General features: G+C 39.0%; 3 protein-coding genes and 1 long non-coding RNA gene across 11 annotated transcripts; 1 reads left to right on the top strand and 3 right to left on the bottom strand.

Annotated features, from left to right (window-relative positions):
* Positions 1-14,631: 14,631 nt before the first annotated feature.
* LOC108707048 (putative uncharacterized protein DDB_G0271982) lies at positions 14,632-20,670 on the bottom strand. Its single transcript, XM_018243978.2, has 3 exons — positions 20,148-20,670; positions 18,378-18,465; positions 14,632-16,214 (listed from the first exon to the last, which is right to left on the bottom strand). The coding sequence occupies exons 1-3, from the start codon at positions 20,240-20,242 to the stop codon at positions 15,888-15,890; spliced, it is 510 nt and encodes a 169-aa protein (XP_018099467.1). The 5' UTR covers positions 20,243-20,670; the 3' UTR covers positions 14,632-15,887.
* Positions 20,671-29,453: 8,783 nt separating this feature from the next.
* On the bottom strand, positions 29,454-77,096 carry ndrg2.S (NDRG family member 2 S homeolog). 4 transcript variants are annotated; one of them, XM_041573102.1, is made up of 17 exons: positions 77,078-77,096; positions 53,878-53,948; positions 53,148-53,189; positions 49,311-49,416; positions 46,353-46,473; positions 46,170-46,232; positions 46,016-46,076; positions 44,021-44,107; positions 43,624-43,680; positions 43,429-43,532; positions 43,187-43,231; positions 42,242-42,293; positions 42,108-42,155; positions 41,154-41,189; positions 39,075-39,126; positions 33,340-33,373; positions 30,314-32,092 (listed from the first exon to the last, which is right to left on the bottom strand). In XM_041573102.1, the coding sequence occupies exons 2-17, from the start codon at positions 53,938-53,940 to the stop codon at positions 31,921-31,923; spliced, it is 1,143 nt and encodes a 380-aa protein (XP_041429036.1). In that variant the 5' UTR covers positions 53,941-53,948; positions 77,078-77,096; the 3' UTR covers positions 30,314-31,920.
* LOC121398238 lies at positions 72,550-77,083 on the top strand. The gene is made up of 3 exons (XR_005964199.1): positions 72,550-72,740; positions 73,511-73,570; positions 75,734-77,083. It is a non-coding gene; the product is annotated as an uncharacterized LOC121398238 (long non-coding RNA).
* A 28,011-nt stretch (positions 77,097-105,107) lies between the features above and the next one.
* Positions 105,108-123,213, bottom strand: hnrnpc.S (heterogeneous nuclear ribonucleoprotein C (C1/C2) S homeolog). 5 transcript variants are annotated; one of them, XM_018233547.2, is made up of 9 exons: positions 122,925-123,213; positions 115,476-115,505; positions 112,708-112,978; positions 109,752-109,827; positions 108,913-108,960; positions 108,579-108,733; positions 107,087-107,197; positions 106,550-106,686; positions 105,108-105,373 (listed from the first exon to the last, which is right to left on the bottom strand). In XM_018233547.2, exons 3-9 carry the CDS (start codon positions 112,949-112,951, stop codon positions 105,293-105,295), a joined length of 852 nt encoding a protein of 283 aa, XP_018089036.1. In that variant the 5' UTR covers positions 112,952-112,978; positions 115,476-115,505; positions 122,925-123,213; the 3' UTR covers positions 105,108-105,292.
* Between the last annotated feature and the right edge of the window lie 7,762 nt (positions 123,214-130,975).

The following is a 130,975-nucleotide window of genomic DNA, read 5'->3' as shown; positions in this document are numbered from 1 at the left end:
TGATTCTCAGTGTAGGGACTGATTCTGCCACATCTGGCATTAGCTTTAAACTACAATTCCCAGCATCCCAAGAACAGCCAAATGAAACTTATCAGAGGTGCCCTGGAGCCCACTAACAGTGTAAAAGTAGCTGCACTAGAAGTGTCTTGTGCAGTCTACCTATAAGTGTCTAGTGTATTTAGACTAATTAGAGCAAATTTCTATGATTCCTAATATTCTTGTGCAGCAGATGGCTAGCAGATGCAAATATATGGCCAGATACTGAAGTCAAATACAGGAAAAGGCCACAAGGAACTTCTCTTTGTGTCAGATCTGGAAAATAGTGCATGCAGTATAGTCTAAAGGTGGCCATACAGTATAAGATCTGCTCATTTGGCAAGGTCACTGAACAAGCAGAGGTTTTTCCTGCTCACCAAAGACAGAGTGAAAACACTACTGCTCAAGGCCCAAGCACTATACAGGTATTTTGGATTTGCTTTCCTGTAGGACGCATGCCAGACTGGGCTACAAAAGACTCAGCTGCACATACAAGGGAATGAATCACTGTCAGTCAACGCAAGCTGACATTTCTGTGATTGTGACACTGTTTACCTTTCTTTGATGAGTGTGGCTTGTGATTTGTCTCACTGGAGCAGATACAGAGAGTTGTGTGCCAGCTGTCAATCTGCCTGTATACTAAATATCACTGCATCAAACGGATTACACTCTTTTGATGTGTCAGGTTGGTTTGGTCACATTGAGTGCAATATATTGCTTTTGTAGACATGGAATTAAAGCTTTTTTTTACCTCCTACCTATCAATTATACTTCTTTTTCTTCTATTTTCATCTCTCCTCACTGGAGTTTGTTGTTTACTGTTGTCCATTTCTTTTCGTTTCTCACATTTTTGCTCTTGATTCCAAACGCACTGGAAACATTGTGTGTTGTAAGTACGTTACTGATTTCCCAGGTTTGATGCTCTTTTCTCACATACCAAGATCTTACTTTTGTCCTTATATTTGGCTATGCACAAAATTCAACTGGTTCAAAGTTAATCAGTCAGGTCTCTAGAGATGTGTGGTTCAAACCAGTGGTGCTTCAGCAACGTAACCCATACACGAGAGAGCATTAGGACTACCTGATTATTGAATCAACTAATGTGACTTCATCAATTTTACTTGTTTGGGGCCCTACATACAGAATTGCATCTGTTTGTTACTGGCCACCCTCAGATTGGACTTGGCTAAAGTGGATCATATGAATGTCATCTTGTCATCTTTAACTGCATAGCGTTATGGATGCAGGTAAACACCAAATTCATCTTTATAGTATTAGAATTAGAATTGCCAAATCTCTACAATATAACATGAATGGGAAGAACTACTTGGGCACCCATTAACACACAAATATTGCTTAATAACAAAATAGCAGGTATTTGTGAGTGCACAGGGTGACAATGGAAAGCAAAGAGTAGTTAGTTGTAATTTTTGTTCTATTTTTTCATGCAGTTTTTGCATGTGCTGGCATCAGAGTTCAACACATATTTAAACATTTTTTGCAATGACGGTGCATTTTTTTCCCCTTAATTCGATGATGGACTGCATAATTCTGCTGGTATTACAAAAAAACTATTAAACAATTACCAGCAGTGTGTCACAGTCAAATAAATATACCTTTATTGTTTTATAAAGTCTTACCAGAAAGAGTGAGCAGAGGGGCCATGGCGGAGCCCCGGGATGTAGACATGGCACATGGTTGTGATGTCAGAGGGGTATTACTGTCACAAGAAGTGAGAAGGTGCAGAAAGTTCTTAAGGAAATAGGGTGGCGGGGTGGTTAGGGTGCATGCTGGGCTAGATGGAGGTATAACAGGTCAAGACACATATCATAGACAAGATAAATAGTATGGAGGGGATTGGTGGATTTGGTTTAACCAAAGCTGCAGTACCATTGATAGGGATAAGCAGGCAAGGTTTCACACTTCAATGTGTGGGACACACCGATACTCTTTTTCTTCCTACCAGGTTGGTCTTCATAACATTTTTACTCTAAACAGTAACATGTTCTATAATAGCTTTCCCCAGCAGCAAGTTCTGGACAAAGAAATATTCACATTGAACTTCCACCCTGACACAGTGTTTAAGTACTTGTTATTCTACTGGCCAAGCAGTGGCGTAACTAGTTGTTACTGGGCCCCATAGCAAATTCAATTTAGGGCCCCAAAATATTTATAAGTTGGCCTATTTTACCAAGATATATTAAAATTGCTCATTAATTAGGGTCTCACTGGGCCCCCTACACTCCTGGGCCCCCCTGCAACCGCAGGGTCTGCTTCCTCTATAGTTACGCCCCTGTGGCCAAGCAACCACAGTCCCTATCAGATGTGCAGCATAAAGAAGAAACAAGTATTCCCACTCCATCATTGTTGGGACTTTTTTATTGCATGGAAGGGAAGCAGGAGAGTGACCAGGGAGGAGAAACTTAGACAACACCATTTAGCACAGGGAAGGGAACTTGGAGGTGGTAGAAGTAGGGAATTGGCAAATACATGAAAGCAGAGAATGTGATAAAATGACATATGCAGAGAAGAACAAAGGATAAAAGAATCGCCGCTTGGGGAAACACTGAGAAGGTGAAGAGACAAAAAAAGGTAGAAAACAGTAAAAGATACTGTAGGTGAGAAATTGTACTGACTTCTGATAAAAGAAGCACACAATTTCCTTGGGAGTCTGAACACCTAAGCCAAGATCTATGAAGAATGCATCCAGTGCATAAGATTGGACACAGCAGTGAAAAAGAGGGGGTGGTAGTGTCAAACTAGTCAGACAGGAGGCCCAGTGGAATCAAAGAAGAGGGCAATGAAAGATACAGACACTCCCATATTATTATCTTCTGGGAATCTGAATATCCACTTAAGTCACTAAAGCTGGCCATACACGGCCGATAAAAACTGCTGACAGACCAAGTCGGCAGTTTATTGGCTTCCCTAATCGATATCTGGCCAAAAGTCGACCAGATGTCGATCGGATATGGTTAAAAATCCCATTGTATGGTGGCCGCATCTGTTTGTTTATGCGGCCCCACAATCTGATCGCTCGTATTGCCTGCATTATAATCCGATCCTTGGGCCCAAGGGCCCACAATCGGATCAGCCCGATATCACCCACCTCAATGTGGGCATGATAGGGGAGAGGGGAGAGGGCGAAATCACCAAACGAGCGGATCTCTAGGTGTATGGCTCAATAGAATTGTTTTGCCGTCAGTGAGGATTAATCTTATTTGGGGTCCAATACAAGGAACTGTTCTTGACCCCAAACTGTACTTGCTCTGATTAAAATTGAGTCTATGAGAGCTCCTGTAATTTGGAGCTTTCTGGATAACAGGTTTCCAGATAAGCGATCCTATACTTGTACTAATTTCTTTTTACTGGACCCATGAACTAATGTCCGACAACTGAATGAAGTTGTCATTGCGGCATAATGTATTTTATTGTGTGTAGGTGGAGATACGATTGGGGGGAGGGGTGTGGCAATATGATCAGTATATTTCATGTGATGTGGTTTCTTTATGCCGGAAAGTTTTTGGCAAGGCAGACTCTGGAAATCCATATGACAGCTATAGCTTCTCACGTAACAGAATTGCACCAGTGTGTTTCATTTTTCACAATACATTTAAGAGTACCGTAGTACAAGATGTATTTTACCCACGCAATCACCCTATATTCTTTCTTTGGAAGAGTGACCACCTTGCCATTGTTCTTCTCTAAGGGGCTGAATCACAAAGGGATCATCGTGTGTTGGCTTCTCACCTCTGTGGGTCTCACTGTAAGACCAGCAATGCTCAGCATCCATGTGATATTGGAAAGCTTTTTTGGCTCTGCTGCTGAATGTTAGCCACAGGTTTCCACTTGCGTCTCACCACAAACCCACATGTAAAGTTGACTGATGTGGATATTTTTTGCCAGAGTTCAAGGAAAATATAAAACGGGGGATGTTTTTAACCCATCTACATTACGTACTGTAAGAATCCTGTGTTTTATATTTTTATATTTTGAAAAAAAAAGTAAAACAAAATATCCACTTTAGTTAATAGTTTATACAAAACTTGCAATAGAGCCTTATTGTTCACTTCTTTGTAGCACCAGTGCTAGGTACCCAATAGGCCTGCTTTTATACATCAGCAGACTTATTATTTGCTGTTATTTGCTGATAATAATGGACACTACAAGTTTCATATAAATACAGCATATGAACTGTCCATCTAACACACTACAATAAGTTTTCCTGGAAATAAAGAAAGGAATAGAAATACACTCCAAGGGACATTTACTTACAAGGCACACCGTGCAAAGTGAAGTTTTGGGATGCAATTTATAATTTTTCACATGTTTCCCCAGATTTTCTGTGTAACTGAGGCCATACAACAGCATGGGTCCACCACAATCTCAGGCTATTTGTCAAAATAAATGCAAGTGCCTGACATCGCAGATCGGGTGAAAGTTGTAAATAGTATCTTCAGACAGTTTATTTGCATCACTTCTGGAGTACAAGTTGAAAACACAGTTTAAGTCCAAGGGGTAGATTTACTAAAGAACAAAGTGGCTAACGCTAGCGACTTTTCACCAGAGTTGCTACCCGCAGATAGGGTTTCATTGCCAATTTACTAACAGGCGCCAATTCGGTAGCGAACGGGACCATCACTAGGTGACTTTTCGCCAGGTGACTTTTCACTCTGGCAAACTGACGTTACTCAGCAATTCACTAAAATGCGGATTTTACTGAACGTTACCTTTTTCGCCAGAGTTGCCTCCGCCACCTCAGACCAGGCAAAGTGCAATAAAGCAGCTAGATCTTCCTCAATCTTCTGTCACTTACATCATATCCTGTGAGCTGAAAATGCATTAAAGTTCAAAAAACGCTGGCGACTTTTCCTTTTTTGAAGCGAAATTGCCTGCAAATGTCCTGACTTACACTTTTTTTGGCTAACTTAAACATTTTTTGGGTAACCGGTTTTCTTCAGACATTTCATAACATATGGAACATTCATTTTACAGTGGGCTCATGTGCGGAGCATTATATTAACTCTCTTTATTAAGGTTCTCTGGACATGTATAAGAAAAGTGGTAACTTCAAGCATTTGCACCAACATTTATAATAAAGACCTCCATACAACTTTAAATTACCTGCCATATGCAAATTGACTTAAGCGCAAGCTCACTAGCAAATTTTCACTAGACACAAACGCTAGCGCATCTTCGCTATGAAATGCTTGCACTGCCGAAGTAACACTAGCAAAAAGTCACCAGTGTTCGCTGCCTGGGACAAGCATTTTAGTGAATTAGTGTATTTGTAGCGCATTTGCGCCTGGCGAAGTGGTACGATGTGTGTGTAGACAATTCAGCCTTTAGTAAATCTGCCCCCAAATTGCTAAGCATAAGTCATGTGCACTGACTGACGCAAACCACTGTGGAAGCCCTGAAACTAACTGCCAGATCCAGGATGGCAGTAGCTCTAGGGTTCTTCAGCATCTATAGGCAAAATTGGGCATAATTCCTCAGAAGAACGTGCTGAATGGCATACCTCACAACTTTCCAGTTTTCTATTGGACAGTCATGATTTTGCCAGTTCAGCCCACAGTCCTGGATTTTTATTTTTGATCTCCTTCACTGAAGCCAGAAAAAGATACAAAGTTTATGAGGTTGTAGAAAGGGATATTGTGCTATTTAGTTGTGTCCATTAAGTCCCAGGGGCATATTCTTTGGATAGTGAAACTCTACATATAATATAATGGAGTAAGTTGGTAGGGTGTCTCTGCTGTGAAGCAAAGTGAGAACTGGGTCAGAGAAGAGGGCAAGATAAAGGGGACAGCTAGGTTCTGTTCCCTGGGTGGGGGGATTTACCTAGGTGCCCTAGAAGTTGGATGGTAGATCCTTTTGGTGCACGAGAAAGGTCATTCGCCAACATGATGTGGCAGAAATACCACCTCATTTTCAACTTTGTGTGAGATCCATTTGTTCCTTCAGAAGTAAGTCAGTAGAAACTGGTGTTTCACACGTAGCCTAATTTCACACAATCTAGTCATTAAGTAGGGGCGTCTAAACGACTGCATTTGATGGAAACAGGCAAATGTGTGGTCAGTTTCAACATGAATGGAAGCAAATCATGCAAATGACAGGGAGCTTGTAAAGTGGGTCCTGGCCAATGGAAGAAGTATGTGGCTTTCCACATGAGCGAGAACATTATTGTCTTGGAAGAGCACCTAGTACCTTCCAACATCTATAGGCTAATGGGGAATGCGGAAAAACTGCACTTTAACAACAGGTAGAGGTGTACAGGTCATGCCTGCAATAAATCATAAACATGTCTTCCAGTCATTATTGTAATGCAATTTGTAATTCCACCAAGGATATTTTCTGGTTAAAGTGCTGTCTATGTCTGAAAACTTTGGACAAACTTCATGCATATGTGCTACTTACTCTACTGGTGTTTGTTTCCATCAAATGAAAGGGGATATACGGTCTCCCCAAAACCTTGCATTCTTACCTTACATAATTATATATCTAAAGCTTGTTCATAACCTGATCATCTGTGTGCAGAAAATCACATTTCATTTTTAAAAAGAAAATTGTGTAACTTCTCACTCAATTTCCCCTGTAAGTGGATATTATGAAGCTATTGATATACTATTTCCTGTAGGACAGCACAGTGGGTGTCTTTTTCTGCATTACTGGTGATATATCTTGTAAACAATGAGGGTCTCTGTTGCCTGTATGATCAGCATGCCTGTGTTCCACCTGTAGACATATGGTTAGCCATACTTATTTAGCAGATATAATATTAAATAAAAATCACACATACATAAGACATTGGAATGATTGACAATGGGAACTAAACTCTAAGGGGGTTATTTATCAAAATACGAATTTTTTCAGATTTTTTAAATTAAAAAAGTCAGAACAAACTGGAATCCATGATTTGCCCTTATTTATCAATAAAAAAAACTCAAAACAAATAGTCGGGAAACACTGTAAAAAAACCCACATTTTTTCCCTCCGAAAACCACTAAAATTTTGAGTTTCATGAAAAAACCAGCGTCAAACCCTAAAAACTCAGAACATTTTGTTTTAACAACAAATACTGTCTTAGTGGAATGAAGTATATACTATAATTAAAAATCAACACTTAGTGCTCTGTGTAAGGGTCAGGGCACACAGGCAGATTCAGGGAAATTAGTCGGACGACTTCAGAAAACGAATTGCACCGAGTGCCTTCCGGCCGGCGATTTACATTTTAGCCCGTGGGAAGGCAGGGGAGGCAGTTCAGGGAAATTAGTCGCCCTGAAGAAGAGGAGATTTGTCGCCGGGCGACTAACCTCTACCTGACCCTTAGGTAATGGGAAAGCCTATATGAAACAATTTAGTTCTGCTACTACATCACAAATAAGCAACATCGCATTTTTCCTAACACTTCCCAATTCTGCTGGAGGAATTGTGGGATGATAGGGATATTGCATGTAGAATAGACTGACTAATTGAGTGTAGATTAGCAATCATCTCTTTCTGAAAAGACCCAGCCCCTCCAATAGTAACAGAACGTTTATAAATTTTATCGTTTGTGCCAGTGCTCTGTGATTGTAATAAAACTTCTTACTGAAAACGTTGTTATGTTTGCTCCAAAAGATTACACCTTCAAGCACTTCTTAAAGGAACAGTATCAATAGGTATATGTATAAGTACCTGTATATGCACCGGCGATCATTTGTACGGGTGGAACTTTATGGTGTTTTGTCTAATTTCAACCCAAACAAAATATGTACAGTCAGTAATATGTGTGAATTATCTTTTTTTTGGCAAGATATTAGATACTCTTGTGAAAAGAACATTTAGGAGGAAGTGTTTATTTTGGTTCAGGAAACTCTCTCAGGAAGAGGGAAATTTTGACAGCTCAAGCATTCTAAGACCGAAAGACTTCCAAAATCGCCCCCCCCCCCGACTGGAAAGGTGGTTAGAATCATTTTTAAGGTTCTGGCTAGAATATGGAAGAACACAATACTGCTATATGTGAAGGCTTCGTAGTTTATACAACAATAATCATGTTCGCTCAAGCTATAGCTAAAGTCATCCACATCTTCTCTTATTTGTAGCGTATCTTGCAAACTCTCATGGTGCCACCGTGGACCAAATGGAGGTTCTTTACCTGGAAAGAAACAGGTTTGTGAAACAGAACAGTTTATGGCCAATGTTTGAGGAAAATAACAAATTGCTAAGAGTTTACTTTCCCACATATACGTCTGAGCTTTCACCTTTTCTTCAGTAGCATCTGCAGCTTTGCTGAAGACCAGACATGGAAAAAAATATATTTATATACACTGCTATTTTTTTTCAGTGCCCTTCCTGAGATGACAGAACAAAAGACATTTTTTGGGCAAAAAAAAAGGAAGAGGACATCATTATCCTTGGAACATAAAACTAGCAGATGCAGATGTATGTAGAAATAAAATAAGCCTTATTTTCCTTTAGAGTTAAAGGCAGAAGTGGGAGTTCACTTCTTATGTTTGATGCACAAGATTCCTTAGAAGAAATGCATTTTATTAGGAGATGTTACACATGCAAATGCAGTGCAAAAATGGCAACAATGAATATATTGTTCTGTGCTATGGTACATTACATGCCCCTCTATGCCTGTACCAAATCTAGCTTTGCCATTAACAGTAAGTTACAAGGCTGCCTTATTTAATTTGGTGTTAAGGCTGTGTCCCTCCATTCATGTCAATGTGTTTATCTACCAGTTCCTCTACTCTCAACTGTGTTATTTATAATAATACAAATCCTTAAAAAGGAAGCATAAGGCGCAGCTCAGCAAAGAAAAATCTGTTAAATTGGGATCGTAGGGATAGTGTAGTATACTTCCAGCTTTTTGTGTTTGTGGCGGTCGGCAATAGCTCTCACGTCAGTGCATTGGGCAAAGCAATTCTACTTTATTTCTTTAGAGACCAGTAGTGACCTGGCAGTTTTGGGACTGGACACCCTATACAAGAGGATTCTAACTGGAAATGCCTTCTGCACAGGTAATTAAACCATGTGCTGCCAGCAGTAAACCTCTGCCTAAAAAAGTCTGCATATTTACTTTACATTTCTGAAACTAAAAATGAAGTTCCCCTTTAGTAAATAAAGAGATAATGACAATAAGGACATACGAGTTTGAAACTAATTTAATGATTAAAAAGGTACTTGTGCTCTCAAAGGGCCTATGTAGAAAAGTTGGATTTGTTTGCCCTGCCTGTTTGGACTCATAAAAATGCCCAGAATTTCCCTGTGTGCTGTTGCCCTCTGCTATATACACAAAGGGCCAAGGCAACATTATTTAGCACATTCATTTTTCTTATAAAGGCAGTTCACCTTTAGATTGACATTTACTATAATTCCGTCTGAGACATTTTGGAATTGGTTTTTATTTTGTATTTTTTTTATTATTATTTAGCTTTTTGTCTAGAAGCTCTCCACTTTTTAGCAGGTATCTGGTAGCTATGGTCCAATTTACTCTAGCAACTAGGCAGTGGTGTGAACGAGAGACTGGAGAATGATTAGAGAGGATATGAATAGAAAAACAAGTAATGAAAAAGTAACAGTAGCCCCAGACAGCAATAGATTTTTGAATGCCGGGGGCAGTGACCCCATCTGAAAGCTGGATAGTGGCAGAAGCAAATAATAATTAAATGTAATTTAAAAAACGATAAAATAAAAGGTGAACTACCCCCTTAATAAATCATAATTTCAGAAGAACATCAGACCGACCCTCTTTCTTTCTACTGACAAGTTCTTCTACTGGATGATGATGGGAACTGACCAGCAGTTGGCACTGTCGTGACAAAATCCATTCATCTGAAAAGGTTTAACTTTTAGTATGATGCAGAGAGTGCTATTCTGACAAATTTACAAATGGTTTTCATGTTTTCTTATTTGTGTTTTTTGAGTTATTTAGTTGTTTGAGTTATTTAGCTTTAAACATCAGCTCTCCAGTTTTCAATTTCAGCAATCTGGTTGCTAGGGTCTAAATTATCAACCATGCACTGATCTGAAAAAGAGACAGAAATATGGATAGGACAGGGCCTGAGTAGTAAGATGAGTAATAAAAAGTATCAATAACAATAAGTTTATAGCCTTACAGAGCATTTGTTTTTTTAGATGGGGTTAATGAATCCCATTTGAAAGCTTACTCAAAGGTGAACCACCCCTTTCATAGTACAAATGTCCCTTTGATATCTTGTAATCTTAGAAAAAAATAATAAAAATTGCAATTGCAATAGCACTCTCATCAACATTACAGTTAAACAAAGGTTTACTTATCCTTTAAATAAGGAATGTCCGGCATTGGATCTCAGGCTGGATACTGTTGTCTGAACCCAACTGTTATCAATTTGTAACTCTGGGCATGTCATTTTATTTCCTTTTGTCTCTGTTTAGGAACTGATCCCAGCAGTGGCTCCCATGAATGCTGCACCGAGCTCCGGGTCTCAGAGGAGAGAAGAAACATTCTGCAGGCATTCTCCCTTTCCTTTCTCTTTAGGAAGCTGCTAGGAATGGGGCCTGCAAACTCTCAGTATCACTATTTGTTATTGTCTGTGATATCTGCTCTTTCCCCTTCTTGGGAAAACATAATAATCATGTAGAATAGAGTGGCAATTGGTCATATTTATACAGTTACATTTATACTTAGATATACAATACGGGAGATTAATAAACATAATGATGTAGGCTGGTTAGTTTTGCACTGAATCAGCTTATATAAAGAATCAGTTGAAATAATATATAGTTCAACCATGCCATTGCATGCAAAATTACACTTAAATTAGCATATCCCATGATATAATTATAAGAGAGCAATAAAAAGCCATTACAAATAAGTGCTCACTCTTCTATTAAAAGGCACAATACACTTAGTGCTTGGACTTTATACTGGGGTATACACTCTTGCTCCCTGCATCTGGTATAAAGTAAAGAGCACAAGGGGGCCTGTGGCAAACACACGAGGCAAGCAAACATTAAGTACAGGGCTCAGGATCACCTTGCATCCATCCTTGCAATGTTGTGATTGACATGCTAGGAAAGGGCATGCGAGGAGACATTTACATTACCTTATCTACCACCCTTCCTATATACTGTGAATGATGCATACAGACACAATTGCACTATGCACTCTATTTCATCAGCAAAATGGGACACATTTCATTAATGAGCAATGTAAACCAATGCAGTTTCAATTAGACTCACAACTTAAGCCTTTCAATTTGAATATGAAGTGTAGCTCTCTGTGTCAATTTAGCTGTTAAAGGAACAGTAACATCAAAAAATATAAAGTGATGTAAATTAATAAAAATATAATGCAGTGTTGCCCTGCATTGGTAAAAGTGATGTGTTTGCTTCAGAAACACTACTATTGTTTATATAAATAAGCTGCTGTGTAATAATGGGGGCAGCCATTAAAAGGAGAAAAGGCTCAAGTTACACATCAGATAGCAGATAAGCTCTGTAGAACATAATGGTGTTATCTGTTATCCATTATTTATCCTGTGCCATATAGTCTTTTTTCAATTTCCGCCATTGCTACACAGCAGCTTGTTTATATGAACTATAGTAGTGTTTCTAAAGCAAACACATCAGTTTTACCAGTGCAGGGCAACACTACATAATATTTTCATTACTTTAAAACACTTTCATTTTTTGTTGTTACTGTTCCTTTAATGGACATGAAAGTCTAAAATACAATAAGGCTAGAAATGCTGTATTTTGTATACTAAACATAAGCACGAACTGACTGCACCAGAAAGCCTAATCAAAAAAATGATTTATGCTTTCAAAGTTGGCCACAGGGGGCTGTCATCTTGTAACTTTGTTAAACATCTTTGCCTGACCCTGACCCTGCACATGCTCAGTGTGGTCTGGGCTGCTTAGGGATCATCATAAACAAAGCTGCTTGAATTCTGCATGGCTGGTAAGTAAGGCAGGTGCTCCCCCTGCTGCTCATAAGTATGATTGTTTCCCGGCTCAGCAGTTAGGGAACATCTGACAATTCCTATCCACAGCAGTAAATGAAGGGAGAATTTCACTGCACACAGTCAGGTTTCTTATAAAAACGGTACACATTTTTTAATTAAAGTATATTGGAGATAGGTTTCTTTTTTATTAAAGAAAGTAAAAATGTGATTTTAATTTTTTGCCTTTCCTTGTCTTTTAAATGAGACTGTGTGGAGAATGGTGTAATTGTCTTAGTCGGAGTGTAGACTCCCAGTCTCTCCCACCCTTTAACCCCTCCACCTCCAGAAACACATGTGTGCATGTAAAAGGGGGTGCTGATACACAGACTACTAGTTTTAAAAGTTGGTGGTTTGTTTTGTTAACAAAGTTAAAACTTAAACTTACCATTTCCAGGCATGGCATGCTGCACCTCTACCTGTTGTTTTAAACTCCAACATGTCCAACAGCTTAACTATGAGTGCAGAATTCAATATTAACCCCATGCTAATTGCTTGCCAATTGGTTCATTTCACCCCTCTGTGCATGCAGCGCTTGGACCTAGCCTCCAAAGCAAAAGAGAGTCACTAGGTGGGTGTAACATTAGGCATTAGGATATTTGGGAGCAGAAATCCAAAACCAGACTCTAAACAGAAGGCTGCAATGCAAATGTCAAATGTTTCAAATATTTCTTATTCCTTGTTTACTCACATAAGTACAAATGCAGTGCAGAAACCTATCACTCTGCATTAGACTAATAAATGTGAATTGTTGATTGGTCCTTATGGGTTACTACACTGTGGCACAGATTAAGCCTTCTGGAATGTTGCTTGCCTCCATAGAGTTTAGAGGAGAGATTTATTTCAGTTTAAACTGAATTATGTGATAATGTGGGTTCAACCCAAACTGTCTTGAAGGCTGCAACCTTATTGTTAGGTGTCTAGTTCTCACATAATAATCATTTCTAAAAAATGGGGTTCCACTTCCCCCTACTGGTAACAATGTAAACTTTCCCAGCATGGGTAAATAGCAGACTTCATAACACAATGTTTCACGATCCGAATAAACGCAAATGTATCATTATTATTTATAAAATATATTTTGCAGCAATGCACAGTAGTGCTGTGGTCTTATACAGCAATGGATACAGAGGCATACAGTTTATCTTGCAGAGTACAGGCATTTAGTTAAGGTATAAACAGTTTACACTTGTAGGCTTTGGTAGCTGAAATGTTGAACATTGTTTCTTCACAAGAGCATTCCTGGAAATGCTGCCTATTTTGCTCAATGCTGGGTGTTGTTGGGTCCTGATAAGAAAGTCCTGTTTTCAAAAGTATTGTTTGGTTTCTCAAAGCCGTTTGTAGCTCTCTGTTTATCAGATGTGCAACTGTAGTGCAGGTCTGAGTGACAACCAGTGAATTTAGGAGCTCCATTACAATATTAAGGCATTTTTCATTATTTTAAATGGTTAACTAATTATAGGAGCTCTTGTAAGTGAGAACAAACTTATAGTCAGCTCTGCTGACTGGCAGGAATTGGTAACGTGAGAGGAGCTGGTGGGCTTTCTTCTCCTCTATAACAAATCATCACACTACAGCGAAACCTCAATTTTAAAGGCCATGATTTTACATTTTCCCCATCGTGGTTCCACCAATTTATAATACATTTCAATGGATGCTTTTCCCTGACTTTATGTAATGTTTACATAAGAAGAAATGGCTGTTTGGCCTTTATGAATGTTTTATAATTGAAATTAAGAAAAATACTAAACAGATGAATAGTATGTCATTGTTCTACCTGTAAATATTATATTCCAATAAGTCAGCACCTCATCTAGTCATGCCCAAATCACCTATTGCTTTAGGTTCTGCATGTGACAGAAAGTTTGTGCACATGCCCCCCATAGTGTAACATTAAAGCCCCCATTGTATAATACTAATGCTGCTCTGCTTAACCCTTGTCATTAGCACAGTGAATATTGTATTTCAAAGGAAAACAGACTCATGTGCTTAGATACGTTGAGGACTTAAAGAATAAGTTGCTTTAACCAATTTCCCCAATTTGAAATTTTTTCCAGATCTCACTTATTTTTTCCCTGGTTCCCTGAACAAATGTGGGTTCTACTGTGTTATGTTTTGGAATATCACTATGTCTGAGCCCCCATCCCTAAAGCAGTGATGGACAACATGAAGCAGAATGAGGCCTTGTCCACTTTTACAGGGCCTGCCATGACTTCCAAATAAAGCTCTTCACTTCATATCTAATAGGAGGAAGATCTATTAAGATGCTTCTTTTAACTGTGTGGAGATCATCCGAGGATAAAAAATCCATTATGTTAAGGCTATATGTGTATATATTATGTGTGAACAATATTTTAAAACTATTTGAGGGGCATACCACATTTAAAGGATCGACTCAGGATCTCTTTTGTCTTATTATGGCTTATTGGACATATGTTTGAAAAAGTGGCCACTTCAAGCATTTGCACCAACATTACTATTAAAGATGTCCATACGACTTTTAGGTCCCTGCCCTATTCAAATGAAAAAATTCAAGTTCAAGAAATGAAAGCTAGCGAAAATTCGTAAGGAAATGCTCGCTCAGCCAAGGTAACGCTAGTGAAAATCGGCAGCTCTCTTACCATCAGGTACAAGGCATTGTTTTATTATTACAGAAAGGGGTCATCACTTAAAACAATTTAATTATTTGCTAAAATTGACTCCATGGCAGGTGAACATCCAATAAATTAAAGATTTCTGGATATCAAGTTTTTCTATAAAAATTATTAAAATAAATAACTGCTATGGTTAACTGGCAAAGGTTTACTTTTCAACTACACAATGTGATCATAACCCCACTCAGAATCTAAGGTACAACCCGGAAATTGCAGTGAATATAAAATATAACATTGAAGCAGGGTTTTTTCTAGGCTTCCAAAAGACATGACATGCATCTTCCATCTCCTAGGGTGCAAATATATACAATAGACTAGAAGCAAGTCTCTGAGTTCCATGATACAGAAACAGAAAAAGGCACTGTACAAAGTGCCAAAAATTGCATTTTTGGCACTTTACACACTTAGGGGTCTATTTACCATGTTGTGTAAAAGGTGGAGAAAAACAGTACCAGTTATGTTGCTCATAGAAACCAATCAGATCTTTGCTTTTGTTTTCTAACTGTTGAAATCTAATTTTTGATTGGTTACTCTGGGCAATATCATCAGTAATGTTTCTCCCCACTTTTTAAACAGCATGATAAATAGGCCCCTTAGTTTTTCTTCCTAAATGCTATGCATTTGACACTATGCTGGTAATCTTGTACCAATCTGAAGTACCTAGGAACATTGCTACATGCTCTACACTGATGGGAATTCAGGTCAGCCTACCTAGAGAAGACCATACAAAATACAAGTATGTAATTTAGGTGGCTATGAGACATTGGGCACTGTGCCTACGGTATAGATATGACATAGGCCATCATATACAAGATCATATTAGTGTAGGTGAATAATTTTAGAATTAAAGCTGAAAAGTGTGTCAATGTAGAACTCTTCTATTTGTTCCTCCTGCTACCTCTTCTCTGAATCCCAGTCTTTATCTCACTGTCCCCTGTCTGTTCATGCAGGTGATGCTGGGGTAAGGCCTCTCTATGAGTTAGCTCTCACCATCTTCTAGTTCACATCATTTCCCATTCAGCTTTAGCTGTTGGTCTCTTGTGTTCCTCAGTTTATCACCAGCCACTGAAGCTGTTCAATAAATATCAACAATCTTTTCCCCTTGAAACATTAACTTTTACTCTCATTTATATTTCATATAAAGACTACCAGTTTTATATGTTTACTATAATACTATACTTTAAAAAATATTGATATGATTGTACATATGGATAGATTCTGCAGTTTATTTGTTTCTTCTTTTTTGCCTCTGTTTCTCTGCCTGCTTTTGTTTGTGTTTGTCAGACACTCTCTGTCTTTGCTTTTCAACACTCCTCTGTCTCTCTTTTTGCCGCCGCCTTTCTTTTTCTCGCTCTGCATTCCGGTCTCTCTCTCTTTGTCTGTCGCTATCTGTTTTCCTCTGAAGTTCCCTCCTTTTATTGGCCTCTCGCTCCCGTTGGTTCCTTTGTGTTTGAGTAGCTACTCCCACAGCTGCTGTGGCCAGAACCACTTCTCCATCCACTTGGCTGTTTTCTGGCTTCCTCTGATTTTCCTCTATAGAACAGTCACTGGGCTGATGGGTAGAAGGTTACAATGATCAGATACACCTACAGCATAATCCATTATCATTGAAATCATTGTACAGTATAGAAGAACAGTGACTTTTGGGTTTAAGTCCCCTTTAGTTTCACAATTTAGTCCCCCGTTATCTCATGAGTAGCTTACTGTGAAATATCAAAGCAATGTTGTATTATAATTTATTTTTTAATAGTAACTTTTTATTGAATTTCCATTAATAAACAGCATAGAAGGAAGTATAGCAAGAAAGAAGAAGAGAATTAGACATGGAGTTCAGAGGACCTCTTGTACCTCTTGTATTTGTCTATATGTATTTTGTGGTGACAGCCTCATTGCACCCCCACCTAATTAGCGGTGAGCAAAACTTTCCCTTGTTTCTTATAGTTTATATAGTGTAGATTTTAGTGAAACAAATAAAATGTTGTATTCTTGAATGCATATACAGCCAACGTGACATTTCGGTCCTCTCCAGGACTTGAAAAAGGTCTCTACTGGCCTTGAGAAAGGTCCCGGAGAGGATCGAAACATCACGTTGCTGGTCTTTTTGAATGCTACATGTTTTTTACCGTGCACCTGGGTAGTAAATAGACAAGCAGTGTGCCACCCTATGGAATATATATATATATACCACCAGGAAGGCCAGCACTCTCGTATGAAGTGTTCATATGCCTGGCTGCACGATCAGTAAACCATTTCCATCCATTCCAAAGGGATCAGCACTCACAGGTAAACTTACTTCAGATTTTTAAGTCCTGTGAGTGCTGATCCTTTTGGAATGGATATACTGTATATATATATATATATATATATGCAACTAAATGTTTCAGGTCTGGATTTCGACTTTCTAAAACAATCACTTTCCTTTGCGTACATCAAATTGGGTGTTTAGGGTTGTTCTTTCTGCATGGTCCTCTTGCTCTTGAGCTTCAGTTTACGGATGGAAACATTGACATTTACCAATGAAAGAGAGGCCTTTAGATTGTAAGTTCTTTTGAACAGGGTCTACCTCTTGTATTGGTTATTTTTGTAGGTTTTCTTGTACAGTATGTTTACTGTATACACCCATTTATTGTACAACACTGTGGAATATGTTGGCAAGTATAAATACATGTTATTACTACTACTGCTACTACTAAAAATAATAATAATAGTTCATTGGAAGTTAGCCAGGTTTCTCCTTGAGTATTATGCACCTTGCTGTTAACATGATTGATGTCTGCAAGAAAGCGGACTGGAGAAGTCAGTTACAAATCTTCTTTGCTTGGGCCACTAGACATTTCCACCAAATGTTGTTAAAGGGAGGCTATACCCTCTATTTTTGACATGAGCTCATTCAGCATTAGCAATCTTTGGAAATAGCTTGTTGGGATTATTATGGTGTACTTCAATCTGTGGAGAGAGATACAGTATATATTTGTATAAAAAATACATGAACTTAACTTAATAAGCCCATGTCAAAAAGGGAGAAGGTATATTTTCCCTTTAGGTTTAACCTTGGATAGCGAAGAGCCAGATTTCTGTCAGGGCCTCCAATTGGCTAAAACACCTTTAATGAACTGAAAACACCCAAATATATTTAATTCCTCAATAAATAAATGAGCAAATATAATGATTTTGACTCGTCCATTTAATTGGGTTCATATTATCTAGTTGTACGACTTGCAAAAAAAACAGATTACCTTTTGACATGATAATTATTTAGAAATAATAAAAATTGAGAAGGGCTCACGTACTTTTATGCATTAGTGTATGCAAGCACTTGGGCATATTCATATGTGCCATATCACAATCATCATCATCATTTATTTATATAGCGCTGTCAAGATACGCAGGGCTTCATTGCCCGACAGGAAATTTCCTCTCCCATGGGTGACAAAATGCCAGACAATACCTGTCCATTCACACTACATGCAGTAATCCCCAGTAATTGCTTATAAACACCTTCTTCCACAGGTATTATTGAGGAGATTTCCCACCAGGTAATGAAGCTCTCAGTGTGTCAACATCCTAAAACTTGTTTGAGAGATAGCATTATTTATTGGACCCCATAACGATCACATTACACTAAAAACATAGTGATAGCTATTAGAATGCTTAATGAATAGAATGTGTGTAGAACTAGGCGCATAAGGGTGCAGTTGCACTAACTCTCACTCACCTCATCATACTCTGAGTCAGTCTCTGGGCGGAGGCAGCCACAGCCTTTCATTGTTAATACTTTCAGATTATTCTGGACGAGAAATGTCCTAGAGCAAGCAGAAACGTCAAGCAATAGCAAGTATCAGTACTTTGGAACAGGTTAATCATGCTTAGCCAACTTATATTCAGGGACTAGTAGTGAACTGAACATTCTCTGCAGGGTGAAAGTGAGTCACACAAAACATTCACAGCAAGATTCAAGATGCAGCCAGGGGAGGACAAGATTTTTCCCAAATAAGTAAAAACATGCAGAGATTAAGTGCCATAAGAGACACAGTATGGAGGAGGTCCCCTTTGAACAGAATTTACAGTCTAAGTGGGTGTGTAACATGCAGGAACAAATAGGAGGGCAAAATTGCACAAATGTTTGGGCATTGGCACATAACTGCCAAGATTAGAGCAGATAATGCTTCTAAAGACAGGATCTGAGTGTTCTTTTTAAAAAAGAGTGTTCTCTATGGAGGATGTACGGTCTGATAAGATTTGTGGTGCTCTTCAGAAACACTGCAGCAGGAGCTACCCGACCAAGTGAACATGTGCCTTGGGCTCGAGGTGGAAGCCAAGCATGCTCGCAGTCCACATAGTAAATAATATTCCCTTGGCATGAAGAATAAAGTATTGCAGTTAAAATATTCAATCAGCTTATCAGAAAATGTTTCTGTGAAACTTCACACTTTGTAACTATTGCTGCAGTGCCATATCTAGGGTCCATTACCACGAGGATGGTCATTAGTATTGTCCAAAGCGCTGTATTTTTGTATTTTGGGGGCTACAGCAGCCCAAATACTTAGCTGACTGCCAACAGAGTACTTTAGGTAATTTGTTTGATGTGTGATCCCATAGAGAATAATAGCAGAAATATCTGATGCAAGCAGCCAAATCTGTATATTTGAGTTGCTGTTGCATCAATTAGGACTAAAACAAGTGCCATCTCCAGAATATTGGGTCTTGGGCGGTGGCAATGAAGCATTAGTAACTGTGGGTATATATAAGGCAGGGTTGTGGTCTTGTTTAGTCTCTACTGGATGTAAGTCCAACAACACTGACAGTTCAATATGGAAACAGTCATTTATATATGAAATTATTACTAACCTGCTCAGAGCTTTCCCACTATCTCCATACCATGGAAACACTCATTTTAAATAATATGTTCTTTCTCCCATACAACAGGGGATCGACTCTGCAGAAACATGATTTACTATGTCCCCATATGTATATGCTGCGGAGTTCTTCTTTCTAAAAGTTTGGCCAATTAGGCGAGTACCTTTATAAGATAACTATACAGCTTCTGTAGTGTGTTTAGCTATAGAAGCTATATAGTGACATTGGAAATCCCTACAACTAGTGGTGTAACTAGATGTTAAAGCACCCTTGCCCACCATCCCACAAATACAATCCTGCTGTGACTCCTGATGACCCTTGATTTGTGTAACAGCAAATATTAAAAATGTCAGAAGAAAATGTAATGCAAACTGGAGGTCCCAAACTAGCTGCATTGCTGTGGCCCCATCGCTATCTCCAACCATATCTTATATGCGTCTTACCTTCCCCATCTGCCTTGTTCTGTATAGCTGTGCAATACATGTCTTCACTCCTCTTTGGGCCTGTCTCTCCACTCTACTTTCTCTTTTTAGCTCTAATATTTTACTGTTCCCTGCCTGGTTTCTGCTGGTACTTAATCAGTCCCACTAACTCTGGTGATGGCAGATGAAGCATTTAGATGTCTCACCTTAACAGGGGTCTATGATGCAAGAAGTCTCCTGGGTTTTCACACAAGCTGATTATCTTCAGATCTTTGTTGCAGAGAAGCAACCACAGAATCATTTAGATCTGGTTTAGTTCAGAAGGAAACAAGAGAGCAAAGCAGTGGGAAGAAACAGCAGGTCTCAGGGCAGAATGGAACTTTAGATAGAAGAGAGTGGAATTAGATCCACATGGCATTTAACCCACAAACCTGGAACAGCAGAGAGATTTGCTCTGACAGAAACAGGAAGGGTAGAGGGTGAGAGGAGAGACAAAAGAGTTAGTTGACTGCTGCTTAGAGGAGGAGAGAGACATATAGGGCTTAGAGGTGGAGAGAAGCAGAGAATAAGGGAAGTGTGCAAACTGTTGATGAAAGACAAACAGTGTCAGAGAGTGATAAAAAAAAACAAGTGGAAAGAGAGAGAAAGTGCAATGATGGACTAAGGGGATTTTTTTTAGGATGAAAGAGCTTTAGCCTCTTGTTTACCAGCAAGGTGTGCAGTTAAATTTTAGTAATGAACGAGAGAATATAAGAGAGAAGGTGTTTTCCTTCTCATAAATCAGTACATAGCCCAGTTTGATGACAGTTTAATTACAATACATATTCTTATCTATAAATGAATTGTATACACTTGACTACAAATACTACCAACTACACAGACAGTTTGTGCAGCAGTACACAATGACAAGAAGCTGGTTAGGATTTATGAAGTGATCATAATCCTACAGGTAACAGAAGTGGCGTGAAAGAAAGGAAGATGGAAGGTTTGGGGTAATGAGAAAAACAGACAAGGCAGAGAGACCTCCCAACTGTCCCATTTTGAGCAGGACAGTCCGGCCTTTGACAGCTCAACCCGCTGTCACGGATTTGTCTCGAGATTCTCTTTGACTCACAACTGAAATGTTAGTCCCTGTAAAGCTGTAAAGCTGAGGTTCAAACTTCACCCATCCAATCCCCATGTGGCTTTACCAGGACTTACACTTCATGGCAAATCAGAGCACAGGAAGCAAGATGCAGTCATCGGAGCTCCAGTCCTCCCTCCCTTCCGAAATCTGCAGTTCACTGATGGCAGGGGCCCCCCTTAACTCCCCAAATCATCTGGGCCAGTGACAGTAGTCCCCCCTGTCCCCCACCTGATGGCGGCCCTGTATATAACCTGCCTAACTGTCAGTTGGTCCAGAGGAAGGCAAAAACCCCAGAGGTGGAAAAAATTCCTTCCTGACTCCAAAATCAGACCGGTTCCTGGATGAACTTGTAATGTGAGCTATCTTCCATAACCCTGTATTCCCTCACTTGCTAAAAAGCCATAAAAACCTCACATCTAAGTGTTCATATTTAGCAACTTGGAGCCCAAGTGTACACTTGTGTTATAGCTCTTCAAAAGATTTGCTGCACTCTGCACGGCGAACATTGTGGTCATGCCCATTTTTTGGCCACACCCCCTAATTATCATGTTCATTTTACAAAATGTGGCTGGTTATGAAAGTTTGAACACATTTCTGTGTTTTTTATGTGTTATTACAGTTTTGCTAATGAAGGTAAATTGCCCTTTAAGCTGCAAGTCACAGTTTCCCACAAGAGACTCTGTTTATCTTAAATTGTTACAATTGCTTCTTTGCTTATCTTAAATTGTCACAAAAATAACAATTTGCAGCTGGCACATATTCTGGGCTCTCTGCCAAAAGCCAATAAAGTTAGAAACTTTGTATCTTTTTCTGGCTGTTCAGTGCAGGAGATCAAAGAGAAAGTCGGAACATTTCAGTAACAATCCGGGACTGCAGGTTGAGCTGGGAGTTGGGAGGTATTCTTATTGGGCAACAACTTCCAGCATCAACAGACAGCCTTCAAAAGTCAGATGATTGTGGGAGTTGTAGTCTAACACATGAAGGCTGCATGTCAGGTTACTATGAGACCCATTATACAGAGTGGCTTTGTAATGGCTTGCCCTTACTATACACACTGTCCCAAAAAGGAGAATCTCTGTCTGACACATTGGAGCTACATTGCATTCTTACAGCATAAATCTGCTCCATAAAACAGCAGAACCGGTGCTTGCACACAAATAATAAGGGTGCTCACTGGATTTTAGGCTTTTAATAACCAAGCACAAAGTCTGATCCAGTTGAGTGAGGTTCAGGCCTCTCCTATTCATATTTCAGTGTCTTATTCAAATCTGTGCCTGGTTGCTGGGGCAATTTGGACCCTAGCAACAACATTGCTGAATAGCAATTGCTGCTGAATAAAAAGCTAAATAACTCAAAAAACACAAATATTAAAAATAAAAACCATTTGCAAATTGTCTCAGAATATCAATCTCTACATTTAAAGGGGAATAACCCAGCTAAGACATTAAGACAAGGATGCTCGTAAGCACTCTAGCAGTTAAATGATGAAAGACTGGCCAACTGAGCCTACCAAATATTCCCCACATAGTACTTCAACCATTATACAAGGAGTGAGATTGTGGGCTATTATGTTGTGCACTATGGCTCATTTAGGAAGGCAAATGAAAAGGGCAGACGTGTGTGCAAAATTACATATATTTGGAAATAACAAACTTCTTCTTAAAGGGATACTGTCATGGGAAAACATGTTTTTTTCAAAACGCATCAGTTAATAGTGCTGCTCCAGCAGAATTCTGCACTGAAATCCATTTTTCAAAAGAGCAAACAATTTTTTTATATTCAATTTTGATATCTGACATGGGGCTAGACATATTGGCAGTTTCCCAGCTGCCCCCAGTCATGTGACTTGTGCTCTGTTAAACTTCAGTCACTCTTTACTGCTGTACTGCAAGTTGGAGTGATAACCCCTCCCTTCCCCCCCAGCAGCCAAACAACAGAACAATGGGAAGGTAACCAGATAACAGCTCCCTGGTAGATCTAAGAACAACACTCAATAGTAAAAGCCAAGTCCCACTGAGACTGATTCAGTTACATTAAGTAGGAGAAAAAACAAGACAACATTTCAAAAAAGAAATGTGAATACCTCCAACAATAATGAATCAATCAGTTAAAATATTTAAAAATTTATTAGGACATAAGAACAAGACCTAACGTGTTTCGTGCCTGCTGGGGCACTTACTCATAGGCTATGAGCATGTATTAACCAGAAAGCTTGTGATGTGGCACACCTCTGAACAGGGCTCACCAGCACGAGGGGTTCTTCACCTTTAAGTTAACTTTTAGTAAGTTATGGAACAGCCAATTCTAAGCAACTTTTCAATTGGTCTTCATTTTTTATTTTTTGTAGTTTTTCAATTATTTGCCTTTTTTTCTGATTCTTTCAGCTTTCAAATGGGGGACACTGATTCCATCTAAAAACAAATGCTCTGTAAGGCTACACCTTTATTGTTAATGCTACTTTTTATTACTCATCTTTCTATGTAGGTCCTAATCATATTCCAGTCTCTTATTCTAATCAGTGCACCCTAGCAACCAGATTGCTGACATTGCAAACTGAAGACCTACTGAATAAAACTAAATAACTTAAAAACCACAAATAATAAAAAATGAAAACCAATTGCAAATTGTGTCGGAATATGACTCTCTACATCATACTAAAAGTTAACTCAAAGGTGAACAACCCCTTTAATAAAGACTTTGCAAATTTAAAATTAAAAGTGTCTTGGTGTTTTTTTTTCGTTAAGTAGAAACAGATTGTTTTAAAAAACATTTTTATGTTACTGGTCCTTTAATAAATAATTCCAAATCCTATTTTATGATGTTAGTCAAGCAAAATAAACTTCACTTGCACTTAACACTGTTATTAAAGCTGGCAATAGATGCAAAGGCAAGCTTTGTATCATGTTCTAACATCTGTACCCCGGCGGATTCAGAACACTTCACACATCCATTCATGACTCTCACAAGTAACACCTGTTTCTAGGAGTTGCATGACACATTGGATACTCTTTGAAGAGTTTTCAGTGACAATATCACTAATGGTACTTCAATGCAATTTGCACCAACATTAACTAAAAAACGGCAGAGACTTGCCTGTCATTTACTAAAACGGACTCTCGCTAGTCTCAGCAGTGGTAAAACGTACCAAATATGGCCCAAGGTTTCTTCGCGGGTGCTAAATATTGAGTAACATCTACACTATTTTATTGGGGTTACTCGTAATGTAATGATTGTTCTTTTATTAAAAGTCAACACTACATTCATTTCTCACATTGTTTTAAACTGAATTCTTTCATATGACTGTAATGTGTGTTGCGCTGGCCCACCAAGAGGATACCCGGTGGGCCCTAGGGAAGAAGTGCGTCTGTGTAGTAATGTGTGTGTGTGTGTGGGGGGGGGAAGTAGTAGTGATATACAGTATCTGTAACTGCGATGGCTTCCAATAGGCCCTGATACACTACTATGACAGCAGGGCAGCCATCAGGGGGGGGACAGGGGGGAGAGTTGTAGGGGGCCCCGAGGGTAAGGGGGGCCCGGCGACGCCACACTTACTTGATTAGCCGGACCCTCCATCTTTCTGAGAGCTGCTGACTTCGGGAAGGCATGGACTTTTAAGGGGCCCTGGCCACCAATTTTCTTATAATGTGGGGGGGGGGGCTTGGTCACCAAATTTTTTTCCTCCTGTGGGGTCCTAGCCATCAATATTTTTTAATGGGGGGGCCCTGGCCACAAATGTTTTTTTATGGGGGGCCCTGACCACCAATATCTTTTTATTTTTTATTAACATGTGGGAACCCTAGCCACCAATATTTTTTTGTTTTTTTACTGTGTGGTGGGGGGCGGACCTGTGGGGTGGGGAGGGTGGACCTGTAGGTGGGGTTTGTGGTGGGCGCAGCCCAGGGGGCCCAGGAAAATTTGTCGTATAGGGCCCTGTGATTTCTGATGGCGGTCCTGTATGACAGTGTCCATACTATACACTATGATACATAAAGGCTTATGTTCAGTCTCAGATTCTGACCGAGTGCCCTTTCTGCCCTATTAGAATACACCACTCCTGAAATAGCACTTGGGACACAAAACCATGTAAAGTGTGCATTTCTACTGTGTGTGTATATCTATCTATCTATCTATATATATACACACGTGTGTGTGTGTGTGTATATCTATCTATCTGTATGTGTGTATGTGTGTATGTGTGTATGTGTGTATGTGTGTATGTGTGTATGTGTGTATGTGTGTATGTGTGTATGTGTGTATGTGTGTATGTGTGTATGTGTGTATGTGTGTATGTGTGTATGTGTGTATGTGTGTATGTGTGTATGTGTGTATATATATATATATATATATATATATATACACACACACACACACACGTGTGTACGTGTGTGTGTGTACGTGTGTTTTTCTAATATTGAAGTTTAAAGTTTCGTTTTCACATTCTCATGCCTCTCTTGGGGTTGGGTCCCAGACTCTCTAACTGTTCTACATTGATACATTTGATATCTTTGTTCCTGCTGAGCAGAATCCCTGAGTTTCATTAAATGTAGCTGTTGGAATGATACAATAGTTGCTAATATCGACAGATGCTGCAAACAATTGCATCAACTAAATGTACAGTATCAAAAGTTCAGAATATGCACATGGATCACTTATTTGCCAGGCTGAAACACCAGAGACAGGAACATCCAACTTTATACTTCAGTTTTGGGAAAACGGTCAAAAATAAAGAAATAGAAAGCAACTGGAAAAAAGTTATATCTGGTGAACAATCTGAAATAACTAAACCGAAAAAGTGTTTGGAATGTGAACAACCTCTTTAAAACATGGATGGGTATATTTTATCTACATATTTTGTTCTTGATGTGCTCAGTAAGCCAAGGGACTATACACTTTAGTACCAGGCCATGTGAGCTGTGTGCCAAGAATAAGCAGGTTCCATGCAGGGAGAGCCAAGCATTCAAAGACTGGCACGGTTTTGCAATGTCCTAATAGCGTCTGGCTTTTGTCAAACCTGCTTAGTGATGCCAATAAATATTATTTGAAGGATCCCTATCCTTTCAAGGGCAAGCGCCCAAACACTGAAAAGGCACAGAGTCCATCTCTTCAGACACCATAATTTACTGTATTGGATTTTCTGCATTTTGCTATTGTTCATTGCTGTACCAACCCCTTTTACATTTCCCGCAGTTGACTTTGCATCAGAGCAAGGCCATATATCAACCTGATCACTGCAGATAAAACTGAAGCAATTATTGATACAAGAATAAATACATTCTGCTTTAATGTTGGGAGCTGACTGGGCTAGTGCAGCTGACAAGGAACACCCTTCGAATTTGGAAGGAAGCCATGTAAAACCTCACATGAATGCTCAAAACACTCACTGTGGCTTCTGCTGCCATCCTCTGGTCAAAAGGGAGAAACAATTTCACCCTTTCCTATTACTCCAATACTGGGCCTTGCTATGCCTGCTATCTTTGTTCTTTACTCATCACATCGGCAATCAGCATAGCTATTCAAAAGTAAGCAGCTACCACATTTTTCAGGTACAGAAATCCATTGCTATTTTGAAACAATTGTTTCTCCATCCTACACTAAAGGCTTGTAAAAGAAAAGAAAATATATGTAGTATATTACAGCAAATTATATTCATCTCATACTTTACAGTGGTGTGAAAAACTATTTGCCCCCTTCCTGATTTCTTATTCTTTTGCATGTTTGTCACACTTAAATGTTTCTGATCATCAAAAACCGTTAACTATTAGTCAAAGATAACATAATTGAACACAAAATGCAGTTTTTAAATGAAGGTTTACATTATTAAGGGAGAAAAAAAACTCCAAATCTACATGGGCCTGTGTGAAAAAGTGATTGCCCCCCTTGTTAAAAAATAACTTAACTGTGGTTTATCACACCTGAGTTCAATTTCAAAGGTTATAAAGCCATTTCTAAAGCTTTGGGACTCCAGCGAACCACAGTGAGAGCCATTATCCACAAATGGCAAAAACATGGAACAGTGGTTAACCTTCCCAGGAGTGGCCGGCCGACCAAAATTACCCCAAGAGCGCTGAGACAACTCATCCGAGAGGCCACAAAAGACCCCAGGACAACATCTAAAGAACTGCAGGCCTCACTTGCCTCAATTAAGGTCAGTGTTCACGACTCCACCATAAGAAAGAGACTGGGCAAAAACGGCCTGCATGGCAGATTTCCAAGGCGCAAACCACTTTTAAGCAAAAAGAACATTAAGGCTCGTCTCAATTTTGCTAAAAAACATCTCAATGATTGGCAAGACTTTTGGGAAAATACCTTGTGGACCGACGAGACAAAAGTTGAACTTTTTGGAAGGTGCGCGTCCCGTTACATCTGGCGTAAAAGTAACACAGCATTTCAGAAAAAGAACATCATACCAACAGTAAAACATGGTGGTGGTAGTGTGATGGTCTGGGGTTGTTTTGCTGCTTCAGGACCTGGAAGACTTGCTCTGATAGATGGAACCATGAATTCTACTGTCTACCAAAAAATCCTGAAGGAGAATGTCCGGCCATCTGTTCGTCAACTCAAGCTGAAGCGATCTTGGGTGCTGCAGCAGGACAATGACCCAAAACACACCAGCAAATCCACCTCTGAATGGCTGAAGAAAAACAAAATGAAGACTTTGGAGTGGCCTAGTCAAAGTCCTGACCAGAACCATATTGAGATGTTGTGGCATGACCTTAAAAAGGCGGTTCATGCTAGAAAACCCTCAAATAAAGCTGAATTACAACAATTCTGCAAAGATGAGTGGGCCAAAATTCCTCCAGAGCGATGTAAAAGACTCGTTGCAAGTTATCGCAAACGCTTGATTGCAGTTATTGCTGCTAAGGGTGGCCCAACCAGTTATTAGGTTCAGGGGGCAATTACTTTTTCACACAGGTTTGGATTTCTTTTCTCCCTAAATAATAAAAACCCTCATTTAAAAACTGCATTTTGTGTTTACTTGTGTTATCTTTGACTAATAGTTAAATGTGTTTGATGATCAGAAACATTTTGTGTGACAAACATGCAAAAGAATAAGAAATCAGGAAGGGGGCAAATAGTTTTTCACACCACTGTATATAATTTGGTGATTTAAATTTTTATATCAAGAAGGCTTTTAGACCTTACAATGCGACTAGCTGCAATTTTGATGTAATTGTCCTCTAAGGCTTATGGCACACAAGCCTGAATCTGGGCCTGTTGTCAAAGGCAAGCAGAGGATCAGCTCTTATGCAGCAATTGGCCCTTACCTTGCTTCCGGAATCATTAGGTCGACATGGGTGCAGGCACATGTAGTGGATTTTGGCTCTGAGATCCACAGCATGTGCTTGCACCCTACCTGACACAATGCAGGCAAGGTATGGGGCTGATTGCTGCATTATACAGTTGTGTTCAGAATAAAAGCAGTCTAAAATCACTAACCTGTTTTTGGTAGAAACTATATTTCTACATGCCAAATAATTAACTAATAGCTGTAGTAGAGTAAGAGAAACCCAACAGCCATAACATGCATGCTGCTAATTCTGTGTAATTGAATCATTAATTAAGGTTTATTCCAAATAATAGCAGTGTAGAGTTCAGTTAGTGAGGTCATTCATTCTGTGAAAAAACTGGTGTCAATTATGGCCCTTATTTAAGGAAGGAACAGGGGAGCTCCACCAATGAGGCGAGCAGGGGTGCTTCGCCAATGAGGCGTAACTAAGAGCAATTGCGCTCTCTGAACTAAGTGACACGGACTCACCTCTAAAGGTGAGTGCCGTGGGGAGTGCATTTCTCTCTGAAAATCTCAGTAAAATGGCTTGTTCCAGACATTGTTCAGAAGAACAGCGTACTTTGACTAAAAAGTTGACTGGAGAGGGCAAAACACAAAGAAGTGCAGAGAATGATAGGCTACTCAGCTAAAATGATCTCAAATGCTTTAAAATGACAACCAAAACCTGAAAGATGTGGAAGAATAGGGAAAACTACCATACAAATGAAGAAGAATACAAGTATCATCTAGGATGGCATAAGAAAGGACTGCAAGGAGCCACAAAATGTCCCAGACCTTAATCCAAAACAAAACTTGTGGGTGACATCAAAAATGCTGTTTCCTAGACAAAACCAAGAAAATACAGAAGAATTGTGGAATGTAACAGGTGCCAAAAGTTGGTTGACTCCATATAACACAGATGTGCAGCAGTTCTCAGAAACACTTCTTATACAACTAAATATTAGTTCAGTGATTCAAAGGAAAACAAAATCTTGAAACATTTCTCAGTTTATACAGTGAATGAATTTGTAAAGAAGAATGAAGACACTGCTATTTTTTGGAACAGCGTAATATTCTCTTTTCTTCACTTTCTGTAAAAGAAAACACAGATTTGATCAATTTTTCTTTATGTTTTTATTTGAAATAGAATGTGCAGTGTTCCCAATGCATTTGTGTGTTTGGAAATAAAGGCTTTTTTGAGCTTTATTCACTTTTTTTTAGTGATTTTAGACTGCTATTATTCTGAACACAACTGTATAATTCCTTGATGTTCTGTACAATGAGAGCCGGTAAACTGTTCCACAAACAAACTGATTGTAAAGGTTTTTTATACTGTAGATATAAAAAATGTATGACCAAATCTGGAGTGTATTGAGGTAGAAATGGTTATAACAAAAAGGCAGAGCTCTTGACTGGTTAAAATCACAACAAATTCTATGGTAAAATTTGCATAAGCATTATACATATGAGATATTCTGCAATTAAACATAACGTATAGGCTAGGGCCAGACAGGGCTGCAATCATTTCAGCCCCTCACTGCTAGCAGGATCCTCTTCTTGTTTCACCCTCAGAAGCCTTGTGTTGGCTCCTGCATGAACAGACTTGTTGGATTTTGCTGCAAAATGCAAAGTCTGGTGTTTATTTGCCAAAATCTGCTGAGTGTGTTGGTGCCGGAGTTATTATATGGCTTCTGGACGTGAAACAAGAAGAGGACACTGCTAGTTTGGAAGTAAAGGCTTTTTTGAGCTTTGTTAACTTTTTTTTTTAACACTGATTTTATTCTGCACACAACTTGTTAGATAGATACAGTAGATACATATGACTCACAATACTCTTGACGTTCAGTTCTTGCTGTTTTTCAGTACTCTTTTTTTGAATTAACTGTTAGAGAAAATCCGACACCTATCATAGGTACAGTATATAAGAGTAACTGAAGCGTGAACTGCAAAAGAATTTGTAGGCATAAATGACAAAATGATTGATGTTAATTAACATTTTATTTTTCAGTTTCAGGAAAAAAAAATAACTAACAGAAAAATAAAAGAGAACAAAATGAATCATATGCAGGGAGCCCTCCAAATATCCAAAGTGATGCTGTTCCTCTATGAACAGAGCACTATTCTGGATCTGTCTCACAACTGCACTCAAAGCTGCATCTACTTAGGTAAAGGGAATCCGTTATAGACATAATTTTGCTAGACCTACGGTGCCTTAAAACCAAGCCTGTTATTGAGGTTATTAAGCTTATATATGAAGCAACAGGATGAATGGGGGACATTATGACAAGCAACAGGCGAGTCTACAGTTAAGGGTCAGCGGGGACTTGGGATAAATTTTAGGATGAGCTCTACAAACACAACATGCGGATATTTGCTTTGGGATTTTGGAAATTGATTACATGAAGCAATAGAGGTTACAGGAAGCCACAATATAAATTGGCAAAAATTCTAAGTACAGGCCATATGAAAGTTTACACAAATTTCCAGCCTTTATGGGCAGATGTTATATGAGGGAACAGGAGGAATTATAGGAATCCACTGTATGAAGTAAAAGAAAAAGATCTGTAAGTGGAGCAATATCATTGGCACAGCAGCAGAAATATGGAGCAAAAGCAGCAAATGGTGTTCGCAGGAACAATGAGACAAAATGACAAACATAAATGTCCAGTTGACCAGTATCAAACTTACTTATAACTTGGGAAGATGCTTAATAGGAAGTAATGAGTTTGCAAGCACCCCACAATGAACCTTCTTTCTGCCTACTTAGGGAGATAAGAAACCATATCACCTTTTTCCTTTTCCCCCGCATACCCTAGCTTTTATTTTACATACATGTTTACTTAAAAAGCCTGCAAATACTTTTTAATCCTCCCCCTAAGACTCATGTTTGTAACCCTGAGTAAGTGGCATCAGGGACTGTGATTGCATTATGGAGCCAATCAAAGCAAGCTGAAGGATGTGAGAACTATTTAAAAATAACAGCACAAATTTGTGCATAGTTGCTTAATAGTACCTCTTTGTAACTGAGAACTGCTCTCTGTTACCAGCTTACAGTAACCTCAAATCATAACATTTGCCCTAAAATAAGTATTCCAGTGGTTGTACCTATAACATCTCTCCCCTCCTCCCCACAACTCTGACTTCCCCATTAACTCTCTTGGTCACAAAGTGTCATGTTATCCCCAGGTTAAACCTATTATTATATACATGGCAGGGAGAGCAAAGAAGCCAGTCAGGTTACGGAGAACAATTTAGTGGCAAAAGGCAAAGTCACATGTGAGGAGCTGTCTCAAGCTAGTCTGTCTGGCAGAGAGTATAAAAGGGCAGACAGGTAATAAGAAATACACAAAAAAAACATTGAAAATTGAAGGAGATAGAGAAAAAGACAACTCTAAAGTAAGCAAGCCAGTCTAAAGTAAAGGAGGGGGAAACAGTAAATATAAACAGACATCTAGTTATCTCACATGTGACTTTTGGGTTTGTTTTTAGTGTAACTAATTAGCATTATTAGCTCCGCCCCCAACGGGACAGATAAAATGCTCTTTCCCCTCAGACAGAGGTCAGGCAGGGTGTGGGAAGGGGGTGATCACAGGTCGCCAGGTTCACGGCCCTTCAGCAGGTCACTTCTGCCAGGGGAGCTGGAGGTCCTCCCCCCGACTCGCTGCTCTGGGACAAGGTGCGAGAACGTGAGCGATTCCCCTCGCTGGAGAGAGAAGCGGTGCGAGAGCGCGACAGACGAGTCATGACCGAGGAAGCCACTGAAATGAATTGAATAGAAAAAGAGTAGTGAGAAAAAGAAATGGGGGAGTAAATTATACATTACACCAGAAAAAAAAACCATATAAATAGGGTTGCCATCTGTCCATTTTCACCAAGATGGTCTAGTTTTCAAATACATGTACTCATTTCTAAATTAGGAAATCCAAACATGACGTGCATGACATGGCGATCAGTCAATCATTGAATCATAGCCCGACCCATGATGTCGCTGGCCCAGCTTACCCCCCATATCATTGGCCCACCCACAAAACATCACCACCCTAGACTTTGACACGTAAAAAGGTGGCAACCCCAAATACAAACCAGTTCTGGACTGAGATTCAAAACAGGCCCTGGAATTTCAAGTACACAGAGCTCAATTAGCGCCCCACAGGTCCACTATATAATGACTGTCTATGGCATCTTACAGCAGCCTCTCTGGCATTTACTAGAATCTACAGATTGGACCTTATATATTCAGGAGAATATACAATCCAACTTCCCCATTTTTCCCTTGTGTAGTTACAAAAAATAAATACATTAAAATCAAAGGAACACTGATATTAACTCTGAAATTACCCCCAATATATTACTTTTGTTACACATCACATCTCCAAGATTGCTGCTACAAGTGTAGAGGAAATCACCCAATTACAAAGTGGAGGTTAGACTCTATATTGTTCTGTCCAAGGGGACTAACAGCTGTCATACTGGTCCTCAGAGTATTCATCTCAATCTCATCCATACAAGGATACAGTGGCCGAATCACCAAGGACAATGGTAATGTTGCCATATCTTTACTGTGTGTTTATTAGGCATGGAAGTACTGAACACAAAACCAAATCCTCTTCTGTTTATGTTTAAGGCAATGAATACATTGATGACATTCAAGATATACAAAACAAGATGGCTGGCGCAGTTGGATCTCGCACTCAGGCTAGGAATAAGACAGCAGCTAGGAATAAGTGAGAGCCATGCTGCCAGGTGGTAGGTGAACAATAACAAGCTAGACAGGGGCCAGTACTGCAGACTCTAGGTTAATACAGACCCCACTAGTCAAATAAAAAAAATCAATACATGATACATACACACACACACACACACACATACGTATATATGCATTATAAAGGGCAAGGTGCGTGTTTCATGCCCAGGGGATTTGTGAAACATTTGGTGAAAAGTGGGAGCAGAAGTGCAGGGGTAAGCATCAAGGTTGGTGGACAAAATTCTTCAGAAGATACTTCACCCCATACTGCGCTTCTTATCCAGAATGTGGGGGACTGGAGAGAAGAGACAGCAAGACAAAAATGAGAACTGCTTGAACCAATGAGAAAGGAGAAGGTGGGGAGTTTCTTTGGTGATGAGTTGGAAGGACTTGGAGAAGGTCAGAAAAACAGTGGTCATGGTAATCTCTGGTAAACTGAAGAGCTTGAATTCATACTATATAGAGACACTGATGTCTCCTCACCGAACTCCACTTCTTACAATCTCTCAGTAGCCACAAATGTTGAGGGATTTCACAACTGAAGTTCAGTATGAGACAGCTGTAAGTTTGGCATCTCAAGGATAGAGCTTATCTAGATCTTACAAAGCTGAAAAAGAGTGTAAGGGTGCTACAGAGTGCTTCATTGCCTGATGGGAAATTGCAGTGAATCCTGCCCCTTCACATTGTGGAGTCACAGCATGTAAAATACATGTGCCAATACCAGGTAATCGCTTAAAAATGCCTCCTTCCATAGTTACCCAAGATGTGGCTTGGCCCCCAGAGACTGTCTCAAAGATAACATGTGATGTAAATGTTCTTCAGCATATCAACCATTTTTTGGTCAGCTTTTTGCCTTGTTTCACTGCGGTGTGGGGCTTTTTGGGATCATTTACCAACTATAAGTAACTATAATTAAACCTAGTAGAACTGTTTTGCCACCAATATGGATGTATTCAGTTCAGTTACCAGTGGCGGAACTACTGGGGGAGCAGGGGGTGCGAGCGAGCCATACGGAGGGGGGCAGGGCCCGGCTGCGCGTCACGCACTAGGGCCCGCCCCCCCTCAAGGATTGCTACTGTCAGTTACCATCAAGTACAATGTACTGTTACTATTAGCGAAAAGGAAATAGTTTTTAAAAATTAGAATTCTTTGTTTAAAATGGACTTCCTCTAATTTGGAGCTTTCTGTATAAGGGATAAGCACATAATGCTGTAAAAACAGAAAAAGTCAATGCATTATGCACATTATGGAAAAATGCTTTGCGTTTCCCTATTTCCATTTTTAAATGAACATAGTTATTTGCACTAGTACAGCATTATTACCTAACTTTATAAACAGCTGGGAACAATCCAATGAACTGATTGGTTGGTAATTGGATAAATTGCACATTGGCAAAGAATTAAAATGGTGAGAGATTAGATACTTTACAAAGGTAAAGGCTGGATACCTATTTTGAACATGATTAGAATGCAATAATTAATGATATAAACACAAATACTGTTTAACTACAGACCAAAGATCCTTATACAGTTGAAGGGGGTTCTTCATGTTACTAGCCTCATGAGAGAGCATTAGAATTTTCTCCACCAGTAGTTTTCTATTGGAAAAGGGTATTATGTGGTTCACCTTCCAACAACTAGTTGTTTTCAGATAGATCACCAGAAATAATGACTTTTTCCAATGACTTTCTATTTTCTATGTGTCACCGTTTTTCTAATATTGAAGTGTAAAGCGTAATTTTTCACCTTCTGAAGCAACCCTGGGAGTGGGGGTCGCCGACCCTGTAAACTGTTCTAATGGATACATTTGTTATCTTTGTTCTTGCTGAGCAGAATCTCTGGGTTTCATTACAGGCAGAACTGATACAATAGTTGCTAATACTCCAGAGATGCTGCTGAGAAATGTTTAGTGTCTGCACCTGAATTACTGAGCTGCCAGACTCAAACACCAGAGACACGAACATTCAACTTTAAACTTAGATTTTGGAAAAACAGTAAAAAACAAATAATGGAAAGTAATTGAAAAAAGTCTATTTCTGGGGAACAATCTTAAAACAACTGAACTGAAAAAAAGTGTTTGGAAGGTCAACAACCTGTTTAAAGCATTTTATTTTGCAATATGTCTGTGAATGTATTTATCCCACACAAAAAAACAATTACAGGAAGCCATACAAGGACCAACACATATGGTCCACAGCTGAGCTAAAAGCATTAAAAGGACCATACACATGTATAGCCACCTTTGTATTGTTCTCTTTGTCCTGGATGAGAACCCAAATGTTCAGAGAACACCAGGAAGTGAGCAGGGCAGATCATCCTAGATCCACAAAATTGCAAATGTATTTGTAGAAAATGCTCCCTGACTGGTAGACAAACCCAGAATGGTTTAAACAGGTCCGAGTTGGGTCCAATATCCATCAACATACACAATACAGTATATGACTTACAGATGTACTATAGTTCTAAGAGGTAGAATTATCACATTTTCCCTGAGTTTCCAGATTATCCCATAAACTATTGTTGCCCCCATAAACTATTGTGTGCAGATTTTTCCAGATTTGTGATTTTGCTTTAAACACTGAACTAAATCCATTTCAACTGGTGATTGTTCTGAAGTTTGAACAACTGTGAAAAAAAATTCAACCTGAGGGGAAATATTTGAAATTTGAACCAAAAATACATCTGCCGAAAAGAAATGATGCATTCCAAAATTAATTGTTTAGCTAGCAATTGTTTCCATTAAGTTTCTGTTTAGAACCAAATTTGGGTGACTATGGAGGTGTTTACAGTTTTGTGTCCACGGTTGAAAGGTGCCGGAAAGCGCTCTAAGATCAAACGAGATGAAAACACAGACAACTTAAACCATTGGATTTATGTTTCTGAAATTTAATGTCCCCCATTATATGCAGCTACTTGTGTTAAGCACTCCCTCCCTGTCATGTTTAAGACTGCAAACAAATTACTGACAGTTGCTGCTCACCCTTACCCCACATTACAGAGCTTCTTTTTATCTCTCCCCCCCCCCCCCCGAGAAGTGAACAGGGGGAGACAGCTTAACGGAAATCTAAACCTCAAAAAATTAATTGATGTGAAACATACTTAGGCTGCTTCTGAGCACTGCTGTAATTTACATTAATTTTCGATTTTTAGCGCTTTGAGGTATTTTCAGTTTTAGGGGGTAATAAAATAAAAGGCATTAAGTATGCCCAGGAGCCTAACCCATAGCAACCAATCAGCAGGTAGCATTTATTGACACCTGTTTAAGCAAACATCTTATTGGTTGCAATGGGTTACTGCTCCTGGGCAAACGTAATGCCTTTATTACATATGGGGTTTAGACTGAAATACTAGGCTTTTGGATTAACTAAGAACTCTAGCTCAGACTATACTGCACATGCATTGACAGTAAACATTTCTTAAATGCTTACCTATAAACACTACCGTAACGCTGAAAGCCTGGTACTAGCAGTCTTAATCTGTTAGTAAATACTGAAAGTGCTCAGAGGACTGCTGAGTAAGCTTACATGAATTTATTTTTTTGGGGTTTAACTCTGCAAACACCAGGGACTAGTAGAAATGTTACTAAAGCACACTGGTGCAGTACACTACAATGAATTAATACTGGGTCTATTTGTTATGCTGTGTAAAACAAAACTCAGCCCAGGGTATCAGGTAAGTGAATACCATCAATGAGGGGTGCCTTATTTTGGCATCCACCAGTGATTATTGCCTTTCCTTCTCCTTTAAGAAAACCTCCATTGTGAGCCCCAAGCCAGAATGTGATGTAGGTACAGAGGACATGTCAGCCAATCCTACATCACAGACATACATCAGCATAATAAGTTATATGGGGCAGTGGTTAACTCTGTTTGCATAAATGTGCCCCAAAATGGCTGTATGCACCAGGTTCTTCCTCTGTTTGGAGGTGGCATAGAGCTCGCTAAGAAGATTTACTTTGAGTCTAGCTAACTAATTAAAACTGAACAAAAATTCTGAACATAAGTTACACTAATTTGCAATCATCTGTAAACAAATTTCAAATAAGTTTTAGATACTGTTTGGGTCAGTACTGGCATTGATCAAATCCAACCTTTGACAAAAGTGCCTTACAGAAAACAGTCCAAAAATGGGGCCTCTAGATGCTGGATGAGACAGAAGATATGTTGAATCATTGCTCACGATGATTCCCAAAATGTCACAGTACAAAAGATAAAATATAGCAGAGCATTCTAATCTTGCAGTCGTACTTCTCTCTCTATATAAAAAACATGCCTCAGTGCTAAGGGAATGGTTAAAATAAATTCAGTTATGAAAGCAAATGGAACAGACTTTCCTGCAGATGTGAATTCTGAATGCATAAGTACTGTTTGCTGGTTTCTCTCCATAAACAAAGAAAAACAGCATATGAAAATGATTGATCCCTATGAATCAGTGCTTTATAACACCTCCGTTGAAAGAAAGAATAGTTTTCAAGCATTTTCTAGTGAACTAAAATTTTTGTATTATTGCTCGTAACTGTATCTGCTCTAAAGAACAAATTTTCAGTTATATTCTAGGCATAGTTAAGGCCATTCCAAAACCTTTATCTCCTTCCTCCAAAAACTCTCCAAGCTCAATATTACTCATCATTAGGGGGCACATTTATCAAAGGTTAGAATTTCAAATTCATGTGAGTAGTTGCTCAAATATTCCAACTCTATGCTTGTTTACCCATTGGCTATGCAGCGTTAAACATCTATCATTTCTTCATATGGAACCTAAAATCTGGTTTTGATTTGTGAAGCCATAGATCACTGCCAAATCTGCTCACGAGTTTATCTTGTTACACGATTGATACATGATTTCTTGGACACAACTGTCCTATTTTATATGAGCAAGGCTTTAGTCTATAGCTCTGTAGAGAGTCATGGCCCCAGGGCAAACAATCAGATTAAGCCAGATATCACCAACTTTAGTTGGGCATATAGGGGAAAAGATCTGCTTGTTTGGAGACCTTACCAAACGAGCAGTTCTTATAGAGTATGGCTAGCTTTAGTTGTTATTAGCCCTTAAATCCATTTGGCTTTAGTCTCCACTCTCTTATACTTCCTGGAACACAAAACAAAGTATTTGATCCCCATATTTCAGCCTAACCAACATTTAAAGGGGACTCGTCACCGAAAAAAATGATTAAAAATCCTATTTTATCACATTAGTCAAGCAAAAAATTTACTTTAATTACGCTATATAAATTATTTGAATCTTGTTTCCTTCAGTCTGGGAATTCATAATTATAGCAAGCAGGCAGGAGCCATTTTGTGGAAGGGCAGACAATATTTGATTGATAGATGAGATAGATGCGATTTTAAATGAGTTTAAAACAGCTATGAATGCTTTAATAAAAAATAGAAATTGGATTTCATGTTTATTTTGAAAAGGACTTTTATTATACAGATTTTTGTGTCTGGGTGACAGGTCCACTTTAAGCTGGTTACCCTGATCCAGTGGTGTTATCCATTGTCAGGCTGGACCCACCATTTTGCATCCATTGACTTTAAATACAGTATGTGAAAACATCCCACAGATATGATTAAAACAAAAGCACAGCACATTTTTAAGGGAGTCAGACGTTTTTTGGAGTTCTGTTAAACACGGGCCATTTGCAGTTTATGCTGCTTGCCCACATTTTGAAACGCTATTTATTTTGCTAAAATGGGCAGAAATCAATGTTTAAGAAAAAAAAAGCTTTCTAACAGAATGATGATTTCAATTTAAAAGGGTCAAGGAAACAATGAGCTATAAAGCCTACCAGTGACATTTTTTTTATGTTCAGGACAAAATCATTTAAGCTGCAACTGAAGCCACAACATAAACCATGCAATGCAGCAATACCCTGATTACATCTCAGAAGCAGATCACAGTTTCCAAAGAAATTACAAAGCGAAGGCATAAATAACGAAAAATGGACTACACGAGAACCTACTAGTTCTATATCGATATACAATCAGAAATACTCACTGTATCCCATGCCCTGCACAAAATATTTGAATGCTTCAGTCATTTTTCCAGGCTGTAACAAAATTAAAAGTAAAAGAATAAAGTGAGGGGAAAACATAGCAATAATTGCAACTAAGTATGGGTATGGCACCTGTTAGCCAGAATGCTCGAGACCTGTGGCCTTCCAGATAAGGCATCTTCCCATAATAGAACATATTCTAGGTCTACTAAAATATAATTTAAACATTAAATAAACCAAATAAGATTGTTTTGCCTTTGTTAGGATCCAGTACAAGGTAGTTTTATTATTACAGAGAAAAAGGAAATTATTTTAAAAAATTTGTAGTATTCAATTAAAATGGCATCTATGGGAGATGACCTTTTCGCAATTCAGAGCTTTCTGAATAACGGGTCCAACAGCTGTAATTGGAAACTACTGAATTGAGTGTTTCTCAAATAGTAAGTAATTAAAAGAGAAAAGTTACTTTTACTGTGCAAAGAAAAGTTTGACCTATTCATGATATTTCAGTTGGCATTCAGTGTTATTATAAGGTTGCTGGTGGCCTGTATAAAGTTTCTGTCTGTTGTGAGTGTTTGCAATGAAGAGTAAGCTCCAACAACTATATAGCCATGAAAATTCTAAAAAGTATAGTTGCAGAACTAATAATATAAAATGAAGACCACTTGCAGATGTGTTGAATACTACTGTTATACTAACTGTTCATTTTAAGTTGAATTCAATACAAATGTGCTCGTTTGTATCACATGACTATCATTTATACCATATTACTAGGCAGGGCCAGAGTTATTTGTGTTTGTTGTATTGCTCAAGTATTAATATTGTCTGTGCTGTATTTTGTATGGAACAAAAGGTAACATTAATGGTACATAGGAATTCCTCCTTAACGACACATAGCAATTCCCTTAGACTGTGCCAAAACATTTTTTTTTTTTTCAGGAGTATTATTGCTATGCTACTCCACTGCAGTACATTTTACATGGTGCACGTCTGTTGCGATGATTTGTATTAAATTTTAGATGCAACAATGCAGTTTACACAGTTTTTCTGTTACTGTTACATAAGGCTACTTGATCAGTTGAATATTCAAGGACAAGTCTAGCATATCCAGCTGGGGGATGAACTCAATGAAATTGAAATGCAATCAGTGCGCCCCTGCAACATGCATTTATTGGAAGTATCCCTGAATTTTTAAGTGGTCTGGTTATCTCATGTTTACAGCAGTGTAGCCTATAATATGACAGATTTATTTGTGCTGTTGCAGTAACAAGGTTGGGTTGTGGTAATACCAAAAACCTATGAAAGCAGAAGTAACATAATAAGTGTGTATCAGATTAAATAACCCATAGAGAACAAATCAGATGTTTGCTTGCTAAGTAAATGTTACTTGCTGATTTGTCACTATGGGCTACTACACCTGGTGAAAATTGGCATTGCACAGGGCCGATATACTTTATTTGGAAATTGACAGAGCTCTGTTTCAATCTAAACATGCTTTGATGATATTACTAGGCAGCTGTATGTGTGAATGGTGCACATTCAGACTTGCGTAATACAGCAGGCCATACTGTGTTGAAGTTTGTAACATGGCAAACACTTACTTATCTTTTATGGCACTATAGCTTCAATTATTCCAAACCAAAATATATGTAGAATACAGGGTTTATTATAGGTTGAATTCTGAACTACTACTATGCAGATAGTGTTGGCGTGTAGTTTCCAAAATCATGGTTTATATACAGTTAGGACCATAAATCTTTGGACAGAGACAACTAATTTTGGTTCTGTAAATCACGACAAGGAATTTTAAATGAAACAACTCAGATGCAGTTGAACTGCAGACTTTCAGCTTTAATTCAGTGGGCTGAACAAAAAGAGTGCATAAATATGTGAGGAACGAAAGCTGTTTTAACACAATCACTTAATTTCAGAAAAAAAGTTGTCTCTGCCCAAATATTTATGGGCGTGTGTGTGTGTGTGTGTGTGTGGATATATATATATAGATATATAGATATAATGTAGGATTGTGCTGTGTTTCAGTTTGTTCATGCTTCTTCTGTATTATTAAAACAAGATTTTACCTGTGTTATCTGAGGTTGTCCACCAGAGTCCGCCATCTTAACAAACAAAAGCGGGATTATACAGTAAGTCTTTATAGTTTTCCCTTTAAATTCATTCCTCCATCCCAATGTTGTTGTGAAGAACGACTCCCAGACCCTACAGGGCCCCAACAGCTATACTATCTAAGGCAGGGCAATCCTATTTTCTCCAGTTTCTATAAAGGAACAGTAACAGTACAAAATAAGAGCAGTTTATTGCAATTACAATATAATGTAGTGTTGCCCTGCATTTGCACAACTTGGGTGTTTGTAATACTATAGTTTATAGAACACGCTATGTAGCCATGGGGGCAGCTATTCCCTGGACAGGTTACATAGCAGATAACAGATGCACTCTGTAGTATACCATTGTATTCTATTACAGAGAATATCTGTTATATGATGTGTATCCTGTGCATTTTCTCCTTTTTCAGCTTGAATGGCTGTCCCCATGGCTTCACAGCAGCTTGTTTATATAAACTATAGTAGTCTATCTAAAGCAAACACATAACTTTTATGAGTGCAGGACAACAGTACATTATATCTGAATTACTGTAAAACATGTTATTTTGTGCTGCTACTGTTCCTTTAAAGGATTCCCTGTGGCAGGGAGCCCCAATCTTTATTACTAGTGAGCAACTTTAAAATGTAAAAATAGTTGGGGAGCAATGCAAGCATGAAAACAATTTCAAGGGGTGCCAAAGAGGAGCTGTGACTGGATATTTGGTTTTAAAGCAACCAAAACTTGCCCCCAAAGTCAGTAATTCAAAATTAAGCACCTACTTTGAGGCCAATGGGAGCAACATCAAAGGGGTTGGTGAGCAAAATGTTGCTCACGAGCCACTGGTTGGGGATCACTGCCCTATGCTATGGGATTACGCCCTTCCCCATGTCAGCTTACTCCAAGATGTTAATGATAGCAATTTCTTAGATTACCTTCAGGAATGAGGTCTGTGTTGGATCCAGTTTTGAGTTACATTCCACCTAGAGATTCATACATGAATACAATGAGTGCATGTCCTGCCTTTGTAAAAAAAACATTTATGTATACAAAAGAAGGACAAATGTACCACTGCATCCTCATGGGGAGCTTGATCACCAACAACAAGCATAACAGGACACCTGCAAAACACAACAAAATGAGGGTTTAAATTGGTTTCTGTAAAGCTTCAAAAATCTACACCTTGGGGGCATATTTGTTAACACTGGAAACAAATATAACCAGTGATGTTGCCCATAGCAACCAATTAGATTTGAACACTCGCCAACAAGTTAGATAACATTTATTATGGGAAACATGACCTGAGATGTTTGTCTTCAATGTTAATAAATATGCCCCTTGGTGTGGTTTGAAAAAAAACATGATCATTCTGCCATGAGTATTGTATAGCTCAAAAAATAAAAACATAAATTTTCCCTGAGTACAACCGGCAAAAATATGCTCAGCACAAAACCTAGTTATTGAACTCATGTTGAAAAGGGTTATATTGTTCCTTTAAAGCTTGGCTTTTTTTAAAAGGGGAAAAGATCATTTACAACTTTTAGTACTTGCAATGGTTGAGAGGAATTAGTCTTCTTTCCCAAAGCCTAACAGTGCTTCACAGATCACAATTTATACATATTCCTTCTTGGCTACAGGTAATGTATTAGTTACTGTATATGCATAATATGAGAGACTTGCATATCCTTAACTCAAGTTAACCTTAACTAAGTTAAATTGAATAACTGGCTTAAAAAGGGGCAGGACGCCAATCAGCCTGCCCAGAGTAATGCAGTGTTATAGAAATAAAAAAAATGCCATCAGCAGCTGTTTTCTGTTCTTCTGAAATTGTTTTGATGCATACAGTGGGAGATTATAAAATTACTGCATTATCACAGACGAATAAAAGATAGCATTTTGTTACCTCCAAGAAATCAAGTTCCATTTTACAGAAATGCCTTACATCTTGCTGTGTAAAAACAAAAAGCTGTTGCATGTTCATCCAGCAGTTTGGGAAGGATTATCAGTTACTTACTTTAGAGTGACACCTCCTCCACGCTCAAAGTTCAGGTCCCGTCGGCTGTAGATGGACAGATATCATCATTAAAAACAGAATACATTTTTTCATCATCATTAATTTATAAGGCAGCAGCAAGTTAGGCAACACTTTGCACCAATATCTTAATATATAATAACAATATGAAATACTAAGAGATAAATGACAACACTTGATGTAAATGCTAAGCAAAGAACATTTGCAAATATATGTTTTCATACCTGTTGTAACTGTTCCAGTATAACTGGTAATTACTAATAAGAGGGGAGTTTGAAATGGATGCTTTGTACTGGCGTACAACATCAGAATTTCCGGATATTTCTTCCTGCACAAAAACAAAATCATTAGCTTAGCAGCCTTGATTTTAATTGGCAGACAAATTTCCCGTCTTCCTGCTTATGGTTCACATTACTCACTGCACTGAAGAGATGGCCGAGCATTTTATCAGAGATGGATTGTGTTAGCCCTGTCAGCTGGGAGAGATATCAAATTCAATTAGAGACTAACAGACAAAAAATTATTAAAGCAACAAAGAAATCTCACAACCACAAATCATAAACAAGAAAAAGAGAGAAGCAGTCACAAGAAATCCTTAGCAGCTAGCTGGAGAGATGGAAGCACACAAAGGAAAGCAGGCAAGCCAGTGACAGGACTACAAATGCAAAAACTGACAGACATCTGAGCCAAGTTACATTCTACAAGTTCCAAGGATACAGAGAGTCATTTATATATAATGTGAAAGAGGCAACCAAGGCAAACAGAGACACACAGCCCCCTAACACAGAGAAGTATTCACCTGAAAGTCATTCTTACCTTTTGAGCTGCCCAGTCCATCCAGCCTTTGGCATTGGGGTCGATATTAATGAGGACTAAACCTTCCACTGTGTTAGCATGAGAAAGCTGGGGAGACAGGAAGCAGAAGATTAGCTGGAAGTAAGAAGTAGACACAAAGATAATAAAACCATAGGAATACTTACTTAATGTGGTCAATACACAGGCAGAACTAAGCTTCCAATTCCACCCATTCAGACAAAATCAGCAGCTTATCTGCATGTGTATAGGGCCTTCCAAAAACCAGCCAGATGTCAATTGGGCAGGTCTAAAAATCCTGTCAGGGTGAGTACTACATTGCTTTGTTGATGCAGGCCTTGCCCTGATGGCCTGTATCCTTATTTTTAGAATCTGTTAGTTTGGATCATCCTTATATAAGGTGGGCATATTGGGGAAAGATCTTCTCATTTGATGATCTTTCCATGTATGCAGTGGCGGAACTACCGGGGGAGCAGGGGGTGCGAGCAGGCCAGGGCCCGCACCCCCTCAGGGCCCCCCGGCAGTCCGTTCGCCGCTGAGAATGCTGGCATATGCGGCCATACAGAGGGGGCAGGGCCCGGCTGCGCGTCACGCACCAGGGCCCGCCCCCCTCTAGGATCGCCACTGCATGTATGGCTAGCTTTAGAGTGAGTTTGTAAATCAAATACATATACAAACTCTGTATCTTGCATACATAATAGATCCTGTGTGAATAATTTTTGTTCCTTCCACATATGGAAAATGTGTGCAATATAATTTGATGAAGATGAAGTTCATAATTACAGATATGTCACAGTAAATGTCTAAGAGACCACATGGAATATAAAGATATACAAACGACAGAGCAAAAGGAAGTTTGTGCAGCACAAAATAAGTTAATCTCTGTATCTCTGTCTTCAACTGCGAGGGGATCTGCTCTAGATAAATGTTAGAACAAGATTCACTGGAACTTTAAAAATGTGATTGAGAAAAACAAATAGAACTATAAACTTGTTGCCCTGAAACAGCTGGAAAGTCCCTGTTTTTGCTTTAGTGCATGCCCTGGCACATTACGAGTTTTAGAAAAAAAAATCAAAGGCAGCTAAAAACTGTGAGACAAGGAATTAAGTCAGAAGGGTGGTGAAAGAGAAGAACTGAGAGAAGATACTGAGTAAGGACAGAGCAAAGGAATCCAGACAGAGAAGGCAATAGAGATAGAGGGGGTGGGAGGCATACAGACAGAAGGCATAATAGTGAGCATGAGTGAAAAGTGATTTAAAACCATAAAATGCAGAAACATCATACTTTGTAATGATACATCAATACATTAAGCCAATCACAAAAAAAGACAGATTAAGAAAAAGTTTGTGGTATTTTAATACACGAGAAAAGACAACTAAGATAAGTTATTAGATCAGATGGAAATAAACAAATCATGAACAGTGTCCACCACAGCTCCTAATCCTGTCTCTTAGCAAAGCCTACAGGAATGTATAGGCAAATGTCTCAAATCATGGCCAACCCCACCTTGTAAAGATGATCTGGCCATTCCAAATGCCTTCAAATGTATGAAATCAATTGCTGAAACATTAGGGTTAGCTTAAGGTAAAAACAAATGAATCTACCATATAAGAATATGGTAGATAGAATGACATGTGAGCAAACATTTGCAAGCATAGGGATAATATGCAGTCTCCATGTAGTCACAACCTACAAGGAAATAAAGCCTGGTATACTAGCACTGCAATCTGTAATTTAGCAAGAGGTAATAGTTGGTTAAGGCACAATAGCCTTAGAGTACCAGTAAACAGCAAAACGTCTCTGACACATTACAGTGATGGATACCAACACACAGATCAATCCAGGTCTGTCTTCTTTACAAAAAGATGGCAACAAGCAGTCTAAACTAATGGACGGCTATCCAACTGGCCAGAATAGCTGGCTTGGCATAATCAGGGTAAATGGCATAACGGCCTAACCTTGCACAATCATGTGTTTCTAAACATATATCACACCTACCGTGTATTTGGCGAAGATATAAGCTCCAGCACCAACCCCAATTCCGATAATACTGGGAAAGCTATATGACAAAGAAACAGATTAGAGGTTATATTCAGCCAACTAAAATCAACTTCACTGTTATGTGATATATTTAACCCAAAGGTTTGCTTACTTCAGGTACTGCAGCACACATGGGATGGTCTCAGCCAGCTGATCAAGAGATGGGTATTGATACCTGAATGCAATTGAATGTAAATTAGCAACCTGATAGAGTAATGGTGCTTACAGTATCAAATAAAAAGAAACATATCTGATTCTAAAACAAGATTGAGCATTTCTGGTACTTAATACTCACCCCGGAGGATAGATTGTAGCACCATCTTCCTGTCCCGGAGCATCAATGTGGCAAACTACAAAATTCTTCACAATCTCACACATATCCTCATACTTAAACAGTGTATCAAAGCACATCTTATCTAAGAAAATACAAAGAAAAAACAATTAAAAAGACACAGGTATAGGAGAGCACAGGGTGGTGAGCTCAGCAACAGAGAGGTGAGCAGAGACTCAAGAGTAGAGAGAAGTGTGAAATAAAAATATAAAAGATAAAAGATATTAAAACTATAGCATAGAAAAATAACTGCAGGAATGCAGGAACCATTGAGAGAAGGGAATGATATCTGTTATGTGAAGCTACTAACCCTAACATGAACATCATTTCTACATCTATCACCTATTCAGCATATATATTTATTTTATTGGCATAACCATCCCCACTTCAATGTCTTATATTTTGATGGTGTTAATAATGCAGTTGTCAAGTCTACTTGATTTTTAATACAGCATTATACTGATAATCAAACTTTGGTTTTACAGATGTAGCAGAATTAAAAATTCCACCGTTTCTGCATTTTTTCTCTGTACCAACAGGAACACCTGAGGTTGCCTATCCTTTTTATCCATAATCAAATGCCATTTTCTTACAGCTTAGTCATCCTGGTGAATGAAATACATGTGCGATTACAAATATGGTATTTTGTGTTGCAAACCAGCAGCAGCTACTAATTGCTCAGTTCCTGTGGGACAAAGTTTTTCGGAGATAATAAAGAGTGGAGAAAGCTGAGAACTGTTGAAAAGAATGAAGGAACAGAACAGAATGAGAGAAATACTGGGGGAAATAAGGCACTGAAAAGAACAGGGAGATTAATGAAAGCACAGGGGACAGATGGGGATTAGAGAAAACATTTAGATTAGAGCACATGGAGTATGAAAAAGCCTGGAAGCCCAAACTGGAAAATAAAGATTAAAGATCACCAAAAATGGGAAGGCTTGCTCATGGAACCAGATTCTCAGGAAAGGGGATCACTGATCAATTTGGCAACATATGTGGTAGTCCAAAGTTTATAATAGACTGATCAGTTTTTAGAGCAATGCAGTCTTGTTCAAGAACAGCTTTAATTAAATGTCCAGTTCTAATCTGCTTGATTCTAACAGGAAAGCAGTTTTGCTTCAGACCCAAACACACTGGCAGATACTGGCTGATTTGGAGACTATCTGAATTGTAAGAAGAATTTCACCGGCACACAGGAATTGTAGTAGCAGGGCAAGCCCTTGCAATTCTATTATGCAGTAGTGCAACGTTTCGGGGTCACGCCCCTTTGTCAAGCATAGTGTGGACAAGTGCAGACATGATTTAAAGGGTGTGCAATTAACAAATTAGCATATTTAACAAGCATTGCTGTGAAAAAAGTACTTTGCATTGAAAAAGATTTTTACATATCAAGATGCCATTTAAAATGCAATGTTAAAGTGAAAAAATATGCATCCAGGTGCCAATTAACAATACACTGATATAAAATTTCATAGTGGAAAATGCAGTTAAAAAGGACAATGTTAAAAGATATTGCAGTAAAAACCTGTTTAGTAGAAAAATTTAGTGAAAATATTTTTATCAAAAATGCCCATCAAAAAGAACATAGTAAAAGATCAGTTAAAGTCCATAAGTGGTAGTCCTTTATTTTGACTTCACGTAGTGCTGGAAGTGATGAAATATAAAGGTGAATATCTAAGAGAAAATTTTTAAAAAAACAATATGGCAACACAAAGGCCATGAAAAAAAAGTTAAAATTGTGACAGCTAGACAGATTCGATTAAAAGAGTAACAAATACTTAAAATAAGATAACCCTGCATCCTAAAGGGATGGGGAAAAAGGATGCAGGGTTATCTTATTTTAAGTATTTGTTACTCTTTTAATCGAATCTGTCTAGCTGTCACAATTTTAACTTTTTTTTCATGGCCTTTGTGTTGCCATATTGTTTTTTTAAAAATTTTCTCTTAGATATTCACCTTTATATTTCATCACTTCCAGCACTACGTGAAGTCAAAATAAAGGACTACCACTTATGGACTTTAACTGATCTTTTACTATGTTCTTTTTGATGGGCATTTTTGATAAAAATATTTTCACTAAATTTTTCTACTAAACAGGTTTTTACTGCAATATCTTTTAACATTGTCCTTTTTAACTGCATTTTCCACTATGAAATTTTATATCAGTGTATTGTTAATTGGCACCTGGATGCATATTTTTTCACTTTAACATTGCATTTTAAATGGCATCTTGATATGTAAAAATCTTTTTCAATGCAAAGTACTTTTTTCACAGCAATGCTTGTTAAATATGCTAATTTGTTAATTGCACACCCTTTAAATCATGTCTGCACTTGTCCACACTATGCTTGACAAAGGGGCGTGACCCCGAAACGTTGCACTACTGCATAATAGAATTGCAAGGGCTTGCCCTGCTACTACAATTCCTGTGTGCCGGTGAAATTCTTCTTACCCTTGTTGTGAGGCTGCCGATTCCTCTATCACTGGGCACCAGGATAAGAACCTTTGGGAGTGTGTGGTGTGCGGCTTCTCCATATTCTATTGGACTATCTGAATTGGCCAAAGAAAGGGTGGGTGACTTTAACTAAAGGGAGGACAGGAAAAAAAAGCAAGGGTTAATAGCGACCCAGGAAAAGATGAATCGGTAAGACATAAGATATGATACAAAATTATATGAGTAAACAGAGACGGGAAATAAATGGAAGATAAAAACTGTCAATTAAACAAAGTCCTCAGCATATAACATGTATGCAGCAGTTAGTTTGACACCAGAGACAGACAACACAAATCACTGGACAAAGTCACAAGGTGGACACAGCCACAGAGAGTAGAAAGACACAAAAACAGAAAAACAAAGTTAGGACAAAGCTACACAAGGCAGTCTGGGGACGACAGCTGGACACAGACGGCCATCATACTCACGGTCCATCCCCACATCATGGAATGTTACAATCGCAGGCCTCTTGGGTTTTGGGGTGCCCTGAATCGTGACTGTCACCACCCCATAGGGAGTCTCAATAGAGTGCTTCTACACCATGAGACACACAAAAAACAGGGGTAAGCACACAATACAGACATAGGTACATACAGGAAAAAACCCTGCTTGATAATTATATGCGATGCAGCAGAGTGTATTACAGAACCATAACTGCTCCTACATGCAAAACTAGACCACTGTTGCCATCATTATGTATAATTTGGGCCACCTCTGAACCCCTTTTAACATATGGGATCCAAGATAAATAAGACAGAAAGTACCTGAACAGCAACACCAAATTGCACCCTGCCAATTGTGTAGTATTTACAGAAAGGCTCATATTCTATGTGTCTTACTTTGCCTCTGAACTTGTGAAGTAAAACTAAATCAAGGGATGATACAGGAAGCCTTTTACAGTTACTAAATCAAAAACCGTGCTTTGTAAAAGACAGAAATAAGGTTCCATAATGTATTACTCTGAATAAAATATAAAACACTACAATTCAGGCTTTAGTTCTTTAACGCAAATGTCATACTTCACTTTTCTCCACTGGCAGAGAACAGCCAGCACAGAAATGCATGTGACCATCTCTTGCAGTTTGATAACAAAACAGGGGCACAGAACACAATGTAGGAGTCACTCATCACATAGAACAGGAGGTCCAGGTGCTCCAGCTCCAGCCCCTCAGCTTAGGAAACAGATAAATGAATGGGCAAAACAAGTAGGGGGCATCCAAGGTCAGAAAAACTCTACAAGGGTTACCAAAAATAGTATAAAAAAGATGTTCTCCCATATGTAATAAAAGACCAAGTTTGCCCAGGAGCATTAACACATAGCAATGTTTTTTTGTTTTTAAACAGGTTACTACCTGCTGATTGGTTGCTATGGGTTACTGCTCCTAGGCAAACTTAGTGCCTTTTATTACATAACCCCCCATTGTTTGTTGTAGATTCATTAAAATAGGATCAGTTTCTCAACTGGCCTAATGGGGATACTGATTTAATGAATCTACAATAAACAATATATTTTTTATACTATTTTGTGGAGTTTTTGGATGCCCCTACTTGTTTTGCCATTTCTTGCAGTTCCCACTGACCTTAATGGGAACTGTGCAGAGTGTGGGTGAAAGACCTTTTCCACCAGAAAATGCTCAGCAGAGATGTTTTTGGCAGAAAAGAGCTGGCACCTTGGCTTCCATGAAGTCAATGAGAGGCATTCAAGACATTATGGGGTGTGTGCTGAATCCACTACATCCGATATAAGCCTAAAATAGAGGGTTTCAATATTATAGACTGTTTATGGAGTCAAAATATTTCTCCCTCTAGTATCCTTCATAAATGCAATGATGCTACTTGGATTTGAAGTCCATTTACCATAACTGGAGATTAACATGGAATAACTCAGCAAGTCAAAACTCAAAATATGCCACACGCACAGAGACTGTACACCATAACATGACAACAAACTCAATGTCTCAAAACCCTGCCACTGCTGCTTCAGACCAAACATAATTCAATTTTACTAGTATTGAAAACAGCAACCAACACATTGACTTTACCTCCATTTTAGCCTTCCCAGACTTTCTACCAGACTATACTGCCTACATACATTTTCAAACTTCTACCTTGACTATATACTTTCTCTGAATTCATCTGTAGACCTTTGAAAAAAAAAATCTGTGAAAGTAAATTGCCTTACGTCTAATTAAAAACCAAAGGTCTTACAATATACTGTTTGTAAGAAGCATCAACATATTAAAGGGCATATATGTATGAGTCTTTAACTTCTTGTTGCTACTGTATAAGGTTATCAATGTAGTGCCTTTATTATCACAGCATAATACACAACCCCCAACTATTCTTTCACTTCTCTTCTGTGTTTATGTCACTGTAAGTCTATGCTCTTACAACAGGGCTTTTCAGTCTGAGACCACATACTGTATGTCCCCAGGCAAGAAATATTAAGAGCAGCCTTTGGACAAAACAAAGATCAGATTCACCTTAAAAACAGAACCACAAAAGGTGCTCACAATACATTCAAACAAACAGGCGCAGGAGCAAAAGGTGGAAAAATCTGTTCTAGCTAGAAGCAGCAGCTTTTCTACCTCATGGGCATAAGTTGTTTGCTTTACCAAGAGATTCCTATGAAGTGTGCACCTCTCAATTGTGCATGCTACCCCTTGTTTTACAAATTTTCTCTCAATGATATAAATTATTTACAGTATGAAAAATGTATCTACTTCAAATGTGCAACTTTGCAGAGCAGCTGTAAGGCTGTTGGATAGGTAATATTTTGGAAATGTGTTTCAATGTTTCTCTTCACTAAGTAAATCATATTCTGCAAGTGGAAATCTTGCCTTATTGTGAAGGAGGAGTCACACAGATAACGGTTTGGCTTACACTGCTCTGTGTGTACTAAACAAGCTTGCATCTTTATTCCCTTGATTCTTTTTATTTTGTCAGCTGAACAGACAAAGGACTCACTTCTTAAACATATCGGAACTCTAGAGCGTACAATACGGTAAAAGCATTTAACACCATGCCTGGCTTGCCCAACCTTCTTCTGTCTACAGTCTGTGATACTTAAAGTGATGCTGTCATGGGAAACGCATCAGTTAATAGTACTGTTCCAGCAGATCCATTTCTCAAAAGAACAAACAGATTTTTATATTTAATTTTGAAATCTGACATGGGGCTAGACATATTGTCAGTTTCCCAGGTGCCCCCAGTCATGTGACTGAAACTTCAGTCACTCTTTACGGCTGTACTGCAAGTTGGAGTGATATTATCCCCAGCGCTGGATTTGCACACCTGCACTTCCACCAGCAGGTGCACGAGCGCATGCGCAGTGCTCCCCATAGAGTGGCTGAGCGGCATACCGCCCCTAATAAGTTTCCGCCCTAAGCACCGGGCCTTTGTGGCCTCACCACAAATCTGGGCCTGATCATCCCCCTCCCTTTTCCCCCTAGCAGCCCATCAGCAGAACAATGGGAAGGTAACCAGATAGCAGTTCCCTAACACAAGATAACAGCTGCCTGGTAGATCTAAGAACAGCACTCCAAAGTAAAATCCAGATCCCACTGCAACACATTTAGTTATATTGAGTAGGAGAAACAACAGCCTGCCAGAAAGCACTTCCATCCTAAAGTGCTGGCTCTTTCTGAAAGTACATGACCAGGCAAAATGACCTCAGATGGCTGCCTAAACATAAATATTACAACTAAAAGAAAAACACACTTGCTGGTTCAGGAATTAAATTTTATACTGTAGAGTGAATTATTTGTAGTGTAAACAGTGTAATTTAGAAATAAAAACGAAACCATAAAAATCATGACAGAATCCCTTTAAGATGAAACTCTTTCTATTTTGACTCAGAGCTGGCACAGATAATTTCTTCCTCACCAGTGTACATGGTGTTCCAAAGGAAAGCACTGCTTGACATTCTGTGAGGCTCAAAAAGCATTCCTAATAACCTGGCACACATGATGAGAGTTTTTACATTAACAGACTAAATTGCCCTATACTTTCGGTGTGTTCAAAACCGCTCTGAATTTATCAGGCAAATTCTTTTACCTAAGCCATGAAAAATCCTGCCTGTTGAAAGGCACGACTTACCTTTTAATACTCTTTAATGTCTATTCATAAAAAAATAAAGCATCCTTCACAATACAATTGAAGCAATATAAATTGTGTTGCTATTTTTTGTTGTGTTTTGCTTTTGTTGTGTTTTGCCATAGAGTATCATACAGTAACCACCTGTATAAGAGTGAGAACACACTTACCTGCTCCTGCACTTGCAGTAATTTTGCAGCAAGTTCAGCTGCCTGAAAAGGACAAATATACAAAAGTTGAAGGCATGAAACAGATGCTGTATGGGTAATGGCTTAAGCTGTCAATATATTTAAGACACTGAAAAATGCCTTACCCTTTAAACAAAACAGGGATTGTTTGTCCATATATTGCAATATATTTAAGCTGCCCAACTACGTCAAAGTCATCCCATATCTGGCCAGTCCTACGCTTAATTTTCATCTGATTTATTAAGAATTCTATTGCTTCATTATACATTTTACAAAAGGAATATATATATAGTGAATAAAGTACCCCCTCTTGTAAAATATAAGGACATTAGAAGTTACTGAGGAGTTTCATGACCATATAAAAACACGAGGCCGTAGGCTGAGTGTTTTTATACAGGTCATGGAACTCCGAGGTAACTTCTTATACCCTCATATTTTGCAACTGGGGGTACTTTATTTATTATAATACACAAATTTCAGTGAGTCATATGACAGAAATGACATCAGAACTCACCGTTTATAAGGATATAAATTACAAGATATTCATGGCTTTTGTGTATTATATATATATATATATATATATATATATATATATATATATATATATATATATATATATATATATATATATATATATATATATATATATATATATATATATATATATATATATATATATATATATATATATATAGTAAGTAGTAAGTCTGACCTTCAGAGGGTCTTGGAGAAGAGGATTGTCCTCTGTGATTTGAACTTCATGTAGTTCAGACATCTCCGGACCTGCAAATAGTAGAGCCACATATTAGAAATGCTCATTTGCTGCATAGATACATGTGACTGTTAAAGTTACAAAGTGGGAGACCAAAGTTACTATTAAAGAACCTGTCAACCCCAATCAAGGATCTGTTTATAGACACCAAAGCTATCACCCCTCCCTTTACATCACTGTCTGATATGCAACTGAGAAAAACTGGCAAGAGCAGCAATATGAAGTGTTTATACTGGGAAAAAGTTGAGGAAGAAATTACAAGAAGTGGTTAATCTTACAGACACATAATACTGTGCAACCCTAACAGAGTATTCTCTGATCTGCACTACTCCTGTGAATCGAAGGCCTTTATTATGAGAGGAAGTGGTCTTTCCATATGCTCAGAACTCAGATGCTACAAAATGCTTTCTTGCATTGTGCAAGTACCTGTGCAGAAAATGTGGAACCTACAGTGAGAGACATGTGTGAGTAAGTTACAGTGCTGCCAATTGCAGAACTACAACCAAAATGGAAAAATAGCTGCAGGAAAAAAAAAAATCAGAAGTGTACAATGAATTTGTCTAGCCTAGTCTGGGAACAAGTGGGAATCTTTTCTACTTGGCAGTAAACCTAATACAATTTGAGTGCAATATGAATTCAATCACAATACACACCTTGTACCATATTGTAGTGACAATTCCAGCCTTTCAAAACTCCCCCCCCCCAGTAGGACTTGCCAGCTCTCCCGCTGTGGGCTCACAGACAAGCCTCTAAAGACTTGTGATTTCACTGTACCTCTCCTCCATTCAGAGTCACGTTCACTGTCTGAAACAGCAACAAAGTGTACAGCGCTATTATAGTCCTTTCAGTCTCCTGCACACATACTTAATACTGTACATAATATAAAATGAGACTGGAATCCCTATGCAGGGGTCTTTCCAATTGCTCATGAATAACTAATCCCAGCATGCCCCTGTCAGCTGCCAGTTTTAGTCAAGGGCTGCTGCAACTTCTCCATAGATGCTGCTCAACTACCACTGAAACTCAAAGGCCACCAGACTGAAGATTGCTGTTGTGAAAGATTTATGGGAGAATACAAGACACTTTCCTATGCACGGTCTAGTTGCTCCTGAACAATATAATCTAGGGGGAAATAAATGATGCCATCCTATTGTATTGTTCTGTGTTAATGTAATAGTATGCAGCTGCCAACCATATAAAAGCAGCAACATTATTTTCCATGTAAAAAAGTAAACCGATCTGCCCAGACGAGAACGTGAAAACAGTTGGCAGAAAAGCGGCTATAAATTAAAAACAAACAATATGCTTCAAAACAGATTCCACTTCCCCTCCACTCCCTCTGTGCTTTTCAGGAAAAAAAAAACGCCTCTATTGTTTGGTATGGGTACAGCTCCCCTGTCTCTTAATGGCATGTCCCTGGCAGCAGAGGGTGGGGCGGTGGCACAGATCCCACGAGCTACGCAGCTTTTGCCCTTCAAATCCTGAAGGTCAAATGTTCAAGCCCCAGAAGAGACAATACCAAACACAGGAATAAACTGTCATATATCTATCTATCTATCTATCTATAAATCCATGGCACTGCACATGAATAGCTAATAGCAGCACATCTACTTCTGTACAATGAAGCGCATTCAGAAAATAACCATTCCAACACAGACACGTATAAGAAATAACACTTACGGAAACAGATCCTGCCAAAGCTAATTAATCATACACGGCATGAGCAACAGGCACTAAGAACAGAATGGAGACAGAATAATAGTAATATTTGTAACATGTGACCTTTCTGCTAGAGAAAATATCCTGAATCTGAACACAGGTGCCTTTATTCCAGTGCCCATTCTTCTAAATATGCCCCTGTATGGGAGAATCAGTTGTAATACCTATAAACTCCTGCGATTATCAAATAAGACATCTTTTTATACTCAGAGCAGGTCTTGCTAAAGCAAATATTTGACTTTTTTTAAAAGTGCTACTCCAGCAGAATTCTGCACTGAAATCCATTTCTCAAAAGAGCAAACAGCTTTTTTTATATTCAATTTTGAAATCTGACATGGTGCTAGACATTTTGTCAATTTCCCAGCGGCCCCCAGTCATGTGACTTTTACTATTGAGAGTTGTTCTTAGATCTACCAGGCAGCTGTTATCTTGTGTTAGGGAGCTGCTATCTGGTTACCTTCCCATTGTTCTTTTGTTTGGCTGCTGGGGGGAGAAAGGGAGGGGGGTGATATCACTCCAACTTGCAGTACAGCAGTAAAGAGTGATTGAAATCAGAGCACAAGTCACATGACTTGGGGCAGCTGGGAAATTGACAATATGTCTAGCCCCATGTCAGATTTCAAAATTGAATTTTAAAAAAATGAGTTTGCTCTTTTGAGAAATGGGTTTCAGTGCAGAATTCTGCTGGAGCAGCACTATTAACTGATTCATTTTGAATTTTTTTTTCCCCATGACAGTATCCCTTTAAGTCCACAAAAAATCATGTAAACATTAAATAAACAGAGTACACAGATTTTATGTCCAATAAAGAATAATTATAATTACTTTGGATCAAGTACAAGGTACTGTTTGATTATTACAGAGAAAAAGGAAATACATTTGAAAAAACTTTGGAACTTTCTGAATAATGGGTTTCCAGACAACGGATCCCATACCTGTACTGGTTTTCTTTCCATGTAAACCTAGAAAGACCCACCCATTATGCAGGTTTTTTTTTTTAATATCTAATGAGATAAACCTAAAAATAACATTTTGCCTAAGGAAACAAAACATATAAATATAAAAAAAAACAACTTTCAAATATACATTCATTAGTTCAATGGTTTTAAGCTTGTGTGTAAATGTTACTGAAAATAATTATCGTTCTGTCCCTTTTAGTCATGAGTGGGTTTAAGTTTCACGTTTGGGCCACTGGCAAGTCAAGATGTGGCTCGATTACAGATAGATAGGGTCCTGTCTCTTGAAACAATGTAGCGGCCATTGACCTACACTGGTGCATGTATGGGAGTCACAGAGCAACTGGGAGGATGCATCACCACTCTATTCTGCTTATAATTCCTATCCAACTATGATATCCAATCAAGTTCAAGTTTTACTAGATACAATCTTTCCACTCTCTCGATAAATCAAAGCAAAATAGATGGTTTTCCTACCTTAAATGAGAAATAAACCCTAAAAATTAATATGGTTTAAAATGCCATATTTTACATATTGCGCTTTTTGCACCAGCAAGGTTTCAGCTTCTCAATAGCAGCAATGATCCAGGACTTCAAGCTTGTCACAGGGGGTCACCATCTTGGAAAGTGCATGTGACACTCACATGCTCAGTGGACTCTGAGAAGCTAAGCATCGGGGTCATCCAAAACTATCAAGCAGAAAATTAGGTTGACCTGTTGATGCTACAAGGCTGATTATTACATTCTGATGCTAGTTGCACTGGTGCTCCCATTTACCAATAATCTGTATTAATTACTAATCAGCTGTATATTGTGACATTTATATTCTATGTGTACTGTATATTTTGAATCAATCCCTAAGCTCAGTAACTGATGAAAGCCCAAAGCAAGTGCAGTGAATCTGCAGAAAAGAAGATGGGGCACACAAGAATTTCTTAAATGGAAGATTTCTATCACCGGACTCACGAGATTTGCCGAGCTGGGTTCATAAATCTTATTCAATCCAATCCAATGGAAATGTCTGTAAAAAAATATGATCAACTGTTCAATACTCTCCTCAGGGGCTTTTAGATGGCATCTTCAGTCTCCCAATATCCAAATTGTCATAGTAACAGTAAGTTAGGTTGAAAAAAAAGACACGTCCATCAAGTTCAACCTTTTAACCTGCCTAACTGCTAATTGATCCAGACAAGTCCTTTTCACCTAGACAAGTATGTCGGGATGAGGGGTTAAGAAGAGGCCACAAAGATGTCCTGGATGGTCTGTTTGAAAATGTAATCTACCTATGAACAATGTCTGCAGGTGCATGATGCATCGGCAGATGAGAAAGTAAAGTGCTAGTGCCAGTTAGAATGGAAAGCTCATGCTTCCAACTTTCCTCTGTAGATTATATCTGTAGGACTTTGCACTTGATCTTTAGCTGGAAACCCTACTCCTCTACAGAAATAACAATGCTGGTTGTTCCTGTCTTCTGTGAACAAGGCTAGGTAACATATGGTCTGCAACTGCAAGAATTCACAGCTAGCTTCAAATTTCAGAATCATGTTTTGCCCATCCCCAATCTACTCAGATCTCAGTCTACATCTTATACAGTATGCGAAACCAACGACTGTTCAAAGAGGAAACCGGATCTGACTGTGTGCAAGGGCACCCAGAAATCACATCAACTGACTTCTACTAGAGTCTAAAGTACTGTTAATGTTTCCTATATATTACACAGCAACAACACAACACCTTGGGTAAGATCAGTGGGTTTGATTTCTTCATGGCTTTAGAGTGAACAGTGTTCTAGATTGCTTTAAATACAACTATTACATCCTTAATTTTTCATTTTTCTTTATAATAGTTTTTGCATTGTCTTCTTCTGACTCTTTCCAGCATTCAAACAGGGTTCACTGACCCCATCTAAAAAACAAATGCTCTGTAAGGCTACACTTTTAAGGGGTTATTTATTAAAGTTTGATTTTAAAGGTCAGACTTTTAAAGGGTAAAACGCCATTTTAATACTTATCTTTTTATTCAGGCCCTCTCCTAAACACATTTCAGTCTCTCATACAAATCATGCATGGTTGCTAGGATAAGATTATATCCTAACAACCCGATTGGTGAAACTGCAAACTTGAGAGCTACTCAATAAAAAAGCTAAATAACTCAATTGCTACAAACAAAAAATTAAAACCTATGGCAAATCGTCTCAAGAATATCACTTTCTAGATCCCCTTTAAACAAATTCTAAACATTTCACATGTATAATCTTTAATATGATATTTATATTTTTCCTTCCTTTCTGTATATTATGCCCTGACCATCACTGTTAAAGTTATATTAGAAAAACAGTATGGATTTGATATTATACTAGGTAACATTTTGTTAACCATGTGCTGCACTTAGAGCCTGCATATCTGCCAATTCTGTGGTGTCAAAGAGCAACAATTGTAGCAAAACATTTTTATTTGGATCTCCACTACAGAGTGAGGGATGTGACCTTTTAAAAGCAAGCCGGATCTGACAAGTGTAAAAATTAATTCAAAACCAAGGCATGGATCTTATTACCTCATATATAGACAGTGAATAACTACAGTCATACAAAAATAAGTTTGGGAACCCCTCTCAGCCTGCATAATAATTTATTCCACTTTCAATAAAAAAAAGATAACAGTGGTATGTCTTTCATTTCATCCGAGTACTGGGGTGTTTTCTGAACAAAGATTTTTAGTGAAGCAGTATTCAGTTGTATGAAATTAAATCAAATGTGAAAAACTGGCCGTGCAAAAATTTGGGTACCCTTGTCATTTTGCTCATTTGAATGCATGTAACTGCTCAATACTGATTACTGGCAGCACTTAATTGGTTGGATTAGCTCGTTAAGCCTTGAACTTCATAGGCCAGTGTGTCCAATCATGAGAAAAGGTATTAAAGGTGGCCATTTGCAAGATGTGCTTCTGTTTGAATCTCCTCTGAAGAGTGACAACATGGGATACTCAAAGCAACTCTCAAAAGATCTGAAAACAAAGATTGTTCAGTATCATGGTTTAGGGGAAGGCTATAAAAAGCTATCTCAGAGGTTTAACCTATAATTAGGGAATGGAGGGCCACAGGCACAGTTGCTGTAAAACCCAGTTCTGCAGGCCAAGAAAAATACAGGAGCGGCATTTGCAGAGGATTATGAGAATTATTACAGACAACCCAAAGATCACCTCCAAAGACCTGCAAGAACATCTTGCTGCAGATGGTGTATCTGTACATTGTTCTACAATTCATTGCAATTTGCACAAAGAACATCTGTATGACAGGGTGATAAGAAAGAAGTCCTTTCTGCACTCACACCACAAACAGAGTAGCTTGTTGTATGGAAAAGCTCATTTAGACAAGCCACAGTCATTTTGGAACAAAGTGCTTTGGACTGATGAGACAAAAATTTAGTTATTTGGCCATAACAAAAAGTGCTTTATCTAGCATGCCTCCATTGCTCCATAATAAGAATACAGCAGAACCCCCATTTTACATCCCCTGATTTTAAGTTTTCCCTTATTTTACATTGATGTTTTGTGTTCCCACCTATATATATTATGCATAATACATTTCCCCGATTTTACAAAAAAAATTTCTGGTCCCCTGAAAAACGTAAAACGGGGGTTCTACTATATATTATATTATATAACATCTTCCTGATTGACATGTCTCTGTCTCCTTGGCTTATTATAGTGACTCTCTTCTGCCAACTGAAACTTACTACATTTAGGGGTCTATTTATCATGCTGTGTAAAAAGTGGAGTGATGTTGCCTATAGCAACCAATCAGAAATCAGATTTTAACAGTTAGAAAACATAAGCAAAGATCTGATTCTTTTTTTATGAGCAACGTCCCGGGAAATACGTCAAACCACTTTTTAGACAGCATGATAAATACACCCCTAAATCTTCAGGGGATATGGCTTAATTTTGGAGGGTTGGCTCATTGCAGTGAAGTAACAGTCTACTCTTTTTGGAATCACTGGACTACAGAAGGGTAGTATTTAAACCATGACTTCATATATGAGTTCTAACATCATGAGATAGTGTGACCCAAACAAATTTTGGCTAAGCAATAGAAATCTGAAGACCTTTTTTATAATCATGTTGTCTACCATAAATGATAAAATCTATACACTGCTGGCTAAGTATCTGATCAAGATACCCAATGGCATAAGGATTAAGTGAAACAGTGTTTATGAAAACATAGTCTAAACAGCCAAGGGACATAAATGTGATAGATTGTTCGACTGCAAACAAATTTTCGACCAAAAAAGTGCTACCATTACCACTACAAATACATTTTCCATATAACATTTTAACTAGGGTCATCCAAATAACAATGTTAACTAAAAAAGAAAGTGTCCAACTTCGAATGTATAACTTTAACGCCATAAAGTTCTGCCAAAGAACTGTACCACGGAACCCTGGGAAACAAACGAGCACGCAGCAATGGGATGGGTGTATAACCATATCTTAATGTGATGTATATATAGCTGCTGCCATCATCCTGATCCTATGTTGTGGTACGTTTAGATTTTGAAGATCATATGTGGTTGTTATCCTTGGGTTAAGCAATGTAAGGTATTAGTCGGTCATTATTCAAAAACTAATCCTTCTTAGTATGTATAAACCGTATATTTACTAGAAAACAAATGGCATACTGCATTGGAATGAGAGCTTGGCTTTACCAAAAAGTATTGCTTACTGGGAAACTTAAATACAACAAACCTTACTGAAAAGCAAAACAATTTGCATTATTATTCTGAGTTTAGAATTGTAAAATACCACATGGAATAATGCCAAGCAGAACACTTGGCAAAAGCATTGTGACCTAGCCTAATACAGCCTAGACTACTATGAAAACTATGCTTTCCAAAAAGTATGAAGCTAAAAACTGCCTCCTAGTACAAAACACAAATATTTCACACATGTAACTGCAATGAGAATAAATAAAGCTTATCATCTAGGACAATGATATGTTAAATTATGTATTTTGCAGCACAACATATAGTATTGATCTGTAAAATATATAAGTACAGATAAAAGTAATTTTCATTTCTGCATTAATTCAGTTCCATGTTCTGCAGGAATATACTTTATATGAAAATGCCTGTTGGCATATTTGACAGGTATGGGATCTATTGTTGACAGCTCGGATATTTCAGATATTGGTTCTTTCCTTATTTGCACCACCTTACATTAATTCTAATAAAAACATATAAAACATGAAATAAACCCAATAGGGTTGTTTCGCCACCAATATGGATTTATGTGGCTTACTTACAAACAACAGAGAAGCGACAACCATAATTTGGATAACCGGATTCTGGATAAGAGATCCCAAACAGCAGTGACTAAATCTAGTCAGACCCTCAAATAATTTAAGACAAAAAAAGTATGCTGAATAAAAACATTACTAGGCAAGTGTGAGACAAGGAGCTAAGAAGAGAGAAAACTATATAAAAAGTGGATGTATTATTTATACAAGGAGGATTTAAGTCAAAGGAAGAACAGATGCATAAAGCTAAGGGTACATATGCAGTATGAGAGAGAAATGGTGGCACATTGGATATAAGGATTAGGGAATTTCAGAATAATGACATACTAATCCTCTATATTGCTGAACCTAAGGATAATGACACAAATAACTTTTAAATTCTAGACATACCACAACATAGGATCAGGATTAAGGAAGTGTAAAATAACAAGACATACACAAACTTGTCTACTTTACCTTAGTACAAAGTGAAGTCTTTACAAACTTGTCTACTTTACCTTAGTACAAAGTGAAGTCTTTAAACAGGCTTGTGGCCATGCTCATAATTCTGATATTATGATCACTGAGGCTATTATACTTATTATGAATTATTTATATAATGCCAACATATTCTGCACCACTCAGAAATTATACATCATTCATTTTATTTCCTGGGCCAGTGAAATTGTAATTATGGCACCCAACAAAAACAGTGACGGTCAAAATAACCCTCTCAGCCTGTCACAGTTCCTTATGATTCTGTTGCAGGAAATCATGTTTTTTTTCACAACACATCAGTTAATAGTGCTGCTCCAGCATAATTCTGCACTAAATCCCTTTTTTGAAAAGAGTAAACTGATTTTTTTTATATATATTTAACTTTGAAATCTGACATGGGGCTAAACATGTTGTCACTTTCTCAGGTGCCCCCAGACATGGGACTGACAAACTTCAGTTACGGTTTACTGCTGAACTGCAAGTTGGAATGATATCACCTCCCTCCCATAGTAGCCCATCAACAGAACAATGGGACAGTGACAAGATAATCGCTCCTTGGCAGATATGAGAATGGTACTCAACAATAAAAATCCAAGTCCCACTGCGAATAAAACCTACATAAAAATGATGGCAGAATCCCAAGGGCCTGGGCTAACACACACAAACAGTGACAGACAAACCTTCTCACCAAAAGAAAAACCAAAATTCTCAAGCAAATGTTTTGTAGCAGAGGTCCTGTCAACACTCCATGTACATTGTCCTTGGCAGTTATCAATACAAAACATTAGGAGTGGTCACAGGAGGATGGGAGCATCGGATGGATTCTGGCATGACAATGCATCACATCAAAATCTGCCCTTGCAATCCAAGGCCACATACTGTACATACATTTGTAATGCTTTCACTTAATTAGAAATTGCTCGGCTCTCTTTACAAATTTCGTTGGATATACCGAATAACAGATCCTTACCATGTACCAGCTGGTGTCCAAAAAACCATACTGGTCAGAAAGACCAATTCTCTGCCAGTTAGACCAAATTTTGATCATTCTGGAACTCATACATGCGGCAAGTGGCAGGTGATCAGCTACAAAATACTTCACAAACAAGATTTATTTAAGTGAACAATTTCAGATAAAGGAAAATGTGGCTCCTTGCAATTCACACTTTCATTTTACTCCCATTTGACCTAGCTGCTAAAATGCCACACACTTGGCTAAGACTAACAATATATCAAAAGCCACTGCTTAAAGGACCAGTAACATCAAAAAATGTTGTTAGTATAGAACGAATGAAATAAATACAGTATAGAACGAAAAAAAGACAAATTAAACTTTAAAATAGCAAATCTTTATTAAGAAATAACTTACAGAAACTCCACTTTCTGTCCTCTACAGAAAAGGCAACAGGGCGACGACGATTTCTTTTCCCATATTCTGACAGCGTGTCGAAAGGAGATGTCGACGGGCTCCCCCTTAGCTTCCAGGTGTCCAACAGCAGGAGTAGCGCCAGCAGCGCAGGAAGAGGTAGCGAATCTACAACGTGCCTGTACAGTCGCAAGAGGCTCCCACATACGACATCCCTAGATGACTGTATGGGAGCGATGGTGCAGCACACACAAGTAACTGTGCCAGTGGGGGGACTATGGGCTAATGGAAGGGAGGGCTACTTCAGGCTAATGCCTAGCGGTGGCTTGTGCCAACATAATTCTACTTGCGGATTTCTGCTCATGTGCTTTCTCTCTCGCGAAGTGACCGCTCATAGCAACTTGTGGCGCAGCGTTCCCAAATTAACACCATGCTGGGTACCTGGTGCAGGAGTGCTGCCTTTCGGTAGTAGCAATTTCCCGCTAAGCAAACTGCTGATGCTGCTGCATCTCCCAAAGTAAATAAATAAACCCTATAAACAGCTCAGGTGCCCAGCTCCCGGGAGAGGTTTCCAGCTGCTGTTGTATCCCGAGCGATTGTTCCTCCAGCGCAATGGACTTAACGCTGCGCCGCAAGTTGCTCGGAGCAGTCACTTCGCAAGTAGAATTGTGTTAGCACAAGCCATCACCGCTAGGCATTAGCCTGAAGTAGCTCTTCCTTCCATTAGCCCATTGTCCCCCCGCTGGCACAGTTACTTGTGTGTGCTGCACCATCGCTCCCATACAGGCATCTAGGAATGTCGTATGCGGGAGCCTCTTGCGAATGTACAGGCAACAGGAACGTTGTAGATTCGCTACCTCTTCCTGCGCTGCCAGCGCTACGCCTGCTGTTGGACACCTGGAAGCCAAAGAGGAGCCCGTCAACATCGCCTTCCACACGCTGTCAGTAAAATATGGTCCGCACAATGGATCGTCGTCGCCTTTTCTGAAGAGGACCGGAAGTGTAGTTTCTGTAAATTATTTCTTAATAAAGGCTTTGCTATTTTAAAGTTTAATTTGTCTTAGTGTATTTATTTTGTTCTATACTAACTAATTTTTTAAAAAAATTTTTTGATGTTACTGGTCTGTTAAGCTATGGGTTGTTGGCTCTGGCTATTGTCAGCTGCATATTTTTGCAGGCTGAGAGAAGCAGTTCTGCTCAGTGCCCCTGCTCTATTGATTTGAATCTGATCAGCCTGTGTGCGGTCACACACAGGCTGAGGTCAGCTCAAATATTGACCTCAGCGTCAGCTCTGCTGTGTGTGCCAGGTCCTGAGCAAATCTGCTTCTCGCAACCTGCAAAAATATGCAGGCTGACAACAGCCAGAGCCAACAGTCTATGTGCCCATAGCCTTAGGGCAAGGCCAGACGTGGCATTTTTACGTTGCGTTTTTAAAAAACAAATGCCAGGCGTAAATACGCCACTGGAACCACACGCGACCATCAACATGCGTTTTTCAGCACATAGGTTTCTATTCCCAACATGCACTTTTCATTGTTCTCATTGAGAATTTGGACTCCATATTTAAAATACGCTACATATTTACACAAAATGTGGTTTCAAACGTGCAGATCCCATAGAGTCTATTGATTTGGTAGTTTCTTGAAGTATTGGCGTTTCTGCTGAAAAACGCCAATACCGGCGTCCTGTGGCAGATTTCGGCTTGCAAGTGCCCTGTGTGAATTGCCATAGTGCGTTTTCCATTAGTTTCAGTGGTAGTGCAGTTTATGTGTATTTATGCCTGGCGGAGCTTTTTTAAAAACGCAGCGTAAAAACACCACGTCTGGCCTTGGCCTTAGGCTAGGGCTACGCAGAGGCCAAAATCAGATATCTGAAATTTGCTGGCTAATTTCAGCCCTACCGGGGGCAGTAGCCTCCTTGGTCTTCTGCATTCAGAAATGTTGAATCGGAAGCTAACCCAAGCAGACTTGGTGGATTTTGTTGAAGAACCACAAGTCTCTGCATTTATTTTGCCAAAGTCTGTTTACGCCGCTTCCAATTCAACACTTCTGAATGCACAAGAAATCAGCCAGCGTATTTTAGCTATCTGATTTTGGCCCTCGCCTTAATGCTGTTTTACAGAGATTATACATTGGTCCCTTTCCCAGTAGATATTAGGCTAGGGCCACATGGGAAGATTCAGGGAGATTGGTCGCCTGGCGACTAATCGCCGCGACTAATCTCCCTGAATGGCTTGCTGGTATCTTGCACCCGCTAGCGCTAAAGTCGTCTGCGCCTATTCACACGCGGCGATACGTTTTTCAAATTCGCTCGAAATTGCCTCACGGGGCAATTTAGAGCGACTTTGAAAAACGTGTCGCCGCGTGTGAATAAGCGCTGACGACTTTAGCGCTGTTTTCTGGGGATGAAGCAGTGGCTGTCATACTGCTCAAAGTTTGTATATGTTGAAGTAGGGCCTAGGAATATACTGCTTCTTGGCAAGAAATGTCCTGTTTCATATAAAGGAGATTCCCAAGCTATAAATCTGTAATCATAGATTGCATTTGACCCCATTTTATCTCCCTGCAATTACTACAAGCATTGTATTTGACAGAGTTTATCAGTTAGCTGCTATGAAGCCTCTAATAAAGCTGGACAATATGTACATATTAATGACTTTATGATATTACCGGTCCCTGAACTTGCAATAAACATGACAAAGAAAAAAAGCTAAGAAGCTGCTGGCTCGGTGTTACTGACAGGGGCAGGTGAGGAGCAGCAGCACATCGGCCTGTTTGTTTTTGTGTCTACACGTGGGGACCCTAACCTGGGGGCGGAGTTTGAGGACTAGAAGCAGCAGTGTTTATGGGCGTGACTTTGGGATTAGGGGCGGGGCCCATTCTGGCATACACAATACATTGCAGACTCGATGTTCTTGTGTGTTTTTTTTTGTAGTTGGCATGAAAGTAAATGCTTTGTTTGTGGCTACAGCTAACACTTACTCCCTAACAATCCCGTATAAACGGTTTCTTGCGCTTATTGTAACTTTATTCCTTAGTGTAACGCGGTTCCCCATGCAGCGCCCTTAGTGTTGTCCAATGACAGACCAGCTGTCACGGGAGACTACTGGAGGACCGCACGGTGGATAGAACACCCAGAGAATGTTGGTACAGGCGCAGGCCACCTCACCTCAGTGAATTCCCATAATGGGGGGGGTACATTACTGCTGCTGCTCTGTGGGGCTCTACGTACAGTTGGGATTTTAACTCTTACCACCGCATTGTCAATACACGAAGGGCACAGGTTGCCCTCTATACTTCATACCTTGTCTAAAGCCTATCCAGCAATTCCTACCAAAACGTAAAGGATGCTGGGAAATGTAGTTCCCCGTAGCGGGCGAACAGCAGCAGGTGCTAATGATCGGCACATACTCTCTGTCAAGCAAGAAGAGATAGGAAGCAGCCAGCTACTAGCGGCGCAAATGTACAGGCCGTGTGACCCCCGTTGCCTTCTCATTGCCAAACAGCACAAGAAAAGGGGGGCGAGCACACAACCTGCAGCCCCTAGGCACGCATGGATACTGCCAGCAGCGCACACACACATACAAACTGGGCACACAACGTAAACTCAATGGCAGCGCATGCAGAGGCCCGGGATGGGTGCGCCCATTCCACACAGAGGGGGTACTTACTGTGAGCCGGGGCTACTTTCACACTGTCTCTTGTATCGTGTCGGTGCAGCTGTGTGAGAACTGGGAGAAACTCCCCCACAGACAAAGGCAGAGACACTCCCAGAGGAAGAGACGCCAGGGGGAGGGGCGAGCGAGAGACTGTTTGTGCTGTGGGGAGAGAGGAAAACACCAGGGCTTGTTGGGCAGGGCCAGGAGGACGGAGCATGAACAGCATGGCAATCAGTGTGAGATGGGGCCGCCCATACAGGAGTGTGAGGAGAAGTCACAGCAGACTGCAAAAGGGAAGTAGAGGCGCGAGTTTGAGGGCTGTTTATTGTACCTGCTTCATATATGACTAGTTATTATTCCAAATGCATACTGAAAAAAAATCCTTAGCAGCCGTTTAGCTCTCAGTGCTACAACCCTGAAATAAGTGCGACAGGCAGCTGACAAATACAGTAGAACCCCCATTTTACGTTTGTCAGAGGACCAGGAAAAAATAATGTAAAATCTGGGAAAATGTAAAATCAGGAAAATGTGTTAAAGTAACTTTTTTCTATAAGCACAGGAGTCAGTTTTACTTTGAGATGCAATATTTACTGTGTTAATAACAAGGGTTAAGCATTGCAGAGTTAATTTATAAAGCACCAACCTATTGTGCAGAACTGTAGCCCCTCAACCTTAAAGGAGAAATTAACCTGTGGGGAAAAAAACCCATACCCCCCCCCCACCCCAGGTAGCCCTCCCTCCTCCCCCCAGGCTAATGAACCCCCCGGGGAAGTTCCTCATATTCCATACTTATCCCTCTGCGCATTTTCTTCCAGCGAAAATCCACGGTCCATCTTCCAGCTCCTCGGTGAGCTGACTGAGAGATCGGCAATTTCCGTGTAATTCCGCGCATGTGTACTTGTTGCAAACTGCTCCAAATGCGAAGAAATACCGATCTATCCATGAACTTACCGAGGAGCTGGAAGATGGACGCATGGAACTTCGCTGGAAGAATCTGCGCTGAGGAGTAAGTATGGAGTATGTGGCATTTCCCCAGGGGGCAGGGGGGTACTTAGCCTGGGGGGAGGAGAGAGGGAGGGATACCTGGGGTGGGGGGGTATGTTTTTTTTTGCCACAGGTTGATTTCTCCTTAAAGGGCTGAGCTCCACAGGCATTTTTTGGCAAGCGCCGACAAATTGCAGGCTTCAAAATATAATTGGTCTCAACGAAAAGTCGCAGGTAAAAACTACACATCCGACACAGCACGTCTGTCGAATGTGAACGCAGAAAGCAACGTCTTCATCCGACAGTCTAAATATACTCAACATATATTAATGAAAATGCCCAATTATATGGCAAATTGTAGAATGGCCAGGAGTAGACATGCCTTATATGAAGTTGCAAAAGGCCATTTAACACAGGCCCTGGGATTTCTTATATGATGAGGCCCAATAAATAGCGAATATCACCAGTGTCAAGACAGACCTCCGACTGGTGGGCTTCTGGCATCCAAGTCCAACACTGAGAGGCACATTCTTTAAATTTCGAATTCATGTGAGTTTTTTTTTAAACTATTAAATTCGAATATACTCGAAATTAGACTGGGGGGGGTTATTTATAAAAACAAATCAAGTATCTAAAACTCGGACTAATTTTATCGACTTGAGAACTTGAATCCAATTCGACCAAACTCGATTCCAGTTTTTTCTCCGAAAAAACTTGAATGTCAGGAAGGCTAATAAGATGTCCAAATTGGTCCCTGGATCTCTCTCATTGACTTATACGTGAACTCGGCAGGTTTTTTTTACATTTTGGTATTCAGAAAAGGACTCCCTTTACTAATCCTGCTCAGGACCCATACTTTATATGATTTACTTTATAATTTCTTCTGTCTTGTTGCTTGATTAGACCTTTAAATTGTACCGCTATAACCTACATATACTGCATGGCTGTTTAGTAATTAGTGCATAAAAACTATTGCAGTGTACAAGCTCCATCAGTCACCACTACTAATTTGTAAGATGTAGACACGTAACTGCATGTGGTGATGCCATACTTCTTTAGTTTACTGTACTGGCACGTCAGTACGTCTATTGACACCTTCAGCCCTAAAGAAGTATGTGAGAGAGGCGCGTCACTATGTGCCAGTACGTGTCTATATACACCTTCAGCACACAGGCAGCAGTATAGACCAAGTGGCAGATCATTTCACTAATGTGCCTTAATATTACTGCTATGGGATTCCTGATCACACAGTACTGGGGGGCCTCATTATTATTAATTTCATAATGGAGGCTGAGGGCCGGTGTAAATTTGAAAACTTTGCACTCCCCACATTCTCCCTGTTCTCTTCGCCATTTAATTGTGTAGCCAGGGCATGGGGATGGACTTCAGGTCCCCCGTTCTGGTGCACAAACAAGATTTTGAGATGATGCAAGGCATGCCAGTGTTCACTAAATGGCTCCTGCCTGCTTGCTATAATTTTAATTCCTAGACGGAAGGAAACAACATTCAAAACATTTTTACAGTGTAATTAAAGTTCATTTTGCTTGACTAACATGATAAAATAGGATTTGGAATTATTTTTTTGGGTGACGAGTCCCTTTCAAAGGCCAGAGCATGATAAATCTGGAAATTTAAATTAAAATTTAAATCGAGTTTGGATTATTCACAATTCGAATTTGAGAGTTTTGACCATAAAAATGTGAAAATTCTAATTTTCAATTCGACTTAATAAATCTGCCCCTGAATGTCTATGGCATATAACAGAAACCACTCTGGCTTTTGCCAAAATCTATACATTGCGAGTCCAGGCCTCTTTACACCTATTTAAATTTTGGTATTTGGGAAAGGGCCCCTGTTACTTATCCTGCTCAGGGCCCATACTTTATATGACCACCACTGACAGTGTTGTTCTGGTAACACACAACTGTAGGTAATTTTTTGTTCAGACCTTTAAATTGTTCTGCTATAAACTACATATACTGCACGGCTGTATAGTAATTGGTGCATAAAAACGAATGCAGTGTACAGGCTCCATCTGTCACCACTGCTAATTAGTGGGATTGTATGTACCGGTACTTATTTTTATCATTTAATGTGCCTAGTTTAATAGGGATTGCTTTGCAAACCTAGCCCTACTGGTGCTCAGGGCCCAGAGGGCTATATGTATCTTAGCATTCCTGGAATATAAAAAGGCGCTGTGTGGAGCTGTGTTGAAATCTATGCAGTCACGCATTAGGAGGTTTTTAAAGGCATGTTGTTGGTAACCCAAGGGGAACAGAGGTTCATATGGTGGAGAAATGGGACTGGCTGTATCAGGATTATACCAGCTGGATGCACATAGCATGAACACCGTAAGAAAACATACAGAGAAAATAAGCATCTACACATAAGATGAAACACAGGGGAAAAAAATATGTACAGGCAGATCTGAAATAATGGCCACCCTCCACCTCCCCGTTCCCGCCCCTTCGTGGTCCCTAAACTGGATTTTCTGCATTTTTACATTTAATCAAGACAGGCAAAGCATACAAACGGAGACTGTCATTTATTGGAATAAGTAGTTATGTACAGAGAAAGGGGAGAACTATATGTTTAACAGGAGTAGAGGAATTGGCAGGAGAAGAAGAGTGTTCTGCCAAGGAAGCAGTTAGAGCACAGGGAGCCGGGACAAAGATGTCTGTGTATAAGTGTCTGCTGGAGGCCTATGTGGCTGAGAGCAAGGCTTTCGTAATAAAGTACTTTCACCTGCTAAACTTGTCTCTCTAACACGGGGCTGTAGACCTGGAGACCCTTGGGCTGGATGTGGATCTGCAAAAATATTTATTTGCTCTTCCCCCCCCCATACAGCCTGTCATACTCTCATTAAAGCAGGCAGCTGCTCTCAACCTTCTTGGTTCTGGGCAAGGACAAATGTAGGGGGGCAGTGCCTTTATGAAGAGAAATATATTTTGAATGGAACCAGGAATAATGGTAACAGCCTGTAGTTGTGCTACCCTCTGGTTGCTGCCCTGAGAACACATCTGACCTGCTGCCCACCAGGTTTAATAGACAGCTGCAAGCATCTCAGCAATAGTGGACCACTTTCATAGGAAGCTTAAAGTTTTTGTTCAACAAATGCAGGAGGGATTAATTAGACTGGACATCCTTAAACTACAATTTACATGGCATTGTTGTAAAATAAAGTCTTTGACATATAGCGTGTGTGTTTCACTGCATCTATTTTGCAATCCTGGCGCTGACTCCTGAAACAATGTAGCATTTGATTAACAAACAAAGTACTAACTTCTATTAAATTGCTTTCACCTACCTTCATCCCCTTTCCTCTAAACTTTGGTTATAAAAAAAATAAAACTTTCAATAGCAATTACATTTACAAATAACTATAGCGCCATTGAAAATGTTTAAAATATGCATACAGCAAAGTTGCGCATGGTGCACGCACATACAGAGCCGAAATCTCACCCTGAAATCTGCTGCTCATGCTTGTACTCGGGCTGACACGATAGCCCTGTCTAGCATTAACCTCAGCCTCAGAATTACATTTTCTTTCATTATGCAAGAGGGTGACAATAAATCTATTTTATTCATGCAGTAATGATATCTGAAAGCAAAAATCAACTGTTAACGATGTCAAACTCTTTTACAAATATTCAGCTCTTCTGGCTACTGCTTTTTATTTTTATCATTGGCTTATCAGTTAGCCTGTTTTTCAACTGCCAAGGTTGAACTTGGACAATCAGTACTTCACTGTGTATATACAGAACATCCAAAATCAGGGCCAAAGACTAAATGCACCCAAACACAAAACTCAAGTGTACAGCACACCATCGCAGAGCGTGATGACATTCTGAGTCTTTCACAAAATACAATTTTAGGGTGGTGGCAGACGGGGAGATTAGCAGCCCAGCGATAAATCTTCTCTACTTTGGGTGCCTTCCCACTAGCCAGGGCTGCATTTAGGTCTGATACCTATCTACCCCCTCACCCCTTCAGCTCCGTCACCAGATTTCCTATCTAAATCTGTGGGGGAGGGTTTTAAAAAAAAAAAAATAGGCAACCCTCGCCCTCCAAAACCATACTCCCTAGGCACAGGCACTCGGGGGCCTATATATAAATACAGCCCTGCCACTGGCAATACAAATTGCCAGCGGGATGGCAATTTCACTGGTCTTGTTTGGATCACAAACGTTAGGTGTGGTCACTGTTAATTCTTTGAAGACCAATGCTCTCCTAATCCAGCTTCAAACTGCAGCACAGTTTCTTTCTAATTTTTTTTTTTTTTTTTTAAACACTTTAGGACATAAGTATGGATCCCCTTGGAACAAACCAAAATATTGGCTGCCCTTGTAAGGTATGACACACTGCAGAGGCCACCTTTTACTGTCTGGATGTTTTGATGTGACACACCAATTGCATTTGATGTTCTTATGTAACTGTCTACAGTTTGTCACAGTTTGCATCTCAGGCACCAAATGTAGACTGTAAGCTCTGTGCAGAAGGGGCTTACACACATTTTAGCCTACCCTGGTAGTTGTATATCTGAAAATGCTGGAGCACTGCATGTGCTCTGTGCCTGGTATAGACAAAATAGACCTTTCAAGCATTACACAAGACATTTACATGCATATGTTGTGTATCAATATCTTTCATTTCTTTTAAAAAGTCCTCCAATTAGTTTGCATTGTCTCTCAAGCCTCAATAAAACCGCTGCATTGCTCCATGTAAATGTGTCTATTGTTCCATTTAACTACAGTTGTTCAAGATTGCTGATCCTTTTGTTTTCTTTAAATGCCCTTTTACTGCTTCATACAAGTTGCATTGCACTTCATTGGCAATCTATATAACCCTTATAAGCAGCTGTATATGAGATTCAGCTTATTCCAGGTCACTTGTCAGAATCCGTGCCATAATGGTTCTGTCACTCTACAGAAAAATGGTAAAGGTTACAAAATAGCCTGTTATAATCATAACTCCATTGTTACTGCAGCAGAGCTCTGAATGTAGCACCCCAGTTAGAGTGGCAGTTAATATATCTGAGGCTGAGAATTGTTGCTAGTAGCCTGAATATAATATTGCTTCCTTACTTTGTTTATTTGACTTGGCTGCTGTTTTTTTCCTCAGGGCTGTCATCTTGGGCTCCCAGCTTGTCTAAACAAGATTACACCAGTAACTGCCAGAAGGGTATGTCAGCTGATTTGGGAGGTAGTCTCACAGTAAAGCTGGCCATAAATGCAAAGATTTGGTAGTACGAATCTTTGATTTTCGGGCCGTGTGTGGAGTGTCTCGACATTTTTCGTGCCATGGCAGACGATAGTTCAGACGATCGGGCAGGTTAGAAAAGTTCTGTCGGCCAGGTCTGGACTGAGAATTAAAATAGGCCCTGGCATTTCAGGTACACAAAGGCCCAATCAGCCCACACAGAGGCACAAACAGCCCCCACCAGCCCACTAAATACTGACTTTCTATGGGACCTTATAGCAGCCCCGGTGGCATTTGCCAGAACCCACAGATTGCCGGCCCGGGCCTGCTGTCGGCTACCAATAATATCTCAGCATGTGTTGCCGATCTGACGATATCAGTGGGGACTGTTACCAGCTTTTGTCGCACCTATCTTTCGTACATTTGTTGTCAGGGGCAGGACATCGTCTGATCTGTTCTTTTACTACTTTATTTGATCTGAATGGTTAGTGGCAGATCGGGAGATAGCACAGAACGATCATGTAAAGGTAAATCTGTGCATCTATGATCATCTTAAGGGTAAAGCTGGCCATAGACGTACAGATTTCACCCTTTGTGTCGGATGAACGATCGGACATCCCAATCTTCTGACTTGCCACTAACCATTCCGATTAAACAAAGTAGTAAAAGAACAAATCAGACGATGATCTGGGCGTGAGAGCAATTGTATGAAAGTTATGTCCAACAAATTCTAGTGACGCATTGATATCGTCAGATACATGCAGAGAAATTATCGTTAGCCGACAGAAATCTTTTAACCTGTCCGATCGACTAAATGACGAATCGCATTGGTACGAAAAATATCAGGACGATCCGCACACGGTCCGAAAATCAGATGAAACTACGATTCGTACTACTATATCTTTGCGTCTAACGCCAATTTAAAATACTTACATATCAGATTTTTGTATCAGTCCTATTATACATGTATTTTGACTCATGACACTACATCTGACTTGTGGGATGCCATCTGTCGATCCGTCACCATCATACAAAATCTCCTGTGGCGTTTAGCCTTCAAACTAAAAGATTTCATCTTTTCATAGAGCCCTGATTTACACAACCGGTTATGCAGAAATCTGATTAGATGATAACATTCCTATATTTTTTCACATACGGAAATGGATAAAGAACTTTCCTAATATCTGATGTTGTAACACTCCTGTTTACACAGGAATTAGGTCATCTGTGATATGTTGACATAAAAGATCAATTGTGTTAACCATGCTTTCCCATCAGAGAGTCCATTAAAGGAAAACCTAAGCACATACATTATCATTTTTGAAGTTTTAATATCAGATCTCTCTGTGTAAAATCTTGGTGGTGCTGTTGCAACCCTGTGGTAGCGCCTATCACCCAAAATATGGAACTCTATTTCATCCCTAAGCCTTTCCCATTGACAGCAAAGGAATAGGAGAAACATGGCAAGGGATAGCCTGTAAAAATCTCTTTTTGGCTTGTGAATGTAACAGTGGAGTAAATGCTGTACATGCAGATTTGCCGGAACTGGATGTGTCAGGACTATCATAATCACTATGGAGATAAGATAGTTGCCTTTTTTACAACTTCGAGATTTACAGGCATGATTCTGGTAAACAACAGCTTCCTGCTTTATAATTTACCAGTGTTACACAGACAAAGTGGTAATTCCAGAGACCAGAGAGTCAATTGGGGCACTATGCAGGTGTACATGCAGCTTGTGTGGGTGTAAGCATCTTTATTAAATAGTATCCTGAATATGTGCAATAATTTGAGTCCAATTTAGAACATTGCACTTGTGGTCATAAATAAGACTTATGCTTTCTAAATTTATATTTAAACACTGAGAAGGTTTTGTCGATTGAAGTTCAAATCACAAGCACTGAATCACAGTGAGTTTGCCATAGAAGCTGTGGGTTGATATTGAAAGTTGATTTTGTGGGTGAGTTTGCAACCTGACCCCCCATACAAATGCAATAGTTGCATGTTCCACAATGGTCAACTAAAGTCACCTTTCTGATGCCAGCTTTAGAGGGACACTGCCTCAGAATACAAAATGGTTATTTAAAAAAAAACAAAACACTATCTTAACTTCTCCTGAATTATATACTACTTTTTTTTACCTAGGGAGATGCCTTGCTGTTTTTGTCACAAGAGAAATGGTGGGAAGAACAACCAAACAATGAACATCCGAAAATAACTTTGCATTGGCAAATTAAAAAATTATAATTTACCTAGTTTACAGAAAAAATTTATCATTTGCTCATATCAAAACCTACCTGTGATAAATTTGTTCCTGTTTTAAAACTTTGGCAACTGCAGGACTTGGCGATAGCACAATGGGTGACTGTAAGAGCATGGTATGTAAAATCCTAATGCCACATTATCATTATTGTTATATAACATGTCCTTGTGTATTCTTGCACAATTTCTCACACAAATTCTTGACTGTACATACGTTGTTCTCTTTTTATTTTAGCTTTGCTTATTAGGCTTTGGCTCCTGAGGTTGCTTCTATGGTAATGTATTTCACCTGGTAGAGAAACTGGCAGTTATTGGATAGAAAACATACTCTAGTTTGCTAGCCATCAGTGTTTTGCAGTTTGCACACCCTGTTGTTGTTTGTGTGCCCAAAGAGGATTATGGAGTGCAATGCCCTGTCCTTTCTGGCTTAATACAGAAAGTTCAGTTCAGTATTCATGAGGGGTGGGCTGGGGCATGTTGGCATCCCTGTGTTTTTCACTACCCACCCCCTAACTTGCATGGCTTGCACCAGCATTCTCTAAATGGCACAAGCTAGGAAACTCCAGAGGGACCCTGGTAGTAATGTACCCTGTCCAGCACTGAGTTCTGCAACCTCTGCCAGAATTTTATTTGTCACACCTGGGTACCAATTATTAAATGCTCTTACACTTGCTTCCAGAGCATTTGCAAATGACCCCTCCTATATTTGCTGTCTAGAAAGTGCAGCAGCACCAATAGAAAGGACCGAGGCTACACAGGATAAGAGGAATAAAATGTACATTGTATATCAGTGTTACCTATCTTGTGGCTCTACAGTTGTTGTGCAGATGACAAGGCTGTTGACAGTTTTGGTTCAACAACTGTGAATGGCCATAGGTTGGACTATGCTACATTATATAAACAAATTGAGCCTGCAACGTCTATTTTGCCCCAGGCCAAGATAAAAGATGTAACTGCACTAGCATTTTTCACTAGTCAACGCCTAACTGGGTTTTGTCATAGCAAATACATTACAAGATGATTACATGCTCTTTACTTATCTTCCCAAATTGCCTCAAAATATATTCCTTTATGTTTGCCACTTTTTTTTCTGGCTGTTCTCCCTCTTGTTATTTTCCAACTGTGAAAATTTTGGCTTCCAGTCTACAAGAAACTGATAGAAGGAGGAAGAGAGAGCAAAAGGCATAAAGAGAGCATGAAAAGGGGATTATGGTACAGATTTCTCACCTTTCCTTGGAACAGAGGTTTGTAGTCGTTTAACAGAAGATACGTACTGCCCAAAGAATGCTCTTCAAGTTGGCATTCAGATTTTTATTAGTGTTTATCAAGCTGGTCTTCCTTGAAAAGCTTTTGTTTGTTTTGCTTGCCAGGATGTATTCTACTGCTTCTTTTTAGATGTTCCCAGCAGTTCCTGCAGTACTTTTCTTCTGCAGCAATTATTCCACTAATCGCTCATTTAAATATCTTCATTACATCATTACTGCAAACTCAATATCAATGTTTCCAGTGTCCGTCTTCCAGAAGACAAACACCAAGAAGCGTGGTCTGAGAATTAGGATCACTCTCATGAACATTTTTCAGAGTTCTGAGACCACAAGAATATCAAGAGAGGCAGTATATGATAGAGGAGGGGACTGAACATGCAGGGTTGTTGTTGCCTAGGGGTATTTTGGTAATTGATTTCCAATAGGACCCTTTTTATATGTCAGGGGCAGAGAGAGAGAGAGAGAGAGAGAGAGATGTGCATAACAGGAGTACTCAGACCTAGGGGAGCTGACAAGATAATGGAAATCACGGTGATAGTGCTGGACTTTAAGGAGAACTAAACCCTAAAAATGAATATGGCTAAAAATGCCATATTTTATATACTGAACTTATTGCACCAGCCTAAAGTGTCATTTTCTAATAGCAGCAATGATCCAGGACTTCAAACTTGTCACAAGGGGTCACCATCTTGGAAAGTGTCTGCGACACTCACATGCTCAGTGGGCTCTGAGCAGCTGTTGAGGCTGGTCTGTAATATAAGCTGATGCTACAAGGCTGATTATTTAATTCTGATACTAATTGCCCTGGTTTCTGTGCAGCCATGTAGTAATTACATTAGCCTTAAATTGTGGCATTCATATTGTCTGTACTGTTTGAGTCAATCCACAAGTTCAGTAAGTGACAGCACCACAGAGCATGTGCAGTGAATCAACAGATTCAGGGCTGGTACCGGAGCCCAAAACATAATGTACAACATTTCTGGCCTACTTTAGATATGCATTAGTTCTCCTTTAAATCTAGAAATTATTTTAATGAATTATAGTCTCAGAAATTTAAGGTGGCCATAGACAGGGAGATCCGCTCATTTGGCGACATCGGGCTAATCCGATCGTGGGCCCAACGATTGGATCAGAATGGAGGCCACAAGTGTGGTTGGATTGTGGGACCACATCAACGAAAAGATATAGCCGCGATCCGACAGGATTTTTTACCCTGCCCGATTGACATCTGCCCGACTTTCGGCCCAATATCGATCGGGGATGCCGTCAGATGGCCCCACACACGGGCCAATAAGCTGCCGACTCGGTCTGTCTGTATGGGGGCCTTTACTTTCACAAAAGGTTAGAAGGCAAGACCATAGATTAGAAGGTAATGATTTTTTAGCCAGCTGAAATGAGGCTGCCCTATCTTTTTATTTATGCATGCTTGCATAGTTGCCTTCTCCCCTTGTATTCAGGTCCCTTCCTGCCTGTCACCCTCTTTTATTTGCCCATACTTATGCCTGTCTCTTGCATCTTGTTTGCTGTCACCCCCCCTCTGACTTTCACAACAAGTTATACAGGGAAAGGAGCCAAAGCTCTTAAATCTAGGACAGAAAAGGCGGGTGTGAGGAGGTCAGTTAGGTGAGGGCACAAAAGAGAAGGGGGGGGGTAGAAAGGAGCCAGGAAAGAGGGGGAATGAGCAGAAAAACACTGCTGATCAACAAGCAGCCACTCTGCTCCCTGTAGAACAAGGTGTTCAGACAATACATAGGGCCTGAATTGCAATACTGGGCAAACCCTTGGTACCAAGCAATAATGTGTGTTGGAATGTTTTTAAGCAAATGTATTCCTTTACTTGTTCTGTGGAAATGGGTCAATGTGCTTCTCTGCATATGTTTTATGCTTCATTAATATGTAATGGATGTGATCTGCCTCACATCTTATAATGCAGTATCCCCAGTTTGCAAATTTCATATGTATATTCTTACCCCTGTCCTTAACAGCAAATTGTAACCGGTGACTGGAAAAAACCTTGGGGCTGCATTTTTCCCAAGGACACAAAAGGGCCGTGTGCTATGAAGTTCAAACAATAGTACATGCACAGAGCTGCCTCTCACATAGCCGTCCCTTACCTCCTGCTGTAGGCACTCGTATGTACAGGACAAAGGCAATTGGCACTTGGATACACAAACCCTGAGATACGTGTTATCCTCCAACGCTGGTGTGCAGGGGACAGGCTATTCATAAATCATTAAGCAGGATTGAAAAAAGACAAAACCCCTGCACTCAGACATCTGTACTGAGTTGTAGTATATACATTTCTATACATGGACCTATTCATCCACAGCACATTAAAAAGGCCCCACCTTGGATGCAAACTGATTAGCAGTTCACAAAAGCAACCATCTCATCTTCTATCTTTAGGTTTCTCACTCTGAGCATAAGCCTATTTTTTAGGATTTTAAATCAAGCTGCCTAATTCATTTTGCTGTAATTAAAGCCCACATGAGCACTGAATATTTCCCCTTTTTCCACCAAAAAATGTTATTTAGTTTAAAAGTATCAGCAGCTTCCATAACGTCCTGTGTGCGACATTGTTGGCAGTCTGAACTACTGGTGGCACCTCATTCATTTTGATATCCTCTGTATATTTATTTGAAGTCATACTCCAACTCATTTTCATCAGAACTAATAGCTTTTGTCACTTACATATTAAACAACGGATTTCTTTTCTCTTCAATTCCAGGTAGTTAGTGTATAACAATGACCATATATAAAGAGGATGCTGTAAGTGTTTAGTATTAGTACATACTGTTTTTGAACGTAGCGTTTTAATAGTCCAGTGGAACTTGGATACTTTAATACTAGACATACTGGTCTGGTTCAGGCCAGACAGCAAACAATTAAACTAGTGCCACAGGCAAGGCAGGATTGAGGCATGTGACATCCAAAAATGAGTCTAAAATACAGTTGTGACATACACTCTATTCTACATTCAATATATATACATATATATATATATATATATATATATATTCACATTTTTAAAGGAATATCATTATCTAAGTGGGCACTGAAAATACTGTAGCCAGCTTTCAAATAAGGATAGATAAAGGGACCAATACATTTTGAGCACTGCTTTGTAATACAGGTATGTGATCCATTATCCGGAAACCGGATTATCTGTAAAGGATATCTTCCATAGACTTCATTGTAATCAAACAATCCAAATTTTTACAAATGATTTCCCTTTTGAATAAATATATCTACCGTTTCAAATGATTTGTTAAAATATGATTTTAGATTGCCTTCGGTTACATAATAAATACTGTATGTTTTTGTACAGTATTTATTATGTACAGGAGTGCCCATACTTTACTAATGCGAGGCCTACTTTTAGTGATGTTGTCCCATTATGATCTACATCCATAAAAGCATTGTTAGCATTCTGTTCCATGGAAAATACTACTTAAATATTATATTGATTTATGATAAAAATTTATATTGCTAAATTTGTCAAACAACTATTTCTTTTATATTTAACTTTTTTATTGAGTTTTTCAGAATCCTAGTCAAGCCATCAATAGTTGAAGGAAGACATAGAGAGAAAAGAGAGCATGCAAGTGAGAGGGGGGGAGGAGGGGAATGTTCCTTAATGTATATTCAATACAATGTCGGTGGAGCTACTACCTCAGAAGTCGATGCATGGTCAACACTGTGGTCAAACAACTATTTCTTATGTAACCTTAACATAATAAATATCTTAATGAAATAGGAGGGTGATTTAGACAAACTGTTTGTTGACAGTGTCTTGAGATCTACTGATCACCCGTTAAAGGTCTACTGTTAGATCCCAATCTACCTTTTGGGTACCCCTGATGTAACCCAAGGGAATCTAAAATTATATTGTAAACAAATCATTTGAAACTGTAGATCTATTTATTAAACTATTATAAAACAAAGCAGCAAATCAGCTGTATTGAGCATAAGATAAAGCATACAATTTTACAAATATACAATTTTATAAACATGTGTAATGAATACATTAGAACATATCTGATTAACTTAATGATTTTAAATTGCTTTGGCTGTGTACTTTTGTTTTTTATTCGTAAGGGTTAACATATTAATTACATGGGCGGGATATCTTGGGTATAAATAATGTGTATACCAATGAGGGTTGAGGTCTCTGAGGAAGTGTATAAACACGAAACGCGTCAGACCTCAGACGCTATCTTACTTGTGTATCAGATGTGTTAATAAAGACTACTTCTTTTATATACAACCTTTTGAAAAATCGATTCTTCTAAAAAGATCCGGGAGTGTGCCGCCACAATGACTGGTGTGTGGTGAATACGCTCCTCTTAGTGACGGACTCAGGGCGGCAGCACCTGGGTCACACCACCGACCGGGTAAGACTTTCAAGTTTTGATTAACTCTACATATGTAGAGAGGTTAACCGCTCCAGAGCTGAAGCACTAGGTCTGGGGCGAGATGCATCCGGGCCACGGGATCTGAACGGTGAGCGGATTTAAGCATAGTAATAAGATACCGGGAGTTGGCATATCAGATCCGGGATTTACAAGGGGCCCCCGAGTGTTTCTCTCTCTCCCTCTCTCTCTCTCTATCTCTCTCTCTATATACATTTCTCTGTTTGTAGCATAAGCAATTGATTGGAAGTTCTTAGAAATCCATCCACATCAACTGTTTCTATTTAAGTCTTGGTTTTTGCTACAGGGTCAGATAATAGCCTTATGCCTTAGCTATAAACAGAATGATTGTGCCGCAGTAGAACCCTGCTAACCATAAAGATCTCCACAGTTCATAAACAAGCAGAATACAGCTGTTCCTGTCTGAGACAGACATAAAGATTACACAAGGCAGTGCTGACATATTGTTTTTAGAACAAGATCTAGTTTAAATACCTCACACAACCTGGCAATTGCTGAACTATATGGTTTGAAAATACCACCAGGAAACTCAATGTTCATTTTCCCTAAGTTGTATGTGCACAATATTGGTGATATATATTTAAATACTTGTTTAAGTGACACTATTTCTGATGCATCTTTAATCTGCAGTGCTGTAGAGACTGAGCCCATTATATGCTTATGTCTAAATCCTGATATGGGAAAAAGTTATATGAAAGAGAAATCCTCTTTGGCATGTGGAAAAACATCAGGAAAAGTATTTCCTTAAATTAGTCAAAGTGCCTTTTGACTAATGTCATTGAATTAAAACTTCACATGCTTACTTACTAACATGCATACTTGTTATGCATATACTTACATTTTATATTACTTTCTTTCACCTGAGTACTGGTAACAAAAAGTATGTGACTAACAGCTTTAGTCTTTAGTAATAAAGATTTGACTTTTTTTGGTTTTCATAAGTCTCCCATATTCTTCAGCACTGTACAATACATGGGTGTATACAATTAACATCCACATTACATACAAAAAGACAACTGATAGACTGCCCTGGGTTTGTGGAAAGGCCGGGGCCTAGGGTGGTAAGATTTGAGGGGACGGCATGCTGCCCCACCATACCCCCATTGGTTAAGAAACACTGGGGATGCGCAGGAGATAATCGTTTTTTTTTTTTAATTTCCTGTTGAGTGAATGAAAGGGAGGGGACAGGGGTGACGAACAACTGAAGGCCTAGGGGTGCCCTATTTGTAAAGCCGGCCCCGGCTATAGATAGATATAGACAGAAAGATAATAGACAGATTATAGATGACAGATAGATAAATAGATAGCGATAATTTCTAAAATGCTTGATGTCTTCCAGATCAGAGGTCCTTCCATAATTTGGAACATGTCATAAAGAAGAACTTAACCCTGAACTGACTGTGTGTAAAAGTACTGAACTTCCAGTACCAGTCAAGAGGTTCAGCATCCCTATAATAGTAATGATCCAGGCCTGCATATAATAGTAATGATCCAAGCCTGCACAGGAGCTTGCCATCTGTCAGTGACAGAGGTTATCCTGAGACCCGAATGCTTCCCCCCCAAACTTATCTCATCTACATTAGAGTGTGCAGAGAGCACAATTGTACTCTGTCACTAAAATAGCCCATTTTTTGCCAATAAATGGAAATGAAAGATACAGGCTAGCTATTTGCTGCCTCTTTTAATGTACCATCTGAGGCAAGGTGAACTCATCAACTTGGCTGCCCCATGGCTAAACTACTGCTTAGTAATGTTTCCAAATCAGTGCAGGGTAAAAGAACATTACGTATATTTAAATGCATATAAAACACTATCCTTTTTTAATAGTACTGTTACTTTAAATTAAATTATGCCAGAAATTGTATTGCCCTTAAATTAGATTACACTTATAAATGCCAGGCTACTTGTGAGGAAATTATATTTCATTGTACAACATTTTTCAAATGTTTTTGAAAGTATTTGTTAAAAGAGAGTTTGTTAGCTCTTTTTGTGCAAAGTGCAAAGTAAATGTGTGGATGTACTATGCTCGATATTAAGGCCACTGTTACTTCTGGATGTAAAAATCCAACAACATTTGAGTATGTATGAAATAAAAAGCAAAATCATTTCTGAAGAGTATTTAATTTAAGTATTTTTAAGCAATATAAGCCTGAAAGTGACATTTCCTACAGTCCTAAACAAAATGAGCTTTCTGGTCTGTTGCTGGGAATTATTTTGCAAGTAGTGAGCGTAATGCTTGCCTAATTGGAAGGCCATAAAATAATAATAATAACAACAAATTTACTTGTAATATGTCTTTCTCCCAGTGGAGCTCAGTACACTTCACAAACAGAACAAAGAACTGAAAGGATACAGGAATCTAATGTGGAGTCTAAACATAAAAAACAAAGGGTGAAAATTAAACAGATGAACGCTGAACACAGTTTTCAGTATTACCAATGAGAAGGCTGCTTGGACTATGCAGGGCAAAGGGTTTTCACAGAATAAAAGACATGATGAAAAGCTTTGGCACAAAAAAAACATGTTGAAAAGATGCCCTTAGCTGTGCTAGCTTACCACAGTCAGATTGTGTAGAGACTTCATTGTTAAAGTGGTTACAGAGAAATTAGCACTTTAAAACAACTGTGAGTGTAGGAATGACTTCTCATAGCCATTCTAAAGATGCTTCTTGTGAATGGACATAATAACTAATGACATCTGACAATGTGCTTCATAAACGACACATTTCCATGAGTGGCTACATTTCCTGCTTGGGGATTGATGGTTTTTTAACATTTAACCTGCTTGTGTGTCCAAATACCTAGTCAGTATATCAATTATCTGTGTAGCTACAGCCTCTGGCTTTGAAAGAAAACTTTTCAGTCAGGGGAAAAAAAAGCTCTGAATGTAGAAGTTTACTACTGGGTACTGTGGGGGTTCACTCAAATGGCAGATAAGACAATACCTTTTTCCAGGAAGAAGACAGACAAGACACATGTATGTTAATGCAGAGCAGGGTTTTATACCATAGAGGGCAAGTTTCAATTCAGGCAACATAAGGAAATAAATTTAAACTCATTCTGGAATAGACATTATCTCACCATCCTCCTAACCATTTAATTCAAAACAATGTGAACAATTACACTCCTCACTTCCAGCTTCCTACTTCCTGTTCAGAGAGCTCACCCACAGCCTCATGTAAGTACAGAACCTACACTGGCTCTCCCATCCTAATTGAACACAGCCCATTTATTGTCAACGTCTCAGAGCATTCTGGGAGAGACATACTTTGCTTCTTGGTATTTTCCAGTCACTGTGACACAGTACATTACAGATGACTCACATAATAATGATATAGGTGCTATGACATATGTATCCTTTTCAATGTAAAACACGTCCTTCATTTGTTAAAATATAAAATACTTGTGCTTGTTACAAGTTTCCTTCATCTTTATACAATCACTCTGCCTATTTGCATCACTAATTTATTCTAAAGGAGTAATTTCAAGTAGGCAACAGTGTCAAATAATCCTGGTCTCATTTATTCCATGACAATTGCAAGGTTTTGGATTTGATATCATCTATTTAGGGACTATGTGCCCCACTCATTTACTTCAACATGGCCAACCCATTAGCACATATAAACACTACTTTTTCTCAAAGCATGAAATCAGTAATAGCAGTAACAGCATTTTACTCACATACATAGTGATATTACACAAAATAAACAAAGTATGGTCAATTCACAGGTTGTTCTAGTGGTCTAATCCATAAATAACTTCACTTCAAGCTCTAAAAACCAACAGCTTTGAATCCTTTTGGAACTATGGGCTGTAGGATGCTGACCCAACCTTCTGTAATAATACATCACTGAACTTCCACATATATATATATATATATATATATATATATATATATATATAATACACAAAAGCCATGAATATCTTGTAAATTATATCCTTATAAACGGTGAGTTCTGATGTCATCAGTTATAAACGTGAGTTCTGATGTTATTTCTGTCACATGACTCACTGAAATTTGTGTATTATAATAAATAAAGTACCCCCAGTTGTAAAATATGAGGATATTAGAAGTTACCTCGGAGTTCCATGACCTGTATAAAAACACTCGGCCTTCGGCCTCGTGTTTTTATATGGTCATGAAACTCCTTGGTAATTATAATATCCTTATATTTTACAAGAGGGGGTACTTTATTCACTATATATTTTGCAGTAAATAAATTAATCCATCTTTTTTTAGCCAGCTCCATTTGGCAGGAACTATAGCTTTTGAGCACGTACATTCGGGTGAATAGAAACCAGACACCCAGAACCCCCTGCTTAACAGATACTGACATCCTGACAGACTTAAGGTGGCCATACATTAAAAGATCAGCTTGTTTTGCAATGTCCCCAAATGATCCCTGATATGAGGTGGGCAATATCAGGCTGCACCCTCAGGCCAAACAAATGGATCACAATGATGGGTATAGAGGCAGCCACGGCAAGCAGGGTTGGACTGGGCAGGCGGGACACTGGGAAAACCCTGAGTCCTCATAGGCCCTTCTGGCCCACACTCGCTACTTTCTGAATTACCTGGAGGGTCATCTGATGGGATTTTCAGACCTGCCTGATATCTGGCTGGGTATGCCGTCAGAGTGTCCCATAAAGGGCTGAATAATTGTCTTAAATTTGCCTATGTATCACCACCTTTACACAGCTCAAAATGTGAAGAATGCAACTAGATATACCAGTTCTAAAAAACCCTTAAAGAAATATAATGAAATGTAACCCATAAAGAAAGCCCCGAAGAAGCCGCATCAGGTGAAACGCGCGTAGGCAGTAGCAGTGGGGCAGCATGGAAGGAAAAAAAGCCCATGTCTCCCCCTGAGCTAATAGCGTAATTCCGAAACCTCTCTTCGCTACATTCTGGTATCGCTTCTCGGAGCATTAAATCACTGTAAAAACAAAGAGTCCAGTAGAAATTCCGAGTCGGTAAAGACTATAGAGATGATCTACGATGTGCTAACGTATGCAATTATTGCCGTATGAATAGACTTTCTACCTGCTAAGTAAACCGGCTCGCTATCCAGTGTCGGACTGGCCCACCGGGATACCAGAAAAACTCCTGGTGGCCCAGGTGTCATTGGGCCCTTTTGCTTCTAAATATGTGGCTAATTTCAGTCATTCCTTATTTCTTTTTGGGAAAAAATGCTTAATAATGGAAGAATAGACTAAGTAAATATAAAAGACTAGGAGAATAAAGATGTTGAGTGAGGAGAGGAGGAATAATCGGTTTTCTGGTGGGCCCCTGGCATCCCAGTCTGACACTGTCACTATCCACTTGAACAACTGTAGCGCTGATGATTCTTCCAGTTAATGGCAACATTGTAGCCGCTTCGTATGTAATGATGAACTGACAAGCATTTAACAGCAACTGTAGTTCTCTTGTATCCAGTGTTTAAATAACTATTGCCGAGAAGCAACTGTTTCAATTAAGGAGAGACTTCACACCATTAGTAAGGCTACTGCGATTTCTCACTTAAGGATAGCCATGCCTTATGGATGATTGCCTATAGCAACAGTATACAGCACTAATAGTGAGCACTACAATGGTCTCTTAGTTAACTACACCGTAGTTCAAGAGAAGAAATAGGGGGAACAAGGAGCAAATAATGTGACATCTTCCAAGCTGTGGTTTTTAACAGAGATTTGGAACTAAAACTATGGACTGTGCTATTACTGGACTTTTTAACAGATTCATTTAACTTGTACAATAATGAATTGAGTATTAATACTATCTGATATATGTTAATGAGTATTAACGAGTTGTCATGTGTAAATACAATGAATTAAAGGAGTCAAATGAATTTGGTGGATTTAAAAATTGTGAGATTTCAAATTAATTTAAATTAAATGGAGGAAATTACAGAGTGTGACTAGTGAGCACTTTTTTCCAAGTTTTGACAATTAGCTATTTTTTAACTCACGCACCACTCCCCAAAATTGGAGTAGTGTATTCTCCAAATAAATTAGTAGTGTCCATGGCAACCATCTAAATTTCCTTTAGGAAAATCTTCCTGTACCTGGCATAGTTAGAATCCCCTATTTTTAATGTCCTCTCTACCCTTATGCTTTAGGCCAGTGATCCCCAACCAGTAGCTCGCGAGCAACATGTTGCTCTCCAACCCCTTGGATGTTGCTCTCAGTGTCCTCAAAGGAGGTGCTTCTTTTTGAATTCCTGGCTTGGAGGAAAGTTTTGGCTGTATAAAAACCAGGTTTACTGCCAAACAGAGCCTCAATGTAGGTTGACAATCCACATAGGGGCTACTAAATGGCCAATCACAGCCCTTATTTGGCACCCGAAGAACATTTTTTATGCTAGCGTTGCTCCCCAACTCCTTTTACTTCTGAATGTTGCTCACGGGTTCAAAAGGTTGGGGATCCCTGCTTTAGGCTAATGTAACAGTTGCAACATTTGAAGCATTTCAAATTAATTGCTTTTTTTCTTCAATCAGTTAACCTCAACATTGCAGTGGGCACACTGGTAGAGGAGCTAGTCCCAATCTACCACCAGTGTGGTGGCAAGATAAGCAAAACTGAGATTTAACCATGAGCAGGTAACTGCAATACAGGGTTGCAAAGTAGCCAGAGGAAGTCATGTCTACATGACCCTTATTCTGTATCTAAACTACGGTGAATGTCACTGAGCAAAATGGGACTGCTCTTGCCTAAATATTATCAGTGGCCCATAGTGACTGTGCTTACCTTCGATTTCCGGAGTTGCCCAAAGTTTCCTCACGCGTGAGGCTGATTTATTGAAACAGCAGGAAGTGAAGAGGCTGCAGGTTATAAAATACAGGACTGTTTGTTTAAATATGAAGTTGCTGTGACTGGTAGTCAGGGGCGTAACTATAGAGGAAGCAGACCCTGCGACTGCAGGGGGGCCCAGGAAGTATAGGGGTCCCATGAGGCCCTAATTCATATACAATTTCAATAAATATTGGTAAAACAAATCAACTTCTAGACATATTGGGGGCCTGAAAAATAATTTGCTGTGGGGCCCAGTAATATCTAGTTATGCCACTGCTGGTAGTTATAATGATCCTTTATTATTCAATGTTAAAAAGACTGTTCATTGTTTATATCTGTCCCTGCCCAGTGCAGCTCACAATCTAACGTACCCATTACACTTGGTTTAGTTTCATTAGGAGCCAATTAAGCTGCCTGTATATTTGTGGAGCACAAGAGGAAACGGGGTAAACCACAAATACATGGGATAAGGCGAGGTAGCAGTGCTAACTACTAAGACATCATGTTTACAGAGCTAATAACTTATCGGCTAGTTAGAAAATAATAGTTTTACAACTGTTTGCTATTTTATGATTATTCTGTGCCTACAGTGTAAAAGTGTGGGCACTGGCATCACTTTCTAGTTCCAGGATTACATAAGCATCATTTTTATAAGGCAATAAAACAAACGAGGAAATAAATATATTTCTAAATGATAAGGCTGTGCTGTAACACATGGGATATATAATCTAAGTATAAAACCTGTGCTGTACAGAAGAATAGTGGATTTGTGGATAAGCCTCAGGGCAGTGGTATTACAGGTTACTTCATTAATGCAATTCAAAATTGCTTAACATAGGCTTAATCCTGTTATAATGAATACTTAAAGGAGATCAGCATGTTAAAAAGGATATGAAATTAAAAACCCGATAGGAAAATGGCAAAGTGCAGCCCCTATGCTGTATTTTAGTATGGATTGCCAATCATACTACTTAGGTATGTAAGAGTTGTATGCATTTCATTTGTGCATATATTCATAAATATGTTGTATGTTTACTTGTCAAAGTTATTGTGCAATATTTAAAAAAAACAATCTTTAAATGCTGAAATAAACATAGCCTTTCAATGACCTTGAGAAATGGAGAGCAAGCTCTGCAGGTCAGAAATCCTTTCTACAAAATATAAAGTTAAATCACTGGGCATGCTATCAGAATGCTGCAGGGGAACAATGTAGCTTTATTAATCTGTCTTTCCCACTGCTAACCTTGTCCTGAGGGATCCATGGAGCTGGAACATCGCATCAACTGGACCATTGTGTGAAATGCCAAAATCCTGGGTGGGGAGGAAGGAGCAGGGGTGGCCTAAAATCCCCATCTCTTCTTTAGGGATTTTCTCTGGTTCAACTGGCTTCAAAACCCTTGAGTTCTTTCCCAATGTTCTGTTCCTCTGCATAAATACCACATAGCTAACAATATAAACAACTTCTATGCTTTGCACTTTTCTCACTCAGTTAACTTTTCAGCTACAACTAATATCAAAAACGATGCCTCTAAGACCATTATAACAAACAGCATAGCTCTGCTTTGACAAATGTCTTGGAATCCACCCAGATTCAGACCAAATGTTGCATTTTTATAGGGAGTTTGTTTGTTGCAAAGGTTATTATTATAATGAGCTATTTATAACGCGCCAGCATTTTCTGCAGCTCTGTATATGATGGAACAGCAAGAACAAACACAGCCTTATACAGAATAAGACTTCACAGTTGTTACTGAAGAATATATATATGATCCCAATAGGACATTGACAAGGCATGTATTGACAAGGGCCCCTGCATCAAGACTAAATACTTATTCAAATGCAGAAACTAGTAATTGCTTTTGAACAGTGTGCACCTTTGTGTGTCCAGTAGGAGAAAACAGGGAGGCCGCTAGCCTTGACTTTAGTCAGTGATAGAAAATGTCTGTGGATTCCCACCTTATTTTATACAAGAAAAGCATTTTGGTTAAAGAGCCTGCTTGGACTTCCTGACTGACAGATCTCAGTCAGGATTGGAAACATCATCTCCAGAACCACCACACTTAGCACCGGAGCCCCTCAAGGCTCTGTGCTTAGTCCTCTACTGTTCACTCTGCTGATGCATGACTGTGCAGCCACGCACCGCACAAATCATATCATAAAGTTTGCTGATGATACGACCGTGGTGGGTCTCATCAGCAATAATGATGAGTCACCATACAGAGAGGAGGTGCAGCGGTTAACAGACTGGTGCAGAGCCAACAACCTGTCTCTCAATGTAGATAAAACAAAGGAGATGATTGTTGACTTTAGGAAGACTAGGAGTGACCATCTGCCACTGTACATCGACGGCTCTAATGTGGAGATCGTCAAAAGCACTAAATTCCTTGGTGTCCACCTGGCAGAGAATCTCACCTGGTCCCACAACACCAGCTACTTAGCCAAGAAAGCCCAACAGCACCTCTACTTCTTGTGCAAGCTGAGGAAATCCCATGTCCCACCATCCATACTCAAAATCTTATACAGAGGGACTATCGAGAGCATCCTGAGCAGCTGTATCACTGTCTGGGCTGGGAACTGCACTGTCATGGAGCGCAAGACCCTACAGAGGATAGTGAAGACAACAGAGAAGATCATAGGTGTCTCTCTACCTTCCATCACGGACATTTACACCACTCGCTGCATCCGTAAAGCCACCAGCAATGTGGCTGATCCAACACCCCTCATTCTCACTGTTCACACTCCTGCCATCTGGAAAAAGGTACCGAAGAATTAGGGCCCTCACTACCAGACTGTGTAACAGTTTCTTCCCCCAAGCCATAAGGCTCCTGAATACTCAGGGACTGGACTGATCTCTCTCACACTCCATCTGACCTTATTGTATAAATAAATAGCCATTGGATACAGTTGTTCTCTATGAGCACATCTGCACTTTGTCATGTTCTTTATCATATTCTTATTACTATCATATCACAATGATACACCCATCATGTCTGACGTTTAGCATTATTTACTTAACATATTACATCTGCTGAGTGTGCACTGTCTTGTCCTGTCCCAGCACTATGCTGTCCTGTCTTGCAGGAGTTGCATATTTTTGCACTTGCACTTTTTGTCTGTTGTCCGGTACTTCTATGTTATGTGTTTCACTGTGTACTGTACAAATGTATATGGACGAAATGACAAACTCACTCTTGACTTGAGATACCCTCCTTATTTATATACTAAGCAGAAGGAATTCTAGGGGGAAGTCCAGAATTGCTCCCAAAGTTTCTATTTACATCCAAATTGATCTGTAGTAAGGAATCGGATGCCATACTATAATATGATATGAGTGCTCTTTAAAAGCTATTGGTGAGCTTCTCGCTGTGCTTTTATGTAAATATTAGGAGTAATCTGGGCTTTTTCTGAGAATTCCCTCTGTTTTGCAATGAATGAGGAAGGTAGCTCCTTAACCAAAATGCTTTTCTTGTGAATCCACTACCCTGGTTCAACATATGCTCAACATATATTCAACAGAATATCCTGCATTCCACTGATGAACACTAATAAGGGGGAGACTACTCTGTAGCTGGGAATCAGCATGCTACCTTGGTTGTGTTTTAAAACCCAGTCGGTGAGCTTCAGGGTATCCCATATAAATGAAAATTGTAGGACCTATCCTGGCATTTTTGCACTTTATGATATAAGATCCATACTCTGGCCCGTTATTTGTTTTTCTTTTAGAAGTGGAGCTCAATGGAGTTACGTGAATGTTACAGTTACCTGTTATAAGAATTATTTTGTTCAAGTGCAGAGTTAAAATATTCTATAAAAGCTCTGGCAATCAAAAACATAATGTAATGCTTCATTTCCTACAAAAGACTCAATTCAATGGAGCAAACAATCAGTAAATTAAATGTACTAGTTGAATATGTGTTAGAATACACCTACTTCTATTTCCATTGGTTGTTGCAGCAAATTATACCTTACCGGGTAATAAAATGTCCAAAACAAATTTACACATGTACTGTTATAAAGAATATGCACAGTTTTGTGACACAACATTCCAGATCAGTAGCCCTGTCCTCAAATGAGAACTCAGCAGCCCCCAACTTTTTTGGAGTTACTAAGGTTGTTTTGATGACTGGCCAATTCATCATTTGTTACCAAGCACTATTTATTATAAAACTTTCCAGTAAGCTTTTGAAACCAGACAGCCAATCAGAAGTGGAGCTATGAGGTTCCCATAGAATACCAAAAATCAAGCTTTTGGAGTAGAAAATGCTAGCTTCGGAAATCCGGACACTTAGGGGCAGATTTATAAAGGGTCATACTCTGGGCCTTTAAGAATTCGAATTCAACTATTGGCCACCTAAAACCTGCCGAGTTCATGTATAAGTTAATGGAAGACGTCCAGGGACCAATTTGGACATGCCTTCCTGACATTCAATTTTTTTCAGAGAAAAAACTCGGGTTTAGTCAAATTCAAATTAGATTAGCATTTTCGAGTGAGTAAAATTAGTCAGAGTTTTAGATATTCAATTTTTTTTTTATAAACAACCCCCAGTCGAATTTCGAGTATATTCAAATTTAATAGTTTTAAAAAACTCACATGAATTTGAAAATCGACCTTTAATAAATGTGCCTCTTCATGAATTATATTAAACAGCAGCCTGCCAGAAAGCATTTCTCTCCAAGAGTGCAGGCACAAGTCACATGACTTGGGGCAGCTGGGAAATTGTCTAGCCCCATGTCAGATTTCAAAATTGAATATAAAAAAAGCTGTTTGCTCTTTTGAGAAATGAATTTCAGTGCAGAATTCTGCTGGAGCAGCACTATTAACTGATTCATTTTGAAGAAATTTTTTTTTCCCCATGACAGTATCCCTTTAAGGGTAAATCCACACAGGGCGTTTTGGGGAGATTTGGTCGCCTGGCGACTAATCGCCTCATTCTTGCGGCGACCAATCTCCCCAAATGTCTTCCCTGACTCTGCACCGGCTAAAATGAAAAACCGCCGGCGGTGGAAACTTCGGGCGACTTCGGAAAACGAATTGGCGCGTGTGATTAGCGCCGGCGTTTTTTCCTTTTAGCTGGCGGTTCGTTTTCCGAAGTCGCCGGGCAGCATTGGACCTAAATACAGTCCTCCATAAGGGGCCTAGTCTAGTCAGGAACTTCTTCAAATGTGGTTTTATTTTATGCTTTATGTTTGTTTGCTACAATGGCCACCCCTGTGTGTAAATAAACTGGTGTTTTTCTGAAGAGCTGTGTGTCACTGTTTGACTGCTCCTCTTCAGGAGATATATAGATATATATATACATGAATTTCTGTGTAACGTTCAAGTTCCTCTACAAATATATTGAGCATTATCCAGACTCACCCTTTTTAAACGTACAAAATACAACGGCGTTATCCTTCATTTATAAGCTTTGTGCAACATAATATTAAATATTTCCTGTGCCAGAAGAGAATTGACTGGAAATTGATTGATTGTGAATATTTTTGTTATGACAGGACTGAGGTTAGCTCCCTGTGTTTAACACATCTAAGAACAAAATGGCTGTAGGGTGTATAAATAAAAAATAAAAGTAATAAAGAAAATGAGAATAGGAAGCAAGCATTTAATGGCAAAGAAAAATGAAGAAAGAATGAGAAAAAGTACAGAGGTATTAGAATATTACAAGTGGTCCTGTATCTGCTGGAGGGTCCAGATGTGTAAAGGGTTCTGTGTTTTTTTTTTACTAAAATGCAACGTCAATTTGTGCATGCAAAACATCTTTTTAAAATTTATGAGGCCCTATAAGTGAATAAGTAAATAGATTAAAGAAAAAAACCCATAAAATTTAAACCAAATAATTGACTTTCTGTTATGTGGAGGAGGATAACCATGTCAGTCATATGAGTTCATAAATTCAATTTCTTTATTGGGAAGATAGGTACCGGTAATCAGAAAGTAGATACAAAAGAAATAGAGGGGAAAAGACAAGGTAAGAACTAGGAAGATAAAAGAAGAAAGACAACAAGAGAAAATGCAGTGAATATATACAATTTCTAACATAGCTATAAAGGATTACATTTCCCAAACTATTCAATGTACCACTGTAATCCTCCCCTTCACACTGCATTACACTTTATAGCAGTTATCAAAGAGTTAAGCTGTTTTTTTTTTTTTTTTTAAATCTCATACCTCCTTCCAAGCCCTATAAATACACAGTGGAAGCAGGCTGTCCACCTGATATTAAGCAATCTTATTCTATTTATATCAACAGGAAAGAGAAGATTGTGGTTTATGCGCATGCAATGCAGGGACACTGTGTACGGTTCATCTGTCCATCATGTTAAACATGTTGTGATAACAAAAATAAAGGCAAATAAACCAGTGGAAAGTAAACATCATATGGATTAATATGAAGGTTATTATATATAGGGCCTTATTTATCAAAATCCAAATGTTTGAGTATTTTATTTGAAAAAGTCGGACCAAACTAGAATCCACGATTTGAAATTATTTGTTATTAAAAAAGCATAATTTAATAGGATGGAGGAAAAACTCGATAAAATTGAGCAAAAATCCAAATCTTACGATTTTTTCAGATTTTGTTCCCGAATAGCTCTATTTTCTTCAGACTTTTCAGTCTAATTCCAACGCAGACCACAGAAACTTCCAAATAGGATAGGGACCTCTCCCATTGACTTATATACTACCTCGCAGGTCTAAAATGGTGGATTTTCAGATTCAGACTTTTTGCAGCATTGGGCTTTAATAAATTCCAAAAAAATGTAGGTTTTTTTCACCCACTAAAAAGTTGGATTTTATAGTAACAAAAATTTAAATTTTTCGAGTTTTTGGCATACAGACTAATACATAACCCCCCTAATCTTGCGGTGAAAACAATCAGATTCTGTTATGTATTAAAAATAATACATATAGCCTATTTCAATGTCTGGCTTCTGGATACAGAAGATTAGTCGATAGGATAATAAACACTTGGCCTTGGGGGATATTTTATATAATGTGTTTTGATCTACGAGGCAACAGGAGCATTTACAGCTTAAAAACGAACCCTCCACCCTGACCAAAGGCTAGTACAGAATAACATTTCTCATGTTGCTAAAAATAAACCAAGAAGCGTCTGGGATAGTACGGCATCTATCTATCTATCATCTATCTATCTATCATCTATCTATCTATCTATCTATCTATCTATCTATCATCTATCTATCATCTATCTATCTATCATCTATCTATCATCTATCTATCTATCTATCATCTATCTATCTATCTATCATCTATCTATCTATCTATCATCTATCTATCATCTATCTATCATCTATCTAACATCTATCTATCTATCATCTATCTATCTATCTATCTATCTATCTATCTATCTATCTATCTATCTATCATCTATCTATCATCTATCTATCTATCATCTATCTATCTATCTATCTATCTATCTATCTATCTATCTATCTATCATCTATCTATCATCTATCTATCTATCATCTATCTATCATCTATCTATCTATCTATCATCTATCTATCATCTATCTATCATCTATCTATCATCTATCTATCTATCTATCATCTATCTATCTATCATCTATCTATCATCTATCTATCATCTATCTATCTATCTATCATCTATCTATCTATCATCTATCTATCTATCTATCTATCTATCTATCTATCTATCTATCTATCTATCATCTATCTATCATCTATCTATCATCTATCTAACATCTATCTATCGATCTATCGATTTAACATCTATCGATCTAACATCTATCTAACATCTATCTAACATCTATCTATCGATCTATCGATTTAACATCTATCGATCTAACATCTATCTATCTAACATCTATCTATCTAACATCTATCTATCGATTTAACATCTATCTATCGATCTATCGATTTAACATCTATCTATCTAACATCTATCTAACATCTATCTACCTAACATCTATCTATCATCTATCTATCTAACATCTATCTATCTATCTATCTATCTATCTATCTATCTATCTATCTATCTAACACTATATTGAGAAAAAAATGACAAGGTTAAAGCCTACCAAGCATCCATGTAATTTACATTTATATAGTTGTGTTAATATTTGATTTTTGCACCCCTGGGCAATACTTATTTGCACCAGTAAAGTAACCATTAGCAGCCAAGCAGATATACTTTATTTTACCTATAGCAGACCAATGAAATGTATTTGCAACTTACAAGAACCATGTATACTGACATCATGCTCCATCTGTATACATATTTTTATAGTTATAGCATAAATACAACAGGGCTGTATGACAAGAAGAAGACAAGATTAGTGCATCATTTTGTTTTCATATATAGGCCCTCAACATAGTGAAGGGGATGGAAATAGTGTAGAAGAATATGAATCCAGCATTCACCTGTGTTCTGCATATGTTTGCCCCCTGACTTTTTCTTCTACAGCCATACAGTCTGACATCAGCCAGGCACTGTGCTTCTGAAAAGCCTATTAATTGCTATTAATTATGTAATATTGAAAAAGCACGTCCAATGGCAAGTTGCTACAAACCCTTGTAAACCAGGGTCCAGGACTACTAATCTGTGACACAATGTTTGGATTAAAATAAAACAGAAGTCCATCAGTTCAACCTGTCCAAATAAACCCCAGTGTACATAGACAAACAAACCTATATACACACACTCACATATATAAACTATATATACTGATAAACTAACTGCAGCTCTTAAGATCACTTTAGCGTTGAATATTATATTTGTTGAAGTCATTGAAGTCCCTCTTAAAGGCGTTAATAGAATCTGCCATCACATCACCCTTTAGAGCATTCTACAACCTCCTTGACCTTAACATAAAAACAGCCTTCATTAATTTAAATGTACATTCACTTCCTTAAGTTTAAAGGGGTGCACTCTCATTCTTTGATTCTTTTATGTGGGAGAAAAGAGCGCAGCAGGTGGTGGGGTGGAGGGGGGCCCCTGGACAGCAGTCCCAGTGGGCCCCAGCCCCCCCAGTCTGACCATGGTATGGCTAATTCTAAGTAACTTTTCAAATGGCCTCCATTTTTTTCCATAGTTTTTTAATTAGATGCCTTCTTCTGACTGTCCATCTTTCAAATGGGGGTCACTGATCCTATCTAAAAACAAACAAAAGGCTACAAATGTATTTTTTATTGCAACTCTTTGTTACTCATCTTTCTATTCAGGCTACCTCTTATTCATATTCCAGTATCTTATTCAAATCAGCCATGGTTGCTATGGTAAATTTGACCCTGGCAACCAGATTGCTGAAATTGCAAATGGGAGAGCTGCGGAATAAAAAGCTAAATAACTCAAAAACAACAAATAATGAAAAACAAAGACGAATTGCAAATTGTTTGATAATATCAATCTCTAAAAGTTAATTTAAAAGTACTAAAAGTTAATTTAAAGGTGAACAACCCCTTTAAGTTGTATTTTAATTTATATCCAAAAAAAAGATTTAATGGAGCCTTACTGTGTCAGCAATTAAGCATTCCACCCAACTATCACCCTACATGGCTAACAGGCCGCAGTTATAAAGTATGTTCAGCACAAAGCCTATTCATTACATTCATGTTGAAAAAAAGTAGTATACTGCCCCTTTAAGCCCCCCTATAGTGCACAGCTCACATTTTAAGAACCCAAAGGTTTAAACAAAGCACATAAATGTTTTCACTTAGCAAGGATTAATGACTGGGTCACAATGTCCTTATTCATATTGAACAATTACTTACAGACGAAAAACCTGTTAACTCAAATCATTTGCCCGCACTAAATGTTTCCCTGTGGGTCCATAAAGAAAAAAGCAAGTTTCTTTGCAACACGGTCTCTGCAATTCCTGTCACGTTCCAAAAATTGGATCAGAAAAGTTGCACGTTTAATTACCTGGCTTATACTTTTGGTGGATTTAGCTCATTAATACGTTTAATCCGCTTCATAACCGTGAACTCCTTTTTACTGTATGAGAATAAAATAAGACCCAATAAGATGTTTTTTTCCCTGTATCTAGTACACTACAGTGCCTTTCTCTAACACACTAGTGTCTATTAATCTTGTGCTTATTTCCAACTCTATAACAATCTCCAGTATCTGTAATCGGTCTGGGAATGTTACTTTGGAGCTCTACAAAGAAATAAACCCTAAAAACTAATGACTAAAAATGCCATATTTTATAAACTGAACTTATTGCACCAGCCAATAGTTCCAGCTTGTCAATAGCAGCAATGATCCAGGACTTCAAACTTGTCACAGGGGGTCACCATCTTGGAAAGTGTCTGCGACACTCACATGCTCAGTGGGCTCTGAGCAGCTGTTGAGAAGCTAAGCTTAGGGGTCGTCATAAATTATCAAGCAGAAAATGAGGTTTGTTTGTAATATAAGATGATGTTACAAGGCTGATTATTAAATTCTGATGCTAATTGCACTGGTTTATATGCTGCCATGTCGTAATTATCTGTATCAATTACTAATCAAATCAAGCTCAGTAAGTGACAGCAGCACAGAGCATGTGCAGTGAATCAGCAGAAAAGAAGATGGGGAGCTACTGGGGCATCTTTGGAGACACAGATCTTTACTGCTAAAGGGCGGTGGCTGCCTTTGGCTGGTAAAGAAACCCAAAACATAGTGTACAAAATTTCTAGCTTACTTGTATAGTTCAGCTTTAGTTCTGCTTTAAACATTTACATACCATGAACAGAGATGCTGAAGTGCTTGGAAACTCTCTTTAGCGTCTCTCGAACGTTGTGGTTTGTGCCACTGTACACCTTATCAAAGGCCTCCACAGAAGAAGTGGCCAATGGCATGAAACGCATCAGAAGGGAGGTGCTAGAGTACAGAACATCATCTGTCATGTACATTTTGACAGTGTCAGACTGGGGTGTTGAGTGCCCACTGGAGCTGCAACAACAAGGGACCCCTCTACCCTGGTGTCTACCCTCCCGTCCTATTACCTCCCCCTGTCGTGCCACATGTATTTTCGCCTTTATTAAGTCGTGGCTATGATTGGGCGAGATGAAGTGGTGGGGGAGTGTCTGCAGTGCCATGGGGAGCAGGACTAGGTCGGCCCACTGGGTTTTTTTCCCAGTGTCCCGCTGGCCCAATCTGACCATGCATTTTGAAAATGGATCAGAGCTACCTGGTTTTGATTTGTGTCCATTTAAAGGTTATATACAGTATAATGTCCTTGGTTTAATCAAAGTGTATAAGAAACGGATCCGCACACACGCTGATTAATGCAGTCGGGGAATATCCCCTTTTATTCAGCCACCAAACATCAATGTTTCGGGGGGGGACACCCACCCGCCGGGTTAACGGAAGGAACGCAGCACCAATTGCAGGATTGGTGAACTACAGGTGTGCTGTAGGAGAATTACATTGTAACTTGGTTTAATCAAAGGCATATTTAACAGTTGACACTGGTTTGCATGGACTACAAAGAAAGCCATTTAATGTATAAAGTGTGTTCTGCGCAATGAAGGCATGTTGGAATGCAAAGCATTCTTGGGTAATGCTTTCCTCAACTGCTTTTGAAAATGGAACAACTTGTTTAATGTCTATTTCTGTTAAGCCGTATTAGATTTATTTATGAATACTAAACAACATTCTCAGAAGTTATCCTTTCGTATCCCAGTGGGAAGAGAAAAGAAGCTGAATTGTATGAGGTGAACTATCTCCTGGGAGACGCACACTCCGGGCCACTGTGCTCTGCTCTCTTTTGAAAGATTTTGGACACAATTAATTCATTTTATCACTTGGAACTTGTATTCCATGAGCCCTATATCAAACTGAAATGAAACGTATTTGCAGTGTAACCTACTGAAGGAGATCTCTTATTTCAGCACTGAGAAGAAAGCAGGGTCCCACAACAACCCCCACTGTGTTCCCTCAGTGCGCTTTTGTTTTCATTGCCAAATAGTTTGCCAGAGAATGCTCATTAACTGCTAATTAATGGTCTGGGACCCAAAGTTGGGGGGGAGGGTTTCATTAAAAACAAATTTCATTTTGGGGAGCCTTTTCGGCATGATGTTTACAAAGTTGTTTTTTTTTGTAAACAAGGAGCTTGTAAAAGTGTTCACCCATTTCATTCCCTGCCACAATACTAAAATGAATAACATTATAGATTATTTTAATGTAAATATGATGTAGCTATTTAGGCACCCTACACACACCTTAAAGTAATAATTGGAAGACCTTTCCCTGGCACAGCCACGTTGCTTGGCACCGATTCATTTTCAACCTGTTGTCAACAAGTTGTAATTCCAGATGATGTACAGCAGATGGCAGCAGGGAGGCAAAGCCGATTGCATTTGAGAAGGAAATGTGTGATCTCCTACAAGGGCACAAAGGAAACTGTCAGACAAAAAGAAAAGTGATCTCTCATTTCATCCATTATGGATATTTGATTTTTTTTTTTAAATAGAAGTCACTTTTGGGGTCTGTGACACCAGCTCTACAAGTACTGTTTAAATTAAATGTGTAGTATGTGTAGACCAGGGTTGTTTAACCGGGGAGCACAGATTGAATGTGACCCTCAAAGTGAGTTGTAGGGCCCCCAATACTGCCATGGGCTCTAGAATTTAACAGAAAAAATAAATGAAAAATACCAAAACATGAATAGCCTCAAGACTAATTCTGCTTTCTGAGTGTTGTTCTCTGAACTCTGGAAACCAGGCCACAAATTGCATTTCTGTTCATTTATGATTACACTACTTATACCACTAGTAATAATAATACAAAAATTAAAAAAGCCCAAACAATATTATCAATGTAGAAGTTACAAGTTATCAATGCAATAGTCACAAGTATACCTACAGTGGTGCACTTTAAAAGAACCCTTGTTATCATGGCAGCCTTCACACCCTTGTTTTCCCCCACCCTCAGTAGAAGAAAATCCAGGATGGAGATCTCACATACTCACCTTTGGGTGACTGTTTTCTAGACCAGTTGGTTGGCACCATTTATTTTCTCTTGTTTTTCTTGCAGTTGTGTTTGGTTGATGGTGCGTCACGTATTTTTTTTGTTTGCCGGTATTCTAGTGCATTTGCCCCAGTTTATCATTTAAGGTACAGGTAGGATATCGGTTATCCAGAATGCTGGGTCTTCCACTTGGGTTTTTTTTCCCAAATATGGGAAACTTTCTGTAATTTGGATTAGCATACCTAAACCCTACAATAAAACCACAAACAAAAAGTACGAGAAGATGCAACAGCAAATACCGGGGATGTCATAAATTGGATCATGAAAGCAGGAGCTGATCGAGATAAGCTAGCAATAAAAGTCAGAGCGGAAACTATATTAAAAGATTATTAAAAATGTTAATCCCAATCCAATGTCCACTGAAGTGATTCAGGGAAACATGTGGCAGGGGAAGATCTGCGCATACGTCCTTTGATGTTACTCTAGTAATTTGATTGCACTAGAATTACTGGAGAAACCAGAACCAAATACTTCTGCCAATCCATTTACATTTCTTAAAAAAAGACAACTTTTCTCTACATGAAATCAAAGAAATAAAAGAATGCTAATAGGTGCATGGGAAATTTTCTGTTTTGTAATGGGATGACGAAATGATTGCTTTTCCAATAAGAATAAATTATATGGGACAATAAACCCAGTTTCGTGTTTATCTACAACTCGCCAGTTTAGAAGATGGAGGCTTCTTTAAAGATATCTCATCTAGCCTTAGAACCAATATATAGACAGGCCCTAAAATAAGTGTCCAAGTCTATGAAAATATTGATTCAAACTATAGAGTTTGAATTGAGACAAGGGGTTGATAGGAGTGCTAATGATGGTCTGCCATAGCTATGGATCTCTCTTCTTCACCAAGGGATGCCCTTTGTTAAGCAAAAAGAATGCTTACAGGGAATCCAAAATTCATTTCTGCAATTGGCCTTTTGAAGGGCAAATAATTTTAGATGCAAAGCTTGAGCACATAATTAAAAGAATTACAAGAGGGAAGACTGTTTTCCACATCATCATACAGGAGAATAGATCCTTCTTTCATGACAACTATCATTCTAAAGAACAGAAACAACAGCATCAAAGCAGTTGAATCAACCTAGTGTAGAAGAGGTCAGAGCTTGTAGCTTAAAGCGCTAGAGGATCCTCCAGAGTCTCAGAGACTAGTTAAATAGGGTCTTCAGATTCAGTGCCATTGGTTAACTTACAAAAGACTCGAGTGGATCACATCTATAGGATTTGACAAGTGCTTAAGTATAAGAAGTTTAATAATTTGGGTCTTAAACATTTAAGCTTTAACGTGTTGGTGAAGAAGAAAAAAAAAAAAAAAGGCAGGAGTTCAGCTCACACCAATAGAATGAACCGAGTTTTCTTCTTGTAATTCCTGAATTTAGTAAGCCAAGCTAGATGGATAGTGAATGAACGTGGCCTATCAAATGAAGAGCTACAAGCATACTCCAGGAAAGCATTGAGTACTTCATGAGAATGGCAGGCTGATGTCCCATTGGAGCAATTGTATACAGTTGTGTTCAAAATAATAGCAGCTTGTTTAAAAAAAAAAAAAAAGTTGTGGAAAAAAAAAAACCTATAATTTCCCTACACACTGCACATTCTATTCCACATCAAAACAAAGAAAAAAAATGATTCCTTTACAGAAATTTGAAGAAATTGGAATATTAGGCTGTTCCAAAAAACCAGCAGTCTTTTCATTCTTCTTTACAGACATTCACTGTATAAACTGAGTATTTCAAGATTGTGCTTTCCTTTGAATCACTGAACTACTATTTAGTTGTATAAGCAGTGTTTCTGCTGCACATCTGTGTTGCATAGAGTCAACCAACTTCTGGCACCTGTTACATTCCTCAATTATTCTGCATTTCTTGATTTTGTCTCAGAAACAGCATTTTTATGTCACCCCACAAGTTTTATCGGATTAAGGTCTGAGGATTGGGCTGGTCACTCCAGAACGTCAATCTTGTTGGTCTGGAACCAAAATGTTACTCATTTACTGGTGTGTTTGAAGTCGTTGCCTGATCCATGATTCCTGATATGGAATAAATCGGCCCAACACCAGAGTATGTGAAACATCCCCATATAATGATGCCTGTGCCACCAAGTTTCACTGTGTACTGTGGCTTTAATTCAGTGTTTGGGGGGTCGTCTAACAAACTGTTGGGGCCCCTAGACCCAACAATCTGGCTTTTAAAAGTCAACAAAATTTTACGCTATTTCTCTCTAGGCCAGTCAATATGTTCTTTTTTTCAACAATGTGACTGTGCAGGGGCTTCTTGACGATAATTTGGCTTCACATAGTCGTCTTCTAATTGTATTACTCACAGGTAACTTTAGACCTTCGTTGAGCTTACTGGAACTGATCATTGGCCGAGTCTCTGCCATTTTGGCTATTCTTCTTTCCATTCCAATGGTTTTGGTTGCCATTTGAAAGCATTTTAGACAATTTTCTGATTTTCTTTATATGTTTTCCCTCTCTAATCAACTTTTTAATCAAAGTACGCTGTTCTTCTGAACAATGTCTGGAACAATCCATTTTACTCCGATTTTTCTGAGAGAAATACACTATAACCAACATGCACAACATTTGCTCCTTCCTTCCTTAAATAAGGGCCGTAATGGACACCTGTTTTTTCACAGAATGAATGAATCACTAATTGAACTCCACACTGTCATTGAATCCTTAATTGAGGCTTGTTCCAAATAATACAGAATTGGCAGCATGTCATGACTGTTGGGTCTTTTGGTTGTCTATTACACCTACCTTACACTACACCTACTAGAACATTTGCCATGTAGAAATACAATTTCTACCAAAAACAGTGACCAGGTTAGTGTTGTCTGACTTCTATTACACTGAAGAAAGCTGTATATTTGAAAGTTTGGTATTGTACTGCTTTTTGGTTTTGACCAATCGTCAAAGTCACCATAAAACCAATTTTCTTAGGTTAACTGGATTCCAACACAAATGGTTCAAAAAGTGGATACCATTTATGAAAAAAAATGCCAAGAACTTGAAAGGATTAAAACATTGAAAACAATTAACAATAGGTTCTCAAACTGACTTTCTAATGAAAGTCCTTTGCAATTTAAACATGGAACCTAAATTATATTTTTCATTAAAACATCTATACCTGTTCTAGAGGTATTTATCTGAGCTGTCAATCAATGAAATATTACATGCACCACCTCTATGTCAATCTCTTTCACTTTCCATTTAGCAATTCCTAGATGTCACTGCTCTCCTCACATTCACCCTTTTTCCTCCCGCTGTAGAATTGTGTAGGGCACCTCAGATGGACATTAGGTTCCCCATTCTGGTGCATAGGGGTAATACACATTTTGTCTCAATAACATGAAAGTCTGCCTTTCTGCTTGCTGTGATTGTGTAATTCCAGAACTGAAGTACAATTTAATAGTAAATATATTGTAAATAAAATGTATTTTACTCAACTAACTGGATAGAAAAACATCTGGAATTATTTCTTATGGTGACATGTCCCCTTTAACCTTTTCAAAATATCTGGTACAGATCCGAGATCTTTCATGTAGAGGGGGATATGCATCAAAAACGAACCCATCTTTTAGGCAGCCCCCCACCATGAAGACAGAATGCTGAAGTAGGATAGTGAAGAGTAGCTAATTACAACTTGTAATTGATCATAATTAGAAAGTTTCTTATTTCCATGGAATTAAGCTCATATGAAACGTTCATGGTTGTTCCCCTTTAAGTTTTCCACGGTCACAAAATCATAACAGAAGTCTAGAAACAGGCCAGGTAAAAACAATACACTTTTATTCTAGAAGTCGCAAAGAGGTATCAAAATGAAATGGAGGCTGAGGGAGAGGCGGGTGCATATTTAAACAGGCTTAAAGAGCGGATGGGGTTAAGTGACTGTTGTCACAGGAAAGGTGCTATGAGACAAGACAAGCAGATGAAGAGTTACATGACGTGGTAATTAATTTAAGAGTCTTCCTCATTAGCGCTGTCTCCTTCATCTTCTCCCTCTTCTGTTTCTTTGTCAGCATCTTTAATTTCTTCAAGCTAAATGAAAGATTTTATAAAGGAATTAAAAAGGTAGTTCACCTTTAAGTTAACTTTTACTAAGTTACAGAATTCCCTATTGTATTGCCCTGCGAAGCTACACATTTTATTCTAAGAAAAATGTATTGTTATCTCTCTCCTATTCATCTAGTTTGTCCTTCCAACTACTATCTGGTTCTAAAAAGCAAATTGTACCCTAACAACCAAATAAATTCCAAACTGCTGGACAGAAACTGAAATAATCAAATGACAAAAAATAATTAAAATTACACGTGAAGAACCACTTTAAAGAAGTTATTTTTTTTAACCTAAATTAAAGTGATACTGTCATGGGAAAACCTGTTTTTTCAAAATGCATCAGTTAATAGTGATGCTCCCTTCCCCCCAGCAGCCTAACAACAGAACAATGGGAAGGTAACCAAATAACAGCTCCCTGATAGATAAGAACAGCAGTCAATAGTAAAAATCCATGTACCACTGAGACACCTTCAGTTACATTAGTAGGAAAAACAATAGCCTGCCTGAAAGCAATTCCACCCTGCAGTGCTGGCTCTTTCTGAAAGCACATGACCAGACAAAATGACCTGAGATGGCTGCCTACACACCAATATAACAACTAAAAAAAAATCTACTTGTGTTAAGAATTACATTTTATATGGTAGAGCAAATTATTTGCATCGTAATAATTTAGAAATAAAAACTACATCAGAAAAATCATGACAATCTGGCTAAACATGTTGCAGTATTGCTAGACACATGTACAGATCCAACCAGTTCCTAGCCAGCCAATAACTATATGTATGTGTTCTACATTTTTCCTATTAATCAATTAACTACAGTCTGAACAATTTGATAGGCCAAATAGCTTGGTCCTTTTTTCCCCATCAAGAAGTAGTAAGTGCTGCATACACAGGGACAGCACAAAGAAGCTCACATCAGGCATTCATAAAAAGAAAGACTTTGCTTAGAGCCATTTTCACCATATCCCCAGAATCAAGCTCTAAAGTAACTGAGGAGTTTATCTGCATCTAACTAACTGCACAAAAAAGCTTAGCAGTCAGTTTATATCAATATATACTCTCTTGTTTCAAGAAACTTTCTAGATGGCAGTTCCCCCGGAAATTCTACATATATAAGCAGTGCAGTAATGGAAAATGTCTCATTCAGCATTCTTACCGTGTCTTCACCCTGTTCGTCATCATCAAGCAAGTCACCTTCCTCTGCAGAATCCCCTGTTTCCTCTATAATCAGCTTAACACCAGTCTCCTCTTTCTTACCAGAAAGGCTGCTTTGTTCTTCATCTAATTTGGTATCTAAACAAGGAAAGAAATGCTGAATTTACAGATGCCTCTACATTGATGGAAGGATTAGGATCCTGACAACGTGTACATGTATGATTTATTGCAAGTGAATATGGTCTTATTTTTTTGTCTTATAAATTTTAGCAACTGCAATCGTCGCAGCAATGTCTGCATGCAGAATGAGCAACACCCATAGGATATGCCAAAATTACACCCAAACACTATGGATAACAAAAGTAAAGATTAAAATATAAGTTCTGCTATAAAAAAAAATTGCCCCTCTCCCAGCATTAGTAAACAGTCTCTAATTTAGGTCTAAGCATTTAACACTATTTAAAGAGATTATACTTCTTACACATAGGGCAACACTATTATTATTATTATTATTATTATTAAGGACAACACAATTTACCTTGTTTTGACTGCTCACGCTCGATCCTCTCGAGATTTTCCAAGAGTGAATCTACTCTCTGCTTTATCTGACTGAGCTCCTTTTTGATTGCCTGAAGATCATCTCCCTTCACTGTAATAAGGAAAATAAGGTTTGTTTCAGACTAAACACACACACTATAACTATATATATATATAACTATATCTAAATACATATACATACATACAAAAGCCATGAATATCTTGTAAATTATATCCTAACGGCGAGTTCTGATGTCATTTCTGTCACATGACTCACTGAAATTTGTGTATTATAATAATATAATACATAATGCATATTTTGCATATACACAGCAGTTTAAAAGCCTATTATACACACAGTGATGGCTATACATTTTAAGTCAACTTTGCAATACAATTCTAATATAAAATTCTATTTAATAAGAATATTAATTATAAGAGGTCCTAAAGGGATACTGTTATGGGAGAACATGTTTTTACAAAATGCATCAGTTAATAGCACTGCTCTAGCAGACTTCTGCACTGAAATCCGTTTTTCAAAAGAGCAAACTTTTTTTTTTTAATATTTAATTTTGAAATCTGACATGGGGCTAGACATTAGGGATGTACCGAATCCATGATTTGCATATGCAAATTAGGGCTCGGCTTCGGTTCAGTATTCGGCCGAATCTTTCACAAAGGATTCGGAGGTTCGGCCGAATCCAAAATAGTGGATTCAGTGCATCCCTACTAGACATACAGTCACTCTTTACTGCAGGTAGGAGTGATATCCTCAACCCCCCCCCCCCCCAGCAGAACAATGGGAAGATAACCAACAAGATACCAGCTCACTGGTAGATATAAGAACAGCACTCAATAGTAAAAATCCATGTCCCACTGAGACACCTTCAGTTACATGAGTAGGAGAAACAATAGCCTGCCTGAAAGCAGTTCAATCCTGCAGTGCTGGTGTTTTCCGAAAGCACATGACCAGGCAAAATTACCCGAAAAAATATTACCAATATTACAACTAAAAAAAAATACACTTCTTAGATTAGAAATTAAAATAGTAGTGAATTTGAAGTATAAGCAGTGTAATTTAGAAATAAAAACGACACCTTAAAAATCATGACAGAATCCCTTTAAGTTTAAACCTCAATTTGTAAGCAGGTACTGCTCCGTATGAGATGTTATTGCTATATATTTAATGTGCCCAGGTCATGCACATGCTAGACAATTTGGTATTTCTTTGGAAGGGCTATGAACAAATTGGTTGTTCTTGCCCTTCCCAAGGCATCGCTCATCAAGCCGATTACAGCCTGCCAAATTGTGGTCAGAACACTTTCAAAGGCTGCATCTATAAAACACTGCTTTTTGCAGATTGCTAGTAGGCTTTCAGGGGAGAGCAAGGATTATAGAATAGATAATTGTCTAGGATAAAGTGGATTCTAACCCTAACACTTGCACCTGGGTTAACAATATATTCATGTGTCAAAAGAGACAATGAAACTTACATCTACTAGATTTTGAGGAACCGCCTCGCTGGCCACTTTTTGAGTTAAAGCCACTCTTACCACGCCGAGATGCATTTCCAGATACTCTCTGCCTTTTCGATGGCACTACAGCCCGAGCAATTGGAGGAGGAGGCGGTACACGTGTTGCAGTATAGCTACATACAACCAAGATGAAAAAACAACAAATATTAGAACCCTGAATAACACATAACATACAAATCTTTCAAATGTGCAACATGCAGATTAGGAAAACATACAATATCATCTAAATAAAGTTAAAACCTAAAAAGTGTCTTTTGAAATAGAACATCATAATTAAGTTCCATGAATATACCTGTCATAGTAATCTCTCTGAAAATCATACTCCAAATCAAAGGAAGACCTAAAGAAAGAAACAGAGGAAAGAAATATTCAGTTGGAAGAAGAAAAAAAGCAAACATTGTAATATTTTACAATCTACCTCAGGGGTGTCCAAAAGGTAGTTTGGGATCTACCAGTAGACCTTTAGTTGGTGATCAATAGATCTCAAGACACCATCAACAAACTTTACTAAATTACCCTTCTGTTTTATTCTTTTCATTCAGATATTTATTCTGTTAAGGTTACCTAAGAAATATATATATATTTTTTTTAAATATAGTAATATAAATCAATATTTAATTAATATTTTCCTTGGAACTCAAAGCCAACAGTGATATTATGGATGTAGATCATAATGGCGCAACATCACTAAAAATAGACTGCACATTAGTAAAGTATGGGCACTCCTGATCTAGCGAATATCTTTACACAAATGCTTCAATGTAAAGAAATAGTGGAAATTACTAAATACCACTGGAAAGCTAAACTGAAGGCGGAGAATACAAATCTCTGATTCGGTCATAAAACCAGATGGCCATTTGGGGGCATTTAAAAGCAACCAGCCCTGCTTATATGACCCCCAAGAGGGGGAATGGCATCCTTTAAAAGCTTCTTTTGCACAGATATTATGCTAGAACATTTGCTTGTACTATGGCATATTGTAGTAAAACTATAGGCATGCGTGACCCACTCACTAAAAAAAAAACCCTGCAGAAACCTAGAATGATCTTCACAACAAAGAAGGATCTATCCCAATGGTAAATGGGGCAGTACACATTTTAGTGCAAGTATGGAATAATAAATAAAACATACCCATACATGTCTGCAGCTGATCGTTTGACAGCAGTTTTGCTTCTGTTTGTTTTAGGTTCAGCAGCTAAATTAATATCTGAAAAAGACATGTGTTAATGTGTCATTTGATAGGAATCTGTGTCAAAATATAAAAAATAAGTTTAGCAATGGGAAAAAAAAAATCAATTTTATATACTATGTATGCATCAAGGTGATGTACCGGCCAGGGGGAAACTTAAATCGCACCCAACCATAACCTGCAAAATGATGCCATTGTAGGCTCACAGCCCCATCTTCTCACTCTGTACACTACTTCTGTGTGCACTTTTTGTTCCAAGACAGGGAATCAACCCTAACCCCCAATGGTTGATCAAATTTAAACCCAACCCAGTCCAACCAGCAGATCTGTGGGTCCCCATGGGTGTTGGGTCCTGCCGTACATAACTTTTTATAATTATTTTAAACTATAAGAAACCCATAATACGATGATCAATATTCAGAATTTACCATATCCACTGAAGAAGTTAAGCATTATTCTATTAAGATTACACGTTTTTTTTCTATTTTTTTTCCTGTTAATTCCCATCTTCTAATTTTATTAGTAGTTGTATATAGCAGAAAGAAAACCAAACAAATCCTATCCTCAGCTGGAACACTCACTGCTAAATTTAAAAGATTTGGCAAGGTATGGTTAATGTATAGTGGATTAGCCAAAAACAACCGTACACCATCGTCCACAATGCAAAAGCATAGACTGGAGATATAAAAGTTCCCACCATTAGAGACTGGAGTTGGGATGAGTAATCTGGTAGGTTGACGGAAGAGTCTGGGATTGGTGGATGCAAGAGAATGCTACCTGTCGGAATGTGCTATGTATTTGTAAAGTTTAGAGAAGGAATAATGCCTTGGGGCTGTTAAGCATTGTTTGGACCATGACCTCTGTTTGAACTGAAAGCAAACATTAATTCTACAGAGTACAATGATATCACTGATGATTCAAACTATGCGGCAACATTTTGTTGAAGGTTCTCTTAGGTCAGTACAGAGGTGATTTATTGAGATGGAAGTAAAGGTAAATGTCCTGCAAGACCCCAACAACAATAGGCAAAACCCTCTACCATCACTATTTGCATGTTTTCTGTATATACTCTTATATTGTATGGAAACAAAGCGAGGACCATCTTTTTAATACCCTTAAAATGAAAAGATGGACATGGGAGTATGGATATTTTTGACATTTTAGTACATTTACCAGTCAGCATTGTGTAAGAGTAAGACTGAAAATACTGAAACTGAGTAAGACTGAAAATAAAAGCACTGAAGGAAGGAGACAAATAAGTTAATGCTCTGACCAGCAACGTATGGAATACCAATGGATATAAATCTCTATTTCAGCAAAGCAACCCACAGCAATTAATTAGAAATTTTGTCTTCATTCATCTATATAGTTTACTGAAACAAGTTGCTTACTGCATATGGGTTTCTACTCCACCACAAAATTAAACCCATTTTATGATTTCCCTGCCTTCGCAACCAATATCCTATCACCTTAACCCATCAAAAAACTGTGCAACAGAGAACCTTGTATTGTGCTGCCCCTGCAAAGAGAAGTACGTTTTCAGGGGTGTCTACTTGGGGTTCAGCAAAACAAACTCACATAATTCTCATTGAAAGAAAGCCATTAACATCAAGGAGTGCATTGCTGTGCAATAGGTACAAGTGTCTTTACCTAACTTCATACTAAACAGGTGATGGCATTAGTGATGCCACCACTAATTCTACAAAGGGATTCTCACAGCTCTGTAAGTATGATGCACTCAGTTTAAAGGTCCAGTAATGCCAAAAAGCTTTTTAATGCTAAAAATGCATTTACACAGAATTTGTAACTCAATCTGCATATTCAAAATAACTGCATTTAAAGAAAGTAGATCAACCGAAGATATCTGCAGTTTTTCCTTGGCAGGGCTTTTGCAGACATTCATGCATATATAACAGCAATTCTGCCTGCATTCCACGTATTTTTGCATGATTGTATGGTTAAGCCCAATAGGGCCCATAAGGCCCAGTGGGTCCACTAAACATAATACCATAAACTGAGTGGAGCATTGTTTAGGCTGCAAAGAAAAGAAGAGATACACCATGAGCTGATAGTAAACTATCTGCAATAAAAACTAGGACTTCTTGAAAAAATGATTAAGTGTGCAGGATAGAAACTAATGGTACATCTATTAAGATGATTCTCGTGTTACCATTACTTATTGATTAAAAAAAAAAAAAAAAAAAAAAAAAAAGTCTAAAGTTAATACAAAATAACCGTGCAAAGCCTTACATATAAGCTAATTAAAGGGAAACTATCGCAAAAATTCAAATTTAATACAAGCTTCCTCATGCTGAAATAAACTTTGTAAATACAATCAATTAAATATTTTACATTTTTTTCTGAAATAATCAAGTTTATGTTCACTATCCCTCTCTCAGCATCTGTTTCTATTTATTCTCTCTTCATGCAGCAGTTGGGTGTCAAAGTCATTGACTGTTAGATCCAATCTATCTGATGGGGGGGGGGGGCTTCCTTTCCTAGCAGATGAATTAGAGCTCATTCAGATAACTGATTCTAGTACTAACAAAATAACTGCCTTTAGGATTTCTGGTGATTTTAATAGAGTGAGCTCTAATACATCTTCTAGGCAAAAGGAGCCCCCCCCCCCCCCCATATGATATATTGGCTCTGTCAATGGTTAACGGACAACCAACTCCCGTACGAAGGAAGACGCTGAGAGAGGGATAGTAAAGATAAACTTGATTATTTCATAAATGGTACAGAATTTTTAATTGTATTTAGAAAGTTTCTTATTTCAGTATGCTGAAACTTACATTAAATTTGAATTTTCAAGATAGTTCACCTTTAATAAGCAAACTCTGCCAAGGCTTTGAATATCCGAAAAAACTCCTACAAAGGATGTCTGACATCACTTACCCAGGACTTGCCCTGCAATCATGCGCCCATCTTCACCTGCAACAGCTGTACGGGCAGTACGTTCATTGGAATATTGCACAAATGCAAAGCCCTTGTGCACAGAACAGCCCACAATCTTTCCGTATTTAGAAAAGATTGCTTCTACATCAGTTTTCTTTACAACAAGGGTATTAAGGTTCCCAATAAATACACGGGAGTTCAGCGAACGTGGATCTGTCTTGTTAGTCACATTACTAGCCATCATGATGGAATCGGGGGACGAAATTTTTACCTAGAAATATAACAAAAAAAAAAAAAGTCTAGGAAGATTCACATCGAAGTAAAAAAATACAATATAAAAAAGGTGGTATGGAATGCATTTTTGTGTTTAAACGCTGAAAGGCTAAACAACCCAGTAAAATACTATATATTGTAGAAAACATTTCATATCTATTCCAAATCTGAAATGTGTGTGGTATTTCTTGTTGCCAAGACAAGTGGTATTTAATCACTTGGCAAATATTAGCTCCTGCTTAAAGGAGAACTAAAGCAATAGGGCAGAAATGCTGTACATTATGTTTTGGGCTTATTTACCAGCCCAAGGCAACCACAACCCTTTAGAAGGGAAGATCAGTGTCTCCAAAGATGCCCCAGGAGCTCTCCATCTTCTTTTCTACTGATTCACTGCACGTGCTCTGTGCTGCTGTCACTTACTAAGGTTAGGGACAGACACACGACACTGAATATATAATATAAATGCCACAATATAAGGCTTATTATTAAATAGTTCATATTATTGGTACATGGCAACTCAGAAAGCAGCACAATTAGCATCAGAATTTAATAATCAGTCCTTTAGCACCAGTTTGTAGTACAGGAAAACCATTTTCTGCATGATGATTTGCAATGACCCCTAAGCTTAGCTTCTCAACAGCTGCTCAAAGCCAACTGAGCATGTGCATCCTGCAGACATTCCTAACAAAATCCAACATGGGGAAACTCCTGTGACAACTTTGAAAACATGGATCATTACTATTAGAGATGCTGAAGATTTAGGCTGGATCAGTAAGTTCATTATATAAAATATGGCATGTGTAGCCATATTCATTTTTAGGGTTTAGTTCTCCTTTAAAAAGTGTATGGTAAAACAGCAAAGAGATAACGGCAAACCTATGTTTAAAGGACCAGTAACACCAAAAAATTTTATCTAAAAATTCCATTCCAAATGCTAAAATAATAGCCATACCCTAATACATTGATATAAATTACCTAGCTGTTTTTTTCAAAAAATGTCAAAATAGCCTTTCTCCATGACTCTCTGTAAAATAGCAAAAAGGCGACCAGTTCCCACATCGTGCTCGCTCCCGACGTGTTCCTCCACACAGAACCGGAAGTGAGGAACAGGAAGTTGGACCACAGAGAGAGCAGCCGGGAGATAAGGTAGTGACAGTCCGAGCACCATGAGAGAACTGCAGAGGGGAGGGAGACTACAGGGAGGGAAAGGCTGTCAAACTGTTTGTCCAGCCGTTCCGTTTGATCCCACGTAGCATTTCTTATCTTAGAGCAGCCTCTAGCCCCGCTCTTCTGCCCAGCGATTCTGTTCCCTCCCGCCCAGCATTTCTCTCACGGCAGTCTGTCTGCACACAGCCTTTCCCTCCCTGTAGTCTCTCGCTCTCTCTCTCCCCTCGGCATTTCTCTCATGGTGCTCGGACTGTCACCACCTTACCTCTGTGTTCCGACTTCCTGTTCCTCACTTCCGGTTCTGTGTGGAGGAACACATCGGGAGCGAGCACGCTGTGGGAACTGGTCGCCTTTGCGCCATTTTACAGAGTCATGGAGAAAGGCTATTTTGACATTTTTTGAAAAAAAAAAAAAAACAGCTAGGTAATTTATATCAATGTATTAGGGTTTGGCTATTATTTTACCATTTGGAATGGATTTTTTAGATAAAAATGTTTGGTGTTACTGGTCCTTTAATATCATAGTAAAAAGGCAATAAAAGGTAAAAGTCCTAAATGTATTGGAATAAAAAAATAGAATAGTTAAGACCAGTAGTGATTAAGAAAACTATTTCATCTATTTTGAAAAACAAAATTAGGACAGGAAGGCATTTTAACAGGAGCTTTTTTTTTACCTTTTATTATCTAGTCTTACCATAAGCCAGAAGAATTAGATGCCCAAATCATCTTGCTGAGTTCTTTACTGCTGACTGCCAGCGAAGGGGCAAAGATGGTGGGGACGGGCAAAGGAGGGGTAGGGGGAAAGACTTGTATGAAGGGAAGTTAAACTAATAAAAAAAAAACTCCCACATATACTGCTACCACACAGCGGGGCAAACACTATTCAGGGGTAACTGTCCCAACAGCATTAGCAATACCACTCACATTATAAAACTAAAAAGGATAATTGATAAAAATCCTGTTGTAGCAAAAATGCAAAACACATAGCATAAAAATATTCAGACAACACAATTAAGTCCTTTTGTCAACATAACTGGAAGCATAGGGAGAAAGTCAAATTTTAGCATAAAAATAAAGCCTATTAACAATTGAAAAGGATAGAAAACCTCTCCTTCCCAATCCACCCCCCACCAGGAAAAATAAAAATAAAAACAGTCAGAAAAATTAGCAGCAGTATCATAAGACATTTATACTAAAAAATAAAAATAAAAAAATAGAAAAAAATAAAAATAAAAAAAATCAGAAATACATCAACATGTTAAAAAGGAGACCATTAAGGCATTAAAAATTTTGGAAAAATGTGTAAAAAAACAGGAAAGCGAGACTTACGGTAGTTGAAGTTTCAAAAAAAATTCTTCGCTGTGAAAAAAAAAAAAGGGTAAAAATCATGAACAATCCAAACTAGGGCGAAAAACAAAATATTTAAAAATGTGATTTAAAAATTCTAGCATTTCTAAAAATATTATGTTAGATAAAATTATTGTTTTGCATTGTCACGTGACACCCCTGTAATTCAACAATTACAGAATGGGATAGGAAGGGTGGGGGGGGGGGGGGTAGGTAGGAAATGGAAAACATTCTGGTCAACAAATGGAAACTGCAAAAAAAGTCAAAAATCAACTGGGACAGAAGCAAATGATCTTAATGTTCTGTGTGATAGGTAGCTTTGTGACACATTTGTGCACAGGGATTAAAGCTAGGAACTTTAGCGCGCCCATGTTACTGTGTGCTGGCATAACCCTCTTCCTTTTATGCAGTTTTCTAAGTGGGGTGAAAAAAGCACCTTCTCTAATTGGAAACAAGGAGGGAGAGCAAAATGAATATATATATATATATATATATAAATATATATATATATACTGTCAGAACAGGTATGGGGGAGAAGGAAGGGTAATTTGGAGAACTGCTCAGATCACTCTCCTGTGGAAATGAGAAGGGGGAAAAAAGTTTCAGACTGAGAGCAGCAACAATGAGTATCTTCAAAGTAGGTAAAATAACAAGGCCACTAAAACACTACAAAAGTACAATTATCCATAAAACCATCTACAAGCAATAACCAACTATACTTGAATATATATTTATTGGACTTCCATTAAGGGTAAAGGCACACTGGGAGATTCGCCGCCCCTGCGACAAATGCCTCTTCTTCGGGGCGACAATCTCACCGAACTGTCTTCCCGCCAGCTATAATGAAAAATCGCCAGCAGTATGGCACGCGCAGCGTTTCATTTTCCGAAGTTGCCTCAAGAGGAAACTGCGGGAGACTTTGGAAAACAAAGCGCTGCGAGTGCCATCCCGCTGGCGATTTTTCATTATAGCCGGCGGGAAGGCAGTTCGGGGAGATTGTCACCCAAAGAAGAGGCGATTTGTCACCAGGGTGACTAATCTCCCTGTGTGCCCTTACCCTAAATATGTAGACTTTCACAGGCACCATTCTATGCACTGAAAGCTATGAGTACATACAAGTTATCTTAGCTAATTAAGGGAAGAAAAGAAGCCTCTAGGGCTTTGCTTTATAAAAAAGACTTAGAAAACTAGAATATGCAAACCTAATTCCCCCACTAATTGGGCAAAACACTAAAAAAAGCAACAATGCACTGCCCTCTTCCTTCAAACTGGCATTCTATAATTCTCAAGAGGCAGTCATAACATTCAAGAATTTTAAAATATTTAAATTAAATAAAAAAAATGAATAGCACACCAATTATTAATATTCATGTCCGCACCCACTATTATATTTCTATAATTATTCTAGATACTTAAAGGGTTGGTTTACCATGATAACATTTAGTATGTTATAGAATAACCTATTCCTAGCAACTCTGCAATTGGTATTCATTATTTTTATAGTTCTCAAATATTTTGTCATCTATCTTTCAAATAGGGGTCAGCCAAAAACTATTTATCTGTAAGATTACAATTTTATTGTTACTTGTTATTACTTATGCTTCTATTCAGTCTCTTTCCTATACATAGGTATGAACCACTGCTTGGTTGCTAAAGTAAACAAGATTCTAGCAAACAGAGAGCTTCAAACTGCCAAACTGGAGAGCTCCTGAAAAAAAGCTTAAGGTTAGGGACACACTGGGCGATTTGGGGAGATTTAGTTGCCTGGCGACTAATCGCAGCGACTTTTCTCCCCGAATGCCTCCCCTCACTCTGCGCCTGGATAAAATGAAAAGTCGCCGGCGCTAATCACACACGGCGATTCGTTTTCCCAAATCACCCGAAGTTGCCTCACGAGGAAACTTCGGGCGACTTCGGAAAACAAATCGCCGCGTGTGATTAGCGCAGGCGATTTTTCATTTTATCCAGGCGCAGAGTGAGGGGAGGCATTAGGGGAAGATTGGTCGTGGAAAGTCGCGGCGATTAGTCGCCAGGCGACTAAATCTCCCCAAATCGCCCAGTGTGTCCCTACCCTAAAGGGGTGGTTCACCTTAACGTTAACTTTTAGTATGTTATAGAATGGCCAATTATAGGCAACTTTTGAATTGGCCTTCATTATTTTTTTTATAGTTTTTTTAATTATTTGCCTTCTTCTGACTTTTCAGCTTTCATATGAGGGTCACTGACCCTCATTGTTATATGTGACTGCTGCTACTTTTTAATACTCATCTTTCTATTGAGGTCTCTCCTATTCATATTCTAGTCTCTTATTCAAATTGATGCATGGTTGCCAAGGTAATTTGGACCCTAACAATCAGAAATAAAAAATGAAAACCAATTGTAAATTGTCGAGGAACAAAGTTAGTTTCAAGGTGCACAACCCCTTTAAAATGTTGATTGTTTGGACTAATGAATACAGCAAATTTTTAAGATACCACAGTCAACTGCAAACCAAATTTAATGGTAAATTCCTCCTTAAAGAAAATACACCTAATCTGACAAAGAACTTAATCCTATGAAACTTTAAACTTCATATTTTAGTAAAATCTCAGTATTGAAGAATTAATGATCCAGCCAGCCAATAGGGCTAAGCGATAAGAGAACAAGCTATTTGATTGTCAGGCACAGACCACTCCCTTCCACAGACATATAAGGGTAGGACTAAACGGACATTTTCGGCGTGATCCGACAAAACGCCGGCGCCAAATCACATGCAACAGAAATAAGGTAAGTAATGGAAATGTCGGATGAAGTCGCAGCGTTGATCCGACGCGGCACGACTATCGGATGCAGATGCTGCGTCTGCATCCGACTGTTGTGTTGCATCAACGCTGCGACTTCAACCTACATTTCCAATACTTACTTATTTTCGTCACATGCGATATGACGCCGGTGTTTTGTTGCAGCCAGTACATTTGGCCCACAGCATGCTAACATTCTATTTTAATGTTCCTAATGCTCTAGCCACTATGCCAGCTCACTTTAAAATACTTGCATACCAGCAAGCAAATATGCCACATAAGTATTGAACAAGTGGCAAAAATGTTTAAAAGGTTTCAAACTTATGCCAAACCTTGTGCAATCCCCTTGTTTGTTGGCACAACAGAAGATTTTAAACTATGGAAATTGTTTGGTACATCTTCTGTCAGCCAAACCATTTTTGACCAATGCAGCAGACACTCACTAGTGGGATGCCCAGGCAGGGGCGCTCCGCCAATGAGGTGAGTTGAGGCACGAGTTGCCGCTCCTGGTAGCTAAGAGCCGAATTTCCGGTTTCCAACCCGGAAATTCGGCTCTTCTAGTGCAGAGAGCGCAATTGCGCTCTCTGCACTAGCGACGTGGACCCCCGATGAAGGCGAGCGCCGTGGGGGAGGCGGGGAGCGGCAAAAACAAAGGCAGCCTCGGGCGGCAAAATGGCCAGGATCGCCCCTGTGCCCAGGATAACTAAGTTGTTCAAGTTGTCACCAGGTTAAACTGGCAAAACAGTTTATTTTATGTTTCCAGTTTTTCTGTTCAGAAATTATTTGCTTAAATGGAATGATCCCAGGTAAAAGTCACTGCCACTTTTCTTCCTAAGGCAGCCACCGGGCAGGTATGGTTATAACATGCCCTATCAATACCACTGCCCAGAAAAACATATTTTTGTACTACTGAACGCAGAAAACATGTTTTAGAGGATCAGTAGCAAATGCGGCAGAAATGCATAGAACCCTAGTTACCCGCTGTGCCATAAGCTTAAAGGGTAACTATCACGAAACTGAAAATGTAATATCTTCAGGATACTAAAATAAGAAACTTTCTAAATACAATCAATTAAAAATTCTGTACGGTTTCTAATATATCAAGTTTATCTTCGCTATTCCTCTCGCAGCATGCTTTTCCTCATTTTGTCTTCATTCAGGTGTTGGGTGTCAGGTGAATGACCCAATATATCTCATAGGGGGGCTACTTTTGCCTAGAAGATGTATTAGAGCTCAATCTATTGAACTCACCAGAAATCCTGTCTCTCTACATGCAGAATTTGTGCAAAAGGCAGTTATTTTGTTAGATTTTGTTTGTACTGAAATACGTTATTTGAGTGAGCTATAAAACATCGCCTAGGAAAGGGAGTCCCCCTATAACATATATTGGATCATTCACCTGACACCCAACTTCTGCATGAAGACAGAATGAAGAGAAACAGATGCCGAGAGAGGAATAATGAATTTAAACACGATTATTTCAGAAACGATGCAGAATTTTTAATTGACTGTATTTACAAAGTTTCTTATTTCAGTATGAGGAAGCTTATATTTTCATTTTTGCGATAGTTCCCCTTTAAAAGAAGTAAAAGTAACTATCAATTTGTTCTGCTCAACAAGCAGTAACTCGGTTATCCAATATAGATTTGTAGGCAATGTGATATTAAAATGATGGGAAAACAAGTCCTACACAGACAAGGACAGAACTATTGCCTTAAAATGCAGATATGTAATTTCTGAGGAAAGGATTTCTAAAGGAATTTCAGACTTAATTGACAAATCATGGAGCTGTTTACTTAGATAAAAAAAAAACACAGACCCATCTCCCGAAACAGGGGTAATCTGCCATCAAAAAATTATAAGTAATAAAAATATACTAGAGTTGAGCTTCACTAGTAAAACTGGTGTGTTATTTAGAAACATAATCATAGTTTATAAAACTGCTCTATAGCCACAGGGACAGCTATCCAAGTTGAAATAGCGATAAATAGCATCGGTTGACAAGTAGAAAACCAATAGGCTCTGTAGAATATAATGGATTTAGTTCTTACACTGGAATATAGACTCACTGTAGTCTAGTTTATCTGGAATATATGCAACCTGTGCCTTTTCTACTTTTTAAATTAAATAGTTACCCACATGGCTACACAGCAGCTTTATATAAACTGCAAGGGGTTTGTGACTTCGCTGTGAGGGTTTCCTCCGGGTACCCTGGTTTTCACCCACACCCAAAAAACAAAACAAACAGTAAGCATCACAATTTTACTGGTATTCAGGAGATAGTAACTGGTGTGGGCAATACTGAACAAATGGATCATTACTCTTGTAAAGCTGCTGTACCCTTTGGTACACTACATTCAGTATATAAAACGCAGTAATTCAAGTCAAAATAGTTTTAGGTTTTAGTACACCTTTAAACTTGAAAGGTATAATGGAAAGCTATAAGATAAAAGAAACTGCTGCTAGCAGGATTTGAAACAATAAAACGGGTGGAAGTCTGTAGAAGTAATGTCGCATTTTTTTGCCCAATGATGAACCACAGATAATAGGTCAAAGGAAAAAGTATAGAGGAAATATTTAAAGGGATGGTAAACCTTCAGGTTAAAGGAATGTTAACACCAACAATGAAAGTGTATTCAATTAATTAAATAAAATGCACTGTTGGCTTGAACTGGTTAAACTGGCGTGTTTGCTTCAGAAACTCTACTATAGTTTATATAAACAAGCTGCTGTGTAGCCATGGGGGCAGCCATTTACGCTCAAGACAGAAGATAACCGATAAGCATTGTACAATCGCATTGTATACTATAGGGCTTATCTGTTATAAGATGTGTATCCTGTGCCTTAACTCCTTTTTCAGCTATGAATGGCTGTACCCATGGCTACACAACAAACTATAATAGTCTTTCTGAAGCAAATATACCAGTTTTAACAGTGCAGGACAACACTGCATTATTTAGTCATTACTTAAAAAGACTCATTTTTTGATGTTACTGTTCCTTTAACTATTAGTATGTTATGGAATGGGCATTTCTTAACAATATTTTACCTGGTCTTCATGTTGTCTAAATTTGGCATTATTTGTCTTCCTCGTCTGACTCTTTTCAGCTTTCAAACAGGGGTCATGGACCCCAGCAGCCAAAAAAAAAATTATTGCTCTGGAAGGCTACACTTGTTACATTTTAGTACTTCTCTTTCTATTAAGGCCTTCCTCTACTCACATTCCAATCTCAATCTTTCAATCCACTGCCTGGTTGCTAAGTTAAATTGGACCCTAGCAACCAGATAGCCGGTCAAATTGGAGAGCTGCTGAACAAAGAATAATTTCAAAACATGCAAATAAAAAAAAAATGAAGACCAACTGGAAATGTTCTCAGAATGCTGCCTCGCAAACAAACGAAGAGTTAATTTAAAGGGGACATACCCCTTTAAATAGCCATTTTTTGGCAATATCTTACAGAAACGCTTCAGTAATAATCGTATCCAACCTGGTCTTTCTATGATAATCTTAAACGATTGTTATTTGTTTTGTTGTTAATCTCTCTAAGTAACCAGGCCTTTAACCTTTAAAGAAGTATTTGGCGACATTATCCTGAGGCAGGGTTGTCGGGTTTCGAGTCAAATTTGGCTACTAGTTTAAAGCCCAGGCGGGTTTTTGAAAGTACAAACTAGCCAAGGTATGGATTTGGGCTACTTTTTGGCCTGGTTTGTACTTTGGAAACCAGCCAAAGTTTTTTCTTGCCCTAATGTAGCGCCAAGACTGCTTCTCCCAGTGCATGTTGGGTAATGTAGTTTTTGTTTGACAATTTGCGACTGCCAATGTAAGACTACAACACCCAGCATGCAATGGGACCAAGTTGTGTAGAAGTTGGAAGTTACCATATTTCTGGCCCTCCCGATACCTCAGTATCTAAACATTGTTGCAATTTCCATTGACTTTCCTCAATTTTCAGTCAATGTGAGGGCAAAAATCAAGAGGTTAACCTGTTTTACCAATATTCATTTATTATGGGGCCCCTATACCTCCTGGGCCCCCCTCTGTAGTTCCACCCCTGTGTGGGCCAATCTCTGCTATTTGGCTCGATGGAAAAATATGGGCAACTGTGAACATTTGGAAAAAAAAAAAAAGCATATTTTGATGTAAATACGTTTAATTTTAAGGCTTTTCTTACTCCACGTATTGTGCTACCTTTGAAGTGGGTAGTTTTTGGGCTGATTTTGTAGCTGACTTTGAAAATGAGACTTGACATCCCTGTTCAGAGGAGACATGTGAGAGGGACGAGCATTCTCACAACCCCTCCTGTAGTAACTGCTACACTGGCAAATCTCAGCTCGAGTCTAGGGGTCCGCCGGCCTGTGGCGCATAGAAAATACACCTTGATCATGGGCCGCCAAACCAGAGCATTAGGCCGCGCCCCTGCCTCAAACAAAGTACGTTTACAAATAATTATAGCCAGCTAAAACGATGTGCGTTGCAAGCAGGGATACAGGAAACCTTAGACAGCAACAACAGAGTCGCCTGGGCCCTCAGCATATCTCCTCTGCCTTGTACATTCTGCATGACGCTTGAGCCGGCATTACGTATTGCGAGGCCTTACTGCGGCCTTTTTGTGGTGCCATTTCAGAGCTTTCGCCCGCCGGTTATACTTACCTTTCTTTCACTCGTAATAACGAGACGCTACGGAGATTCCGATAAAGTCGAAAGAAAAGGGAAAAAAAAAAAAGCCGGTGGTCTAAGAATCAGGCGATTAATAAAAATGCCCTTCTTCGTTAACGCTAACGGCAGGTTAAAAACCTAATCTGCGTCTTCACCTCAAAATGGCGAAAATTCTATGGACCCACTGCGCAGCTCGACTAAAGCTTTCTGACGTCAGGAAAGCTTAGCGCGTATCCGATGGCCGATTGGAAGTTCCGCACGCCAATCACGCCGAAAGCGCTGAGGCATTACCAATTGGCGACGAGGGAGGAACGTAGCGGCGCTGTTGGAAGTGTAATCCAATTGAGACGCAGCGTTCGAGCGCTGGTGTTTTACTTTGTGACGGTCTCAACATTGGTACATGTGAATGGAAACGGGTTTTAATAAATGAACTGAACAGATGGTGTATGTACCAGAACGGTTTACCGAGACTGGTGTCCAATTTTGCCTATGGGTTGTGTAGATTAGTTAAGTACAGCCTAGGTGGATGAAAAAATATAGTACACTTTTTTTTATAGGTAGTTTTATTGGTTTTTAACATGAAGGATAGAACACAGGCCAATAATACAATGAAGTACCAATGAGAATATGTTTAAACCAATATAATCTAAGCAATATTGTAGTTGGTAGGCATTTGACCAGTATCTGTTCATCAGTAAAAAGCCCATACACATACACAGGCCTATAAAAACTGCGGACAGACCAAGTCGGCAGCTTTTTGGCTCATTTGTGGGGCCACCCGCAGCGTCCCCAAAGGATATGTGGCCGAAAGTCAGCCAGATGCTGATTGGGCAGGGTAAAAAAATCAAGTCGGGCCCCGGCCGCATTTTTCTGTTGATGCGGTCCCGCGATCCGACCGCTCGTATGGCCTTCATTCTGACCTAACGCCAGGTCCAACTAGGGTTGCCACCTGTCTGGTTTTAACCTGGACAGCCCGGTATTTTGAAGAGCTGCCAGGGTCAAAACTTCCTGCCCGGTTTTCCAAATAAGGAAAACCAGGCAGGATTCCCTTGATTGACACGGCGATCGGCCAATCATCGTGTCATAGCCCGCCCCTGACATCACAACCACTCCCACCTACATCATGATCCTGCTCACTGATGCAGTGCCGGGCCAAGCCGTCCGGGTGCCCTAGGCGACTCAGTTGGAGCGCCGGAAGGGAGCGTAGAGAGTGCAGGAGGGGAGAGAGCATCAGGAGGGGACTGGACAGAGCGTCGGAAGGGAGGGGAGTTAGCACCAATATGGAGGGGAGAGAGAGATAGAGAGCAGGAGGGGAGGGAGCGTCGGGAGGGAGAGCGCACTGGAGGGGAGAGAGAGCATGTTTGGAGGGGAGGAGAGAGCGTTGGGGGTGTAGGGGAGTGAGTGTTGTAAGGGAGGGAGAGAGCACCAGAGGGGAGAGAGAGCAGGACAGGAGAGAGAGCGTGGAAGGGAGGGAGAGGGCAATGGAGGGGAGGGGAGGGGAGAAAGAGCAGGAGGGAGGGGAGAGAGAGCTGGAGGGGAGGGAGGCATGGGAAAACAGCGAACATGGACTAGAAGTAGGCAGAAGACAGGTATCTTCCCAGTGCCCCCCTTTCGTTGCACCCTAGGTAGCTGCCTTTTCTGCCTACCCTTAGTTCTGGCCCTGCACTGATGTCATGGTCCCACCCCCTGCTAGGTCTTAAGGTGGCATAGAAGTAACAATTACGATCTTTCCTGGAAAAGATCTTTCCAAGAAAGATCTTTGTTTCAATACACACGTGTAGAGCTGAATCGTTAGATATAAAGGTAGAAACAATAGCATTACCTGTATCTGCCGATTCAGCACTAACAATAGCGGATGTTTGGGTGCCGACCGATATTCAAGTCTCCTGCCGATATCGGACGGCTCTTTTCCCACCATACACACATCGAATATTGTACAAAAATTTGTTTCGTACAATGTTATCTGTGTGTCTATCGCCACCTTTAGCCATATGGAAAAGTGGCAACCCTAGGTCCCACTGAGAATTAAAAAGGGCCCTGGCATTTCAGGTACACAGAGGCCCAATCATCCCCCACCAGCCCACTAAATACTGACTTTCTACGGCACCTTATAGCAGCCCCTCTGGCATTTGCCAGAACCCACAGATTGCCAGTCCGGGCCTGCCTAGGGCCCACGATTGGATCAGCCTATTGCCCACCTCAATGTGGGCATATCGGGGAGAAATACGCTTGTTTGGCAACATCACCAAAAGAGCGGATCTCCCTGTGTATGGCCACCTTTACACACAAAAAAAGGGGGGATTCACCTCGCACACCCTGGCCTTCAGGAACTCTGCCGGGTGCTCAAATACCTGGGGGGATCGGCACCCCCCTAGAACAATAGTCAAGGAAAAAAGGCAATGGCACACCAGGCACGATCAAGCAGGGAAAACCCTTGCAGAAGTTTATTTGCACACGATGCAACGTTTCGGGGTGGTCCCCTTTGTCAAGCATATCAAAGTGAGGCAGTGAACAACAATTTAACACCAAACATTCAAAGTGATTGGTCAATTACAAAGTTTGCATACTTAATTGGTCATGTGACATTACACTTAGAAAAAAGCAACTAGAAAAAGAGGGGATTTAAAAACCCAACAATTTCACTAATCCATTTCTAATACAAAATGTGATAAAAAGTTAAAAGTCATAACCATAGTTTCACGAACATTAAATGTAGAAAAATGTATATACAAGGTTATTATATTAATTTAGAAAACGTTCGGAGTGAATATTAAAAATGTGTCAAAAAAGTATCAAAAAAGTGTTTGCTCTAAAACAGCAGATTTTACTTGCTGTGGGAGACAGATTGTTACAAAAATTAGCAACATAGTATACTAATAAGTATTAACTTAGCACAAATAACAATGTTACTTATTTCTATCTTACCCTACAGGAGGGGGTTACAAAAGGAAAGTCTGACCCTACAGGAAGGTCCTGGACACTGGAAGTCTTGGTTATCTGAAACAATAAAACACACATATAGGCTCAAAGGAAACAGGACATACTGAACTCCTCGTTTAACCCTTTAGGGTATTTTGTCTGCAATAGCCATATCCAATAGCATTCACGCTGTAATAAACATTTTTTCATATCATAGCCTATGTGTGTGTTACTTTTCCAATATCTGCCATTGCATCTGCGAGGTCTTATGGCCATGAACAAAAAAATGTTTGGTTAGTAAAGTTTCTTTCTTAAATTTATCCACTGTACGATTTTTTGATAACACGTCTATTTTGGCATCAGGAGGCGGGGGTTGGTACGTCCGTATATTAGATTTATGCTCATTTAAACGTACCCTCACTGCTCTACTCGTTTGACCGATATACAACAACCCGCACGGGCACTTGATGGAATACACAACTTCCTTTGTATTACATGAAAATGTGCCCTTGATCGGGTGTTTAGTTCCGTGTAATGGGTGTAACACAGATGGACCTGGGATTATCCCATTACAGTGACCGCAATTTCTACAGGGATAGGTGCCTATATTGGGATTAGCCAGTGCACCAACCTCTGTAGTAGTCACTTTCGGCTTGATTAAAGCCTGAATAGTTTTCCCTTTTCTATAAGAAAAGACAGGGGTTTGTTTAAATAAATGACCGATTTTGGGGTCAGACTGCAATATCCCCCAATGCTTCAGAATAGTTTGCCTGATAACCTTGTTGTTAGTGTCAAAAGAGGATACAAAAGGAATGCGTTGGCTATTAGTCATGTTCCTCGGTTTTTTCACCAAAGTATCCTTCCTCTGATGGGTTTTAACCTCATCCCTAATAGCAATAAGTTCGCTTTCCCTGTATCCTTTATCAACAAACTTTTTCACCATTTTAGCGGCTTCTTGCTTGTAGATGGCATCAGTAGATGCAATCCGCCTGGCACGTAACAGTTGACTCTTAGGCAAACCTTTTAACAAGCCCTGTGGGTGAAAGCTTGATGCCAAAAGCAAATTATTACGGTCAGTTGGCTTGTTATATATCGAAGTAACCATAGAAGCCCCACTTATACACAGATTTACATCAAGAAAATGTAATTCCGTCTTACTTTTATCCAGGGTAAATTTAATGGTAGGATGTACACTATTCAAATGCAGGAGGAAGGCCTGTAGCTCACATTCTAAGTGTAATGTCACATGACCAATTAAGTATGCAAACTTTGTAATTGACCAATCACTTTGAATGTTTGGTGTTAAATTGTTGTTCACTGCCTCACTTTGATATGCTTGACAAAGGGGACCACCCCGAAACGTTGCATCGTGTGCAAATAAACTTCTGCAAGGGTTTTCCCTGCTTGATCGTGCCTGGTGTGCCATTGCCTTTTTTCCTTCACCTTTACACACAACCCACACAGGGGGAGTAACTACAGAGGAAGCAGGGGGGCCCAGGAGGTATAGGGCCCCATGAGGCCATAATTCATATACAATTTCAATAATTAATGGTAAAACAGGTCAACCTAGACATTTAGGGGGCCTCAAAAATAATCATACAAAAGTACAAAATGTCCGACAAATACTAGTGACAGTCATCCATTGATGTCTTCAGATCAATACATGAAGACATATTATCGTTAGCTGACAGAAATCTTCTAGCCTGTCTGATCAACTAAATGACTGATCGCCATGGTACAAAAAATGTTGGGACAATCTCCACACGGTCGGAAAATCGTACAAACCTTCGATTTGTATGACTTGATCTTTGTGTCTATGGCCAGCTTAATAGAGATATCAATCTGGTAGTCCCTGTCCCCCGTCTTTAGTGGAGGGGGTTAGTTTACACCAAGCAATTCTAGGTGTCTTACCTCCCCATATAAAATGTATCAGGATTTGGTTGGCAGTTTTAAAGAAACTTTTGGAAATATGAAGAGGACAGTTATAAAATACATACAGAAACCATGGTAGATAGACCATATTAAAAATGTTAATTTTACTGCCCTGCAGTCCAGAAAGGTTTTACAAGGGTGCTATGATAGTGACCAGTGTATCTGTTAAGGGCCTGGATCTGCTAAATAGACTAATATATCATCTGTGTAAAGAGAGACTCTTTGTTTCATTGGCCCCAGGTGAAAATTTTAACTTTATAATGTTTGCTTTTTTAGTTAACGTAAGAGTAGCAAATATACATTCTTGTGTTTTTTCCACATTTGTTTTGCCAGGGCAGGTGGAGCAAATCCTCCACATTTAAAGAATTCTGTTAATGTCCCAATCTGTGGATTCTTATAGATCAGCCCCTGTCACCTCTAGCCTGTCCCCTTTCCCAGCATGTGCTTACCTTTTTAATTTCAGCAACCAGGGAGGAGAGCAAGGTCAGGGGAGCGGTAGGGCCCATGAGAGTCAGGGGCCCACTGGGTTTTTTTCCCCGCTGTCCCTCTGGCCCAGTTCAACCCTGGTTCTCTAAAGAACTAATGAGGAAATAAGGGTCAGGGACCTTGCAAAAACAATGTTTACTGTTGGACAGGTGGGAAGTGGTGTCTGACTTGCAACCTTAGATACAATATGTGATTAAACATATAAAAAATGCAAATAGTGCCAATGGCTTTCCCCCCAACTAAGATAACTTCCAAAAGAATATACGTGGTATTATCTCTGAATTGCTAATGTGTCTGTGACAGTGGCATAACTTGTAATATTCACCACCCACAAAAAAATCTTTTTTTTAATCTCTCTACCCTCCCAGCCATCCCCCCCCACTTACTGACACATGCTATTCTTTTGTGGTGGGAAGGGGGGGGGTTGGTGTCTGCTAAATGGTAGGTACACCATTGTCTGTAAATATTTCAACTTGTATATTGTAACTCTGTATAGCTCCCTGATCGATTAAAAGAACCTTGACTTTTGAAAAAGTTATTAAATATCAATCTATCAACATGGAAAATAAAGACCCCATTAAAACAAATGGAATTGTTCTGTCTAGATCAGCTCAAGACTTTCACCTGTCTAAAGAAAGAACTAAACTTGGACAAAACTGACTTTCATAAATATCTCATAATACAGAACTACTTAGAAACATTGACACAAGGGAGACTCAGACCGCTCTCAAATTTTGAAATCTATTTTCAATATGGTACAAGCATAAAAAAAGGTATAACAAAGATATACAACCTATTAAGTGAACCAAAAGAAACATTAAAAATATCTCACATGATTAAATGGGAACAAAGACTAAAGAAAATGTTCACAATAAAGGAATGGCAAAAGACTATTATCAAACCACAATTGTTTACTTAATGTGTCACTCGTCAGGAGAATTATTACTAAATCTTATATAATTGGTACCTAACACCTTTATGGATAGCAAAAATGTATCCAGAAGCTTCAAATCTATGCTGGAGATGCAACAAAGATATAGGAGATATGCTACACATCTGGTGGAATTGTGATACTATACAAAGTTTCTGGCTAGCTGCAAGATCATTGATTCCAAAGGTCACTAAAAAATGTGCTACAGGGTTGTAGGCAACATGGAGCTAAATGCCCTCAATATCCACTATTTTATTAGCAGAACTTCATGTAGGATACAATCTCCAAAGTAAGAGTAAGGTTTGCACTTCTAGAAAATAAGTACCCTCTCTTTTATATTTCTGTGCCAAGCCCTGTCAGGTGGCAGCTGGCCTTAATGGTTGCAGCTTAATGTGGGCACAGTTCAAGTTCTATAATATCATCCTTTATGCACACACACAGGGCCACCATCAGAAATGTTAGAGCCCCACACAAGTTATTTGTGAGGGACCCTTTCTGAACACAATGTTTTTTAAATTTTAACATTTTTGCCCACACCCCTAGTATGTGCTACACAAATTATCAACTAGCATGTAGGTGGGTTTTACTAGGACAAAGGGTTTGAAATTGTTGGATGTATTTTTTTTATCTACCCACCATTTAACTGAAAAGCAGGAGGTGTAACTATAAAAGAAACAAACCTTCCAAATGTTGGGGACCCAGGAACTATTATTCTAGCAGAAGCAATATAAATTCATGAAAAATGTCTTATTGCCAACGTTTATCTGGCCACAATATTGATTGGGAAGGTTTCATTTTTCCTGCGACCAACCTGTCAGAGCCCATTGCTCCTCACTGTAATCAGATCATTCAGCCCTTGGGCTGAATGTTCGGATTACCCTGATATAGCCCTGCTGTTAGTGGGCATATCGGGGAAAGATCTGCTCATTTCGATCTCTTCTTGTATGGTCATCTTAAAGCTGGCCACAGACGCAAAGATCCTATAGTACTAATCATCGTAGGATCGGACTTCCCCATCTCTCGACCTGCCACTAAACTTTCTATCAAATAAAGTACAAAAGAACAGATCAGCCAATGTTCTGCCCCTGACAGCAATCGTACGAAAGTTATGTCCGACCCAGGGGTCCTTCGCCAATGAGGCGGGTTGAGGCTGTCGCCTCAGGTGGCAGCGCCCCACTAGGTACCAGGGGCAGCAAAAATGCTGCTCCTGGTACTTTAAGCGCGAAATTCCGGTGGAGGGGGGGCAGCAACAACTGCTGCTGCCTCAGGCGGTGGAGGGGCCAGGATCGCCCCTGGTCCGGCCTCTGAAAATCGTGCGATCGGCAATACATGCAGAGATATTATTGGCAGCCAACAGAAATCTTTTAACCTGTCCGATTGACCAAACAACTGACCTCAGCCGGACGAAAAATGACGGGACTCTCCACACACGGTTCGAAAATCATACGAATCCTCGATTCCTACAATCTTTGCGTCTATGGCCAGCTTAACTCTATAATAAGTAGTTCATATAAATAGTTCCTTTAATTATTTTGCTAATTAAGGGAGCTAGCACATGGGCAGATTATGGGAGATTTAGTCGCCTGGTGACTAATGGCCTCTTCTGCAGGGTAATTTCAACAATTATGGATCCGCACACACCAGTTTTCTGCAGCGGGGAAACCCCCTTTCTTTTATTTTTATTCACCACCAATATCAACGTCATTGACGAAGGGAGGTTGTACCCCCCGAAACGTTGATATTGGTGGTGAATAAAAATAAAAGAAAGGGGGTTTCC

The sequence above is a fragment of the Xenopus laevis genome, chromosome 1S (assembly GCF_017654675.1).
Source record: "Xenopus laevis strain J_2021 chromosome 1S, Xenopus_laevis_v10.1, whole genome shotgun sequence".
NCBI classification, from domain to species: domain Eukaryota; kingdom Metazoa; phylum Chordata; class Amphibia; order Anura; family Pipidae; genus Xenopus; species Xenopus laevis.
The sequence above is the reverse complement of the archived record's forward strand: the minus strand, read 5'-3'. Positions and strand labels throughout refer to the sequence as shown.

Coding starts and splice junctions, on each gene's coding strand:
- LOC108707048 (XM_018243978.2), bottom strand. CDS start 20,242: ATGATTCTGTGGTTGCTTCTCTGCAACAAAGATCTGAAGATAATCAGC. Junction 18,466..20,147: donor CATCATAGACCCCTGTTAAG/GTGAGACATCTA, acceptor TGCTTGCTCTAG/GACATTTCTCGTCCAGAATA. Junction 16,215..18,377: donor CTGACTCAGAGTATGATGAG/GTGAGTGAGAGT, acceptor TCTACCCATCAG/CCCAGTGACTGTTCTATAGA.
- ndrg2.S (XM_041573102.1), bottom strand. CDS start 53,940: ATGTCTGAACTACATGAAGTTCAAATCACAGAGGACAATCCTCTTCTC. Junction 49,417..53,147: donor TACTGCAAGTGCAGGAGCAG/GTAAGTGTGTTC, acceptor CTCATGGTGTAG/AAGCACTCTATTGAGACTCC. Junction 46,077..46,169: donor TGTGTGCTGCAGTACCTGAA/GTAAGCAAACCT, acceptor TTTGTCATATAG/CTTTCCCAGTATTATCGGAA.
- hnrnpc.S (XM_041573037.1), bottom strand. Junction 108,961..109,751: donor TCAGCTGCAGACATGTATGG/GTATGTTTTATT, acceptor TTCTTTCTTTAG/GTCTTCCTTTGATTTGGAGT. Junction 107,198..108,578: donor TTCCTCAAAATCTAGTAGAT/GTAAGTTTCATT, acceptor TCCTTATTACAG/TGAAGGGAGATGATCTTCAG.